General features: G+C 49.8%; 2 protein-coding genes, 1 long non-coding RNA gene and 1 other non-coding gene across 11 annotated transcripts; 2 read left to right on the top strand and 2 right to left on the bottom strand.

Annotated features, from left to right (window-relative positions):
• Positions 1 to 1,617: 1,617 nt before the first annotated feature.
• RPL26L1 (ribosomal protein L26 like 1) lies at positions 1,618 to 14,957 on the bottom strand. Of its 3 annotated transcripts, none has more exons than XM_025924114.2 (5): positions 14,861 to 14,957; positions 14,280 to 14,456; positions 6,731 to 6,871; positions 5,806 to 5,981; positions 1,618 to 1,902 (listed from the first exon to the last, which is right to left on the bottom strand). In XM_025924114.2, the coding sequence occupies exons 2-4, from the start codon at positions 14,445 to 14,447 to the stop codon at positions 5,853 to 5,855; spliced, it is 438 nt and encodes a 145-aa protein (XP_025779899.1). In that variant the 5' UTR covers positions 14,448 to 14,456; positions 14,861 to 14,957; the 3' UTR covers positions 1,618 to 1,902; positions 5,806 to 5,852. The 3 variants fall into 3 exon arrangements, with proteins under 3 accessions (XP_025779899.1, XP_086573556.1, XP_086573490.1); XM_086717430.1 differs by lacking the exon at positions 14,861 to 14,957 and adding an exon at positions 14,705 to 14,853; XM_086717364.1 differs by lacking the exon at positions 14,861 to 14,957 and adding an exon at positions 14,654 to 14,840.
• A 6,059-nt stretch (positions 14,958 to 21,016) lies between these two features.
• On the bottom strand, positions 21,017 to 124,284 carry ERGIC1 (endoplasmic reticulum-golgi intermediate compartment 1). 6 transcript variants are annotated; one of them, XM_086716911.1, is made up of 12 exons: positions 123,390 to 124,056; positions 76,080 to 76,141; positions 69,059 to 69,131; positions 58,312 to 58,406; positions 54,787 to 54,911; positions 45,984 to 46,088; positions 41,142 to 41,202; positions 36,810 to 36,910; positions 33,880 to 34,002; positions 33,000 to 33,060; positions 27,996 to 28,210; positions 22,797 to 22,932 (listed from the first exon to the last, which is right to left on the bottom strand). In XM_086716911.1, the coding sequence occupies exons 1-11, from the start codon at positions 123,590 to 123,592 to the stop codon at positions 28,020 to 28,022; spliced, it is 1,200 nt and encodes a 399-aa protein (XP_086573037.1). In that variant the 5' UTR covers positions 123,593 to 124,056; the 3' UTR covers positions 22,797 to 22,932; positions 27,996 to 28,019. The 6 variants fall into 6 exon arrangements, with proteins under 6 accessions (XP_086572963.1, XP_086573215.1, XP_086573284.1 ...); XM_086716837.1 differs by lacking the exon at positions 27,996 to 28,210 and having other exon boundaries at positions 21,017 to 22,932; positions 123,390 to 124,043; XM_086717158.1 differs by lacking the exons at positions 27,996 to 28,210; positions 33,000 to 33,060; positions 123,390 to 124,056 and adding an exon at positions 124,129 to 124,284 and having other exon boundaries at positions 22,626 to 22,932.
• Positions 79,153 to 79,255, top strand: LOC112861859 (U6 spliceosomal RNA). The gene has a single exon (XR_003223737.2). It is a non-coding gene; the product is annotated as a U6 spliceosomal RNA (small nuclear RNA).
• Positions 124,285 to 125,157: 873 nt separating the features above from the next.
• Positions 125,158 to 128,763, top strand: LOC147584199 (uncharacterized). Its single transcript, XR_015254773.1, has 2 exons — positions 125,158 to 125,262; positions 126,716 to 128,763. It is a non-coding gene; the product is annotated as an uncharacterized LOC147584199 (long non-coding RNA).
• The last annotated feature ends 13,655 nt before the right edge of the window (positions 128,764 to 142,418 follow it).

The following is a 142,418-nucleotide window of genomic DNA, read 5'->3' as shown; positions in this document are numbered from 1 at the left end:
CTGATAGCAGAGAGCCAGATGCAGAGCTGTAAGTCACAAACCATGAAATCATGACCTGAGCCAAAGTCAGATGCTTAACGGAGCCACCCAGGTGCCTCAGCCAAATATTTTACTTAATATTTGTGCATGTTTATATTGTAATTATGTGTTCAAACAGTAAATCAACCTTATAGTATAGAGCTATTTACATTTGGATGATCTTTCTCAAGAAGACTTCTTCATAGATCAGACTTCTTTTTTTTTAATGTTTATTTTTGAGAGAGAGAGAGAGGCAGAGCTTGAGCAGGGGAAGGGCAGAAAGAGAGGAGACACAGAATCCAAAGCAGGTTCCAGGCTCAGAGGTGTCAGCACAGAGCCCAACGCAGGGCTCAAACTCACGAGTCGTGGGATCATGACCTGAGCTGAAGCCGGATGCCTAAACGACTGAACCATCCAGGTGCCCCACAGACTTTTAATAAGCACCCAATCATATATGCACAAAATATTTCTGGAAAAATACAAAAGAAACTGGAAACAGTGACTGCTTCTGGAGAGAACTGAGTAACTGAGAACGAAGGTGACAAGGAAACTTAACTTTTTCACTGCATGCCTTGTGTTATCATCTAATGTTACACCATATGTAAGAATTACTTCTTAAAAAAAAAAAAACTAATATAGCAGAACAATGAAAAAAGACACACGCTGTCAGATGGGAACTGCTCAGTCTGTAGTATCAAGAGAGGATGGTAGAGTCTCGGTGAGTAGAATTGTCTGGTTCCCAGAATTTTCAATTCCTTGCCTGCCCAACTCACACTAAGAGCTCTGTAGCTGAACATGCCAGAATGCAGTATGAAAACAGACATTCGGAAGCAGTTATCTGAAGTTTAAAAGTTTGGAGGCTTCCATTGGGGCACCTGGGGGGACCAATCAGTTAAGCATCCACTTCAGCTCAGGTCATCTCACGGTTCGGGAGTTCAAACCCCACATCAGGCTCTGTGTAGACAGTTCAGAGCCTAGAGCCTGCTCGTATCCTGTGTCTCCCTTTCTCTCTGCCCCTTCCCAGCTTGTACTTTTGCCTCTCTTTCTCTCAAAAATAAATAAAACATTTAACAAAAAAAGTTTGGAGGCTTCCCAAAATAGCACAGGGGACTCACTCAAGTGAATGGACATCTGCATAATGAGGTCGGTAGGAAACTGCTTAATTCAAAGTCATTCCAGGAAACACGCTAAAATCCTTGGGCCTGAACCTTGATAGGCAGGCCCACCCATGTGGCATTCTCCAGTCCCCATTTCCTGCAGCAGCCAAAACACATTACTGCCCGTACATCTCCCCTCCATTCAAGAACCAGCATTTGGAGCACCTGGCTGGCTCAGTTGGTAGAGCATGTGACTGTCAACCTCAGGATTGTTAAGTTTGAGCCCCACGTTGGTTATAGAAATTACTTAAAAATAAAATCTTAAAAACAAAAAACAAAAAACCCCAAACCAACCGGCATTTATGAGCTCCCCTGAGAAAACGTTTTCCCTCAGCTCCTGCAAACAAACCTACTGCCCATCTCCTTTAAAAGAAAAGCTAAAGTTTGCTGAGCTCTCTGTGCTCTACACGTGGTATCTCGGGTATTAAGTCTGACAACTCAATGAAGTGGGCACTCTTTTTATTTCCATCTTGTAAATGACAACACTGAGGCCCGGAGGTTGAGCAATTTGCCCAAGGGCACACAGCTGGGAACTGACAGCGCCGGGATTAGAACTCACATGTGATGCTGAGCTCCTGCTCTTCACCATGCACTATTACTCAATACAAGCATTCTGGCATGATCTGGTTGCCCGTGGGGGGCTGGCGGTGGTGGGAATGACAGCTCTCAAAGCTCTGGTCCGTCATTTGTAGTGAACGGGTTGCTGACAACAAGCCAAGACCGACTCCTAGGAAACATCATCATTTAAGTTTATTGATGAGAATTAAGGCTGGAGCCTAGGGCCCAGACCAGGTATCAGAATATGTCGTCCGTGCTATAATCTAGTATAGAATCTTACTTTTATGCAACTTCTGGGTACTAAATCATGTGTTGTTTGAGAATAAAGACAAAACTCAAATTCGGAAAAAACTACAGATCTCACTAGACTACTAATGGTAACATAGCTGCCATGTATGAGGCACCAACTCTATTTTATGTGCTGTGTGTATATACATACTTTACACGTATCCTAATCCACAATCCCCAGAGTTAACTGGTTGTACATATCACACAAGAGCCACCTCAGAAATACACATTCACATAAGACCCGAAGAGGTCTCTCTCCATTCTTACTGTATCACGGAACCTCCCGGCAAAGGGGTAGAAACTATTAGTAAGCATCCAAGTGACTCCTAAGGGCAGAAGAATCTGGTGGACCACTACTTTAATTTTCACGTCTGATAAAGCATTTTCACAAAGAGAAACATTTTTAGCTTCTCACCTATACGGGGAAACAAGCTCATACAAATGGCTGCCCAAAAACCAGAGCAGGATTTGAATACAAATCTCTCTGGCTTCAGAGCCAAGACAAGTATCATTCTGCCTACTCTTAAATCAATGTCTGAGTCAGAGAATGCATACTGAATTTTGTGGTTTGTGCTTCCGCTTCCACGGACTTGTTTGGTAAAAAAATCATTACCTCTTTCGGTGCAAGGCAAATCTTAGATTGGAAATACAGTAAAACAACAATAACAACAAACAATATTAGCATTTGTACACTCACAGCTTTCAGGGTCCTCAGAAAGAGCCTATTTGATCCTGCCATTTTCCATGAGGCGGGAAGGCAGTGCAAGTATTAACTATGATGCTTTACTACTGGGAAAACGGAAGCACAGAGCTAAGTAACTTGCTCAAAAGCTTACAGACTGTCCCGTGGAGAAATGGTGACAATGCTTTTCCCACCAGGCAGCACTACTGCTATAAATGTATAGCTTCTTCTCTCTTGTACACTGATGTCTAGTGTCTTGTCAGACTCCAGGAAAGGGAGTGAAAAATGACAGGGTGAAAAAATGACCACCAGGGATGGATGGCTTGAAGTGGGATGTGAGTGGTCTCTGACGCAGTGAGGTCTGGGTTCAAATACTAACTCCATCTCTTACGTTCTCTGGGATCTGGACAATTAATCTGAGCTCATTTTTCATCATTCAAAATGGGAAATAATGGACTCAATCAACATTTACTAAGAAACTCAGTGTGTCCAGCCATGTGTCACTAGAGGCATTTTATCGTTTTATGCATTTTTATCATGCATTTTAATCAATAATTTTTCACAGAAGCAAGGGAGGATTTTAGAGATGGATCTGGTGCTAAATCTTGAAGGGTAACTAGAAGTTATGTAAGCAGAAAGAGTTAGGGGTGCCCAGAAAGAGAAGTCATTTTAGGGGTGCCTGGGTGGCTGTTGGTTAAGCATCCAGCTCTTGAATTCAGCTCAGGTCATGATCTCACCGTTTGTGAGTTTGAGCCTGTGTTGGGCTCTGTGCTGAAACCACAGCGCCTGCTTGGGATTCTCTCTCTCCTTTCTCTGCCCCTCCCTTGCTCTCTCTCTCAAAATAAATAAATGAAACGAAACAAAATGAAATGAGAAAAGAAAAGAAAAGAAAAGAAAAGGTCATTTTAGGTCCCAGCTATTTTCTATGATATATGACTAACCAGCTCTTCTTCTTCTTCTTTTTTTAAAAAAAATTTTTTTTTTCAACGTTTATTTATTTTTGGGACAGAGAGAGACAGAGCATGAACGGGGGAGGGGCAGAGAGAGAGGGAGACACAGAATCGGAAACAGGCTCCGGGCTCTGAGCCATCAGCCTAGAGCCCGATGCGGGGCTCGAACTCACGGACCGTGAGATTGTGACGTGGCTGAAGTCGGGACGCTTAACCGACTGCGCCACCCAGGCACCCCTCTTCTTCTTTTTTTAATATTTATTTATTGTTGAGAGAGAAAGCCTGAGCAGGGGAGGGGCAGAGAAAGAGGGGGACAGAGGATCCAAGCAAGCTCTGCACTGACAGCAGAGAGCCCAATTCGAGACTTGAATTCACAAACCATGAGATCCTGACCTGAGCCAAAGTTGGACAATTAACCCACTGAGCCACCCAGGTGCCCCCAAGCATCTCTTCTTGTTCTAGCACACTTCTTGTAGAATTTACAAGGTGTCAGAATTACAAAGAAATGTAAAAAACTCAATAGCTAAGGACTTTAAGGGAAGAATGAGAATGCAAAAACTAACAACAGATTCAACTAGGCCAGGAAGTAGCCTAACCATATCAGAGATAATGAATCAGTGGCAAAACTCCCAGGGCTGTTTCAAAAGTAAGCAAGGCCTTTCACTGCTTCCCCAAGATAAGGAGCCCAAGACCCAATCCAGCTTATGGCTCTTCAGCAGGCCCATAACCCCTTCCCCAGGTCCAACAGTTACCTCTGCTTCATTAGAATGTTAAAATCTTCACCCACAGCAGAAACAAACTTCATTAACACAACAGACAATGCTAAATCAGCAGGTTTCCTTAAGACAAGTGTATGACCTTATACCCACCTCTACCTAGAATGACTGAAACTCCCCTTTCTGAATATCCATCCTAACCCTAAATGAAAGAAACCCATTTACCCCTACTCAGGGGGTCACAGATTTCAAAGTGATTTCCTTATTTGCTGCAAATAAGTTTCTGTTGTACAACAATTCCACCTTGGGACGCCTGGGTGGCTCAATCGATTGAGCGTCCGGACTCTTGATTTTGGCTCAGGTCATGATCCCAGGGCTGTGGGATCGAGCCCTGCATTGGGCTCTGCACTGAGCATGGAGCCTGCTTAAAATTTTCAATTTCTCTCTAAAAAAAACAAACAAACAAACAAACAAAAACAAAAACCAAAAAACAACAAAAAACAAAACCACAACTCCACCTGGTATAGTCTCTATCTGCAACTCACCAAGGAGTGAACTCATATTAGTTTGGTTGCAGTTAGACCTGGAGTGTAAAACACAAGATGCCAGTGGGGGCCAGGCAAATTGGGTACATGGGCAGAGCAGACTGGATAGAGCCACCAGCCCCCGGCTCCACACAAATGATGCTATGCAGGATCAGGGCCCCATGCAACCAGATGAAGCAAGGTCCAGATTTCTCTGTGGAATCTCTCAAGTTTTAAGTGTTAGAACTTGACTTCTAAGAAATCATGAGAACAACAGAAGGACAAACATAATCTGTGAGCCACATCTTGCCTACAGGCTGTCGTCAGTTTCCTGAGTTAGCCCCAGGAGAGAGGAAGGACACTTCAGTCACTTGGAAATACGCTTACAAAGTCAAGACCTTGGGAAGGGCAGCTTGGTCAGGGAGCTGCATGCCATTTGGCTTGGTTGGAGCACGAGGGACAGGAAGCTGGCCAAAGGGCAATCCATCGAGACCTGAGACATAAGCGTGCAAAGCAGCACCAGCCACTGAGTGAGCTCAGTGCTGTATGTGCCAGTTCACATAATGACCATCACTGAGTGGGACACACCCCTGAATTAGGGACGAGAGCCCTGTCCTGTCCACCCCATCAGCATGAGGGTCTAGGCAGGAGCACAGCCATCCTACCACTGCTATTTTGCTGCTCCGTATGTGATAAACACATGAAAGAATGGCATCGAGGAACTCATAGTAAGATGGATTTTATCTACAAAACAATGCAAATTCCGTCTGCAACTAGGAGACATTTTCAATTATTATTCATAAAATTATTAATCAAAACAGCAAAAGCAGATTTACAAAGCTACATTATCAACAACAAAACAGGAAGGAAACGTTTGACAGACATCTTGAAAAGTTTCAAAGGAATACACACCAGACTAAAAATCTACAGTTAAACCGTGGTTGCACAACAGGTTATATTCACTCCTGCATTTTCTCAATAAGTTCTTCCTTATATTTGCCTTTCTCTTTTCCAACTTGTCGAGATTTGGCTTTGCGTTCAAGAATTTTTTTCCGGTCTTTGTCCAGTTTTAGCCTGGTGATAACTACCTGTTAGAAGTGAGAAAATAAATCTTTATTTATTTATTTTTTAAGTGGAAAGGATTTATAACCATGTAATTATTCTGTACAGCAGAACTTTTCCCAACAATAGCAGTTTGGTTCCTTCCGCTGCCCAACTCCTGAGGATCTATGAGACCAGTTAGTTTAGTGATATCAACTATCATTTGGGCTGGGACAAACAAATTATACTACCAACATGTTTCTGGTTTGTTTATCATCCCTTGGCCAGCAAAACGCATTGCTTAAAAAACATCGCTTAAAAAGCGCATAGCTTAAAAAACCATTCCCACCAGCTAGTAGGCAATAGAGATCGTAAGGATAAGTAAGACCGCAACCATCCTGCCCTCATCTGAAACTCTGGAGGAGAAAGACCCTACGATACAGTGCATGGAATGGAGTGCAAATGAGGAACAGCATATTCTGCCAGGTGGATGTGAGGGCCACAGGAAGAGATGTTCCTTCCCTCTCCTCCCTCTGGATGTTATCTAGTAGGAGAGGGATGCCTGGAACCCTCCTGCAACCTGCTGGAAGGCAGAGCCTTCACCGAGGATGATAAAACAGGTAAGAAAACAATACGGATCCTTGATGACTAAGCCAGTGAATCAATCAAGCCTGCCCCACCTCCCTCTAGAAGTCCTTGCCTGGGCCACCTGAGTAGACACTACCAACACACTGAGAACTTACAACAGCACTAAGCTACACTGCCCAGCCACTACCGCCACTCAGTCCCGCCATACCTTGCTGGGGTGAATGCCCACATGAACAGTTGTACCATTAGCCTTCTCACGCTGCACTCGCTCGATGTAGATGACATACTTTTTTCTGTACACCTGGACTACCTTGCCTATTTGCTGACCTTTGTAGTGTCCTCGAACCACCTAAGAGAAAATACAGAAGAGAATTTTCCCCCATTCTCATGCATGGAACATCACCGTGAGGAAATTAATTATCAGGAACACACAGACTAACATACAACTTTTTGTACAAAGCAGATTAACCCTGGCAGTTGAGAGTTAGCTTTTTTGGGGGTATAAATCTGCTCTGTGTTGTTCCAAGTCAGGTGAAAATTCACTTCAATTTTTTTCTTATCTGAAAACAAAAAATTCCTTGAACTAGAATGGCTATCACAGAACTAGTCTGGAGAGTAAAAAGGTAAATCACTATACACCCACAACTAACACAATCTTATATACCAATTATATCTCAGTTAAATAAAAATAAGTAAAGTTTAAGAAAAAAGATAATCACTCTCAAGATCTAAATGGAGAAGAATGGTTAAAGATAGCATCCTGAGGGGCGCCTGGGTGGCGCAGTCGGTTAAGCGTCCGACTTCAGCCAGGTCACGATCTCGCGGTCCGTGAGTTCGAGCCCCGCGTCGGGCTCTGGGCTGATGGCTCAGAGCCTGGAGCCTGTTTCCGATTCTGTGTCTCCCTCTCTCTCTGCCCCTCCCCCGTTCATGCTCTGTCTCTCTCTGTCCCAAAAATAAATAAACGTTGAAAAAAAAAAAATAAAATAAAATAAAATCCCATGTTCTTTTTTTTTTTTTTTAATGTTTTATTTACTTTTGAGAGAGAGGGAGAGAATGTGTGCGCGTGAGCAAGGTCGGGGGAGAGGGGAGGCAGAGAGAGAGGGAGACAGAGGATCCAAAGCAGGCTCTATGCTGACAGCACAAAGCTGTATGTGGGCTTGAACTCACCAACTGTGAAAGATCATGACCTGAGCCAAAATCGGACACTTAACTGACTAAGCCACCCAGGTGCCCCTAAAATCCATGTTTTCAAAGAATAATTTATCACCGAGCAAAATGCTCAAGATATGACCTTTAGGAAAAAAAAAACAAAGCTTTATATGAAATATAGTCTGAATCTTGTATGTTTCATATATATGGCATATAACACAATGGGATAGAAATATATCCAATTGACACTCAACTGACTGAGTCAGGAGTGAATATAACCTGTTGTGCAACACGGTTTAACTGACCCAGACACCCTAATTACACATGGCTTTTTAAAAAATGTATATTCTACCAGGGGCGCCTGGGTGGCTCAGTAAATTAAGTGTCTGACTCTTAATTTCGGTTAGGGTCATGATCTCACAGTTCATGGGACTGGGCTCCACATCAGGCTCTGCTCTGATGGTATGGAGCCTGCCATCTATACCTGGCTCTATACCTGCCATCTATACCTGATGGTATGGATTCTCTCTCCCTCTCTCTCTGCCCCTCCCCTGCTTGTCTGCCCTTGAGTTGTCTCTCTCAAGATAAACACTTAAAAAAAGAAAAAATGTATTTTCTTTCAAATTTCAAGATTTCTATAATTAACACAAATATTTTATAGTCACGAAAAACAAAAATGTTAAAATCTCTTGGGCTGTTTTCATGTACTAAAAATCTACTATTCATACTCCAATGCTATTCAAAACTAACTAGATTATGGTTTCCTTGAAGGCACAAGCCTATTCAATAGGAGCCATGATATAGCTGATGCTGATAATAAACAGAGAGGAAATACCACATGTATTAAAAAACTAGAGAATCTCAATACTCCTGAAATGTCATTCAGATTGTTCAACTTACTTACCAAGGTGATTTTCAGGCTGAAGATCATGCCTCACTGGAACTCCACCATACTCTCTATGATCAGAGACTTTTACATGGAAAAGAAATAGCCTCTCTTAACCATCATCAAGATTCAAGAAAAGATGTTAATAAAACAAGTCCAAAGGAACACCCGGTTAAACAGAACTGGACAAACACTAGATGAGGAGAGGGACAAGGTAAGACTAAACTAACTGGCCTGGAAAGGGAAAAGAGAAGAGGCAAGGATGGTTGTGCCTCTGGGTACAACTGGATGGATGTACAGAGTCTGGCTGGGCAGCTGGATGGATGGATATGCCTTTCCCAGAGCGGGACGAAATACGTGTTAGGAGAAAAAAGTTTAGTTGGGAACATGTTGAATTTGAGGCATCTCGTGACATTCTAGTAGAGAATTCTATACATAGCTGGAAGACCAACTGGGTCAGCAACAAAGACCTGGGAGTCATCCAGAGATGGCAATTCAGAAACCTGATTTGGTTCAGGGAGCTGGTCTTATGAGGGCAGAATGCAGAAATCCAAGGAAAAGCCAACATTTTGGAAGAGCTCATAAGGGAGACTGAAGTGGCCAGAGAATGGGCAACCAGGGGAGTGTGGGGTTATAGTAGCCAAGAAGACACTGTCAAATGCCATGGAATGGTCAACTGCAGGAAGGATAAAGGAAAAGATGTGACAATAAGCTGGTCACTGGTGATCATGGCTAGAGTGCTTTCAGTGGAGCAGAGACTGAAGGCATTTACAGTAAGACAATGAGTTCCCCATAGAGAAGGTAAAGGCGAAAAACAGTCCCAAGGAACCTGGCTGTGAAGAGGATGACAGAGAATATCTACTAGAGGGAGATGTGAAGGTAAGTGATAATTTTTTTTATTTTTAAAGAGAGGAAAACACGAATGTGTTTAAATGCTTATGAAAACGAACAAGTATGGAGGAAAAGTTAAAGGAAACTGTACAGAAAGGGGATAATGGAGAGAAGAATCTAAGAGAATGGAAGGCCACTGAATATAGTGGATCAGCTCTAGACAGAAAGAGGAACATTTCTGCCAATACAATAGGAAAACACAAAGACGCAGGGGTGGAACTGGAGGTAAGTTAGAGGGTTTGGAACAGGAGTTCTGAAAGGTCCTGGGTGATAGTTGTAATTTCCTCTGTGAAGCAGGACAGGTAGTCCTGAGCAGACAAAGAAAGTATGTGAAATTTGGAAGATCCCAAAAGAGAAGAGGCAGTTTTAACAAACCCACTTGCGACTATTTTACTCTTCTGGTGGAGTCAGACCTGGATTCCTGGCCTAGACGTGATTTTCTTCATTTATTGAACCAGAGTTTCAGGTTCTATCTACAAGGGAAACAATTCACACCTCACAGACACTGAAAAAATGGCCACATCTTCTCCTCTGCCCTCCTTTTCTTTCTTTCACGTCTTAATTCCATCCGCTCAATAATTTTTTTCATTCATCCAACAAATAGTGGCTGTGCCCCTGTGGGTGCCAGGCTCTGTACTGAGGTCAGGCAACAAAAAAGAGAAGCTCTCTGGCCTCATCTTAATGTAATAGGTAGCAAGCAGTTAACTAATAAACACGCAAATACATGATCACTAACTGCAACAGGGCACATGGGAAGTGACTGGGATCATAATTGCGGTGACAGCTATATGGCTTTACGTGTGCCCAAACTCACCTGTGCATTTTACTGTCTCTAAATTATGCCTCAGTTTTATTTATTTTTCTTTCATTTGTTGAACCACTGAGTAATTCACCAACATGGCACAGAAGTACAACAATAAGTGCTAAGGGGGATGCTGGAATGACTGAAGTAACAGGCACAAAAATTAGGACTACAGAAAGTTTCAGGCTTCAGAAGGGGGTCAGGGGGAGAGATCTCACGTGTTTTGAGAGAAGTATTCATTTGGCGCCCAAATGGGATGGGGGAGCTCTGAGACATACATTGTGAAGGGGTGACCATAAGAAGATCTGAAAAACTGCCCTGTTGGCCAGACATGTCAGTTAGTTGTCTGGGAAAGTAACCAAAAGGTTTTCATCATTTGGTAGCAACTGGAGGCTACTACAGATTTCTAAAGAGAGTGACGTGTAAAAAGTTGAGAAGCTAGAGGCAGGGGACTCTTGAAATAATCTGGATACAGAATCCTGGGAGCTACAAAGGAGTGTAGAGACGACAGGCTGTTTTAAAAAAGTGGTAAATACTGGGCACAGTGTGAGGTTGAAGGAGATGGGTTAGAGTACGTTTAAATGTGCAAGCCTTGGAGAAAGCGTGAGAAGGCGGCAGCTGTCAGGCACAAGTGGAAATTGGGTCAAGCTGAAGTGCTCTTGTGGAGGTAATGAGTTCCGAAAAACCAGCCCAAAAGACGAGAGGACCGTCACTTGAGAAGGAGCAGGAATATAAACCAAATTGAATGTGCAGATTTGGAGATGCATGTGTCAAAATGAATGCCACAACTTCAGGGGGGTTCGGGGGAGCGCACCGCAGAGAAAGAAGAACTGGGCAAGGGTAAATGTTCACAGGCGAAAGGTGAGGCAGCTTCACAGGTGAGAGAGAACTGGCAAAACCCTCATGAGGAGAACACAGCTGTGACCTTAACACGGAAGCCAGAAAGGACAGTATTCTGATGAGCGTCTCCTTGGCTACTAGTCATGGCTCCTCTGAGCTTAACCTGAAGTTGCCTAGAATCCTCAAGAGTTATCAAAGGCAGAAAAGATGTGTTCCTCCCATGAGTCCGGCTTTGAATCAGTGCCTTCAGAGAGAGAGAATAGGTTTCAAAATTCTGACCTTGAGAGTCAGGGTCAGAGATTGCCCTCTCCAACCGTGCTGGGATGTGGCAGGCAGTTCACATCTATCTCAAGAGGCAGCTAGGGCTTCCATCATTTCATTTCAGTTCCATGAGCAGAGTGGTGGAGCAAAAGGTCCAGCCTGGCCGAGGTCGAAAGGATTTCCCACTGTGATGTCATGACTCGGCACGCCTGTTCTGGAACCACACCTGGATCCTGGGCTCAGGGATGAGCGCAGACAGGCACTGGCACAGGTGGCTGTCGAGGAACAGAGTCCGGAGGAAGATGAACTCCAGCTACTCCAGGCTGAAGGACGCGTGCTCGTGGCTCTGTGATGCCAACGGGGCAGCCACGCCTTTGGGGGGGTGCAGATGGGCCCGGTACGCCTCAGTTTAAAAAGAAATAAAATCAAATTGAGTTCACTGTTATGAAAGAAATGTAAATAGAGGATGCTACGATAGAATACTGGTTAAAGTATCTGGGAAGGCTTTTCTGAGGAGCTGATATTTAAGGTAACAGTGAAAAATGAGAGGTTAGTCAGGTAAAGGGGAGAAGGAAGAGCACTTCAGGCAGAGGGACCATTCTGGGCAAAGACCCCGAGGGAGGAAAGATCAAGGTGCATTTAAGGACCTGAAAAGGTCAGTATGTCTGAACTACAGAGCAGGTGGGCATTAGAGAATAAGGTGACGTTGGAGAAGTAGACCACGACTGGGTCACACAAGGCCTTGTCAATGATTTTAGGTTTATAGTAAGCAATCAAGCAACACTGATAGGGTTTAAGTAGAATCTGATTTGCAAAAAATACCCCTCTGTGAAGAACGCCTGATCAGGATTAAGAGTAGAAGCTGGAGAAGTCTTGAACTGAAATGGAAATGGAAAGAAGTGATCAGATTCAAGACACATTTTAGAGACAGAATCAATAAGATTAAGTGACAGAGTAGAAATGGGTCAGGGAGAGAGAGATATTAGAATTTAGAGGTTTATGGCGTAGGCAAGTGAAAAAGCATTGCTTACTGAAGTGTGAAAGATGGGAGGAGAATCCGATTATAGAGGCAGTAGCAGTTTTTTGATCGAGAGCACTCCCAGATTAGAAGCTTGAGCCGACATGAGGTTTTTAAAGCGTTTATTTTTGAGAGGGAGAGTGCAAGCGTGGGAGGGGGAGAAACAGATGAGGAGAGGATCCGAAGTGGGCCCTGCACCGACAGCAGAGAGCCCGATGCAGGGCTCGAACTCATGAACTGTGAGGTCATGACCTGAGCCGAAGTTGGACACTTAACCGATTGAGCCACCCAGGTGCCCCTGGGACGACTATGAGATTTAAAAAAAAAAAAAAAAAAAGATGTGCGGCGCCTGGGTGGCTCAGTCGGTTAAGCGGCTGACTTCGGCTCAGGTCATGATCTCGCGGTCCGTGAGTTCTAGCCCCGCGTCGGGCTCTGTGCTGACAGCTCGGAGCCTGGAGCCTGTTTCGGATTCTGTGTCTCCCTCTCTCTGACCCTCCCCTGTTCATGCTCTGTCTCTCCCTGTCTCAAAAATAAATAAAACGTTTAAAAAATTTTTTTAAAAATTAAAAAAAATTTAGGGGCGCCTGGGTGGCGCAGTCGGTTAAGCGTCCGACTTCAGCCAGGTCACGATCTCGCGGTCCGTGAGTTCGAGCCCCGCGTCGGGCTCTGGGCTGATGGCTCAGAGCCTGGAGCCTGTTTCTGATTCTGTGTCTCCCTCTCTCTCTGCCCCTCCCCCGTTCATGCTCTGTCTCTCTCTGTCCCAAAAAAATAAATAAACGTTAAAAAAAAAAAATTTTTTTTTAAATTAAAAAAAATTTAAAAGAAAGATGTTCAGCGGATAGTCATATCTACAGGTCTATGCTCAGAAAAGTGGTTTGGGCTGGGATATAAAAGAGGGAATTGTTAGCATAGGACAGACATTTAAAGCTCTCAGAGCAGGTATTATCACCCAGGCAGACAATGTAGGTAAGATGAGATGTTAGACCAGGTGCAGGCCCTGACTAACTCCAGCATTTAGAGATCAGAGGAGAAACAGCCAGCAAAAGAGTCTGAGAAGGCAGAAGTAAACTGAGCCCAAATGGTCACAGGAGCCAAAAAGACAGACTATTTCTAGAAGTGAGGCAGTGCTACCTATGCCAAATGCTGCTGAAAAAGTCAAGGATGATGAGACCAAGATGTGTCCACTGGATTTTGTCATAAACATGTTACTGATCTCAGCCAAAAACAGTTTCTATGAAGTAGTAAGAAAGAGATCAGATTGGAGAGGGTCTAGAACGGCGCCTGCTCCGTACATATTCAATCCACTCCCTGTCTATTTCAGTCATCCCCCACGCTCCCTTTCTTACACACATCCTAAGCTCTAGGAAGAACAGAAGGCTTATACTCTCTCACATGGGTCATTCTCTTTCATAATTTCATGCTTCTGACTTGCTGTTTCTCTATTCTCTCTGCCAAATCCAGTGCCACCAAATGCCCAGCCTCCACTAAATCCAATGTTACTGAAACATGAATTACTCTCATCGTAGCACTTTCCCCTGGAGATGCTGGTTCAAAGAGCCACCACAAGCAATGCCTGGCAAATTTGGAGCCAACGGACTATCTCCAGCTTTGACTTCTATCTCACTTAGGGATCACATGTACATATTCACAGGACATTGCCACCTATTGCTTGGCTCGTATACTATTTTCCTGAACAATCATGATTACTAAAGAATTGTATCTGAATGCTCTCAGTTAATCTGGGTAGGCACACCCTGGGGGCTGTGGACACATCTGCAAGGTTACTTGTCAGGGGCCCGGAGGCATGGGAGTCTACGACTCCCCCACGTCCAAGCACACATGGTATTCTTAGGCAAAGCCGGCACCAGAGTGACACGCTTCTGGATAACCAGAGCTCGAGGGAGACGAACCTGGACCTCGTCGTCCTTGCGGATGGGCATGGAGCGGACGTTGTACTTCTGCCGCAGCTCCTTGGAGAGCGGGGAAGACATGATCTTCCTGCGCACGTGCGAGGGGGCATTGAAGTGGCGTTTGCGGTTTTTGCTGCGGTCCGAGGTCACGAAGGGGTTGAACTTCATGCTGGCCGTCTGCAAAAAGAGGCGCGGGAAGGAGTGATGGGTGCTCAGTCGGGTACCATGGCCCGCTCTCCATCCAGGACACTCCTCCCATCCCTGCGCAAGAGCTCTACGGGAGGAGATGGCCTCAGAAGGTGATGGAAGGAGGAGAATGGGGCAAATGAGGGGTCTGGCTGTGACACAGTAAAGCATGCGTGGGGAGCGCGTGCCTGAGCAGAGGAGTCGTGGGAACAGGGCGGCAGTGGGGCCTCGAGGCTCACTGTCAGAGGAAGGTTTGGACGGCTGGAGAAGAATGCATGCTTGGAGGTCACGCAGAGATCTCTGGGGAGACGGGCGGCCCCGCGGCGCGTTGGGGAAGAATCCAATGGGGCGGAGCGCTTCTCACTCGGACAAAACACCTGCCTCTCTCTACTCACCTTGCACCAGTCAGGCTCAGACGGCGCGCGCGCAAGGCCGGAAGTAAGGACTTCCTTGCCGCGCAAGCGTAGAGAGGAAGCGGAGTCCCTTTCCGGTCAGAAAGAGACTGAATGGCGCCCCCTGCGACTTGGGGTGGGATCGCAGTGCCTCATTCTAAGGGAGCCACCCCAGGGCCATGCCGCTTTCGGGGGTCAAGCCAGAAGCCACGAAGAGTTGGCACCGCGGGGGAGAAGGGGCATATTTCTGTAGGGCCTGCAACAGAGGCCTATTGGTGTGTTAAAAATAGGTACACCAATAGTCTGTTTCTCATCCCAAACTTTCTTTGCCTGTGTTACCCTCCGCCGAGAGGCATATTGAGCATTCCTGATGATCCAGATGCAATCGGCTGACTTGCTTCTTTAGAAACACTGAGAAGCTTGTTCAAAATTAAAAAAAATTAATTAATTAAAAACAATTTTTTTTTTAAACGTCTATTCATCTTTGAGAGACAGAGGGAGACAGAGCATGAGCGGGGAAGGGGTAGATAGAGGGAGACACAGAATCTGAAGCAGGCTCCAGGCTCCGAGCTGTCAGCACAGGGCCCGACGAGGGGCCCGAACCCACGAACTGCGAGATCATGACCTGAGCCGAAGTTGGACGCTCAACCGACTGAGCCACCCAGGCGCCCCCAAAATGAAAATTTTTGTGCTCCATCACAGTCGTAAGAAACCACGCAGTGGTAAGTGGGGGTTTTAAAGCAAGCACTCCCCTCGTCCTGCCCACCCAAAGAATTTGAGGTGCAACAATAGGGCGTTGAGAACCAACCACCTGGTCTTGCAAAACTTTCCCCCAGTGTTTTAGCCCTGTTGGGGAGGGCTGGGGTTGTAGAGTCAGACCTGAACCCAAGTGCCTCTTCCCGTGGCTGGATCTTGGGGAGATGCCTGCATGTTTCTGAGCCTCAGTTTTGTCGTCTGTGAAATGGGGATGATCTCAGTAGGTGCCTCATAGAGTTGTTATGAGAACTAAGTGATCTAATCCGTTGGGAATGTTTAGAACAGGGTCTGGCGCATAGCTCTTAATTACAGTAAGCCGTTATTCCTAATGAAAGCAGAGGCCTATGTGTGGGGCTTCCTTCAGGCCAGCCCTAAAGCCGGGCCTCACATCCATGAGTCCTCACATTCAGACTTTCACCATTAACTACCGATGACGCAAACAGTAAGCTTTTTGTGTTTGAAGTAAACACGTTCAATGCACCTTGGGGAAAAACCAGCTGGGGCCTCGGCAGTCAGAGCTCGCCTGCAAGTTTGTGGCCGCTGCCCCGCCCTGCTCATCCCGGCTACGCCCCCCCCCCGGATTCCAGCCCCAACCTCGGCCCCCCGCGTTCCCGCCTCGCCCCGCCCAGTAGTGTCCGAGCCCCGCCTCCCCTCCCGGGCAGACAGCCCGGAGACGCGGGCGCCACCCTACGGGCAGTCAGCCTGAGACACCCCGCGCGCGAGGCAGCTGGGAATGAAAGGTTTCATTCTGCTCATAGAGTTTACATAGTTCATATGTATTAAGCACCTACTTTACGCCACATGTCAGAAGACGTTGTAGTGCTCAATCAACAGGCACCCCGAAATTCAGAGAGAGGGTTGTCTTGCTAGACTCAAGCAGGTCCCCTGCTCTCTCCGTTTATTAGTGTCCCCAGGCATATGGTGACGCAGTTGTCAAACACTAGCATTTTACTCTGCCTCATGATCAGCCAGGGCATCTGCCTTGATCCCTGAACCCGATGGGTCCTATTTTAGGTTTCACTCTAGAACGCTTGCAGTCAGTGTTGGAGACTTCTGGCCTTCAGACTTAGGGAGGATGGCCAACATCCGGACTGTTTGTAGACGCCAGGGCATTAGGGTGAGCGGTGCCAAACTTGTTGAGGCAGTGGCAACTGGAAAGCCACCCGTTGTGGGTGCCCCAGACTCCAAGAGTAAGGAGGTTGGAGGGAGAAGCCTAAGAAAGGAAGACTTTCTTAAATGTCTCTGCCACAAAGGAGAAATGGCAATTATGTGAGGTGGTGAAGTGTTAACTCAGCTACTGTGGCAATCATTTTGCAGTAGCAACTCAACCTTAAACTCCTAAGGTTATAGGTCCGTTATAGTTCAAAGTTGGGACCAAAAAAATGTCACTCACCATGGGAAGGCAGGAATAGAAGCTCTTATGACCGACTGCACATAGAAAGTCAGAGGGTTCTTCTCAAGCAGCCCTTACAGTGTTCATCAGACCCAAGGTCCCTTACCTCCCCTCCCCCATAAGTTCATTTAGTCACTCACTGGCATAACTCATTTGCCTACTCATTTATTCCAATATTCATCCATTTGTGCATTAATTTATTGATAGGTACTAGTAATTTAGCCATAGTATGGGCCTAGATCAAGGAGCTCTGGGGAGGAGGAAGATCTATCTAGTCCCTGATTACAGTGAGGAGCGCAGAACCTCACTGGTGCAGGGCAACCTTGAGGACAGATCATTACAACCCAGGATAATCTAGGTATATTCATGATCAACCAGGGTGGGGAGGCGATACTTGACGCTCCTTCTCCCACGGCTCAGTAAAATTAAGACAGGTGCAATGACATCACCAGATGAGACCCTGAGAGCCTGAGGCTTTGTCACTCTAATGAGGACTTAGTGGGCTTGGCTACTATCTTGCCCCATGTCCACTCTTGGTAACACACATGGGAACTGGTATAGAAGCCCCAGGACCTAATACAGTGGTAGCACAGAGGAAACGCCCGGGAAATATTTTTATGCCTCTGAGGTAGAGGGTGATGTGGTGGGGAAACATGTGCGCCCTGATTCTGACTGCCTGGGTTTGGATCTCCATCACTTCCTGGCTGTGTAGGTTTGGGTAGGATATTGAGCCTCTTAGAGGTCACTCACCTTCCTCACCTGAGGAATGAGAATAATGATAGTACTTACATTATTGATTTGGTGTCAGGATTAAATGAACCCTTAGCACAAGCCTTGGCACAAAGTAAGCACTTAATTAATGGTAGAAATTGTTGTTTATTAAATGAATGAATAGCAATGGCTAATCTTATTTGGCTGCGCATTTAATGCCAGGCATTGTGCTAAGTTTTACAAACACTACCTTACTTAATCTGGTAAACAATCCCCTGAATTGGTCCCTTTTGCAGGTGAGAAAACAGGTTCCGAATGAGATGGGAACAGGCTGAACATGATCCACCATTACATACTCAACATGCTTATTGTTATCTTGTAGCCACTAGAGATCAGGATGAGATCTATCAGTAACATAGGAGGATGTCTACTGGAAGAGAGTAAACCGCAAAATAATATTAACAGCATGATCCCATTTTGTTTGTGGGAGGATATGACTAAAATGTTAACAATGATTATCTCTGGCTAGTGGAATCAGGGGTCCCTTTAATTTTTCCTTTTTTTACTTTTCGCCTGTCTGATTTTCCTCCAGTGGGGCCATGAGCATGTCTTATTTGTGTAATTAAAACCATGTTTTAAGGGCCTTACATTTTTCAACGTTTATTTATTTTTGGGACAGAGAGAGACAGAGCATGAACGGGGGAGGGGCAGAGAGAGAGGGAGACACAGAATGGGAAACAGGCTCCAGGCTCCGAGCCATCAGCCCAGAGCCCGACGCGGGGCTCGAACTCACGGACCGCGAGATCGTGTCCTGGCTGAAGTCGGACGCTTAACCGACTGCGCCACCCAGGCACCCCTAAGGGCCTTACATTTTTAACAAGATCTCCAATATTCAAGTTAGCTTCCCTTGCAGGCTGTTTAGAAAGAAGGAAACAAAACACAAAGTACCCTCACCACTTTCAATTTCCCCCATTTTGGGGGGTGGGGTGCGGGGGTCAGTTTTCTCTTTTGATATGGACAAGATGACCTTGGGGACCGAGGCAGAACCATAACCCAGAGTCAGGCGGACAGGAGTTTGAATTCCAACTTTGTCCCCTGCCAGCTGTGTGACAGAGAAAAGTTACTAAATTTGTCTTGTCCTTTGTAAAAAGGAGGTAACTTCCACCAGGCAGGACTGCTGTGAGGATAGAGAAAGACAAGGCCTGAACGATCACTCCTTGCAGGCACGTGGAGAATGCCCAACCGTGGGTAGCTTTTTCTACATGAGTCAAGACAAAAACAACTTATTTTGGGCAGAACAAAGTGCATGGCCTCGTCACTACACGACTGACCAAAGACAACTGTTGGGGAGGGAAAAAGGTCTTTAATGAGCACATTTCTTAGGAAGGCGTTAGGACTACCGGTGGCCTGCCACATTGAGAAAATGTGTATCTTTGTCTCTGGCAAGAATCGAGAACCAATTTGCGACATAGAGTAGTAAGAAATGCACCTGCCACTTCCAAGCCCCATTGCTACAAGACACTTCTCCCCAAACTTCACACCCACTCTGACACCCGCCCACCTCAGGCAGCATGGGCTGCAGGACTTGAGCTTCTCTCTTCCCTGATGCACCTCTGTAACCTCACCCCCTGCTCAACTGCAAGCCCCTCCCCACCCCAACCCCGCCCCCGCAAGAAGCCATTTCTGCCCGAGCCACCACGTCCCCAAACTATCAACTCCCCCTCTACGAATCTGTGCTATAATCCCTGATTGAGAAATCCTCTTATGCGAAAACGCTGTAATCTGCTCTTGGTTAGATAGTTGAAAGAATTGGTTTAAGAGAGAAATCATACAAATGACACATACCTTAAATGTTTTACGTCCACTTAAAAAACATTTGCCAATCTTTTGACCCTGGAGCAAGGTTTTCTCATGGAGAAACCTCCCCATTGGAGTTCTCCTTCACTTTCCTTGCATAAACCATGTCCTTACATAAGCCAACTTGAGAGAGTTCCAGTTTTGGGTTCCTTAAATGTGGAGGGAGAATTTAGACCCTTTCCATGTGAATACAGAATCTTCAAGGACGCCCCCCTCCTTCCCAGGTCTTTTTAGTAAGAGGTCTTGCTCGTATCTAATTTGGGAGCATTTTGAGGAGGGGGGTGGCAACTCGCCTTTATCAGGTCTCTGCAAAGTGTACAACTTCGTTGTACTAGATTCTTTCATTTTCCTTTTCTTGTTTATTTATTTTTGAGAGAGCACAAGCAGGGGAGGGGCAGAGTGAGAGGGAGACCCAGAATCTGAAGCAGGCTCCAGGCTCTGAGCTGTCAGCACAGAGCCCGATGCAGGGCCTGAACTCATGAACCGTGAGATCATAACCTGTGCCGAAGTCAGACGCTTAACTGACTGAGCCACCCAGGCGCCCCGATTCTTTCATTTTTCAATCCTCTTTCACTGGTTGATCACATCATGACAGCATAAAGCACGGCTGGCATAAAAAGGCTTGGGAAGACACGTAATTGACCACCGGCAGCATATTCCTCCTGACCTTCGGCTTTGAGTGTCACAAGAACTCTAGTATCAGGATGTTACAGAGAGAATCCGTGAAGTTTCTTGCAGAGCGGTTCACTGCCACATTCATCCCTAATGAATGATCCACGTTCATGCTGTTCCAGGTGAGGGCCTTAAAGAGCCGAGAGCAAGGTCGTAAATAGCCATGTCAATCTCCTTTTCAGAGCTGGGATAGTCTCCCCTTTGCTGAGATTAAGTCTGAACAAGGATTGCCAGATCCTTGGAAATCAGGGAGAATTTGTGAAACACCTTTAATTTATTGCAGCCCTTGGTTCAAAGCTGTGGTTAAACATGTTAGTTAGCCCTGTTCCCTGTTCTCAAAGAGACTATATTCTATTTTGGAATACCTGTATGAAACAACTCCCATTTTTGAAAATTTACCACATACCCCTTTGCCACATCCACAAGCTCCTTCTGATCCAGTGTGACTTACTTGTGCATATTATAGATTTAATTTCTGTAACAGCCCTGATTGATTACTCTCCCTATTTTCACCTGAGGAAACTGAGGCACTGAGTGGTTAAGAACCTGACCTGAGGCTACACAGCTAGAAAATGGCAGATCCAGGAATATTCTGTAGGGATTCAATAAAGAAGGGCTGGTTGCAAGAGATCTTGACTTTCCAATCATCCTCACGGATCTTTTCCACATTTCCCCATTTTTCTCCTCTAGAATTAAATTCCGTTCTGACTGTGTGCCCAGCCTCTAGGCTACCCAGCCACAATCAAGTAGAAAGAAACACACAACAACAGTTCTGAAAATCAGCCTTTTAATCTATTTGAACCCAACGAGTGGGGAAAGAACTAAACCATTTTTTCCCTTGAGATTGTTTATAAGAATAACAGGTCAGAGGTGTCTCTTCCATAGGAAACTGACATCCCCCATGTCCTCAAGAGTTATTATTTTTTTTTCTGAAAAAAAGCATAAAAGTGGAATTTCAACTCATGTGCATGCCACACATTTCCCCACCCCACCCTGCCCACCCTCTACAGGTGCAGGTATTCACACACCAAAGAGACTCCTTTCTCCAACTGGGGAACAGTAGGTGAAAAAAAAAAAAAAAAATCCATCCAAGTGGCCACAGATACCAGAGATAACCAAATGCAGTTTGCACTCACAACATCAGTCAACTCGTATGCAGAAGGGGACACTTTTCTAACTGGAATCCAGAGCCAAAACTTACAAATGGCAGAGACTTGAGCTATCCATAGAGATAATTTAAAAACTTCCACCAGACACTCCCCTTAATTACAAAAGTATGCAAACAATCTTGATATAAATGGAAAACAGGCAGGCGGCTCTCTCCCTGGGACACAAGGGCATACCTAAAATTCCCCCGGGGTGGCATTCGTGCCTGGACCATTGCAGCTCCCTTTCCGGACTGAAGGGGAAGGATGAGGGTGAGCAGCGGGGTAGGGACCCACCTCAGGAGCAAGTGGGGAGACAATGGAGCTGTCCCCAGGGACCAAGAACCTATATGGCCCCTGATGGGGGGGGGGGGAACCTCAGTGGCAAGTGGGCCACAACTGAGCTGCAGAGAAGTCCGAGTGCTATGCACCCGCTGGAAGCCCGGAAGGTAGATGTCCAAAGACAGGGCTGATCTGCTCTGCTTGCCCCACCTAAGGCCTTGGGACTGATGGCAACTGTCCAGGAGAGGGTGAGACATGATTATTTCAGGGCTGCAGAGGATGCCTTCCATCTGGACATGAGTGCACAGACCATGTCTGGTTTTCAAAGGATGATTCCCCAGTGACAACCAGCCCCTCCACCAAGAGATGCTGCTGCCACACAGCACAGGGGCTGAGGCACATTGGTGGGGGTGGGGATGGGGTTTCAGAGAAACAAGGTGAAGAGAGGAAGGAGAACTTGCCACCCGCCCAGTTTCCAACAGGCAGACCTGAGTTTCCACCGCGGCTACCCAACAACTGGGCGTCTGCTTCTCAGGAGAAAAAGAAATGGGTGGGGGTGAGGGACTTGAGCCTGAGCTCTGAGATGGACAAGAAGGGATGGAGCAAAGGCGAGGGTTCTACCTATAGCGCCACATCCCAGGGACTTGCCTGGGAAGTACCATCCTTATTGAAGGCGTAGAGTGGAGGTACCCGGGGGCAGTGTGGTCCAAAGCTGAGAGCCCCGGTCTGCAGGCCGGCTCCCCAGGGGAGAGGCCAAGTGATTAGTGCGTCCAAATGGTGGGAGCTTCGAGATTGTCAAAGCCTGGCTGTGAGCTGGTCGACGTGGACTCTGGGCTGTTCCCCTAAGAGGGAAGGAACTGCAGCCCTCCCAGGAGTGGTCCCCAATATCCCCGCACCTCCCTTGCCTGACTGTGGTGGTCTTGGGGCTCCCCAGGAAAAGGGGCACCACGACTTCAGGCAGTGTATTTCGTGTCAAATTAAAGACGGGGAAGAGAGGTAGCTGCGAAACCGTGAGCCGCCCCCTGCCTCCCCCCACCCCCACTTTGGGATGCAGCCAGATCCTGGGCCAGATAAGAGGGCAGGAGGAGATGGGGGGCCGGAAGCAGGGCTGGCAGTCTCCCGGGGTCCTCGGCCATTGGGCCGGCGGGTCGTCAATGCATTTTGCCCAGCTGGATCTTCTTCCAGGCCTCCGAGGCTGTGAAGATACAGGAGTCCAGAATGCCGGCAACAGTGAAGGTCCCACCGATAATGGCACAGATCTGAAAGGGCGAAGGGGGGAGGGTCAGAGGTCAGCGCCGGATGGAGCACCAGGCCACACCCCTCCCAAATCACCAGCTCTGCCCCATAACTAATGGGGTCTGGAACATATGCAGGGTTCAACAAAACCCACTTATTGGATGATGAATTTAAAAACAATAAAAGTAACCATCAGCAGCTCCTTTAAATCCCATACCAACCGTCTGAATGAGGAAGGGGATTAGTAGACCCGTTTCATCGGTGAGAAAACCAAGGTTTAGTTAGGTAAGTGAATTCACACTGGAAGTAACACAGCTGTGACCTGAACTCAACTATGTCTTGACCCTGGAGCCCGTGGTCCTAACTTCCACTCTAAATTTATCAGATTTTTACAGTCCCATTTGCAGATGAAGGAATGGAGGTTCAGAAAGGCAGTGCCACTGGCCCAAGGTCACACAGCCAGGAAGTGGCAGTCCCGGGACTTGAACCTGGCTCTGACAGGTCCAGGCCCAGCGCTGCCTGTGACTGAGATCCGGGGTGGGCCGAATAGGCAGCATTGGCCTGGATGGACGGGAATGAGAAATAAATCTCTCACTCTCCAAAGCTTGTAGGAGATCAGTGGGATGGGTAGTAATCAAATAATCAGACCAACAAATGCAAAAGTACAACCAGGGCAAGAGCTAAAGAAGAGAGGGAGCCTCTGGCACTACCAGAAAGCTTACATTACAGCCAAGTTTCTAACGGCACTATTTACTTTGGGGACCAGAAAATTCTTTGTTGTGGGAGGGCTGTCCTGTGCAATGAAGGATGTTTATTTGCAGCCTCTTAGGCCTCCACCCATGAGACTCCAGTAGTACCCTTTCCTTCCTGTCGTGACAACCAAACGTTGTCAAGTGTCTCCGGGGGGTAAAAACTGCCCCCAGTTAAGAACCGCTGCAGTAGGGGGGATGACAATGAATGCCGCCTGTATGCTGTACTTCCTAACTCCCGGCCACACGATCAAATGCAATAACCAGGACAAAACAGCTTACATAGCACTTTCTCTGTGCCAGGTGGGGCTTGAGTACTTTGTGCCTCCCTCCTCCCTGCATCCCTAGGCCAACCCTAGGAAGTACTACTCTGACGCAAATATTACCGCCAAGGAAACTGAGGCACAGAGACATTGGATCACCGGTCCAATACCACAGTGATTAGTGGGTCGAACTTGGGAGTCTGCACTCTTAACAGGACGCTCCGCTGCTTCTCAGGCACGAAACTCTCCACCTAACTGAATTCCTATCTTTGCTTGTGCCAGAACTCCACCTGTGACACATCAAAATAATGCTCTGTGTTACTCAAAATTTCCTGGCCTGCCTATTGGTTGCTTTCTGGTTGCATAATAGAATCAAAGTATGGATGATGGAAGATAAAAGAACTTCAGAGGAGATTTGCAAGGCAACTTTAAATGAATTTTTCCTCTTGGGGTGCCTGGGTGGCTCAGTCGGTTGAGTGTCCTGACTTCGGCTCAGCTCATGATCTCACAGCTCGTGAGTTCGAGCCCTGCGTCAGGCTCTGTGCTGACAGCTCGGAGCCTGGAGCCTGCTTCGCATTCTGTGTCTCCCTCTCTCTCTGCCCCCTAACCCACTCGCATTCTGTCTCTGTCTCTCTCAAAAATAAACATTAAAAAAATTTCTTTTGATGTATTTTTCCTCTTGAGCACATACTTTATGCCACTCCGAAGAGCCAATACCACCCATCACCCAGTGTGCCACTCTTGAGTCACGTACCCATGGCGCCCAGACAAGGAAATAACTTTTCCAAGGTCACACAGCGAGCGGGTGGCACAGCAAGGTCTGTCTGCCTCCGGAGCTCGCACTCTTTCCCCCATGCCACATGCAAGAAGCACTTAAATGACCACAGGACTCCGAAGAAGCCCAGAGGAACAGTCCTAGAGGGCCCCCTGACACTGCCCCGGAGGCACCACTGGGTGGCTGGCCCGCCACTGACGCTCAACCGCTGGAGGACTCTGAGAGACGGCAGTGACTTAATGGATCCTCTGGTGCCAAGTGCGGGAGGCCAGGAGACACGGCGGAGGTGAGAGGGAAGTGCAGATCGAACCAGTGTTTATTTTTAAAATGATATTTCCACAAGATGAGCTAAGCAGAGGCCTGTGAGGCCCAAGACAGAGCAGGTCTGTACGGATGGGCTCTAAGTAGAGCAGCTGGCATTCCAGTAATAACAGCCCAAGAAACCAGAGCAGCCCCCCAGGGAGTGAAGAGGATGGGGGGCGCTAGGGGGATTATTATGAAGTGTTTTCAGCAGGCGGGGCCTCTCCCTGCCAGCCTCAGAGCATGACGCAGGGCCACTTTTCAAGGAAGATGACGGCAGGGGAGCTGGTTTATTTCGGTAGACTGGATCAGATGATAGGAGATTTTACACCACAAAATGCTTTTAGGGCTTGGGTCAGAGAAGAGGAAAATGTGACTTAAGTGCAATGGAGCAAATAATAAAAACAAAAAAACCACACACACACACACACACACACCCCCTATATCCGCACACACGCTTTGGAACCCAAGCGTGCCTATGATTCACATACACCTGGCACCCAGTCTGAAGTCTCCAGGAGCAGGAGGAGACAGCACATATGCATTGAGGTACAAGAAAACACACAGCTGCGGGGAAGCTGAGGCCCCGGGGCACGTAAGCTACTCGGCAACTAGCCCCATCAGAGTGAGCTGCCGTGAGCCTAGGGCTAAGGGGGCGCTGCAGTGAGGCCCCCTGGGTATCCCCCAATACCCCCCACACAGCAGCACATCCCCCTTTATCCTACATCTGTTAAAGGTGCTCGTCACCGGTCTGATGAGGAGGGGGATTTCTGGCACATTCTGGGGCAGGGGGAGGCACCTCAAAAGCTGAAAGAAAAATCTAGCAGCCTGTTTGACGCTGGTATGGCCCCTGCCTTCAGGATTTTGCCATTAGCCTGCTCCGGCCTTCTTGACACGCTCACACTCATAGGTGGTGACTGGTATGAGGTGAAGCAGGGGTCACGAGGGGAGGGGTCCCGGGGCGCTCTCAGGCTGTGGTGCTCCCTGGATTCTGACACGTGGGTGGCCACAGCGACCCTCAACACCAGGAGGTGACCACATCTGGACTCTCCGAGGAGGTGGCCAGTCTCAGCCATCTTGTGTCCCGGGAAGGCCACAGTCCCCAGTTCCGAAACAGGGAAATAAATGAAGCCACGAGGCTGCAGTGGACAGAATGTCTGTCTTGGGACTCAGGCCTTACATTGGTGGTGGCAAGGTGACAGGCTTCACCATACTGGTGGGGCAGATCTCAAGAACAGGCCAAGAAAAGGGCTGTTGAAAGGGCAGATGGTGGCCTGGCATCCCTCCGACCCACGATGGGGGATGTGCCAAGATGCACACACATGAAGAAAAGTTTACATAAAGCCAATCATATGCATCCTCACTGTACATGGTGCAGGGGCCCTGAGCAGAGTGGGGTGGGGATGAAGTGTGTCTTGGGGAGTCTACCAGGGCCTCCCCTGCCATGGCAGCAGAAAGGGTTCAGCCTTGGGAAGCCGAGCCGTGGCTGTCGCTTACTCTAGCCATGGGAGAGCCGTTCTGGGCCTCGTTTTCATCTACGACACGGGAAAACCACCCCTACCCTGCCAATTGTCGTACTGCAGGAGATGCCCCTGGAGCTCCCAGCGCTTAGTAGGTGCTCAGTAAACAATACCTAATCTTTCAACTGACTGGAAGGCTCTGACCTCGTTGCTGAGATCTGAGATTTTCTAAATCTCTCTGAGACCCACTCTAAGAACCGCAACGGGTAAAATACCACTTACTCCTCAGAGCAACCCTTTGGGTCTCAATTTCCTTTTTTTCTAGCTGGCTCTTTTACCGAAAGAACAAGCCCATTCATGGAAAGACAGGACAGCAAAGGTGTCCCTGGCACCACATGCAGATTCTTTGCAGTTGCCCAGGTCCTAAGCACTTCAAGTGCCCATTCTACAGATGCGGTAGCTGAGATCTTGACAGGATATTCCCTCAAGCACATGCCAAGAGGTGTTTGTGATGAAGCAGATCCCTCAGGGGGCAGAGTACCTAAGCTGGAGGTTATTTCCATTCTCTGGCCACTCAGGGAGCTCTTCACATCTGCCCAGGGCTCTACGTCAACCACAAACACCAAGAAGATATCAGAAGTACCCGATACAAAGGTATTTCTGGTTGGGGCCCCTCCTGTCGTGTACCCTTGCATCATCCTTACTTCCCGGACCTCAGTTTCCTTCCTTTAAAAAAACGGGAAGGCTAATCCTCACCCCTCAGGACAGCTATCAGACCGAACGAGTGTTTGTGTTACGCACACAGCCGTGAATGTCCCCTTGGTCCCTCGCCGCTGCCATGTTCTTGTACCTCCGGACCAGGCCCTGGGGCAGTGGGGGTGGTGAAGGAGCAGGGCCACTGAGCCAGAAAGGGCCACTAGACCCAGCACATGCAACCCCACTCTGGTCAGCAGCCCTGGCTCCAGAAATGGAAACAAGGACAATTCGATATCCAGGCCCCAGTGAGTCTGAGAGGAGCGCATTACTTTGTTTTCATCAGAAGTCCTCAATAACATGCCCCTTTGTTCTTTAGCAGAGATTTCCTGTGGTTTCACCAGCTTCCCAGCCTCCTGCTATGGCTAGAATGAAGTCAGTTTCTCTACCTTGAAAAGGAGATGTGTGTGTGTGTTTCCCTTACATTTTAATTATGGCTCTTAATTCCTTACAATATGGAAAGGACGCGTTCTAACCGCACTGGCTGGAGAGCTGAATCCCTCTGTTGTTCCACCAGCACTAATGCTTTCCCGATCCATCGTCCCTCCCCCGCATTTTCTTTTCCACAGTGGGCAACGGAGGAGCACAACACATACCAACACGGGGGTGGGGGTGGAGACTGCGGGCTCTGGAGGAAACATTCCTGCGGTCAGACGCCAGCTCTGCCACTCTGGCCAGGAAAGCCAGGTTACCCACCCCCCCGCCCGCGAGCCTCGGTTTCTCCCATCTGTAAAATGGGGCCCCCTGTGAGGACCACGATGGCCTCTGTCTGGCTGTCTGCTGTACCTCGAGTGCCTGCGAACTGTTCATTCACTTTCCCCATGCAGTCAGCATTGCTTGAAAAGCTTGTGGAAAAGGCCCAGAATGAGGAAATAAATAATGAATCGGAGTCCCATCAGATGCTGTTGGCGGCAGACAGACTGGAGCCGTGGATGAGAACACCAAAGCTGTGGCTACGCAGGGGTGGGGGCTGTCGCAGAAGGGAAGCTGATGACTGGGCCCTGGAAAAGTGGGGGGAGGAGAGGGTGTGGTGGTCTCCATCCCCTGGTGTCATGCCTGCCGGACCCTCCACTCCCACCCTCTAGCACAGGAGCCTGGTGGGGGAACAGAGCCCTCTCCCCCCTGCCCCGTTCTTACAATGGCTGAAGCTGCAAAATACTCCCCCTTCCCCCCCCCCCCGCAAAAAAAAAAAAAAAAAAACCCACCTTGGTTGAGCACCTACTGTGGGCCAGGCCTGAGACGGCATTTTCTTCTGCCTTCTCATGCAATCTTTGCAACTACTCGGGGAAATGGCGTGATCCCCATTTCACAGACGGGGAAGAAGAGGCTCAGAGACGGACTGGCCTGTTCAAGGTCACACAACTACCAAATAGGCGAGGGTGATGAGAATCAGGTCAGGAAGGCTGCAAAGGGCCTGCTTTTTTCTGTTAGACCACCGTACTTTACCCGCAACCTGAAGGCTCCTCTCAGTCCCCGCCTTCACGCGTGAATGGCTTTTTCTCAGTTAAGTCTTATCAAATGTCCTGAAGTAAGGGGACCCCATCAATGAAGTTTAGGAAGTAAGCTGTGTGGCTGTAAAAATAAGTACAGTTTCTAAAAGGGAGCTCGCTCCATTCTGCTATTCCTTTTACGTCTCAGAATCTGCCTTCAAAAAGCAAGCACCAGGAACTTCTGTTGCAACCGAGATATCTGTGTTCAGACCCAGTTGGAGCAATCTGTCCCTGGTACACAACCTTCTGGAAGAGCTAGCTCTGCTCAAACGTCTGGAAGGATCTGAACCAAAGTTTTTGTCCCCCACCCACACACATTTCCAGCCCTCAATAACTGAGCTGCTAATGTGGATTCTGTTCCGTTCCTCAGATAATGGGAACTTGTGCTATGGGTATGGACCAAGGCGTGCACCCCTCCATCGGTTTGCTCATTGTTTGACACCTATTTATCACCTGCCTGCGCTGTCCCAGGTCTGGAGACCAGAGATGACGAAGGCCCCGCCCTGCCTTCCTGGAGCTCATGGTCCGGGTAAGAGAGATACTTCAAGGGAAGTCTGAGTAGGCGAGATTCAGACCGAGCTACAAAGCTGGTCTCTTCCCAACTCATATTGCCTTAGTGGGTAAAACCTCTCAGTTTTAAGTTTGTCTCTTCTCAGTTGTTTTTACTGTCTCCCTCCCCCCCGCACCCGAGTATCTAATGCCTTTTGTCTATGGCAAATCCTCATAGGCGTCCCAACAGATGAGTGACAGGTAATCAGATTTGGGCAGGAAAATTTGCAAGTCACCAGCCAACCAGTCTCAGATGGACAGTTTACATGTGGGTGGTGTTGTTGTTTTAATGATTTGTGTGCATGACTGTGATTTTATCACTCATGCTCACGACGTCGCCTTGTTTCCTGCTATCACATTTCTTCCTGATTCCCAGTATGGAGTCACTGTATCAAAAGATCCTGGTGTCCTAGCAAGGGCTTCATGGTTTCTGGGGACTCTGTTCCTGGGACATCCTGAAGAGCCTTTGTTTTGGAAGGCAGAGGCTCCCAAGCTAGTGGCAGTGGTGGGGGTGGGGTGGGCGATGTGGCAGAAACAGGCTCTGGAGTCAGGTCCCAGCTTTGCCATTTACTGGCTGTGCCCTGGCACAGTTTCCTTAACTCTCTGGGCCTCAGTTAATTCGTACATAAAACAAGAATGATCTCTACCTTGGAGGGCTGCTGGGAAAGTTGAAGGAGATAATTATAGAATTACCCAGTAACGGTAGATGCTTAATAAGTGTAGCTATAGGATCCCTTCTTCAAGCAGCCGTCCCTCGTATATTTCTGAGTATCGACATCCAGGCTAGGCCCTGTGCTGGATGCAGGGGACCCTGAGGGGAAACAGACTTGGGGCTCATCATAATCAGGCCTGGCAAGTACAAAGTACAATCTAAAGTTTGGGGAATTATTTCGCTGGCAAGGAGCACCTTGAGGCCAGGGATTACGTCGAATGCAGCTACTGAATTGCCATTACCAACTGGTCATTTTTGGTGGGCAAAAACTGTCATGGCCAAACTGATCCAAGTTGATACTTTTTGACTTCTGGCTGTTCCTCCCTGACAGAATAAAACACACAGGGAGTGCGACGTGACACTTCTGAAGTCATCCAATCTGTCACCACAGCCCACTTGAAGGCAATCCCAAAAAAGGGGCTTCGGCAAGTGGCAGGGGCAGGGGACAAATGTGCGTGTGTGGGAGGGGGCGCTTTGAAGGGGATCACTTGCATGTTGTTAAAAAACATCTGTTTATTCCGTTAGTGGTGACATTTTCTGGAATGGCACAAAGTGGAAGTCTGAGCAAGGTGCCCTGGGTGCCCAGAGAGAGAAGCCCCGGGCAGCCTGATGGGGACTTCCAGGAGGAAGGACCCTCCTCTGTTCGGGCTCAGGATGTCCAGCTCCTTTCCAGACCGTGAGACCCTGGAGGAGCGACCTCGGATAAGCCGGGGACTTGATAGGTACAAATGCATCGGGGAGGCCCCACCCGCCCCTCCCCGCCCCACCCACACCCCCTTGAACTACACCCCACCTCATTCCAGCCCACCCACAGCTGCCCCTGCAGCCCTGCAGCCGCCACATGACGACATCCTGGCCTCTGGCCTAAGCCCTCTCTTAAGCAGCCCCTGTGAGGAGCTATTTGCAGAGGCCCCCATTTGGGGCTTGGGGGCTTGGCACACAAGTGTTTGATTTTAAAAAGAGAGAAAGAGAAGTCACAGCAGGTGCCTCCACTTCCATCCTGGCCCCACCCCACCCTGCTAGGGCTCCCGGGGGTCTTTGTGCTGTGTGTGTCTGCCTGTGAGCGTCATCCCCACATCTGCCGCCTCGTGACAAGGGGCTTTGAAGCTCCACAATGACGCCATCTGCCAGGGACAGCCGGTTGGCTCACTTGGGGCTGACCCCATGGTTGCCGGGACGACCATGATGGTGGTGCGGGGCCACCAGGCTAACGATATCAGGAAGTCCCCTGCAGCATGGTCCGTGCTCCGGCGGAGGCGGATGGGACAGAGGTGGAAGAGACGCTGACGGCCAAAGGCAGGAGGGGAAGGCAATGGGGTCATGGAGGTGTCTGGCCTCTGAGTCAGATGGATGGGCTTTTCCCCTGTGACTTCTTGGGACCTCCAGCTCTTAGAAGTCCACCCGCGTCAAAAGAGGCCACACGGCCTTCACAAAACATGCTAAGCGGGGCGCCTCTGCACATACTACTCCCTGTGCTAAGACCCCCTCTCCTTCACCCACCAGTCTAGAAAATGTCTCTGCATCCTTCATCCCTGGGTTTCCTTCCCCAAATTTTCCGAACAGAAGGGAGTCTTTGCTACCACAGTGCCCGGTGCATAGCTTCAGTGGAGCCCCTGCTGGGTGGGCTTCCATTCTCTGCGTGCCCGCCCCTCTTCCCCACCAGCCGGGAGCAGCTTGAGGGCAGGGATGAAGTCAAATTCAGCTCTCGCCATTGCCGGCCACAGGGACTGGCGTGTGGTCAATGCTGGCGAAAGTTTAGCAAATAAATGAAGTCGCTTCGTTTCTCAGCCACCTGCCAAGGGGTTTTCACACTTGGAGCCTCAGCCATCTGGCATGTAGGAGCAAATAAGAAGGGGACATGAAGATCCTTCTAGACCCTACAGTAAGACATGGGCACAGGGGTTTCTCTGCCACTGTCAATGCCGTAGCCCCAGGGCCTCAGAGAAGCAGACCACATCTGCACAAACGTACCTACCTGTGTTGTAGTTTCTTACTCTGGGTATGCAGTAAGAGCACTGGGGTAAAAGGAACAACTTGGGGTCCTACCCTGCGGGGCTTTGGGTAAAACCGCTTGCTCACAAGTTCCCGGGCTTTGGGGTCAAAGGGTTTGCGCCTGACCCCGCCAGCAGCTGGCCCAATCTACCTTCGTACCGGATAGTGCATGCAGGACCCCTAGCTGTGCATCCCCCCAGTCTCTATTGTGCTAGTCTGATAGGACCAAGTTGGGTCTGGTATTTTGAATCAAATTCCTCCAGTTTCTAGGGAACTTGGGCACCTTTTCATGGCCAGTATGGTCTCTTCTATGAATGCTCAAGTCCTCACCCATTTTTCTTCATGGTCACTTTTTCTTACTGGTTTGTAGGAATTCTTTATATATAAATTCTGAAGATTACTCCTGTCTCGTATGTGTGACGAATACCTTTTTCCAATCTGTGTTGAGTGTCTTAGCTTTCTGTTAGGTGCCCTCTGCTGATTGAAAGTTTTGTGTTTTATGGAGTCCGAGAATGTTGTGAGGCTCCTAAAAGCACTAGGGTTCTGACACCCTTTGTACCCACATGGCATTCTAGAAGGCAAAAAGCTTCCATTTGATGATCTCCTTTGAGCCCCATGAGGCCTGGGAGGCAGGGAGAGCAGGAACTGTTATTCCTTTTTAATGGATTATAAGACAGAGACGTTGTTGTGGACATCGGACCTTTTTGCCTCTTAGTATCCACCCTTCTGTTTTCTAGTAGCTGACCCCTGATTTTTCTCTTGGGGAGTCCCATCCCCTCATGATGTTTGTCTTCTTCATCTGGCTGGGGTCAGCGGGCTGGAAGTCCTTTCATTCTTTAGGCCACAAGGCTGGCATGGGAATGAAGCAGGGCCAGTGACAGCACTACCTTATCCAGGACTCAGGTCGAATTACTGAGAAAGAGGCACTTTCTATGAGTGAATTCTATTTGAAAATGAAGCCGGTACGGAGGAAAGCAGGATTTAAAAAAAAAGCCTATTCTAGACAATATATGTGCCTGGATACAGCCATGCCTGAGGCTTACTTACCCCTCAAGCCAGCTGGACGTGGGGCTGTCTTTTCTGTAACAGAGTCCTGACTAATACAAACCTAGTGGGAGCCAGAAATGAAAGATCCGGGACTAAGACCCCTGATCTTGAATCATTATTAAAAGTATAAAGAGGTACAAGGGGGGAAGGGCCTCTTAGTCTCAGTCTCCAAATCTGTGAGGTAGGGATAATCACCCCATCTCTCCCACCTCCGCTGCCTCTGGCTTACCAAACATCTCCGGGCCACCTGGCTGAAGCAGGATGCTGCGAGCCTGCTTTTCTGCCCCCAAGGACACTTTGAATGGAAGGCCAGGAAACAGTATACTTAATAGAAATACTCAGTATCAAAGAAAAATGACATCGGCCTGAAGCTGCTTCACAGAAAACTGGACTTGATGGAGACAACGGCAAGAAAGAAAAGAAAAGAGAGAGGGTGAGAGAGAAAGAAAGGGAGGAAGGAAGAGAGAAAATAAAGAGAAGAGAATGCAAGCAGGAAGGAAAGAAAAAACCTGACAATATCAGCAGTTATAGTTGGAAAACAGACATAGGAAAAAAATGAGTTAAACCTTTGCTGTAAATTTTCCACAGAAAAGGATAAACCCTGCTAAACCCATAAAAAAAATAAAAAACTGGAGAAAATCACAAACATCTAATTGACCCATATAAAAACCTGCTTAACAAACTAAATAGACTTAGTGATAAACCTCTTTGGAAAATATTTTCTGGATGACATGATTCTGATAACATTTCTAAACATCCTGGGGATCACAACCTCCTGTGTACAGCCTAGGATCCTAGCCCTGCAGGCTGCATCCCGTTCTTTTAGAACCAGGAGTGCTGCCGAGAGAAGGAGCCCACGGCAGGCGCCCCACCTACTCACCGTGGTGATGAACCTGTACAGAGGTTGCCGTCTCTCTGTGTATTTGACCGTGATGGGGCTAAGGTCATAGCGGAACCAGATGGCGGGAATGATGCGGCCTGTGTGGCTGTAGGCTACGTACTCCTGGGGTGAAGGAAGAGAGAACGGGGATGTGAGAATCAGATGTATGAGCCATGTCTCATGGTGGGTGGGGGTTGGAATGCAGAGGGTCCCCCGCCAACCCCTAAGAATGGGCTTTCCTCTCTCCCTCTTGCCTGGAGCCAGACTCTACCAGTTCGTCTCACCCCTTTTCCTAGAGGCTCTGCTCTCAGTGTCTGGATGGGCAACATTCCTGGGGACATTTTCAACCCTTTTGGCTGCTTGGAAATTGACTGTATGACCTATGGAAGCTGCACCAGAATCAGAGAGCAGAGATGCAAAAGAACAGGTGTGATTTGGGCTCCATCTGAGTAAAGGCCTACTTCCCCCTTTAACTCCTGGGTATGCAAAACCCATTCATTTACTCACTGATTATTATTTTTTTTAGGTTTATTTATTTTGAGATAGAGAACAAATGTGAGTGGGGAGGGGCAGAGAGAGAGGGAGACAGAAAATCCTAAACAGGCTCCGTGCTGTCAGTGCAGAGCCCCACACGGGGCTCGATCCCACGAACTGTGAGATTATGACCTGAGCCCAAATCGAGACTCAGATGCCCAGCTGACTGAGTCACCCAGGCACCCCTACTCATTGATTGTTTACTGAGCACCTCTCCCGTGTGCTGGCACCCCTGCTGGCTGCTGGGGACTCTAAGGGTGGTAAGCCCTGCCCCATCCCCAGAGCGGGTTGTCGGGGGAGGTAGGTGTCACAATCTGGAAAGGATGCTGATGTAAAAGAGTATCTCCAATACTGTCACATTACGCACGCAGTGATACAGAGACATGGAGTGCTACAGGGCCAGGAACAAATGACCAATTCTCCCCAGGGTTTGTGGAAGGCTTAGTGAAGAGGGGGCATTCTAGGTCACACAGGACATCCTTGGGTGTGTGTGTGTGTGTGTGTGTGTGTGTGTGTGTGTGTGTGTGTGTAAGAGATATGAGCATAAAGGCCATGTAGGGAGTGGGCTTCTTCAAAGAAGGAACACAAACTGCAAAGAGAGAGGGACCCTAAGACAAGGCTTCCTGAGACAGCACCTGGCTGGGTAGGATTAGAAGGCGGCTAGGAGCTGAACTGATGTGTGTCCCCTCTGATCTGGGCATTTGCTGGACACTTCTGGGCTACTCTCATTCGTCTACAATAACTGTAGACTGGACTCGACCACAGGGGAGCCCCCAATCCCAAATGCTAGGCCCCAAGCTCTGAAGCTTCTCCAGGGATGATCCAAGACCACCCCCCCTCCTCCCCCCCACCCCCGCCCACTGATGGATTGCCATCGGCTCTGACAGGCACGGCCCTGTTTGTTCCCAGAGCAGGCTGGGGCCAAGGCCACAGAGAGAGCTGAGCAAGCTGTCCTGGCTGCTGGGCCTTTGCCAAAGCCTCGGGGGAAGGAGCCTTGGACAAAACAAGATGAGCTTTCTCCAGGGAGAGCTGATGGGGCAGGGTGACTGTCTGGGTCAAAGCCCAGAGATGAGGGATAGAGGAAAATAATGAAAAGTAGCAGCAGTAGGTACCATTTACCCCAAGCCTCCTTTGTGGACAAAGCAGTTTTCAAGACATTGCCTCATTTGATGGCAATCTTATCAGGTGCACCATCCTCATTTCACAAATGAGTAAACAGAGGCATAGAGCAGTTGGGTGACTTGTCCCAGGCCATACAACTAGCAAGTGACTGAGCCGGGTCTGAACCAGCAGTCTGCTCCAGCCCCACCTCTTCTGCTCAGACTGTGTCCACATTCTCCCAGCCACTGGATGTTGTCAGCACTTGACAGTTACAATGAGATGCCCTTCAAGAAACAGTGAGTGAAAGAAAGAGAACTCGCTTTGGAAAGTTACACCAGAACATCAGCACAGGGACGCCAGGTCGCCTGGGAGAGAGCAGCTCTCAGACCAACAGACTCAAGGGCCCCTGTTCAGACTGAGTGGGTGATGGGATCAAGATGCCAGGCTCTGGAGCCAAAGGAGAACCTTGTTCTAGTCCCCACTTGGCCACTTTGTAGCTCTATAACTACATCTCAGTGCCTCAGTGGCCAAATCTGTAAAATGGGGACAAACGGAGCTGTCACGGTGACTGAAAATGATGGTGGAGGTAGAGAGCTTAGCGTCATAGCTGACCCATAGCTAGTGCTCAGTAAATGGTAGCTACTACTCTATTATTATTAACTGAGCTAAACAATGCATCACCTATAAGGGGTTTAGCAGCCCTGGAACAGAAGAAAAAGGAGAGTCCTGGTGATAAAGGGATCCACCGGGGGTGCCTCAACTAACATGTTTCAAGCATTCATGTTCATTGGCAGGGTCAACTCTGGGGAGGCCAGAGGCTGTCTCAGCTTGAAACAACTGTCAGTCACCCTATTCTGCTGGCTCTGACCATGCTCTGCTGCCCACCAAGGCCTACCTGCTTCTCCATGACTTTGAGTGCTGGCGTCCTAGGACGTTCCTGTTAACCGATGGCCAACTGGTATGATTCAAGGTCCTTGTGATCCTGGATAAAGTGCTTGTACCCTGAGAACCAGAGCATCTGTCGTGTGTTGACCTATCAGGATCCTGAGTCTAAAGGACTGGGGCCAGATGCAAGGCTCTTTCTCAACAGATCACATCCTATGTCCTGGTTAGATTTCCTCCCTTTGACTCTGAGACTGGCCTCTCATCTTTACCCAGGGGCAGAGCCTGGCCAGAGCAGCCACAGGAAAGGCCCCCAGACAGAACCCAGCGGGAATTCGCTCAGACACTTGTCGCCTCTGCTTTTGGCCAGCAGAGGGTGCAGTTGCACGCAGCTGGGCCCACCAACTGAGTACCTTGTTGGCCACGGTGTACTGGTAAGAGTACCGTTGCTTGCCGCTCTTGTCCTCGTAAACCGTGGGCACGATCTTCAAGATGTAGTCGTGGGAGGCGAGAGCTGCAGGAAGGACACAGCAGGATGAGGCAGGGGGACAGGCACTGACCAGCCGGCAGCTCTTTCTATGCCAATTCAATTCTAAACCTGCTTGGCATTGCTGGGAGGCTGTTTCCAAATTTTCATTGCCAAACAGCCCTTCTTCGTTTCCCCCGCTCTGGACACCAGGAATTGAGAGACTCCATCTATCAGGATCTTTACTCCTGCATTGTGTATGATATTAAAATTCTGGAAACAACCCAAATGTCCATCAACAGGGCAACCGTTGAAAGGTGGGTACTGCGAGAAGCCACGCCCCAAGAGGTATTGTTACACAAAAAGAACTAAGTTGCAGAATGGAGTGGATAACCTGTTTCCATGTACTGGGGGGCAGGGAAAACTCACTCTCTACGCAGGAAGGTACAGAATTTTCTAGAAAGACACCCAAGAAACTATTAGCAATTTTAGTCCCTGGGGAAGAAGGCAGGATTTGATAAAGATCACATTTCATTGTGCACCCCCTGGTCCTGTTTGAATATTGTTGCTTTTGAAGCAATAAAAGTTTCAAAAAGAAAGAGCCCACAAACCAGAAAAACAGTATTTATGAAGAATCCATTTCTTTCCCCATTTTCAGTGAACGGAAGATCAGTTCTCCCTCCGCCTGGCCCTGTCATATTCCACCCTGACCCACCACTGCTGGATGCGGGGAGGCTGCAGAGGGCAGGGACTGTGCCTTACTCATCTCTTGTCCCGGAACCCTGCACAGGGCCTGGCTCAGAGCGCACAGCGTCAAGTGCTTACTAAATGAATGAACGGATGGAGGGATGGCTGGCCGGCCAGAGGAATGAATGGAGAACAGATGAATCAGCTTCTGATAAGCATGAGGTAACCGGAATCAAACACGAGGCGGATAGAATGCTGGCCCAAAGCTGCCAAATGTCACCCAGGAAAGGTGTGAATTCCCTTGCACCTTCTGGGAGATTCCGAGAAGCCCAAAGACCCTTCTGTGGTTGCCTTCTACAGTCTCAGGTCAGGGATCATGGATATAAAAGCGCATGGGAATTTAACCTTGAGTTTTCGAATCCTGGTCTACTGGCTGAATCAGTTCTGAGTCCTTGGACTTCCTTGCTGTAAGAGGGTAGGGGGTGTAGATGACAGCCATGGCCTCTTCCTGCTAATACTGCATCTTGGTGAGAAAAGGGTAGTGCTTCCTGAATTGTCTTGAGACCTGAGCCCTCTGAAAACCTCAGAAAAGCCCTGCAGCTTCAGGTCTGAGCCCATGAAGATCCCAATACCCCACTTTCTCAAACCTGCTGTGGTCCTCGGGTATCAGGAGCAGTAGAGTTACCCAGGATTTAAAAGGCAGACCCCTGGGCCTCACCCCTGGAGATCCCTGCTCAGTGGTTCTGGAGTGGGGCTCAGAATCTGCATTTGAGATACAGCGCTCCAGATGCCCAACACTCCAGGTTAAAAACTTGAGGGAAGGAAAGAGTGAACGCCTTATGAAAAATCACACTCGTGGAAGTTCTGTTACAATTTGTACAAAATACAGAGGATCCTAAAAAGAAAAACTAAAACCGCCCACAAATCCGCCATCCACAGAAAACCATGGGTTCACGTTCTTGCGTATAAACTGCTAGACTTATACATATATTCATGTCTTCCTAAAATTCGATCATACCGTACCTTTTTTTCTAAGTACTAAACACCACAGATACCATTTTAGGCCCAAGACACAGAAGGTAAGCTCTGTAAGTGTTTCTTTTATTTGCTGCAAAATCCTCTAGCACAGGGCCTGGCACATAGTACGTCCTCAATAAACGTTTGCTGCCTGAAAGCCAGCAGAGGTCTGACACATCATGGTCAGTGGCTGCACGCAACTCCCAGCGCAGCCCCGTAAATGTACTCAGCCGACCCCCCCGACCCCATGGCTAGACACTGACGCTGTTCCTCATTTGCACTCTTGTAAACAATGACCTAATGAACATTATTTTCCTAAATCTGTGCACACTCTCTTAATTATTTCCTTAGCTTACTCTCCTATGAGTAGAAATGATGACTCAAAGGCAATGACCATATTTAGGGCCTTTGATAGCCTTTGCCAAATGCCCACTAGAGACACCGCACCTAATTCCACCCACATGGATTCCTCGTCAGCGGATCCCCTCCAAGGGGCTGCTGGCTCCCACCTGATCCTGTCAGGCCCACGTACCCTTTCGCTCCCTCCCAACAGCTTATTATGGAAAAATTCAAACACAGAAAAAATGGGGAATCATATTATGAGCCCCACATACCTTATTCCCCAGGTTCGGCAATTAACAACACACGGCCGATTTTGCTTCATCCCTACCCTACTGTTCCCCCCCCACACCCCATTTTATTTTGAAGCAAATCCCAGACATCACATCAATTCATCCACAGATATTTTAGTTATGTCTCCATAAAAGATAAAGACTCTTAAAAAACAAAACACAACAACCACAATGTCATCATCATGGCTAAAACGTCGACAATCACTCCTCAGGAGGAAAACAGGTCACTCCAAGTGGGCGTTACTTTAGACAAGATGCTCAGGGAGGGCCTCTGGGAGGTGGTGGCTTTTGAGCGGAGACCTATATGACAGCCCTCAGTGGGAAGGTCTGGGAGCAGAGAGGGCAGGCAGCAAAGGCAAAGCCCTGGCAGGGACACCAAGCTAGAGGGCCGAGGGAAGGAAAAGCCAGCCCTACCCCTGGCTGCCTGTTGTCTGACCTAATGCATTTTCCTTCCCACGGAAGCCAGCCTGGGATGGCTTTCGTCACTAGCCCTGGGGCAGGCAGGGTGTTCTGCGCATACGCTCTGGTTCCTTTCCTCGCTCGGTTCTATTTCAATATCAGGCCGCCGAGGGGTCCATGCTAACTGCAAGTGCACGTGGATGGCCGCCTTGGGATGGCGCGCTGCCCTTACCCAGAACTGCAACGACTACACCACCACCCGAAGGATCATCACCCTCACTTACAATCAGACATTTGCGTGAAAAGAAGAAGGCACTGCTCACACTCATATGCTGCAGGAGGCGGCATGGAATGGGCGCGCACCCAGGGGGAAAGCAACGGGATAATGTAAATAAAGCAAAGACCGCAAATATCACAGACATTACCGGAATGGTAAAAAACTAGAAAAAACTAGACAGACATTTTCCACGAGAAGACAATGCCTTAATAGAGCACAGCAGAGCTGCTAGATGGGCGACCATGCCTCTGTCACCACTGGAAAAACTGTACAAAAATTGTGGTTAACGTAACAACGTCAAGTACAAAAATCAGAAGGTAAACTGCTGTCTACTTGCTTTGAAAAAATGACCTCCGCTGATGGACAAGGGTTCACGGGGACACGGAGAAATGAAAAGTGTGATTTGTTGTGGCGGGGGGGGGGGGGAAGGGTAGGTCATGGACAGCTGTTTTCTTTTGCGTGAATTTCTGACTATCAGAGAGAACAGTGTATTTTAAGAAACAATGAGAAAAGCCTTATGGGTAAAAAAAAAAAAAAGTGAGCTCAGGTGAGGAAATAAGTCAAGGTAACCTGTCTTGCAGGATCCAGCGGATGAATGCATTTAAGCAGACGCACCACCTGGACCCATTCTGTGCGTGCATCCGTGGCCCTAGGTGTGTGCACGTGTGCATGTGTAGGTGTGTAAACATTCATTAGATGAGGCCACAGACAGCTGTGTACATACGTGTGTCAGCGTGTAAAGACATGGAGCCCTCTTTACTTCGGCCAAGATGCCAGAATGCTGAGGGGGTAGACAGCTCAGGGAGGGGGCACTGGTGGGTGGGAGGGGCTCAACCAGGAGGAGAGTATGGGGTTGGGGGCGGCCCAGGTGGTCAGACCTGACTGGGCCATCCACAGCCCTGTTCTCACAGTGCCACTGGAACCAAAATAAATCCTGGCTCTGCCATGACTCCCTGTGGGATCTTAGGTGATTATATTGCCTAAGAACAATCATGTGGCATGAGAACAATAATGATGATAATAGCTGGTATTCACTGAGCACTTATGATGTTGCCTAGGGCTGTCACATACTTTCCCCCGGGGGGCACAGGTCCCCTCCTCTGTAAGACGGGGCTGGTTCCACCTTCCCCACAGGCCAGCTGTGGGAACGAACGAAGCATTAACGAGCAGAAGCTTTAACAGTTCTGCTCACGGTGAGTGCTTGATAAATAAATGTTCCCTTCTTCTCCCCCTTTCCCCGCCCCCAGTGGGGATATGGGATACATACGGTTGGAGGTGAGTCTGTCTGCTCCCCCGAGAGCGTTGAAAGCTCCATGGACATTCTGGACCTGTGGAGAAGCACAGTGAGGGGGCTGACCTCAGAATGCCACCACTTCCAGGTATAGCCCTGGCCGTGAGGGGACGGCCAGGTGCGACCTGGTTTAGGGACCTTACCCAGCATGGTCTGTCTCGTAGAGAAGCTGTGGGGAGCAAGAGAGAGACACGGAACGGGTCTGGCACCTGGCAGGCACTAGCTTGCTTCCCATCTTGGGTACCTCTAATGTGCCATTCTGTCCTGTGTACTTCTAGCCATCTCATTTAATGCCCCTAATGATGTACTGTTGACCCCATTTTACAGAAGAGCAGACCAAGGCTTGGAGAAGCACTGAAACTTGTCCAGCATCACACGGCTGATAACTGGCTGAGCCAAACTCCAAATTCAGGTATCTGACCTCAAGCCTGAGCTCTTCCATCAAGGCACTCAGGAAATACAAGTACAGGTGAGTCTAGGTCCCAGCACCCGCCTCCTGAGATCCTCTACAGCTCACAGTTCTCTGAGGACCCAGGGCTGCTGGCCTCACTGTATCTGCTACAGAGAACATATAGCAGTTGTGGGGCTGAAGGCCACACACTACCTATTCTCTGATGATGAGGGGAAACCACGTCAGCCATAGGAAAGTCTAAAGCAGGGCAAGGCATGGGGCACATGGGGCATGCCACCATGGGCATGGTTAACAGGAGTTGCCAACGTAGACACGCTGGAGGGCTTCTTGGAGGCAGTGACACTGACACCCAGGAAAGTGGGAAGTTAATCAGGCAAGCAGCATGTGTGAAGGCATGAGCCTGGAGACTGAGGAATAAACAGAGGCCTGTGTGGCCCCAGAGGAAGGAGGTAAGAAGCAGGAAGTAGGGAGGTCAGAGAGGAGGTGAGAACAGGCTCCTGCAGAGAGGGCCACTTCAGGAACAGTGGGAAGTAGCTGGGTGGCCTGATCTTTGATCCTGGTCTCAGGTGGCTGACGTCTATCGAGCACTTAACAGAGCTGCATACCCTCAACAAGTCCAAAGAAAAGGAAAATCTGTCCAGTGCTGCCTTAGGGAATGACAATCTGACGACTTGGTTTCTAACCCAAGAAGATGGTGGTTATGGACACGAGAGCGAGAATGTTCCCTCCCACAGTCACGTGTCATGGTTTTATCTCACATTCATTTGTATGATCATTTGGTTAACTTCTGTTTTCCCCTCTAGACTGTAGGTTCCACAAGAGCAGGGACCGTGCTTGTCCTCAGCAACGTGCACAAGGCACATCATGGGCCTAATAGGTGCTCAAGAAATATTTGTCGCATGGATGATGGATAATGGATGGGTAGATGGAGCCTCAGTTGTTTTGGGTTTTTTCCACTTAAAGAAAATCCTATTTCCACCATAACCATGACCAAGAAGAAGGCTGTTACTGCCCTGCTCTGTCCACAGCACACAACAACACAAGACTGCCCCCTCTCCTACCCATCTGTCCCCTTCCTTTCTCCCTGCTACCCAGCCTCAGTCCGCGCCCTGGCTCCCCTGGCCCTGGCTGCAGCCCTTCCGTCACCTCCACTCTGGCCTCACGGCCATCCTCCACACAGCAGGTGGGTGCTCTAACACACCAACCTGCCCGAATCTAGTAAAACTCAGCTCTCTGCTCCCATCCCAGGACACTTCCGCACCCTCTCTGCCAACTCCGAGGAGCGCTCACTTCCCAGGCTTCATTACAGAACACCATTCTGATGATGTGGACACCTGCTGATTCATTTTTTCTAAAATAACCTTGCGGCTCTTTTATATGAAAATGACCAACTGGGCGTGTCATAGAGTGGGAGATGTGGGAGATGCCCCTTTGCCCATGAGACTTCCCTGTGAGCCTGGCCAAATCCTCACTCTCAGGGCTTGACTTACATGTCACCTGAGAGGTCACCTCCCTGACCTCCCAGGCTGGGAGGTACCCTGTCCCTGCTCCCATATCACTGCCCAGAATCCTCTGCCTCTCTTGTCCTTAGTCCTCCTTGTCCTATATCATCATGTTTATTTGTTTGATCTTTTCTTCTTTTGAAAGCAAGAACCCTGTATTGTTTACCCATCATGTAGCCCCAGGGCCTGGCACAGAGCAGAAATTTCAAGAGGGTCTGACGGATCCATGACTATATGGGGCACGGTGACAGAAGACCTGGGGCCAGACATATCTGGTTTCTTAGAAGCTGTGTGACCTTGGGCAAGCTACTGAATCCCTCTGACCCAGTTTTCTCATCAGGAAAAATAAATGCCATCCAGTATCCTTGAGGGGAGTTTTTGTGAGGATTCAACAAGATGTCATCTGTAATGTTGCTCTCTAGGTAAGAAAGTGCAGGCTTCCGGGGTCAAAACCTCCCACAGGGAAGGAGTGTGGTGTGGTACAAAGACTGGGTTTGAACTCTGCCTGTGCAGAGCTGAGTGACCCTGGACTCACGACTCCACGTGTCAGTTTCCTCCTGTGCCCACTAGAGTTCACAGAGACCACCTTCCCAGGGCTGTGGTGCAGATTTGGTGAGCTGGTGGGTCCAAAGGCAGCTAAGAGACTGCCCAACACCTCGTATGTGGAGGGCCCACTGCCTAATACATGCTTGTGGTTTGTTAGCTACTGTCCCACCGGGGGTGGTGACCACCCCACATCCTGTCTCCTTCGTGGCCGTGTGAGCCCCTCAAGGGCTGGCAGCATGCCTTTTTTTTTGTTGTTTAATTTTTTAATGTTTGTTTATTTCTGAGAGACAGAGTGTGAGCAGGGGAGGGGCAGAGAGAGAGGGAGACACAGAATCGGAAGCAGGCTCCAGGCTCTGAGCCATCAGCACAGAGCCCGACGCGGGGCCTGAGCTCACAAACCGCGAGATCATGACTTGAGCCGAAGTCGGATGCTTAACCGACTGAGCCACCCCGGCGCCCCAGGGCTGGCAGCATGCTTTATCTTGCAGGGCCTGGTGCAGAGTGAGGGTACAAATAGCAACAACAGTGGTAATAGCTCATTTCACTGACCACTTATTCTGTGCCTGGCAGTGTTCTAAGGGCTTTGTGTGCATGAATTTGTTTTATCTCCACTACAATCCTATCAGGCGGGAACTATTACTCTCCCCATTTTACAGATGGGATGACTGAGGCCCGCCAGGACTAAATACTTTATCCAAGGTCACACAACTAGTAAGTGGTGGAGCCACGATTTGAATCCAGAAAGACAGGCTAGGAACCTCCGCACGACAACCCCCTGAATGGAGAGATGGGATGATATGCGTGGTGAACCCTGTGTGAAGTGAGTCCATAGTCCTGGGGCAGGCCGAGTGTGTAGTTAGGGAGTCTGGCTCATGGCACTCAGGGAGGCCAGGATTTCTCTGTTCCTAAGCCCTATCTCCAAGAGGAAAAATCTCTGTGATTTCCAAAGGGACTGGAAAGGTGATGATTGGGCCACTCAGGCCGGGCACAAGGGGCCATGTGCAGTGGAGAGAGGAGGTGTGAGCATGCACACGTGCTTAAGGGGCAGTATGCACTCAAGAGGGTGCATGGGGACGCAGAACCAGCAGTGTGGCCTGAAACCAGACTGTTGATTCAAACTCAGGCTCTGTGACAGACTGCACCCTCCCTGTGCCTCAATTTCCTCCCCTGTAAAATGGAGAAAATAAAGTACCCACCTCTTGGGCTGCTAAGCATGAAGAAGGTCATGCTTATAAAGAACAGTGCTTGGCAGGTTCACGTGAGTGGGGCAGTGCAGGCACGAGCGTGTATGTGAGACCTTCCAACGTGGGTGAGTCTGCGCACTTCCGGGTGGTGTGTGTGAGCTGTGTTTGTGCAAGGGTCTGAGCGTGTGTCCATCTGGTATGTGTGCTTAGGGATGGATCTTAGGGTGTACGTAGGAGCACAGGTATGTCTGGGCATACCTTTCAGTGTGTGTGATGCGTGTGTGCATATAAGTGGCATAATGTTGTGTGTGCTGGGCTTGCGGGCCTGTGTGAGCCCCATGTGCACACCACCATTCCCGGAGGGACCCCACCCCCCAGCACCCTCAACCAGGATCCGGGATTCTCATCAAGCAAGGCTTGGGGACAGGACCTGGGGTCCCGATCCCAGCACTGTGGCTGGAGCAATGACTTCCCCGCTCTGAGCCTCAATTCCAGAATCCAGCTTTAGGACCACGGTGAGCAGTAGAAAAAAGAAAGAACATCCAAGCTCCCCTGCCTGAGGCTGGTAGAGAGTGGGGGGGGGGGCGCCTGTGTTCCGTCCCCTCACACTGCTGCCATGGGTAGGGAGCTGCTGGGCCAGGCCCGCTGAAGGCAGCCCTCTCCATCATTAACAAGGACTGTCAGAAGGCTTCGCCCACTGTGTTACCCCTATTTAGTGGGCGTGGGTACTGGGCTGGAAGGCAGAAAGGGCCACAGAGGGGAGCGGGCCGGACTCTGGCATCAAACAGATCTGCTGGCAGACCCTGGACAAGAGGCTTCTCTCGGCCCAGCTCCATGACTGTAACACGCGGTGCCTCCTTGTGCCTCATAAGGCTGTGCCAGCACGGAGAAAGCACCAGCACTTAGTACTTGCTCATGAAAAGCAAGACCCTTTCCCCAGCCTCCAGGTCTCAACCCAAGGTTCCAAGTCCAGTGCACTGTCAATAAAACTGCAGTCGCACCACCCCCAGAAGGAATGATACAGAGGAGCTGTTTGACAGAGCAGAGACTCAGAGGAGGTGACCCCTCTACACGTCATCTCTGTGTGCCCAGAGAGGACAGAAGGCTCCAGGTGACACAGCCGCCTCGCTGTATGCCCACCCCAGTCATGTCACCTTGAGTGTGCCCTGCTCACCTGCAGTGTGTCCCCAAAGGAGAGCTTGTGGATGACATGGGTCATGTCCGGGTTCTGTGGCTGGGCTGTGGCACTGTGTGTAGACACGTGGAAGTTGCCTGGGACCTGGGGGGAGAGATACAGGTTTCAGGAGTGTCGTTGGCTGCCGCAGAGGGTGGGCTGCAGGTCTTCACTCTGGTGTCGGACAGATCTGGATTTGGATCCCAGCCTGGTCCAAGCCATGGGACTCTGAAGGAGCCGCCGCCCTTCCCTGAGCCTCAGGTTCCTCATCCGTACAATGGGCGCGGTAGCAGAAGCTACCCGAGGGGGCTGCTGGGATTTTGGGAGGAGGAAATACATGTGAGGCATCCAGCTGGGCCCCTGGCACAGGCCAGAGCTCGAAATGGCAGCTGCCCACTAACTTCCTGGCTGTCGGCCCCATAGCAGGTTGAGGCCCACGGACCAACCGAACCTGCTCAAAATCCAAATCAACACCACCGTTCACCCCAATTTGCCCCATCACCTTAGGCTGGGGGATCCTTGAAGGCACGGCTGTGGTGGCCTCCTCTCCTCCCTGGGCCTTGAGGCCCTGGCAGAGCACAGCCCAGGAGAGGCACTGATATCCTGTGACCAGGACCTCCCTGGGTTCTGCTGGGGCATCTCTGTTGCACTAAAAGGCCCCTCCTCCACCAAGCTACTCAGGCCAAGCCCTTGGGATCATCCTGGCCCCCTACCTTTCCCTCACACCTGGCCTCCTGCTCACCAGGAAAGGCTGTCCGCTCCACCCTCACGACATGTAGCATCTGACCTTCTCAAGCCTCCAGTGCTCCCCTGGGGCAGCTTCCTCACTGGGCCCCCAGCTTGCACCCTTGGCACCCACAGGCCCTCCCCCAACAACAGCCAGAGGGGTCCTTTTGAACCCTACCTCTGATCGTGTCACTCCTCTGCTCACAACCTCCTTTGTGTACTCCCTCTGGCCGGGAACGGCCTACCGTGGAGGTCCTACCTCGGTCCTTCGTACTTGTGACCCCCTTCCTGGAACCCTCTTTGACATGGCTCTCCCCTCCCTGTTTTCCCTCAGGCCTCTGCTCGGGGAGCCCCCTGACCCCGACTCCCCAAACCTTTGGCCTGCTAAAGCACTCAGCAGCACCTGCTACCGTATCTTTATCTCGTTCTATTCTGCTTCCTCACCAGGGAATGTAAGCTCCACGCTGGTAGGGAGTTGTGTCTGATTTGCTCTGCACTCCCCAGACCCTGGTAGATGCCCACTACATTAGGTACTGGATGAACGAACAAACCAAAGAAAGACATTAGTTCTTAAAATAGCATTTGTGGGGCACCTGGGTGACACAGTCAGTTAAGTGTCTGACTCTTGATCTCGGCTCAGGTCATGATCTCACGGTTCATGAGATGGAGCCCCGCACCGGGCTCTGTGCTGATGGTGCAGAGCCTGCTTTGGATCCTGTCTCTCCTTCTCTCTGCCCCTCCCCCACTTGTGCTCGCCCGCTTGTGCTCTCTCGCGCGCGTTCTCTCTCTCAAAATAAATAAACATTGAAAAACTGTTCTAAATAAAAAGTAAATAAATTCTGGAAATAGCATTTTTGATTGTGACATCTGGTAATTTCTATTTTACAGAAAAGAAAACTAAGGCTCGGAACAGTGAAGACACTTGCTAAGAAACATGCCAAGAGCTGTGGTTTGAACTCAGGGATGCTGGCCTCCAGACTCCGCACACTGAAGCTGGACATGGTCCTCCCTCCATTTACCTCAGCAGCCCTGGGTTGATGGCCACACGCAGCCATCCTTTGGGACGTGCTGGTTTTGGGAAGATAGCCCAGACAAGAACCTGACCCTGGACGAGCCTCTGGCCTGTGGTGACACAGGTTTGGAACAGAAAATGAGACTGTGTGACCCACACCGGACCAGAGAGATGTAGACCGTGGGGAGGGCCCCCAACTCAGTTGGGAGTGTTCCGAGAGGGCTTCTCAGCAGAAAGGACCCTGTTGTGCTAAGGCTGTAAAAATGCAGTACTCGGGAAGAGGGGGAAAGGCATCAGAGCTGATGAGTCAGCATGACGAGTACGGAGGTCAGAAACTGCCCGGTTGGTGGGCACGTGTAAGGAACTAGAACGGTCTGCAGGGGTGGTAGTGGCAGAAAATAAAGAGGCATAAGAGGGAGATGGGGCGGTTCAGTAAAGGCCCCAAATGCCATGCTGAAAAACGCAGTTTATTTTATTCCAGTTCAATGAACTGCATCAGAGGAAGGAATATGGCTTAGAGCTTCCGGCTAAGCAGCAGTCCATCAAAGTCTGCTTGTTTGGTAAGCATGCCTGTTCCGAACACAAAGCTGTGGGCTGCTCACAGAAGTATTCCTGTCCTCACTAGGGCCTGGGCTTTGGACTCACCCGGAAGGTACCAGGCTAACAGGGTACGGCCTGGCCTCGGCTCACAGGTGAGGCTAGAACGGAGCCTGAGACGTGGGCCTCAGGGGCCCAATTACCCGTGGTAGAATAGCAGCTGAGCTCCACACTCCAGTCCAGCCCCACTTTTCAGCTGGGGCGCCTTGGGCAAGGTCAGTAACCTATGTGCCTCAGTTTCCCCATCAGCAAGATGGAGACGCTAGCTGCAAAAGGTTACTGAGAGGATTAAACAAAGTGGGGAGTGCAAAGCCAATGGCAGCTGTTATTGGGCTGGGTTCCTAGCATGAACGTGTTCATCATCAGAGCCAGGACAGAAGAACCCTCCTGGAAGACAGAACCACATGTACACAGGCAGGGCATGGGGAAAAGCCCACTGTATCTTAAAAAATATGTTTAAACTTTATTTTTACTTATATAAATAATAAATTATACATTTATATTATAAAAAAAGGCACATGATCGGGGGGCCTGGGTGGCTCAGTCAGTTAAGCATCCGACTTGGGCTCGGGTCATGATCTCACAGTTCATGAGTTCGAGCCTCGTGTCAGGCTCTGTGCTGAAAGCTCAGAGCCCGGAGCCTTCTTCAGATTCTATGGCTCTCTCTCTCTCTCTCTCTCTCTCTCTGCCTCTCCCCCACTCTGTGTTTCTCTCTCTCAAAAATAAACAAAACAAGGGGCGCCTGGGTGGCGCAGTCGGTTAAGCGTCCGACTTCAGCCAGGTCACGATCTCGCGGTCCGTGAGTTCGAGCCCCGCGTCGGGCTCTGGGCTGATGGCTCAGAGCCTGGAGGCTGTTTCCGATTCTGTGTCTCCCTCTCTCTCTGCCCCTCCCCCGTTCATGCTCTGTCTCTCTCTGTCCCAAAAATAAATAAACGTTGAAAAAAAAAATTAAAAAAAAAACAAAACAAAACAAAAATTAGAAGAAAAAAAAGGCACATGATCAAGTGAGGACTAAAGGTCTCGTTGTCTATCACCTCTGGAAGAAACCAATAGCGTCCAGCACGTGTCCTTTGGCGTTCTTCCGTGAAGTGAGTGACACGGGGCCTCCGGTGGGCAGAGTTCAGAATGGGGTTTGGAGGCTGGGCCTCACGCTCCCAGAGTGAAGTGAGTCAAGGAGGCTGGCTCCCGCGCCATCTGCCACCCGCTGCCTCCCCCCAGAGGCTGTGACTCAGTGACCCACTCCCCCTCCACAAGGAATCCATCACAGGTGGCTGACTCATGCCAGCACACGCTGGGCTGAAGAAAGAAACGACGACGCTTTTAGAGCCTGTGACTTAGGAACCTACGTCAGTGTCTCTGATAGATTTTAGAAGCATATAGATGGAGCCAGGCCCCAAACCCGGGCCCATCCTGCCCTCCTCCTGGGGGCTGGCTGATTAAGCGAGGAGTCTGGGCTGCTGGGGGCTGCCGGGGCAGCCTGGAACACTCGAACTTGGACATCTGACTGCTGGCCAACTTCCTGATGGACAGATAAGGAAGCCATGGGGCAAGTGTAAGCCTGATGCTGGGAGATAAAGGGGTGGGGGCCAGCTACTAACCTCACCCATCATCAGGGCACACCGTCACGCTGGCTTTCTTGTCTGAGCACTGCCTGACTGAGAGCTCCTAGGAGGCAGGAACCCTGAACACAGGCAGAGTGGGAGTCTCCACTCCCTGCAAGGGTATGAGGACAGAGGGTGGCCTGAGCCGTGACCTGGAGTGAATGGACACCAGTGGTCACAGCTCGTGTGACCAAGATGCTGCCAAGAAGAAGCAACAGGGGGGCGCAGGGGGAGAGCAGGGGCCCGGTGCCAGGCTGCCTGGGTTCAAAACCTACTTAATCTCTTTGGCCTCCGTTTCCTCAGAGCTGCTGCAAGGAGTAAGTAGGTTAATACAGGAAAGGGCCAGGTAAGAACCCAATCGGTGGTAGCCATAAGGCAAGGGCCAGCTTCACACTTTCCTAGAATCCCTGGCCCTCGCCAGCCAGAGAAGAGCAATTTCTTGAACACCATCCACGCACATTTTAGGAGCACACCTGCACCCAGGTGACAGTGGGTGCCAGCTGATGAGATCACGGATGCTCCCACTGATGGGAGATAAAGCAGGCCAGGGAAAGGGCACCGAGGCTTGTTCCCATCCCCACAGAGTTAAGTGCTTTGTATTTTATTAAAAAAAAATTTTTTTTTTAATGTTTATTCATTTTTGAGAGAGAGAGAGAGAAAGCGGGCAAGGGGCAGAAAGCGAGGGAGACACAGAATCTGAAGCAGGCTCTAGGCTCTGAGCTGTCAGCACAGAGCCTGACATGGGGCTCGAACCCATGAACCGTGAGATCACGACCTGAACTGAAGTCGGACGCTTAACTGACTGAGCCACCCAGGCGCCCAAATGCTTTGTATTTTAATTTGCTCATGTCTTACAATCTGTGAGGGCAATATTATTATCCCCATTTTACAGATGCAGAAACTGAGGCTTAGAGAGGCTAAACTGCCCAGAGTCATTCCTTCAATCAGTGAGCACTGTAGCCAGGATTCTCGACCACAGATAGGTCTGACCCCAAAGAGCAAGTCCCACTCCCCACTCTGGGGGCCCCACCAAAGCCCATCTGAGGGGAGCTGACCACAGCCTGGGCGTGTTTGCTAAGGAGGGAGGAGGGTGCGGTGCTGGGCTATCTCCTGGGTGGTGTTTCTCCTGTGTCCATCCCAGGCTGGGTGCCAAAATGGTCCCTTCTCGTTCACTGTCTGGGGCATAAATATTTGTTTAAGCCAGGTGATCATAATACCCCTGAGGGGAGGCTCCCACAACCGGGACTGTGTGTGTGTGTGTTCATCCTCAACCGTCACCCCTCAGACAGGCCTCCCCTTACACCCCAATCTCAGTGGTTTCTCTCCCTTATTCTCCACCCTAACACCCTCTTCATTCTCTTCACGGCTGCTTTACCAAAGCCGCAATTTGCTTGTTTGAGTGTTTACCTGTGGGGTGGCTACCACCCCATAATAGACCACAGTGCCATCAAGGTCAGGGACCATGATCGTTCCTTCTAGCACTGCATCCCAGTGCCAAGTGTGGAGCCAGGCACAAAGCACTCAATAGCATGATGTATGAATGAATCAGCAAGGGGCGGGACGCAATGGTCCAAAGAAGTCAAGAAGTGAAATGGGGGTCAGAGGAGAGGGAAGGAGGGACTCCCCGGAGGGACTCCCCGGAGGGACCCACGTCAACGAGGTCTGTGGAAGAGCAGCACTTCTCCAGGCAGAGCAAGAGCCTAGGCCTACCACCAACTCGCCTATCTCCCTGCGTGCCCACACGCCCGCCCGCCCTCCCTCCTCTCCAAGGCCGCCTCTCCAGCCCGCTGCGCTCTCCCACGTCACTGGCGTCCCCTGCAGCTCCCAGGTCAGTCACCCCACCCACGCAGCACCGGCCCTTCCCCTTTGATCCATGTTCTCTTCTAGATTCTAGGGCCCGCCTAGGCCTGGTTCCCTCCTACCTGCCTGGCGGCTCCTTCTCCTACCTTTCATCACCCCCCTCATCTCCCCACTCCTCAAGGCTGGAGCGTATCAGAAATCAGTCCTGAAACCACATTTGCATCAAGACTTTGGGTTCTTGCATTTTGGTGCCACAGGCCCTTTGCCAGGCCGGTGACACGTGTTTTAAATGTTTAAGATGTGTTGAATGTATCCAATACATAGGATTATGGAGGAAAGAAATGATGTGTAAGCAGTAATTAAAATACGAAAAAACATACTTAAATAGGCTTCTTTATTACCACAGCAAATAATAAGACCTGGTCACAGGTCAACTGATCACTCTGATTTCAAAGGAGTGATGAATGTAAATAGTATCTCAAAATTATCTGCAACTATTTTAATGTGATATAAATATCGGCAATTTATTGGTGACAAGTCACGGGTGCTGCTAAGGCTACTATGGTTTGTAGCCAACGTTCATCATAGGAGAAAATGCTGAATTTGAGTCAGAGCTTCATAAAAATCAACGTGTCATGTTTTTCCCCCATGCAAGTTCATAGACCCCTTGGATTCAGTCTATACTTCCTGGGGTGTCAGTGAACTCCAGGTTTGGAAAAATTTCTACACCTTCTCTCTGGATAGTTTAGCTTAGGCCAATAATCCGCAAACATTCATGGCATTGGAATCCCCTGGAAGGCTTGTTATAACACAGATTAGGGGGTCTGAAGCGGGGCCTGAAAATCTGCATTCCTCGTAAGTTCTGAGGTGGTACTGATGCTGTTGGTCTGGGAGCCTACTCTGAGTAGCGCTGATGGAGACCTAGGACCCCAACATCATCTATTCACTGATGACCCCCCCCACGTTTACATTCCGGCTCAGAACACTCTCCCGAACCCCAGAAACACACCTCCGATGTAGTATCTCTGGGAGGAATCCCAAATGAAACACATCCAGAATTGAACTACAGTTTCCCAGCCCTACTGCCCACAGAATCCATGCTTGCCCAGACTTCCATATCCAGAAAATGGGACCCTCTGCTTGTCCAGACAAAAACCTAAGAGGTTTCTTTGATTCCACTCTTGCCCTCACTACCCATATCCAACCGATCGGCAAGTCTCGTTGACTCCACATCCCTAATCTGGCCACTTCTCTCCAACTCCACTGCACACCCAGTGACCATGACCTCTGCTCTTGGCCCCTCCAGTGTGCTCCCTGCACAGCTATCACCATGAGCTTTCTAAAGTTTTGCAGTCCAACAGAACTTTCTCTGGTGATGAAAATGTTATGTAGCACTAATATGGTAGTCACTAGTCTCACGTGGCTATTAAGTACTTGAAATGTGACTAGTGAGACTGAAGGACTGAATATTTCACTTTATTTAATTTTAATGAATTCAAATTTAAATAGCATCACGTGGCTAATGGCTACCATACTGGTATAGTATGGGTCTTTATTTTTTTTTAACTTTTTGAGAGCACGTACACACGTGCATGTGAGCAGAGGAGGGGCAAAGGGAGAGGGAGGGAGAGAGAGAAAGGGAGAGAGAGGGAATCTCAAGCAGTGGAGAGGAGAGGCCCCGAGACTACGTGGGAAGAGACAGGTCCAGTCACACCAATGTCCCAGCCCAGTCTTGCAGCCACTCAGCAGGAATTGTGGGAAGGGAGGGCACATGCCCTGTCGAAAGGGGCAGCTCCAGATGTCTGTTGACAATGGGATGTGTCCCCAGTGTGGCTAGAGCCTCTGACTTTGAAAATCTGGAACTCTGGGCTCCCAGTCTTTAGCTATTGGCTCTGACGTGTTTGAATGCTATCCAGGACAAACGTAACTTGTCTTTGGGTTGGGTGTGGCCAGTGAGCTTAAAATGTCTGATTCAGATGTCGGGGACCAGAGGAAGGGTGTTCTGAGCAAAGGCTACAAGAGGGCAAGCAGAAGCCAGGAGTGGCCAATGGCTCAGTCTGGCTGGGACCGGGAATGGGAGTTATGGAACACGGGAGACAGCTGTGTGATCTTGGGCAAGACACTCAACTGCTCTGGGCGTCCGTTTCCTCATCTGTAAAATGGTGCCACCTCACAGAGCTATTTTTGCAAGGCTCCGCTGTGATTAATACATAAGAAGAGCTGAAAAGGGTGCAGCGTGTACGGAGCCAAGGTTGCTGGCTCCCGCCAGGGTTCCCTCGTACTCCCAAATGCACTGTGCTCACATCCTCGACTCAGGATCTGAAGTTCCTGGTTCTAGCAACAAAACCACAGTAACACCTGAATGGTCCTTTGGGGGCCTACCAGCTACTTTCAAATGCACCTCAATCTCACTCCTCCCCTGCTTTATTCCTCGTCACATCGCCACCCACCAAAATGCTTTCCAGTTAGCGTGCTGTCTATATCCCCCTACTAGCACAGGAGCTCTGACAGCGCGGGAACTCTGCCCACCTACCCCGTTCCGTGCCACCTACTCAGCGTGGCCCCAGAGCTGACACAGAAGGTGTCCAATAAATGTTTTTCGAATGAATGTGTGATAGCTCATTTAATCCTCATGCAAACTTTGGGAGCTGGGTGGTATCATTCTATTATTACCATCATCGTATCCTCACCCTAAAGACGTAAAAACAGGCTATGATGGGTGGAGTGACTCAGAGGGCGCTGCTTGGCCAAGAGGGGGTAGAGCCGGGATGCACACTCAGGGCTCAGGACTGCAAATTCCATGGTCTTCTTAACGGCCGCTCCCTTCCCCGGCGGGACGAAGAGCAGCCCCTTCCTGAACCAGCCAGTGGGGGCTCCGTGCCTCTGGGAGCCTGGAACCCTCACCCAGAATCTCAGCAGGAAACGCTGCTGGCCACCCTGATGCTTGTCAGTCCCTGGCTGCGGGGGAGGCTGAGTGAGCGCACAGCTCTGAACACCCGGATTCTGGGAGGAAGGGGACCGAAGGGATGGGGAGTGGGGAAAAGGGGCCCGTGCAGGGTCTCCGTACCTTGTTGATGCTGAACTGCCCCTCAAAGCGGCAGCCGGCGCCGTTGTTCAGTGGGATCTTCATCGAGTTGTCAATATGCCCCACCTCATGCCTGCCCATCTCATCCTGTATGTCAAGTCCAACCACTGCAGGGGCCAAGGAGAGGAGAGAGTCACAAACACCCAGAGAAATGGGGATGGGGCCCAGCCCTTCATCCCTGGACCCCCTCCTCTCATCTACTCCATGGACAGGTGGGCCCTGGGCCTTCCAGGCACCCACAGCCTAGGGCCCAGAGCCACAGAGAGGAAGGCAGCCAGCAAGGCTGGACTGAAAGGGAGCAAGCCCACAAGGTCCCTGCCACTGCCTGAGGCTGCAAAGGAAGAGGGGAAGGAGGCGGGGGGGGGGGGGGGGGGCGGCAGCTAATGGGGTGAAAATGGGTGATAACAATTAGACCTTCCTTGGAGAATTATGAGGATCAAATAATATGTGTAGAAAATGCTTAGAACAGGGGCTGACGTATAGTAAACGGCAAGGGCTTAATGAACGTCAGCCCCTAATGGTTCTCAGTCTCTGGGTTTGTTGGGTAAGGTTTTAGGCAGGCATTCGTTCACTCATCATTCATTCATTCATTCACACCTTTTTTTACCCAATGCCTATTCCTGCAGGCCCTGCCCTCCCGGAGCTTAGGTACTTTTCTGGGCTCCTCAGTACACTGAATGGGAAACTTGGGGCTTGGGAGTCCCGGTCTTTGACTCCAATGTGACTCTTTACCCGTGACTCAGCTTCCCCATCTGTAAAATGGGCAGGCCCATGCCAACTGCATCCTTTGAGATGGTTTAAGTGGCACGGCTTTGCAAACTATGAAAACGCAGACATTTCCCTGAAAGAAGCACTGGAAAGGAGGCTATGACACAGAGAAAGAACTGGAAGCAGTTTTATGTGAGCCAACCCTACAAGGGAAAAATGGGAACAAATGTATCCCTCAGTGGTGGTGGGGAAGTGAGGGAGGGCCCATCCACAGAAGGAAAGATGATGTAGTCGTTAAAAATGACGCTCACAGGTCTGTAGTATGTGGGAAACGCTGATGCCGTAACGTTTGGTTTCAGAGAAATGCAAACAGGACTCGGCGGCTCCACCCCTGGGAGCCTGTTGTCTAGATGCACACATGTCCAGACGTGTGTGCGAGGCTGCTCTGGGCAACTTTATTTGAAACTGTGATGAGTGGAGGCAACCCAGCTGCTTGTCAACAAGGGACCAGTCAATGGAACAGTCCCCTCGGGAATGCGGTGCAGCAGGTATGAGAACTGAGCTAAATCCATGTGTGGGGAGAGGCAGCTCAGAGCAGGGCAGTGACTAAGAGCTTGGGCTCTGGGGCTGCCACTGTCTGTGGTTCCTGGCCTTGCCCCTTACCAGCAGTGGGACCTCGAGCAAATCCCCTAGCCTTCCTGTGCCTTGGTTTCCTCCTCTATCCTAGGCTTGTGAGGATTTCGAAAATTAAAATAGTACTAGGTGCTAGACACCCTTCTAAGTGCTTTCTACACAGGAATGCACCATCCGAGCATCCCTGTGGGGAAGATAATATTAGCAGACCCATTCTATCCTGGGGGACACTAAGGCACAGAGAGGTTAAGTAACTTGCCTGGGATCGTACAGCTAAGAAACACTGGAGCGTGGTTTAGAACCCACAGAGTTTCGATCCAGAGGCCACACCCTTTGGCCATTCCACTGGAGTACGTCTCATCTTAATGCACTAACACAGCCAAAGGATTCAGGACAGAGCCTGGTTTGGAGCAGGAGCAGAATCAATGGCAGCTGTGGTGATCATCTTACTAATATTATGAGTAATGTAAGAATAGCTCCAAGATATTAGCATAAAAAACAAGAAACCCCAGAAAGGTCCCACGCAGTTGGGTCCCAATTACGTGAAAAGTAAAAAGAAAAAACAACACCCGCCACCTAAACATGATATGCGTTTGTAGACGCGGAGACAGACACACAAGGCAGGCACACAAACACAGGGGTGGAGAAGGGGTCCCGGCTGCTAGCAGGGGCTTCCTCCGGGGTGGATGGCACACTAGGGAACACGGACTTCAACTTTTCTCTTTGTATATTTCTGTATTTTGAACGTGATTTTTTTTAAGCCAAAAAAAAAATATTCCTGTTATTAGTTAGCAATAAAATATCACTTTTTAAAGCAGGATAGGAGATTGCACACACAGTGTGATCTCAGCCGTGTTTAGAAAGGCTCAGAAAGGAAGGCCAACGGGATGGGATGGCGTCAAATGTCAACTGACGCTGTCACTGGGGGTGGAATTATGGGCGATTTCTTCTCCCTGCTGCTCTGGATTTTCCAAAGGTACAATGATGAACGTGCATTTTTTTTTTTTTTTTTTTTTAATAATAAAAATCTGTTCTCTTAAAGAACAGCCAGGGTGCGGAGCTCGAGTGTAAGATGCCTGGGTTCGGGTTATGGCCCCACAGAGAGGCAGCGCCCCGTGGGCTAGTGCAGCCCCAAGCTTAAGGTTGCCTGGCCCCTCCTGGGCCACTGCCCGTAGCTGGGACGCAGCCTGGAACCACATCCCTTCCCTCCCCTACCCCACTGGTCCCAGTCCTCTGGCCTGACTAAGAATTTCCTTGTTCCAGAGACACGACCTACTCCTGACTGAGAAGCTGCCAGATGAATTATTTTTCTAAGCGAAAAAGAAAAAATAAAAATAAAACCGACCTATTTCAACAGGTTCCCTGGCTTGGGGCCCACTGTGGATTCAAAATTGTGATGTAATTCTCACCAAAAGCAATAACAGGACTGAATCTCTCCCTATCTCTGCCTGCGGACACACCCAGTGTTCTGTCCTTCAGGAGGAAGGGCGTGGGTGGGAGAAGGGCCTGCATTGGGTTATGTGCCAACCTGGGGCAAAGGGACACTAGACATCCCAGTCCAGGAAGGGACACCCAGTCCACTCAATAAGAAGTCTAGGGACCGGCTCATCAGACCCTCCCGGAAACCTCAGGCAACAGATAGCATTATAAACCCATTTTTATAGATGAGAAAACAAGCTCAGAGAAGTCACACCTCAGCCTGGGTCAGAGTTTTAGTGAGCAAAAGAGGTCCGAGGTCTCCTTGCTTTAAGATGCTTGAGAGGTTATATGACCCTGCCCCCACCCCCCACGGCACCCTACAGCCTCTTGCCAAGATATGGGTAATAACAGCCCGGCCCCCTTGCTATGGGGCAGGATAAACTGTGGTTGTCAGTCACATGCCACAGCTCCCCGTGAAATCCGGCTGAAAACATGGCTACCCTCCAGAGGTAACCCCCGTTAGCCATTTCGAGTACTTTGTATTCTACAAAACCTCCAAATGCAGGCACGTTTGATTACATTCCACACCCCCCCACCCCCAAAAGGAACAAAGAGAACCTTATGCGACCTGCTATTTGCAGCCTGCCCTGTTTGCTGACTTGTCCCGGTTATCTTGTCATCTCTGCACACTCAGCTCTGCCTAACTGAGGGGCCTTGCTGGAGCAGAGGGCTGTTGGGAATACTCACATTCGCAGTGCAAATTGGGTAAACTGATGTTCAGGCTGACGTCAATTTTGCCCCCGCTGTCCTTGTCCGGGTCATCGACATAGAGCTCATTCACGCTAAGGGAGACAAGTACAGAAGCCTTCACTGAGAGGGGGCACCCATCACAGATGCCGGGGACAGCCAGGAGCCATTTCCCTTGGTGACCACTGCTCAACCACCCATCTAGGGGAAGCCTATCTGCTCAGGCACAGGGGAGCAGGGCTCCCATCTTGAGGGCCTCTCCAAACACTGGCCTTACCACTCAGAGGGAGGGGGCTGGGGTGGTGATAACGGGCACGGCTTTTGGCGTCAGACAGATTCAAATTCCAATCCCAGCCCTGCCATTTTCTGTGAGCTCGGCAGAGCCCGTCTTCGAGTGGGATATCACCACCTACCGTTAATGGGGTGGTCTGAACACCTGAGTGAAAAATGGGAGTCTTATTAGGCCGCAGGGCCTGGTACCTCCAGGCATATGGTACCCTAGTCCCTACTCTCTGGAGCCATCTCCCACTCAGCTGGGAAGTGGGGATTCCCTGGGCGCTCACCCTCGATGCTCGGCCCTCACAAAGCCCTGGGGCGAACACCAGGTCCAAGATGCAACCAGACGTGACTAGTTTATTAGTGTCCTGTGGCTGCAGCATAAATTATCACAAAGCTGATGGCTTAAAACGAGTCACGTTTATTATCACCTTGCACTTCTGGAGGTCCACAGTATAAAACAGGTCTGCGGGGCTGTACTCCTTCTGGAGGCTCTACGGGAGAATCCTTCTAGAGGCTGCCTAAGTTCATAGCCCCTCCTCCACCTTCATACCCAGTAGAACTACACAGCATCTTCACTCCTCTCTGGCCTCCGAACTCCCTCGTACAGCACCTCTGGTCATTTCATCTCGCCCACCAGATAACTCAGGGCCATCTCCCCGGCACGAGAGACTCGACACAATCACATTTGTAAAGTTCCTCTGGCCACGTAAGGTCACACATTCACAGGTTTCAGGTCTTTGTGAAGAGAGGCACAGTTTGGGGGCAGGGGGCCCCATGGACAGTCGTGCCACCTTGCTATCTGGGACAAAGGCGCCACAACAGGACCTGTCGGCAACGTGAATTTATTCAACAAATACTTTTCGAGCGCCTGCTACCTGTCAGGCACTAGAGACAGTGGGTAACGCAGTCAGACACGGTCTCTGTCTTCATCAACCTTAGAGACACCACTCGCCTCCTTAAAAAATACCTTCCACCAACTATGATTATTGCTTGGTTGGAAAGTTGTGGGGTGACAAGGGAGGGATAACAGGACAAGTGACCTCTGGGGAGAATGGGCCAGAAGGACTTCTCTGAGGAGATGGGAGCGGAGGCCTGAAGGAGGAGGAGGCTGCCCCAGCAAAGAGGTGGGGGTGGGGGAGGGGAGGATCTTTGGGACAGAGTGTGCAGAGGCCTGGAAGTAGCTATTTTGGGGAACTGAGGAAAGGTCACTGTGGCTGCAGCGTAGAGTGAAGGGAAGTGGGCTGTGTGATGCAGCTGGAGAATGGGCAGGGGCTGTGTCAGGGAGGCCCGGAGGCCCTGGTAAGGCCTTCACACTCCATACAGACAGAGTGCAGCCGCATGGTCAGTCTTGCCCTTTAACAGGCTTCCTCTGCAAGGAAGACTGACCGGAGGGGCCACTGTGCACTGGGGAAACCACACGGGAGGCAAGAGATGGCCTGGATTGGGTGTGTTGTGGGAGGGGGGCGCGGGAGGGAGGGATGCCAGATATGTCAGCTATGGGCCGTGGGGGCTCAAGGGAGGCATGCAGGCAGACCGCCACGTGTCTTGCTGGAAACATTTGTTGGGCTGGGAGCTCCTGGAAGAAGAGCAGTGAGGAGGGAAAGGCACTGAGTTGCAAACGGCTGTGCTGAGCTCGAAGTGTCGTAGAGGCACCTTTGAAGAGCCGCTGAGTGGACGCCGGGTGGCCGTGTCTGAAGGCCACTTCTGATTCCCAGAGCACTCCCCAAGAGGAGAGGGGACCGAATCTAAAGGCTCGGCCCAGTGGGCAGGTAGGGGGGCAGTGCTTGAAGTGGCTGGGCTGTGGCTACTGAAAGCATTAACTAGGGTCCAGTCTATAGGCTGTAAATAAAGGCTTGCAGCTCTAAGCAATTAGACTCTAAGAAAGCCTTGTACATGGCCACATCTCTGGGAAAGAATGAGTCAGGTCAGGGCAAGGGCATTTTGTTTTCACAAAGACAGAGCCTGTCTTTATGCCCCTAGCACTTAATATGATGTAGCTGGTGCTCAATTAAGAAACAGTGGGGTCCAGGGGCACCTGGGTGGCTCAGTCGGTTAAGCCTCTGACTCTTGGTTTCAGCTTAGGTCATGATCTCACAGTGTGTGGGGTCAAGCCCCACATGGGATGCAGAGCCTTCTTGGGATTCTCTCTCCCTCCCTGCCTCTGCCCCTCTCCCCTGCTCGCTCGCTTGCTCTCTCTCTCTCTCTCTCTCAAAATAAATAAATAAACTTAAAAATAGTGGGCTCCAGTCGTGAGATTGAGCCTCACATCAGGCTCGGTGCTGCTTGGGATTCTTTCCCTCCTCTCTCTCTCCGCTCCTCCCCCACTGGTGCACATGCACACATTTATGCATTCACACATGCATGCTCTCTCTCTCAAAATTAACAAACTTAAAAAAAAATACGTAGGAAAAAAAAAGAAACAGTGGGCTCAAAAAGTCACCTGGGGCTTGTTTCCTTGCAGGGGTCACAAGGATGCTCCTGAAGACAAGAGAGTGACAGATGTGGTTTGGCCTTCAGACTGTTGGGCCTCCAGCCCATGAAGTCAGGAAAATCCCAACTGGGCCTATGTGCATTCATGTTATTCCCATCTGATCCTGTGAAAATGTCCTGATCCCCATTTTACAATCAGGAAACTGAGGCTCAGAGAAGTTGAGTGCCCTCTCCAAAGTCACACAGCAGGAAATAGCAGAGCTAAAATCCCACCTAGGTCTGCATTCGGCCTGAGCCCCAGACTTTCTAGGGCTCATGCTGTCTCCCCTCCCTCCCGCCCTCAACATCTAGGATCAAGGGAGGAAATGGGGGAGGAGGGCAGGCCCTCTGAGGCCACACACAGGGTGTGGGGAAGAGAGACAGGGGCTTGTACTTGGCAGGCTCATAGTGTTGGCCCCCATCGGAGAACAAAGAGAACAAATTAGCCAGGGGGAAAGGAGCAAGCAGGACCACAGGAGGGTATGCTGGAGGATGGACATCTCCACAGCCAAAAGGGCTCCTCCTCGGCCTTTAGCACCCAACTTCTACCCCAGCCTTGATGTGCAACTCCAGAAGGTTGTTGAGTAATGACACTACTGGGTGATTAACAGAATGGTCACCAAGGGAGAGGGAGAGCCCCCGGCTTCCTTTCCCAAACTAGCGAGACTCTTCCTTGTAGCTACTCACCTTTCCCACCTCGGAGGTGGGGCCTCAGCACATCACCGGCGGATTGTGGGATGATGTCATCCCCTGGCAATCCTCTGGAGGTGACCTCAGTGCACAGAGAGGTGAATGCCAGGTGTGGCACCAAGGTGAGCTCACCCTCGAGGCCCCAGGGGGCCTCTCCTAGCCCATGGAGCCCAGGCTCTCCAGTGCCACCTAGCATAAAGGGGCTGAGGTGCTGGGGAGGGGTGGAAAGCCCACTGGCCTGCAGAGCATAGGCCAGTCTGGTTATGTAAGGCCAGAACTGGCTGTTCCCAGTGCATTCCTGAAGGGCCCCAGGCTGCAAGATAAACGAAGTTCAATCACCTGTGCCGCCTGCCCAAGGAGGCCAAGAGATCCACCTTCGGAATCCAAAGCGGAATGTTCCAGGGCTGCTGGCGTCCTCCTACCCCCAGCCAGCACTGCAAGCCCTCCTTTAGCCTGCCACCCGCAGACGCCTGCCAAGGCTAGCTAAACTGGCTGGGGCTGAACTGATTTTAAAAGGTGAACGGACAGCCAGAAATCAGCCCACCTGAAGGGACAATACAAGCTTTTTTGTGGATTTACTGCTATCTGGAGACTCTCGGGCCTGATTCCTCCTGTCACTAGCAAGGGCGATGAGAAGACTCATGGGGCAGTGGCAGATACATGTAGGCTCACCTCCTGCCACTAAGAAGCTGGGGGGGGGGACCTGGGACAAGTTACTTCACCTCTCTGAGCCCCGGTTTCCTTAACTGTAAAACTGGGGAAGTTTTCTATGAAGTTTGAAGACAGTCAAAATTAATCTACGGTAATAAGTCACAATAGTGGTGGTGGCAGGACGTACTGACTGGGAGGGGGCACGAAGGAACCTTCCAGGCGGCGGAGATGTGTTGTCTTGATGAGGTGATGGTGACACGGGTATAAGCAGAGGCAAGCATTCATCAAGTCTCACCTTTAAGATTTATGCGCTTGGCTATTTGTAAGTTATAGATACGTCTTGAAAAGAAGGAAAGAAAACCAGGAGGGAGGGGAGGGGGAAGAGGAAGAAAGAAGGGAGACAGAACAAAAGAGGGGTCAGGATTCGGGCTGCTTCCCAGGGGTGTGAGCGATAAAGCTGCAGGCTCCCCAGGGCAGGGGGGTGTATGTTCCTCACCAATCTGAGGGCCTGGCTCGGGCCCTTCTTGGTAAAGAGCATAAGGCATCGTGATGCCAGTCCAGACTCTCAGTGTTCAAATCCTAGCCCTACCACCTATGAGCTGACTGACCTTATAATGCAGGGGGTGTTGCCTCTACCAGCCTCGGTTTCCCCACACGTAAAACAGGGGCGGTCACAGGTACGGCACAGGAAGTGTCTGCTGCTTTTACTGTTCTTATAATTATCAGTGTTTACAGAGTTGGTAGCAACAGGCATTCACCTCACAGCACTGTGGCAAGGATTACTGAGGGGCCCACAGCTGGTGCATTACATCGAGAATATGCCGATTATGACCTGCTGAACGAGGGGGCACAAGCCACCCACAGGGCGGCCAGGTAGCTCCCTCAGCATCCGAGCTCCCACTTTGGGGAAGTGAAACCCACAGGGTCGTTTTGATGGAAGGCACAGTTTCGATACACCCACACAAAGGAAGAAAGAGTCCCAAGATTTATTACTTACAGATCCCAGGAGAGAGAGAGAGAGTGTGTGTGTGTGTGTGTGTGTGTGTGTGTGTGTGTGTGTGTGCGCGCGCGCTCGCGCGTGTGCAGGGAGCCAGGGGAGGGCAGAAGCCAGACGGAGAGAGAGAACAGGGTAGCAAGCACTTATTCCTTATGATGGGGCAGAGGTCACTAACTCTCCTCCGGCTTCACTCTTCAGTAGCTATTTTGAAAGATGCCCCAGGCAAAATAAAGGCGGGAACTCATGGCGGGCATCCTGAACTCAAGTCCTTATCTTAGTGTCCAGGCTCTGGGTGTGAGGAGGGTTATCACACTGTAAAATGCCTAGGCAGCAACTCAGAAAAACAAAGTTCGTTCTCCTCAGAAGCTGCTTTTTTTGTCATAGGGATTAAATGTGTTCATGGACGTAAGGTGCTAGCACAGCCCCTGGTATATTCTAAGGCCTGCATAAAAGGTGGCCCTGCTTATAACGAATCGAAGATGTCCCAGCTCTAAGCAGCTGGCTGGTGCCAGGCACGACGCCGGAGACTTTCACATGTAGTATCTCATGTAATACCCACAGCAGGAAGACGTTTAGTAGGGTCACTGTTCTCTTCTCACAAGGATGAAACCGGGCTCAGGGCAAGACAGATAAAAGACTGGCCAAGATCACATGGCCAGGAAGAGGCAGAGGCAGGATCTGAACCTGGAGCCATGGAAGCCCAGAGCCATGCTCTTTCCACCGCGTTAAGATGGATGGGGCAAGGAATCAATGAAAACCTGAGGGACAAGTGTCCCCCAAGGAGACCTGTGATGCAGGTGTCATCATCTTTCCGATAATCTGCAGGTGCCCATCCCAACTGCACCCATGGCCCAAGTGCCCACAGGGCAAGCAGGTGTAAAGGGTCCATCCCCTTTGTGCCCTACAAGCCTCCCTCTAACACCTCCCCCTGCCACGCCCTGGTGGGTTGCTGCATCTGACCTCCCGACTGACCGGGACGAGGGCTCTCTTGAGCCAGGAGCACAGAGCACGAGATCACCACCCCTGCAGAATGAACGGGGGGAGGTACCAATGTGTGCTGATGGAGGAGAGGGGGGCACATTCCAGTCGGGGGACACCAGACAGCGTCAGGGAGTTGGCTGGATTGCGTGGGGGTCAGTAAGCAGTGGCCATGTAGGGAGAGGAAGAGAGGGACTGGGGAGGTACGGGTGGGGGGGGAGCGTAGGTGGAATGTAACGAAGGGCCCTGAAATTCTAGGCTGAGGCGTGAGTCTGATGACATCTATGGAAAACAATTTTATTTGCTTTTAGAAGAGCACTTGAATAGTTCAGATTCCTACCCAAAGTCGCTGACCTCTGTGCTTAATAATTTGATTTAATGGAAACTTACACAGCAGTGAGGCCCACAGCAAGGGCTTGCGGTGGAAGGGGAGGGATGGAAGTTATGCAAGCAATGTCCCCAGGACCTTGTTTTAAATCCCTACCCTCCAGGTATAAGTAAGTGCATCTATTCCCTACCAGGTGGAGGGCCAAAACCACCCCTTCTCGGCCACCAAGTCCTGCCCACACCCTCCTCTCTACAGCTATTGTCCAGTCTGGCCTCCAGGGTCACCCTGCCCCAAGTTCATCTTCACAAGAGCGGACCTCGCTGCAGCGTGAAGCCGGTCTAGTCGTTCCACGCTCGGACGCCTTCCGGCCTGTCCTTCATGAGACGACCCTGGGTCTCTCACCGGGCCCTAGCTCACAACCCAGGCCTCAGAGTGGGTGACCGGGCTCTGAGGGAGACCTCCAGGCATCCTTCCTGGTTGAGCTACCGGCCTCCCCACTGGGGGCCTGCTATGGAGCATCTGAGGACACAGTTCAAGGTAACCACCCAGTTCCCGCTAGGCGGGCAATGGCTTCCTGGAGTTCCAACTGCCTGCTTGGCCACTTCACCCTGGAAGGGTGTATCCAAATGTTCAGGTCAACTCTTCTGACCAAAGAGCAGCAGCTCCCATGCACCTGGGGGTCCAGAATGCTCTGGGCAGAAAAGCGTGGTATGACAGGGCAGGAGTGCAGAGGCTTTGACTGGAGTGGCCCCACCACTTACTAACCTCATTGTGGCTTTCGCCTCCTGGTGCCTCAGTTTTCCCAGCCGTAAAGTGGGGCTAAGACTACCCGCAGAACCCACCTCAAGGGGTTCTGTGTTGACGACACGAGACGATCACCGTAAAGTGCGAACCTAGGTGGCTGGCTGGCTGGCTGGGCATGTGGTTGCCTAGTATAAATCGTAACTGGAAAGTAGAATACATTGTATTGTACTGTAAATTATCAGTGGAGAGTTCCAGCTACTACATTTTCTTCTTACAGATCCTCATCAGGTTAATAAGTAAAAGCAGCCAAGCCTGGGAAGTCATAGACTGGAATGTGTTGCAGCCACGTTCTCTGAGCAAGGGGGGGGGCCTGCTCCCCTGGAAATGTGAAGCCACACAGCACCCCCTATGGGGCCACTTTCCCAAGGATAATTAATGGCCTGTCTAAAGCCCAGGTTAGAGTCCAACCACCCAAACAAACAGGCCTCCTTCCCTACCGGGCTGGGCCAGAATAGTGTCTTAGGTCACTCACTGATAACCACGGGTCAGGGTTGGCGCAATGTGGATCCCACCAGCAGTGACCTCATTTCCTTGGGATACAATCTCATGATGGGGGGTGTGGGGGGTTGACCCACTGTGGTCACAAACCTGCCAGGGAGGGCCCGACATCCATTACAGAAGACCTGGGACCTTCATGTGTTCCCAAACTGGCAGGCCTTCCCAGGGGTCAGAGAAACTTCTGATAGAAGGAAGACCAGGAACAATGCTTTTACCTCTGGATTCTTCACTGACGTCCTCAGTCCTCACCCATACAGACTCCTTTCGGGCAACTCCTGCACCGTGGTCACACGGCAGCAGGGGGAGAGGGGCGTCAGGGCCACTGCATCATCACAGATGGAGCTTCTGGCCCCTGGGCTACCGACGGGTTTCTCTTCTCATTCCCACCTCCCTCCCTCCTTCCGGCCACTCACACAGCAAATGGGGAAGAGCTCAGCACGGGCCAGACAAATGGCAAACACACCATGAATGGCCCTCGTAGTCTGATTACCCCACTCACCCCTCATCTTTCTTCCTCTCCAGGGAGGTGCTGGGACCAGAGTGTCCAGGATGCCCCCAGGGGTCAGGAAGGGTAAACCCTGGAACAGGGTAGAAGGCAGAGCAGCGGGAACATACTGTGCTCTTTGGAAAGGAGGGAGCCCTGTCCTGGGTAATGGAACAAGCTGTCCAAGCTCACCTGAGTGGCTCTTCACACAGCAGGTGGCACACGACCTGCTCCAGTCACAACTCACCTGTCGGGGGCCCATTGCCTCACCATGGGCTGAGCTGACAACGGCTTAATAAGCTGCCCTTCACAATGTCAGCAGGAGGTGAGGGAGGCTGCTCTGAGCTCAAGGGAGGGGACAAGAAAATTAACATTCGTGGAGTGCTTATTACATGCCAGGTGCTGAGGGTGGCCTCACAACCTTTTTAGCATTAGATGGGGAATAAATGTGAAGTGAATAAATGTAGCATGAAGAACTACAGATCCATATTAAAGTACATCAGGTGTGGCATTAAGTATCTTTCTGGTAAACAACTTTGTTTAAACCTCACAAATATCACACACCTTCTCTGTTTCCTGCTCTGCTTTTTTTTCTTCAGAGTCTTTTTCACTAATTCATGTACGTTCTAGCTTTGCTTGCTTGTTGATGGTCTGTGCTCACTGTTGGCTTTTTCAACTCCTCTGAGCAGGGAACCACTCAGCAAGGAAGGAGGCAGACCTGGTTTCTGACTTCTGGGAGCTCAGGACCAAGAATGAGGCCCATGAATACACAACAGTGTACAGGACCTACCCCAGCTTGGTCCTACCTACTTCATATTCTACTCTCTCCAGTTGCTCACTTTGCTCCAGCCACACTAGCTCTTTATCTGCTCTGTACATACACCAGGTAATTCCTGCCTCAGGGCCTTTGCACTTCTCACTGGCTCTGTCCAGAATATATAAAGTCTCCCTAGTCCCTGGGACACAGCTGGGGCTCCCTCCTTGCTGTCACACATGTACCCCACTCACCTTGCTCAGAACACGAGGGACCTGAACAGCAGCCCCCCCCACCCCCAGGGAAGGGGGCGCAGCCTGGAGAGACCAGCAGGTACGTGGCACACAGTAGCTCTCAATCTCTTGCTGCTGTCCCTGTTTCTAATTCCAACTCAGGTGACCCCTGAGACATCCAGTGGCCCAAATTTACACAGAGCCACCCCCCATTAGGAGCTGAGTGGGGCAAAGAACATTCTCTGACCCCTGCGTGGTCAGGAGGTCATGTCTTAGGAAGCAGACAAGCCTCCCCAGACCTACAAGCTTTGACTCTAATGCACCCTCTCGTTTGGCCAGCAATACTGAGAGCCAGAGAGTTTGGAAACCTGTCCAGGGTCACACAGCAAGGTGGCAACTGAGCAGGGGGACCTGGCCCTGGGTCTCCCAATGCCTTGTCCAGAGCTCTACCACTCTGTGAGACCCTCTGGGCTCTGGTGCCATCAGGGTTAAAAACAAGATCAGAGGGACAGGGAAGGCAAACTCCCCCATACCAGTGTAGGCTACAACCAGAAATTAGTTGGCCAGAGGGTGATGGTAGGAAACAGACAAGACTGAGATGCCTGTGGATTCAGGAGACTGGTGGGCCTTGGGAGCCCCCTCCTAACTATACGACCCTGGGCAAATCCCTTCACCTCTCAGAGCTATCTGAGGATCAAAGGTGGTAACACTTACATAGCTACAAGGCCTGTCTTGGGCTAAGCAATTATGTTTTTAGTTTCCTATTGTCTTGTGGCCGAGAGGGAGGCAAAGGAAACCAAGAAATTCCATGAGCAAAAAAGAAAATTCCAGTGTTGAACAGGGGAGTGGGTGGCCAGGGCCCAGCCCCGTGATGACTTTCTGGGTTGTAAACACAGGAACGAAGAGCCTTGGAAGCCCTGAGCCAGTGGCCAAGGCAGGAAGCTCTGGGGTCTGATTCCACCTCAGGGCGGCCGCTGGGCTGTGACTGAATAATTCCAATGGCATTCTGTGTTACACATACCCCACAGCATTTACTAGGTTATCCGGGCAACGGATGATGCTAGAAATTGGGGATCGATTCACAATGCGTCAATCACTGCCAGGAAGCCCACACGGATTCCTCACTAAGTGTGGGCCTGAGAACAGGGAAGGGGGCTCAGTTGAGGGGGGGCTGGGCTCTGATGTCAGCAACCCCACCCCCCTCGGGTAGGAAGCAGCACCGTTTCTCTGAACTCCTCCAGCTTTAACATCAAATGACCCTATGATGATTCAGAGGGAAAAAAGTCCACTGGCCAAACAAAGGGACAGCAGAGATGGGCAAATGATTCCTGTCATCTGCGGACCCAGGAAGCCCCCCCACAGAACGGAACCCAGATTTTCTCTTCAGCTTCAACAAAGCAATGTTTGCTTTTGCTCTAACTTCAAAACCCTTTTAAGAAACAGAGGAGCGATGGCCACCATGGGCTTGGAAATGAGAGAGTTAGAAGGTTCAGAGGTCTTGCTTCTTTTTAAAGCCCCTGTCTCCTCTCTTCTGGGGTCCCAGAAAGCTCTGGAATATCCCCTGTGGGGGAATGGAACTTACACTTCTGTCGTTATGAATCCGGTGAGCTCCGAGAGGAAGAGGAAGAGGATGAAGAGGCAGCAGCAGATAGAGACTGGAAGGAACAATACAGAGACACACAATTAGGGGTGGAGGGCACAGGCTGGGGGGTGGGTGGGCTGGCTCCTCCTCCCTCCCCTCTCCCCTCCCATTCCTATCCCTCCCCTCTCCACCCCTGGCCTCCAAGGAAAGCTGCTTAGAGGGAGGGGGAAAGAGGCCCCACCAACTGTCCAAAGCCCCTTCTTAGTCTAAGCAGCCCTGCTCCCGGAGGACTTCCTTTGGTACTGATGTGACCTTCCCAGAGACTGACCCCCTATGTAGGCAGGTCCTCCAGGGGGCCAGACTGACTTCATTCCACAAGAGCATATTAATGCAGAGGTCAGTCAAAAATAGAGGTTGCATGGGGCGCCCGGGTGGCTCAGTGGGTTGAGCATCTGACTTCAGCTCAGGTCATGATCTCACGGTTTGTGGGTTCGAGCCCTGCACTGGGCTCGCTGCTGTCAGCGTAGTACCTGCTTCAGGTCCTCTGCCCCCCCATCTCTCAGCCCCTTTCTCATGCTCTCTCTCTCTCAAAAATAAATAAATAAGCATTAAAAAACACAGAGGCTGCAAACTGGTGGCCCACAAATGTGTTCTGTTCAGCTCCAGTGATGTGTATTTCAAAATCTGGAGTTGTCACTGAACAATCTGATTGCACATCAAAGTCCAGAACACTGAGGCCCTGGTTCCCAATGGGGTCTGAGGCTCACCAGTTTGCCACAGGCCCTACCACCCCCTCTTGAGTCCCTGATTCCAAGGCCAAGGCCAACGGTCTGTCGCCATTTATCACCACCCCCAGTGGTACCATCAACGGCGTGCCCATGTCCGCATCAGAGGTCAGAAAGTGAGGAGACTGAACACTTGTGTTTCAAGAGAAGGGACACTTCTTTATGGAAGGAATTCTTCTATAAAAGTCTGAAATGTAGAGAGTGGAAGAGAGTTCCAGAGTTGGCCCATGTCACTCATATTTATCTGGTCAACGGCCCCTGCCAGGGTGGAAATCTGTGACCCCTGGGGCCACTCCCAGGGACAATACATAACAAGTGGCCCGGATCTGGCCTTGAACTCCAGCCCCAGCTCCTGATACTCCGCCAACATCTGACCACTCAACCACACTGAGCCACGTGTTCTGTAAATATGTGTCTTATTTCTGTTCCTTTGTTCCTGTGGTTCCTGTCAGGAACGTCCTTCCCATCTTCTCTCCTCCTCCCTCTCCTCCCCCTCCTCCTCGTCATCCTCTCTGTGAAGTGAACTCCTCTCTATGCTCCCAGGCCGAGGTCCAGCTCAAAAGTCTCTCCTGGTAGGAGGCTCTTCATCCCCAGATGTGGAGCTGGCCACTCTTTCCTCTGTTCCCAGCCTCTATTCTCACACTTGCCACATTTTACCGGCTCTTTGTGGCTGTTTCACTAAGCTGATATCCCTGAAGGCAGAAACTCCACAGCTCCAGTGCCTGGCCTGGGGCTTGGCATACAGGAGGGAATAATAGGCAGGGAATACCCAAGAGCAGAGAGTGAGCATTGAGCACGCCTCACATGGGCTTATCACAGAGGCATGCAGTGGGCAAGGGTTTGCAAAATATGCCCACTGCTCACCTGCTACGGGTCTCTGGCTAAGTTACTTACCTCTCCCTGCCTCAGTTTCCTCATCTGTAAAATGGCAACAGGCCTTATGGAGCTTCTCTGAGAATTTCCACAACAGAGAAACTGGGCTTGTAATAGTACCTGGAGGGTAATAAAGGCTCAAGCATTCGATCATTATTAGGACTTTCATCAGGGAGTCCTTGGAGGAGTTGGTGATTTGGGGAAGGTGACTGACTGACAAATGGGGTGACCCCTAGTTTCCTGCAAAGAAAAAAAAGTTCCTGGTCCCACTTGCTGATTCTCCTACATTCTTGATGGTTTGCTCCTGGACTGGCTGAGCAACTGTGATAAACACTGAAACCAGTCATTATCTATCTATCTATCTATCTATCTATCTATCTATCTATCTATCTATCTATCTATCTATCTTAAAATGCAAAAAGATGACTTCTAAGTAAAGAAGGAAGGGAACAAATGTTTGCTGGGCCACTACCATGCACCCTGCTGTGGGAGTGTCACCAGCTACCGTGTCACCTCACACTCCCGCCTGACGGGGGCACGCACCCTTGCGCAGCAGGTAGAAATGGAGGCTCAGAGAGGAAGAGACTGGCCTGGCAAGGTGGGTGGGGAGACAGGCCTGGATCCTATGAATTCTACAGACAATGCCCTAAGAAAGAAACCCCAAGATCTAGGACTCCAAGTGAAGAACAAGACAGGGACATCCCCACAGTCCCTACACCTCTAAAACCAGACCAACATATGGGATCCTAGAATGACTCCCCAATTCTTCAAACACTAAAAGAACTATATAGGGCAGTATTAAAGGGTTTTACTTTTTTTGTTTCTTTTCAGAAGAGGTAACACATGCACGTGATGAGAAAAATCATGCAGCTGCATAAACAGGTATAGTGTGTCAAGTCCCTTTCTCGCTCCTGATCTGCAGCCCCCTGACCTAAGGTATCAGTGTTACGGTCTTGCGTCCTTCCACAGCACTGAAACATATATGCACAATTCCTTTCTTTCTCTAAGCCAACTGCAGCATAAGCTATATACATCCTTTTCAACCATGCTTTGCTCACTCAGCAGCCTCTGTCTGAAATACATGCCACATCAGTTTACAGGAGTGGCCATGTTTGCTTGCTTGCTTTTGTGGCATAGAAACTCATTTCAAATGTCTTCTCCAGCTGTTGGAAAAACCCACTGCACTCCTGCAGCCACCAATCCCAACTTCCCGGCTCATATCCTTCCCTTTCTCACCTGCAGACTGCAGCTATGATAACTGATCAAGAATTCCACGACCAGGCAGAACACCCTTCACCTGGAATCTTCCTAAACAGTATCACATAGGACCCATGTTTCAGAGTCATTTTCATCCCTCTCACACCTCTCTCAAGCCCCAGCAACCCATCGCATGCTGTCATGGACAGGTACAAAGTAGGGAGGCATTTCTGAAGGTCAATGCTGACTTAGACCAATCCAGGCCTTCTGCCTTCCTTGCCCTAAGCCTGTAAAAGGGCCCCAACACTCTAACTCTGTCCAGATTGGGGGTGGGGTGGGGTGGGGGACAGGGATGGAAGGCTTCCTTCTGAAATCTGTGTGCTCTGTTCAAGGTCTGGATGAAGCCTGGTCAACCCAGCAGGTGGACACGATAAATGCCAAGTCTACTCAGCTGAAACCCAAGTGTCCAACAGCCCTGATCATATACCCTCTGTGACTGCTCCCCCTACCATCGTCCCATACTAGGTGGACAATGTCTCAGTACCACTATGGTCACAGGGTCTAGCCTGGCTCAGAGAAGGTACAGAAAAAAATACTTGTTGAATGAATGAATGAATGAATGAATGAAAAACACGAGGTATGAAGGCAGGTATGAAGTATTTCAACCAGAAAGGCCGTTGTGATACTGAAGGCTTGATGAGGGTTTTCAATCCATGTTTGGGCAAGAAGCTAAGGCTCTCTGACACCACACTTCTTTTGAAACTGACTCAGGCAGTGGACCATAGGAATGTGACCCCTAGAGAATGTGTGTGACTGGGAAACCTGGTGCAGCCAGCAAAGGGGGGCACTGGACCCAAGACCCGAGACCCAAGACTCTGGGAAGTCAAGGAATTTGTTCAAGGCCAAATGGCCACTTCAGTGAAGGAGGCAAAATTCAAACCCTGATCCGTGAGTGTCCAGGGCCCTTCCCTGTTCCTGCAGTTATTAATAGCGCTTATCAAGATGTCATGAAATGGTGTGGCTTCGTGTCTGCTGCCCTGGTAGGCCACGTGCTCCTTAAGGACAAAGACGGGAGCCCATTCATCAACATGATCCCGGTACTTGGTACGGGACCTGGCCCCGGGACCTAGTTAATAAATATTTGTTCACTACATGGTAGCTAAGGGCTGGTTTCCCATGCCTCACGCCTTTTTCCTCTCGTGTAAAGGAATTTGCCGTCTTGCACACTGTGGCCGGGACCGCAAATCAGACTACGTCCCTAGAGGGCCATCTGGCAGTACCTTCTAAATTTTACAACACACATGCCCTTTGACCCAGTAATTCCTCTTCTAGGAAAAGTTACCTTACAGAAATAACCATACAAGGATATAAAAATATATGGACAAGGATGTCTGCAACAGCCATAAATCGGAATCGAGACTGTCCACTCCCAGGAGACTGGTTACGTAAACTGTGGGTCGTGTAGATGATGGCGACCGTGGGTTGCCAGACGCGGCTGCAGGGAAGAATGCAGCGGGCTGTGTACGTGCTGGTAGGAAAGGTGTCCAGCCTACGGCGGTTGAAAAAAGGGCCGGGAAGAGAGGTCCACACAGTAGGTTCCCGTCTCTGCTTAAAACAACGATATAGGTTTATCAAAGCCTGAATGTGCTTTTTAAAAATTCTAGGAGGGGGCGCCTGGGTGGCGCAGTCGGTTAAGCGTCCGACTTCAGCCAGGTCACGATCTCGCGGTCCGTGAGTTCGAGCCCTGCGTCGGGCTCTGGGCTGATGGCTCGGAGCCTGGAGCCTGTTTCCGATTCTGTGTCTCCCTCTCTCTCTGCCCCTCCCCCGTTCATGCTCTGTCTCTCTCTGTCCCAAAAATAAATAAACGTTGAAAAAAAAAATTAAAAAAAAAAAATAAATAAAAATTCTAGGAGGACCCAGACCTGATTGTTACACATCCATTAACAAGGGTGAGACTGCAGAGACTGTGAGGCAGAGGTCTGGACTATCGGTTGGTGGCAGGAAGGGGACAGGACACCTTACTTGAATTTTTGTGATCAGGCTCAGAAACAAGTCGAACCCCCTCTCCTCTCATGGGCCTTGGGTATCCTCTCCGTGGGGACTCAGGCACAAAGCATCAGAGCGTCTGCTGGCATGGACCCTCACAGGCTGGGGGCTCCTGGAGGTCAGTGACCAGAGGAGTGTAGTCCAGGCACTGAGAGCTTAGCACATACCCTACACTTGACGGGTCTGAACTCATTTATTCCCCATATCAGGAAACTGAGGATCAGAGAGGTGAAGTGAGAAGTGACTTCCCCAAGGTCCCGCAGCTAATAGATGGGAGAATGAACCCAGCTCTGCCACATGGGAAGCCTGCAGGACATGCATCCTGTGTCCTGGCTGCTGCATTCCCTTCCCCAGGGATGTGGAGACCCAGGGCTGGAGAAGGCACCCACGGCTTCAATGAGTAAGGGCCGGGCAGGAGCAGCCGGGGCGGGGGTGGGGGAACCCCAAGGCCATGCTCCTATGACCCACCTTGGGAGGCAGCAGTGGATTCCAATTTGATTGCCCAGCCCCAGGGCCCTGCTCAGGGGACAGCCCACAGGGAGGGTCCCTCTCCCGCAGGAAGCACTGGAGAGGCCGGCAGGGGGTCAGGCCATGGGGTGCAGGGAAGCCTACCTTTCGAGAGATGTGAAACTTGAGACAAGTCACTTCACCTCTCTGGGCCCATTTTCTCCTCTGGAAAATGAGGCTATGAGGTTTTCCTGCGCGCATGGCGCTTTTGGGTTTGTTTTGGTTTTAATAAACTTCTCATTGTGGAGTAATAGATGCAGAGACAGTACAGAGAGTTCCCATGCGCCCTTCATCCGGCTTCTCCTCACATTAACGTCTTACATAACCACGGTATGCACGTCAAAACGAAGTAACACCATACAGCACCAAAACTAAGCTACAGACAGGACTACAGGTTTCGCCAGTTTCCCCACAAACCCCCTTTTTCCTGTTCCTGGACCCAACCTGGGATCTCACTTTGCATGTAGTCATCCTGTGTCCTTAGTCTTGAGTCTGTTGACAGTTCCCCCTTCTTCCCAAGGTTTTCGAGACCTTGTCGCTTTTGAAGCGTACTGGCAGGAGTTGCGTAGAATGTCGCCCAACCTGGGCCCCGATGATGCTTTCTCATGATTGGGCAGGCTTGGGCTGTTTGGGGAAGAATGTTCGGAGGGGAGGTGTCCTTCCCATCACGTCCCATCGGGGGTGCGTGACGTCCACAGGACGTCTCACTGGCTGATGTCAACCTTCATCACTTGGTTGTCTCTGGGCAGCTACATAGGAAAGTTACGATTTCCCTTCCACTCTCTGCTCTTTCCATTCTCTGCATCACTGAGTCCAGCCCATACTCCAGGAGAAGAGAATTAGGCTTTACCTCCTGGAGGGGGTATTTATCCATCTACATTACTGTATTACTTGGAATTCTTCTGTTAAGGAAGAGCCATCCCTTCTCTCCCATTGATTTACATCAGTACACTCTCACACTCCTTTTTTGTAATTCTTTGGCACATCAGACAATCATGCCATGACCTGTTACTCCGACTACCCCTGTGTTAGCCTTTGGCCTCTTTCATGTTGCTCCTGTGTCCTGCTGATGCACCCCTAGCCCTTTTTTCCCCCCTCCGGGAGCTTCTTTGCTTTTTGGCCCAAGATGATCCAAGCTTATTCTGCTCTCTTCCTGCCCCGGCCCTGGAACCAGCCCTTTCTTTAAGGAGACTTTGGGTCCTTTTACTGAACACTGGCATTTAGAAACCAAAAGCTGGTGCAATTCTTCTTCTTCTTCTTTTTTTTTTAATGATTAAAAATGTGCTTATGCCAAAAACTCCAGCAGTCTAAAAGGGAAGAAAAGCCCTCCTGACCCCTTGAGCCCCAGTCTCCCCTCCCAGGGGCAATGGCTACTGATGATTTCGGGTGTATCCTCCCAGAAACAGATAATGCCGATGCCTTGCAGGGTTCTGGTGAGAACAGAGATGAGACGAGGAGCTATATCAAGGGCTCGCAAGATGCCCATCCTTTGTCCTCTCCTCCCGTCTCTCCTTCTTTTCTCCCTGGTTCAGCAGTTCTGCACAGGGAGAGCAGGCCCGGGTACAGGAGATGGGGAGGGGGTGAGGACAACGGCAAGAAGGATGGCTACTCACTAATGGCCCCGGTGTATGTTGGCTGCGTAAGGTCCTTGGGCACCTTCCTGTAGATGTCAAACCTGCAGAGAGCAAAGCGGACAGGGGTGAGGTGGGCGCAAGGGGTGGGTCTCAGGGCAGCAGGGAAGATGGTTTCAGCTTGCTTGCCATGTGGGCAGCAAGCCACAGTTGTTCCTGGAACCAGGTCCTCCTACTCCTTCAGGTCACCTCCCTCAGGAGGCCTGAAGGAAAGCCCTCTCCGATGGGACCCTGCCCCATCCCCTGGTAGCGTTTCCTCACAACACTTAGAGCCACCAGGCAGGACCCTCATTCGGTTACGTTTCTGGGTTGGTCCTCCCCCCCATCAGAACGGAACTTCCACAAGGGCAGCGACCTTGTTGGGTTTTGTCCTCCGCCCACGTCCCCAGACCCTAGCACAGGCCTGGTGCGTAGAAGACACTCAGCAAGCCCTTGTGGAATGAACTGAACCCGCGTCTTGGGTTTTTCTAATGATGAAGGAAATAGGGAAATGCACCGTCTTTCCTGAGTTCCATGACGGCACTGCATTCTCGCCCGGTGTCACCTCTCCTCCCCCTCTTCCCTTTCCTGCCTCCCCCTCCCCCTCCCGTCTCCACTCCCCCCCTTCCCCAGCTCCCGCAGCTTGCCTGTGGAGTTCCTTCCTAACTCCAAGGCGTGAAGTTAACAAAATCCTGCCTGGAGCCCAGTCTCAGCGTTAGCTTGCGACGGCTCTGGCTCGTGTCTAATGGGGGTCTCCTGCCCACACGCAGAGCAGATGCCTTGATGCCTTTCTTTCATATGGGTCCCACCACAGCAAATGAGGGTTGTGGGGTGCGGCGGAAGAATCTGGGATCTGGGAGTCAGACAGACACAGCAGATTCTGGCCAGCTATTTAAGAGTGAGGATCCTGGAATCAGACCACCCTGGGTTCAAATCTTTTGGGCTGGTCTTCCTTGTTTGTGGCTACTGTTACCAGGTCCTCCCAGGCCATCGAGAGGAGTAACGGAAATAAATGTCTGTGGTGGATTTACACAGCATTCACAGAGGAGGCGCCTCACACACTTGGCTTCCTTCCTGTCACTTGAACCTGAGCAGGCAGTTCTCACAAAGCAGAGTTCTATCCCCGCGGTGTTCCTAGGCTCCCGGGCAGGACTTGGCATGGTGAAGAGGCCGGCTGCTCCAGCCCTCGGGGGCTACCAGTTGGCATGTGGTTCCCCTTTGGTGATTGGGAAAAGCTGTTAGCACCCTGCTAACCTCAACGCAATGACTTGGAAATCTTGCGTAAGATCTGATGCTTGACTACCGTGAGCTCGTCCTAACTGCACGTGAAACGTGCTGGGTTTCCTAACACGTCAGGGGAGAAGATATTCCTGTGGGCTGCCAAGTTAAAAGGTAACACTTTCTCTCCGGCCTGCTCAGCTACCAGTCTTCCGTTCTTGGGCCCTTAAGGGGCACTAGAAACTGGGGCTGGGGGTGTGGTTGAGCGGGAGGGGTCCACGTGACTCAGTTCTCCATACCTACTCATCTCCCTTATTCGGAAAATGCTGACCCCTTTAACCACGAGGGGCATGTAAGAGGTAAGAGGCATGTGTGTACTGTGGAATCAGCCCAAGTGGGCTCAAACGTGACTCCACCACTGTTCAACCTTGGGCATGTCACTTACGTAACCTCTCTGAGCCTCAGTTCCCCTGGCTGTAAAATGGGGCAACGATACTATCTCGTAGCATAGCGGTTAAGGCCAAGTGACTTAGTGCATAGAAAGCACTTAGAACTGTGCCTGGCACCCAGGAAGTACTATATGAATATTTATTTGCAGGTACTATTCTTTTTTTTTTTTTTTCCGTTACTATTGTTAATGTTCGGCTGACTAACATCTATGAGCACCTACTACATGCTAAGTCCTCTCTCAGGCACTAGGACACAGGTATAAGACTCAGCCCTTGGCCTTGTGTGCCTACAGTTTAGCAATAAAGACAAAGAAGGAAATGGAAGGAGGGTACAATGGTGTTCCTTCATAAGGCTTGCTGAAGGTGCTAGGGGGACCCAGAAAGTGGTCCATGGGGTGGTCCATGAAGCTTCCGGCAGCAGGTGATGTCTGAACAGAGCAGGAGGATGGGAGTCTGAGCAGGAAGAGGCATAAAGCAGTCCACGTAGTGAGAACAGCAAAAACAGGGGCCAAGAAAGACAACCAGACCTGGCGTGCTGGAGTGTGGAGTTAGTTCACCTGCCCGTGACGCTGGGATGGGATGATGACCGAACCTGGCGTGCCAGAGCGCAGAGTCCCCTTGCACGAGGCACTGGGATGGCATGGGATGACAGGCACCAGAGAGGTGGGAGGGGCTTAAAATCCACCTTCCCTGTCCAGTTAATACCAGGTCGCCATCCAGGGCCCACAGGCAGAAACTGGGCCTCACAGTTTAAAAACTTTATCAACCACCACTTCAAAACTGGGAGTTTTATGGGAAGTCAGAGGTCACTCGGGGTGAGGAGGTGGGGGTAGCTGAGGGCAGAATGTCAGAATCTGATAAGGGTGAAGAGGCCAGAGAGGGGAGATTGACACATGGGGGTGGGTGACACTAATCAAATATGTAAATACAGTGAGGATAATGGACGCCTGGGGCTCACTGTTGGGAAAGGGAGGTCTATATGGAGGGAAAAGTAGAATAAACTCTGTGCTGCTCGAGTGGAAATGGAGGTTTCACTGTGGATTCATGATTTTCAACATCCACCAATACAGAAATACACATCCTATTCACATACATTTCCTGGCTCATTCCACAGGGAGGGTCCGGGAACCGTGACAGCCAGATAGCAAACGGCACATCAGGTACTCAAATGTTGGCTTCTAAATCTCCCTCTCTACTTGCAGAAATGGCTGATCCCAGGGCTACGTGAGGAAAATCCAAGATGAACTTGGAACACCTTCTTATGTCAGAAAGCAAGACAGTGTTCAAAGAATGGTGGGGTCACTGGCCAAAGAAAGGACGATGTGAGCACTAAAGTCAAAAATCACAGTAATAGGTTATAACCCATTGGATAAAATAGGAAGCCACGGATCTATATAAAGAAATGAATAGTGCTCGCTCCGGCAGCACACGTACTAAAACTGGAACGGTACAGAGATCAGCACGGCTCCCCGCGAGGACGACACGCAAATTCGTGAAGCTTCTGTATTTGTCATGCCGTTTGCAGCGACGTGGATGGAACTGGAGGGTGTTATGCTAAGTGAGATAAGTCAGTCAGAGAAGGACAGATACCATATGTTTTCACTCCTTATGTGGATCTTGAGAAACTTAACAGAAGACCATGGGGGAGGGGAAGAGGGAAAAATAGTTACAGAGAGGGAGGAAGGCAAACCACAGGAGACTCTTAAATACAGAGAACTGAGGGTGGATGGGGGGTGGGGGAGAGGGGAAAGTGGGGGATGGGCATTGAGGAGGGCACTTGTTGGGATGAGCACTGGGTGTTGTATGGAAGCCAACTTGACAATAAATTATATTTAAAAAAAAGAAATGAATGAACCAAACATTTGATGAGAAACAGGATATTTACATACCTTCAAATACCACCCCACAAAATCCTTACTAATTACAAAGGGAAAAAGTGTAACGTTATAGTTGAGAAACTTGACATCATCTTGACCAAGTGACCAAAGTGAGTGTCACCAGTAAGGAGACATATCATGTGCCTCCTGGTCTGAGATATTGGGGAAGGCACACCATTACACTCGTGTGGGAAACTTGCTCAAAATGCACAACCTCAAATGAATCATGAGAAAGCAACACACAAATCCAACCGGCGGGTTCATGCTATAAAATGACTGGCCAGTACTTGTCAAAGGTATCAAGGTCATTCAGACAAGTAAAAGGCTAAAGAACTTTCAGAGATTGGAGGAGACTAAAGAGACATGACAACTGAACCATGCAGGATGTCCCAGACGAGAAAAAGGACATCAGGGGGACAATGGTTAGGATTTGAATAAGAGCCATGTATTAGTTAATACTACGGTATAGTGTTATTTTCCTGGTTTTGATAATGGTATTTTGGTTATGTAACATGGTAATATTTAGGGAAGTTTCAGTAAAGGGCTTATGGGAAGTCTTTGCATTAGTTTTGCAAAATTTTTTGTAAGCCAGAAATTATGGCAAGATAAAAAGTTAAAAAGGCTCTTTAAAATTTAATAGAATTATAAAAAAAAAAAATTGTAAGGGGGAGATTTCACATAAAAATCCCACACAGCCTGCTTTCTTCATACATACCTGGTCCCTCTAGGCTTCTGATTTTGAGGTGCTGGCTTAACAAATGTTTACTGAGTGTGCTGGGTGTCAAGAATACATCTTTGTTGGGAGTGAGAATGGCGAGGGGAGGGTTGAATGAACAAAGGTCTAAGAGAGGAGGGTAGACTTGGACCAAACTATAGGAAGCAATAGTGACCAAAGGAAAGAGGTGCTCTAGAGTCACTGATGTGAAACCAAGATCACTGCCAGCCTGGGCACTTTTACATATACATATTTACATGTAATTCTTACAATAACCCTGGCAGACACTGATATCCCAATTTTTCAGAGAGAAAACCAAGGCTAAGCTATAAGCAACTTGCTCAAAGTCACCAAGCCCGTGACTAGTAGAGCTGGGATTCAAACCCAAGTCTGAGTCATAGGCCATGGCCCTTCCACTGCCCTATACTTGTGGGAATCAGTATAGAGGTCACTTACTGGTAAATTAGTCTCAGAGTTTTGCTTACTTTTCCACAGATGCTGCCCAGAGCAGGTGAGAATCTCCTAAAAGACAGGGACCAGCTCAAAATACATTAATTCACTCAACAGATATTTACTAAGTACTTACTGGCAGCACTCTAGATATGGGAAAATGGAAGCGGTCAAGGTAGGCATGGCCCCTGCCCTCACGGAGGTGCCAATCTAGTAATGCTTTTGACTCCTTGAGAAGGGCCACCTAAACAGAATGTTCTCTAATGATTATCCCATTCCCATGCCATCAGTCCAAGCTGTGGAGTGGTGGTGGGGTAAAGGGAGAGCTGAAAAAGACCCTGGGTTCAGAGCTGACCACAAGCCAAGTGAGTCAGCAGTGAATGTCACTAAGAAATGGGCCACAGGAAGACTGGTGAGAACCCAGGCATGTGACAGACAGGGAAGTGAGCCGTCGTCCTCTCTGGTTTACATTAGTCAGTCCCTCCCTGCGGTGATGTGGTGATGCGATTAGCTGTGGCCACCCACTGTCAAGAGAATATGGAGGAAAGGGTAGAGAGTGTGGAAGAGGGGGAAGGGGTGCCTAGTGCATATCTAGTGTGGGCTCAGCTCATGCTATGCCTTTGGCTGGCATGTTCTCATTTAATTCTCTTGACCAGCCTTCAAGTTAGGGATTTTTTAGCCCATTTTACAGATGAGGCTCACAGAGGCTGGTGGTTTGGCTAAGCTCACACACCTGTGAAGTGCCACAGCAGGACTCTGAATCCAGGCCTAATTTACATTCTTGCTGTTTTTTTTTTCCAACCATGTGGGGCCCAAACTGAGACCATGTCAGTGGAAAATGCTTAGGAAAAAAGGTTAAAGAATTGGAATTGATTAGCCTCAAACAGAGAAAGCTTAACTATGGATTCTTCATCACTGTCAAGCAAAAAAATGCTCTTTTCCTGCCCTCCCACCAGAGTATGATTTTCTTGAGGCAGGACCTGGGCTCCCTTGTTGCCCAGCCCTGCCCAATCCAGGCCCCTGGAGAACTGACCTGAATGAATGAGTCAATGAATGAATCTGCACAAAGATAAGATCCACTGGCTGCTCTTAAAAACAAGATTAGGCTGAAATGGACAGTGGAGAAGCTGAGTCCTCAGGGGTTCCTTGTACTGGATATTGAGAAATCTTCACTTCAAAGCGGGGTGGGGGTGGGGGCAGAGTGGACTTAAATTAAAGTAAGCGAGCCATCAGTTGGACTTAAGGAAGACTGATCCAATGCCAAGTGCCAGGACAATGGCAGTAGTGACTGGAGCTAGGCTGGCAAGAGGTTTATCCTTGCTGGGACAGGATACAAACACAGAGACCCCACAGGGGCCTCCTGCCTTCAAAACCCTCCACTGTCAGGTCTAGAAGGTTCTCTAAGATCACTATGTCCAACCCAATCATTTTACAGATGAGAAAACGGAAGCTTTAAGAACAGTGACTTGGGGCGCCTGGGTGGCTTGGTCGGTTAAGCGGCCGACTTCGGCTCAGGTCATGATCTCGCGGTCCGTGTGTTCGAGCCCCGCGTCGGGCTCTGGGCTGACAGCTCAGAGCCTGGAGCCTGTTTCAGATTCTGTGTCTCCCTCTCTCTCTGCCCCTCCCCTGTTCATGCTCTGTCTCTCTCTGTCTCAAAAATAAATAAACGTTAAAAAAAAAAAAAAGAGTGACTTGTTCAGTTCGAGGTACAATTAGACACAGAATATTTAAATCAGAAACAAGCCAATAAAAAGCTGATGAAATCCTTATTATCTCTCATATGCTAGCGGTTCCCAACCAGGGGCAATTTTGGCCCCCCAGGAGACATCTGGCAATGTCTGGAGATATTTTTGGTTGTCGCACGGGGGACTGGGGGTGTTACTGGAACCTAGCGGGTTAAGGCCAGGGGTGCTAATGCATCCGACAATCCTGCAATGCATAGTAAAATCCCCCCCACCCCACAACAAAGGATTACTGGCCCCAAATGTCCAGAGAACTGAAGTAGAGAAACCATGTCGTACGAGACCAAAACTTCGCATGTGGGAAGCTCATTTTCCCACTGAGTCTGTGTTCTGTCTGAAAGGCAGCCAGTTGCCTCTGCTCCCGCTGGGTGAAGTCATGGCCACGGCCTCGATTGCCCCCACGGAGACCAGCGATCTGGATTAAGCAGTCTTTCCCTCTCCTTTGTGCTCTGTGCCTGAGAAAGAAGAGCTCACTTGGAGAGACCCGGGCAAAGGGACCCACAGAGAAACAACGAGGTCCACCTAGACTTGTGGCTTACCGTGACAGTCGAGTAAGGCCAAGGGTCACTATTTTAATAAAACGCACTGAATCTGCGCCTCAACACATCTTACCTTAAGATCAAACATACATCAACATTGGTACGAGGAATTGATGAGAATATAGGATTTACTTAACAGAAACTACCCTACAGGCTGCATCTAGCCTACTGAGTGAGGAATGGCCGTATAACCTCACCCAAAATAAACATGCATACGTCTTCCTCTGCTCCCAAGCAAGGAAATTGCCGCTGGAAATCTCTGACTAATGGATTTCTTCTGTAATTTCTTTTCATAGCAGAATGCCTCAGCTTTGCTATTTTAACTTTTGCTGCTTGGGACCTCACTTCTCCCTTGCTCTTGGAGACGAATCTCAGATCACTCTGTGGTTCGCCATATGTGGGCGGCTACCAGGCAGGCAGGCGCTCGTGATGTCACTGTTTCCAAGGCTTAATGAAATTAGACGCCATTGAGGAGCAAGTCATTGGAAGTGGTGGGTCACTGGTCCCAAAAATAGCCAGCAAGGCTTTTAGTTGGTGCTGTGGCCTGGTCACCCCTGCCCACCAGCCTGTCAAGAGGCTTCAGTGCCAAGTACCAGGGAGTTAGGTGAAAAGTGTGCTTGCTTGTTCACTTACTCATTTCTTCCACCTTACTGAGAACCACTGGTGTGGTGTGTGTGTGGGGGGGGAGGGTGCACGCGCACGCCTACGCACACGCGTGTGCATGCTGGAGGGCACACGGAGGTAAATGAATGTGTCAGAGCCAAGCACGGGCAGGGAAAGAACCCTACAAGCACCGGTTCTCTTGAGCCCTAGAATCACTCTCACAGCCCCCTGAATCCTGTCCTTGACGTTCAAACTGCTAATAAGAGCCCACACCAATCCTTCCTCTGTCAGAAGGAAGGGGAAAAAAATCTGTCTCCCTCTCCAGCCCACATAGAAGAGCTTAGAGGGTGAATCATGGCCATCACAGCTACTCTGTGGCTGTCCCCTTTGTGAGGGACCATTGTGCACCCAGTCGTGGACTCAGAGTTTGCGTTCGTTAACTCAAGTCCTTTTCACAACCCCGTGTAGTAGATTCCATCATTCTTCCCATTTCACTTGCCCAAGACGCAGGACTCGACGCCTGCCGTCTAGCTTCAGGACATATGCTCTAACCGCTGTGCCACAGGCCTGCCTGAAGCACGCAGACAGGCTGGGGCTGAAGGAGTGGAGGTCTGGGGGATGACCCTCTGCACAAAGCACTTCCATGTGCACAGTTCTCTCTCTCCAGCCCATCCCCTGAGGCTCTCTCCCCAAATCTCGGAGCCTGTGTGGAGGTCTCTATCTACAGGCTGTTCTCCCAGCTCCAACTGCCTCCACTGTGACCTTTCTCATCCCAGAATACCCTCTCTGACCACAAAGTCCTGGTCTTCCCCCTCTCTTCCTTCCCACAGAAGCCACTAAGTCTGGCCAAAGAGGAAGAAGAGCTTCTAGAAGGCACCCCCTGACACAGCCTGCCCCACCTTCCCAGACTCTGTGGACATATACGTTCCTGGCACAGCCCCAATATGGCTGCAGGGTCCTCTACTCTGACTGGACCTAGTCGAGCCAGATTTGTTCCACAATCTGTGGATCGTGCAGGGACTGGCCCATTAATGGCACTCAGCAAATTCCAGATGAAAATACAAAATGACGTACGCGCAGGCTATTCACCACAGCACGGCTGTAATAGCAGACAACTGGGCACTATCCAAATGTCCATCCAAGGGGACCGGTTAATAAACTATAGACCAAGTGGAGGACGATCCAGCTGTAAAGGGGAATGAGGAAGGTCTCTTTACATCAAAAGAAAAAAGCAAACGGTGGAATGCTGCTTCTGTTAAATTTTAAGTATATGTTTGTGGGGGGGGGGCGTGGATAGTGACAAAAAATGATTTATATCCTTGCTTACATCTTCATATTTGTGATGTTATAGCCACGGATTTAATTTGTAAGAGCCACAACGTCCATCAACAGGCAGAAAGACAGGTAAATTATGGCATATCCGCACAATGGACTACTACCCGGCAATAAAAAGCAATGAAGTATTGACATGAGCAACAACATGGATGATTCTCAAAACAACTGTACTGCATGAAACACAAACTAGGGTACACGTGGTATGATTCCATCTATATAAAATTCTCATCAGTGTTTAACGGGGTGCTCGGTATACGGGTCTTGAACTTCTTTTGTCACATGTATCCCTAAATATGTACTATTTTTTATGCATCGCCTAAGAATGGTAAGAGTAACCATTTTGGTTACACCTGTTGTTTCTTTTGGAAGCTATAAAATTTTAGACAAGTACAAACTAATCTAGAGTGACAGCAGGCCACCAGTTACCTGGGGACGAAGGAAGAGGTGGGCATGAGGAAACTTTAGGTTCACTATGTTGACTGTGATGATGGTTTCATGGGTGGATACATGTTAAATTCCTCAAACTGTCCACCTTAGGTATGTGAAGTTTACTGTATGTCAATTATACCTAAATAAAGCTGTTAAAAAATGGTAATGGCTAAAACACATTAAATAATCTGTGAGTGCATAACGACACTTCAAAAAACAAAACACAACAAAAGCTTCTTTGGACACCTTTGAAGTTACTAGGCCACCAACTCCTTATTCTGAAAACTAGTAGATAGAAAGTACTAATTCTGACTTTTTTTTTTGTACACAAATGCATTTCTAGGTAACCAAATAGATGATGAAGGTGAAGTTCTGTTTTACAGAATATTTTCAAAGAATAATGCAGAAAGACTAATAGAAGTAGAAAAAATCATCATTGTGTGCCCTTTGATAAAACACTGGATCTTAGCAATGATCCGAAACTTAATAATAGATAATTATAGTGGCTAAAATAAAAATAATGTGGCTACAGCCACTGGAACCCAATGATTAACCTTAGTATCTCAAAGAGAAGACAACCAGTTATTCTGTACCTCTCAATGCAATGCATTTGGAAGTATACAGCATACTTCTTAATAACTGGCCTAGAACAACCTCACATCTCACCTTCCATGTAATCCTTATCTCACAGCAGTCTGGCCTCTGACATCAGCACCCCCCCCCCCACCACCACTCTCTCTTCTTGTGCTATGTAAGACCACCCAAGAGTCACTAAGGGCCAGATGCCATTGGCTCTCCTCAGTACTGCCCCTGCTCTGAACCTGTTAACTGCCCCTTCCTTCCTGGATCTCTCCTGGCTGCCTAAAGTACCATGGCATTCTCACTCTCTGGCATCCTCTCTGTCTGCTCCTTTTCCTTCTGCTATCCCTGATATCCAGGTGTGCCCACAGGGGTCTGTGTTCAGGCCTCTTCTCTTTTAGGTCCCACAGCCAACTCATCCATGCCTTAACTTCCCGCGCCAAGTTCCAGAGAGATGGGAAAAAGTCAACAAGACAGATGTGGATGTGGTCCCTCTCCTCAAAGAGTTCATACAGTAATGCCCAAGGAGCTTCCTCACTCCCTGGGGTGTCCTCCCTGCCCCCTCATACTTGATATGTCCAGAAGAAAACACAACAGCTTCTCACACAAAACCTGTTCTTTGGGTCCCAGAAGGAACCTCAGGGATTGTGGAATCCAAACTCATGCAGCTTCAAATAGTTAAAGTAAAAGAGAAAGGGCAGCAGCATTTTGTGTTAAGAGACAAGCCCTCCTGACTCTTTCCAAGTCACCATCAGTGTCCTCCAGGGGCTCCCAAATGCCTGAGAAGTCGTGAGGTATGCTGTGTTGGCTGCAGGGGCCACAGCGAGGAGCAGCAGAGTCAAACTGGCTAATCGGGAAGAGGATGAAGAAATTCTCAAGGAGTGTTTTAGATGGTCTATCAGAAAAAAGGGAGTGGCCTCACCGGGCTGGACAGTGCCCTTCGCCTGTTACCTGGACCTGGGCTCATCAGGAAAACAAAGCTCACGCCCAGCAGGGAGGGAGCATCAGCCTAAGAGCTCTAAATCCCAATGCAATCTGTTCCTTGAACAGTCAAGCAAGCTTGCTCCCATCTCAGGCCCTTTGCCCTTGCTGTTCTCTGTCTCTGGAACATTGTTCCCTCAGATAATCTGCATGCTTGCTGCCTCACTTCATTTACGCCTATATTCAAACATCACCTCTTTAGACAGGCCTGTCCTGGCCACTAACTAAAACGTCTCTTTCGACCTCCTTACTCTACTGTCTTTTTCTGTGTAGCACTTAAGATCACTGCCTGAATTTATGTTGTCTTGTGTGCATTTGTTCATTGCCTGATCCCGCCATTAGAATATAAGTTACAGGAGAGCAGGGACTATGTCTGCCTTTGAGTTCCACTCTATCTCCAGAGCCTAGAAAAGTGCCTGGCACAAAGGAGATCCATAGAAATACTTGTGGCATGGATGAAGGAAGCAGCTTTTCTCCAAGTGTGGTCCTTGCACCACTGCCTCAGAATCTGCCAGGTGGCTGATCAACTATGCAGATTCCAGGGTCCCACTGTAGAATGAATGAAACCAGGATGGGGTGAGGATGGCAGGCATTTGTGGAAAAAGTGCCCTTCAGGAGATGCTGGTGCATGCTAGAGTTGCTAAGGTATCAGCTGTGTGTTTATCTCCAACTTCAAATGTATTTCCTAAGGACCACAGGTCAACAGAGGGATGAGGAAAGGGACTGGCATTTCCTGGGCTCCTTACCCTGTGAGCCAAGCACTGCTGAGGACGCTTGACCTACTCTATCCCCCTGAATTCTTCCTACCACTCATGAGATGCCATCGACAAATGTGTAAACTGAGGCTCAGAGAAGCTGAGACACCTGCCTAAGTTCATACAACCAGCAAGAGGCAGAGTCAGGCTGGAACCCTGGTCAGCCTCACCCAGAGGCTCCTAAAAGCTCTGCACTAGCCCCTGGGCCCCTTGGCTGTCCACGCTCCCCACCGCCCTCCTGTGCCTGCCCCACAGCCTGGCACCTGCTGTGGGTGCGGTGGGCACTTGGTGAGTGAGAAAGGGAGGTTTGGAACTGTGGTGTGACGCCGCCCTGAGGCTCTGGCAGAGCACAGCTGGACGGGGGGCTCCTCACCCTCACTTGCCTCCCACATGCTGTGACAAGTCAGTGAGTCCACGCTCGCACAGAAAGAGGAAAGGCGTGGTGTCAGAGCCTCGGGACGTCAGGCAGCCGGGGCCTGGCTAGGAGTCCAGCTTCCCACCATCAAGGCCACAGGGAGCACAGGCCAGGGGACGGCAAGGGCCCCCAAAGTGTTTCCAAATCACTGGAAACAGGACGCAGCCGCCGGCCCCACACCAGGACACAACATCATCCCAAGTGTGGAAGCTATAAATGGAAATGTATTCTTAGAGGGGCAGAACATGAGTGGGGGTTTTTCAGAAATGACCCATCATCGGATAAAAATACAGACGGCATTTAAATGCTGAGCGGCAGGAGCTATTCCGGGGATTGGGTTCTCATCCCTGCGGCTCCCAGCCAGGGCATGGCCTTCAGCAGAGATTTAAAAGGAAGAAACTACGGGTGCCGGTGTTTTTAAGTTTAGGAGGAAAGTATTTGGGAGAAAGACAGCCGTGCCAAGACAGCTGTGGAAGGTGCACCCTTTGGGGAGAGCCCAAATGTCACCTGACCTCCACCTGCACCCGCCCGGGGGATTCAATTTTACTCTCTGCTATGAGACCACCTTTTGAATAACATTCTTCGCTACCTTAAGAAGTGAGGGCTGAGTTCTGGTGAGGCCCGGGGATAAAAGCCCTAAGATAGGATCAAGATTTTAAGAGGCTGGCCGGTCAATGAAAGTATAATAAAGCCATAGCTGAGGTGGATCTGATGTCATGGAAAGAGGAAAGAGAGTATTTATTACGCCAGCCTCTTCGCTCATGAGTCCAAGCCGTCCAAGACACAAAAACTAGGTTCAGCTGTTTTTTACAGAGAAGGAAACTGGGACTCAGAAAAGACTGTGTAGAGTCGCAGACTCTCAGGCTGAGACCCTGAACCTGGAAAGATAAGCAGAAATGAGGCTGGAAGAAAAGGGCAGAAGGGTGTCTCAGGCAGAGCAACAGCTTCTGCTAAGGTTCATGGCTCCAGAAGCCCAAGGTCACTCAATTAGCATATGGCAAAGCTGGGATTTGCACCATCATCGACCTGAACACGAAGTTACTGTGCCAGGCTGGGAAGCAGCAGAGTGTTTTAGAAAACGAGATCTGGCTGACAAATTAAAAGGTGAATTTTTCAACAATCCCAGGGACCAAAGTGTTCTCCTTGGTGACCATTCTCATTTGGACACGTCTCAGTATTTTTCAGTTGTTCCATAATAAACAGGTTACAAATGAAAAAATAAAGCCAGGTAGGGTCTTTAGGAGAACCGTCTTGGGCTGGCCAGTCCCCGTCTATTACCTGCCCTCCCTCCCACGCACCTCGTGTCCCCACCAACACTCTTTGTTCCAGAAAGGCCCATTCTTTCCCAGCTCTGTTTATTTACATGCACTGCACCCTCTGTCTGCGTCACCCCATCTCACTCCTCCTCCACCAGCTCATTCTTTCTGTCATGAATGAGTACTTACTGTGGACCAAACACTGTTCTAGGTGCTAGGAATACAACAGCGGTCAGACACAAAACTCCCTGCCTTCACCTAGTTTACATCCTAGTAAAAGAGACAAACAGTGAATGAACGTGTCAGTGCCCATGAGTGTCATGAAGAAAAATAAACCAAACTAGGAGACAGCATATAATATAGGAGCTGTGTTAGACAGGAGCAGGGGGATAGCTCTCAGAGAAGCCCCATTTGATAAGGTGACACGCAAATGTACATCTAAATCAAGTGGGAGAGCAGCCACACGGCTATTCAGGGAAGAACATTCCAGGCAGAAGGGATAGCAAGTGTAAAGGCCCTGAGGCAGGAAGCATACTTGGCAGGTCCCTGGAATACAGTAAGGAGCCTGGTAGAGCTGAGGGGCAGGAAAGGGCAGAAGTCCCAGTAATTCTTTAAAACTCAGTTCACACATCCCTTTCTTTGAGAATCCATCTCTGATTAGCCATAGGCTGGCTGAGGTTCCACCTTCTGGGCTGCGCACAGTCCCTGAGCTTCTCTCTGTCACCATCCAGCACATGATGTGCTGTTACTAAACATGTGTGGACCACAGTCATGAATGAACAGCACAGCGCACTCTGTCTCATTAATACTATTTGTGTTTTCCCCTAGAAGTTGTGGATTCCTGCCGTGCGGGAACTGTCCTTAGTCTCTTGGGGTCCCTAGTGTCTGGCACTGAAATCTTAAGTGGGGAGCCTCATCTTTAAGTAACAAGAGGCCCACTGGGCTGCAGAAACTGGGTCTTTCCTGGGCCAAGAGCTCACCTAAGATGTGCAGGTGAGTCCCCTTTGGGAGCCACTGGCTTCCTGAACACCCACCAGCAACAGGACTTCACAGAGGGGGTCTACAAGAGGCGGGGCGGGGGTGAGAGTGGGATGGGAAGGGGATGTCCTTCCCACCCCCAGATTTCCAACATCTGCCTCACCCTTGCTTTCCTCAATAGTCCACGGCTTATCTAAGTCTTTAAGGAAAGACCGCATGGGAAGATAAAAATGTAAAACCAATTTACTAGGGAGTGACTACTCATAGACAGAAAATGCCTTTTCCCTCTGAAAAAGATTCCAGGAAACATCCTGAGAGTGTATGTTGGGGGGGGGGCAGAGAGAGGGAGAGAGAGAATCCCAGGCAGGCTCCGCACGGTCAGGGCAGAGCCTGGCATAGGGCTCGATCCCGGGTACCATGAGATCATGGCCTGAGCTGAAATCAAGAGCTGGATGCTTAACTGACTACGCCACCCAGGTGCCCTGACACTGTATGTTAAATAATGAATTTAAATAAAAACTTGAAACCACAAAAAATAAAAGGAGAGGCGTCTGGGTGGCTCAGTCGGTTAAGCATCCGATTTCGGTTTAGGTCATGATTTCAAGGTTTGTGGGTTCGAGCCCCACATTGGGCTCTATGCTGACAGCTCAGAGCCTGGAGCTTGCTTTGGAGTCTATGCCTCCCTCTCTCTCTCTCTCTCTCTTCCTCTCTCAAAAATAAATAAACCAGGGGGCGCCTGGGTGGCTCAGTAGGTGAGTATCTGACTTCGGCTCAGGTCATGATCTCACCATTCGTGAGTTCAAGCCCTGCACTGGGCTCTGTGCTGACAGCTCAGAGCCTGGAGCCTGTTTCGGATTCTATGTCTCCCTCTCTCTCTGCCCCTCCTCCTCTCTCTCTCTCTCTCTCAAAAATAAATAAACATGAAAAAAAAATTTTTTTAATAAATAAATAAATAAAACATTAAGAAATAATAATAATTTTAAAAAATGAAAGGAGCAGAAAGGACCCAGCTTGGCCCTTGGCTAAAACAAGGAGGCCTAGAGTGGCTAAAAATCAGGAAGAAACAGAAATCTTGGGTCCTATGTGAAATCACCAATTTAAAAAAGATCATCTTTTTTAAAGTCAAACAATATGCAAATTAAAATACTTCTGTGGCTCAAATTTGGCCTGGATACCATCAAATTTATGAACTTGGTCTTAAATCTTGAATTTTTGTGTCAGAATAGGCAGTACAACTATAAAGATAGCAGAGGGCAAAGATATCTAAATGTTCTAGAGCCAGAAGAGAACTTTGAGATCACGGAGTCCCCGCGTGGCCAAGAAGGTTCGTCTCTGGGATCAATTCCAGGCTGTCCAGCTGTGAAGGCTGAGATGGATCAGCAAAGTCTACCAAGGCAACAGGGTCACCAGTGACATGCTTCCTGGGTATTTGGCAAGGCTAATTTAGTCCAGATCCATTTTAAAGGCAGAAAGACCGAGGCCCAGGAAGCTACGCTCAATTGCCTAATGTCACGTGTGAGAACTACCTGTGAGTCCCAACAGAGCTCTTTCCACAACACCCAGATGCCCCAAATCTATGGGCTTTGGCAACTTTTATCTACCAAAGACTCATCTTTGAGAGAAGTCATCTTTAAACCGACAATGCAAGTCAATACGAAAATTAGGTTTTTACAGTGATTCATTTTACCCATGGCTTCTGAGAGACAAAAGCTTTTCTAAACCATGAATGGGAGGGGCGCCTGGGTGGCGCAGTCGGTTAAGCGTCCGACTTCAGCCAGGTCACGATCTCGCGCTCCGTGAGTTCGAGCCCCGCATCGGGCTCTGGGCTGATGGCTCAGAGCCTGGAGCCTGTTTCCGATTCTGTGTCTCCCTCTCTCTCTGCCCCTCCCCCGTTCATGCTCTGTCTCTCTCTGTCCCAAAAATAAATAAACGTTGAAAAAAAAAAAAAATTTTAAACCATGAATGGGGTCTGAGCCCTGACGCAGCCATTTGAGGACGCTGCCCGTGGCACACACACTGTCCCGGTTGAGGACCTTGAGCTGGCCGAGGGGCCTGGCACCCGAGGGAGCCTGGGCCCACTGGAGGGCTACAGCCTGTCTCCAGCTCTCCTCCCTCCCTCTCTGTGTGAGTCAGGACTCCTGACTTCAGTGCGCTGGTGGCAGAGCCTCCAGTTTTACTTGGCTCTTGAGCAAAATGTACTTTTCCAAAGGCCATTGATCCAACTACGCCTGAATTGTGCAATGCCCTGGCCAGCCTCCTCTGAGCACATGCTGTCCCAGGGGATAGGGACCGAAGTATGTGGTTATCACCTCCCCTTACCTTCTCCTTCCTTCTCCCCAAATGGGACGGAGCAGCGGCCCGTCTCCTAGCAGAGCCCAGTGGCATGCCTGCCATCCCTTTGCTTCCCCTGGTCACCCGGCTGCACCATTACCTCCCTCTGGCTCCCCATGCGGTGCACGCTCCTGAATAAACCACACCTGAACGCAGGCCTGGAAGAACGCCTGGAAAAGACTAGCCCCCAGGCAATCTAGCCAGGGAAGCCCCCACATCCTGCAGCCACCCCGCTCCCCCTTTATATCACTGCTCGGGGAAGTGGGAAGAACACAGGTCAGGGGAGAGGCTGGCGGCAGCTCAAGCATTAACAGGTGCCTTGTGTACTTGCCTGCCTTTTGAAAAGGCTATTAGAGCAGTTTCAGATTTCATAGCAAAACCGAGACGAAGGTAGAGATTTCTCATATAACCCCTGCTCCCCACACACGCAGGCTCCCCCACTGTCAGCGTCCCCCACCAGAGTGGGACACTGGTCACGACGGGTGAACCTGCATTGACACATCATGACCTCCCAGAGCCCGCAGTCTCCACATTCGGGCTCACTCTCGGTGTGGACAAATGTAGGGTTTGGACAAATGTAGAATGGCATGTATCCATCCTTACAGTCTCATATAAAATAGTTTCGGTGCCCTGAATATCCTGGGTTCTGCCTATTCGTTCCTCCTCCCACCCCCACCCCCCCGGACACTCATCTTTTTACTGTCTCCAGAATATTTTTACCTTTCCTGGAATGGCATACAGTTGGAGTTATACAGCATGTGGCCTTTTCGGATTGGCTTCCTTCACGTGATATGCGCTTGAGGCTCCTCCGTGCCTTTTCATGGCTCCGTAGCTCATCTCTTTCTAGCGCTGAGTAATCTAATCTCAGTGTCTGGATGTCACAGTGTACCTGGTTTTTCAGTCCCCCAGGTGTGGATCTGCAGGGCCAGGGGCACTACTGCCTCATGCATTAGCTGCATGCCTTTGGACAAACTGTTCTCTGAACCCCCAGTGTCTGTCATTTGTAAAATGGGGATAAAAATACTGCCTGCCTCACGGGAGTAAGGGCTGCATGTGGAAGCGCATGCAGGGCATTGATTACAGTTCACAGCACGGAGCAAGCACGTGACAGATGTTAGCTGCAATTATCATCATCGCTGGCACTGTGACTGCCTCTAGCGCTCATGGGTTTATTACCCTTGCCTTCTCTGCAGAGGAGCACAGGAGGAAGTGGAGACAGGCCAGGCTTTGGACTCACAGGGGCTGGGGTTCAAATCCTGACTGTGCTTAGGCAACTGGCTAGACTTCTCTGAGCCTCAGTTTACTCATCTGTAAGGTGGAGGTGGGGTGGGGATTGCAACCCCCCTCCTAGTGCTAGGAGATCAGTAAGTGGAATGCAGAAAAGAGCCCCTGGCGCCCAAGAGGCACCCACGAAAGGTCAGTTCCCAGCTATGAGGGAGAGGTCCTCGGTATCTGCTATGAACAGCCCTGCTGAGTCCACAACGCAGAGAAGGTAAACAGCGGGTGCATCTGGGGTTGGGGATGAAAGCCTGCTGGTCAGTTACCAGGGCCAGGAGGGGTGTCTACAAAGCCGAGTGAGTACAAAGAAAAATGAGAGCTGTCCTGCCTAGCTGGCACCCAGAGGATGTCAGCCAGGATCAGGGGCAGTCACGCCTCCGCAGCCGGCCAAGGCCTGGCTGGCCATCTTCTTAGCGTCAGATGACAGCAGAGGGCTGAAACACAGAGGCAGCAGCCAAGGCCAGCTGGCGGCTGTTCCTGTGGCCTCTAAGAGGCGGAACCAGGGACACAGGGAAAACTCACGGGACAACATCAATCAAAAAGTTCACACGTGCCCACCAGCAGATTCCGTGGAACTGGTGGGCCTGAGCAAGAACGCTAGCGTCCTCCCATGAGACCATCTTGGCCTTTTACCCAAACAGGACCTGCCCACCTGGGAGGCCCATTTGCCCCCTACCTGTGGCCAGAATGGGCAGTGAGGTGTCACACCCTGACCGCGCAGTGCCAGTGACCCCAGGAGGGAGGGACTGTCAGGATCCCCACTTTCCAGATGAGGAGGGTTAAGGCCGCTGTGAGGGAGCCTCAGAGCCGGAACTCAAACCCGTGACTTTTGGACTCCCCACAGCTCAGAGTCAAGCCCGGAGTCTGCAGAGGCTCCACTCAAAGGCCTCCTTGTGGCTGGTTTCCCACCACTCTGCAACTGCACTGTTGCCCATTCACTCATTCGGCATCTATCCCACAGACATCACTAGCATCAACTCTGTTCTGGATGCTGGGCTGGGCCCCTGAGATACGACATGGGCCAAACAAAGCCAATCCCTGCCTGCCGCAGCTAAAGTCAAGGAAAACTCCGCAAGGAACGTGTAGTCAGAGGAGGAGGTGAGTGCCTGGAAGGAACGGCCCGCGCACCTTCTGCCCTCTACCAGAAGCGAGGCTGGAGAGTATATAGGTCATGGCGGGCTGGAGCCGGCCTTTCGGGCGGTGAGTCCCAGCTTTACCACTTCCGGCGGAGGGCTTGGGGGATTCAGTCAAACAGCGCCCATCTCATGGGGTTGCTCTAAGAGGGGCCATGTGTTAGGATGCAGGCAGTGCTTACTTAGGGTCGTGCCTGGCCCCGAGACTGAGTGCTCACCACCTTACCCACCACTGGCCACAGGGGGTGACGTACAAAAGGCCACAAGTATTTGCTTTCTCCCAAAGGAGAACCTTGTTCTTCCCTCCAAGTCCCTCTGAGAGCTAGCTAGCTGCCTTGGCAGGCGTGGCACCAGCGGGCCCAGAAATCAGGTCAGAAAGAGGGGCACGTGGGCTCCCTCATAGGTCCAAGAGGAGACACAGACAGGAGCTGCAGGGACCCCCAAGTTACAGCTGCTTCACACAGGTGGAAGCGTCTTCCCTGCATACCCACCTCCCACCCCCCCCAGGACTCTAACTCCTCTGCTCTCTTCCTGCTTCTCCCCAACTGGCCTTTCCTTCTGGACTCTGCTCCAACTCTCCTGACCTCAATAGCACAGAGCTGAGGTTCTGAATTCCAGAAAGACTTGGAATATTAAAAAAAATTTGTCTGGCTCAGCAATGAAAAAAGCGTGCATGCACACACACACACACACACACACACACACACACACACACACACACTCCCTCTCTCTCTCTCTCTCTCCCTCTCTCAATTTAAGGACCCATTAAGAATTCATACACAGGCAGTAAAATCTCCTGACACACACAGGAAGGATTAATACACACTTAGGAAAGCAGTCATACTAGGGTGGTGGTAGGGATACATCAAGTTGGAAATGTGAGAGCTGGAGAAGAGGAACATGGGGGCCTAAGTTTGCTCCTTACAGGGGTGTGTGGGAGGGGGGCGGATTAACCTCTATGCTATGTGTCTAAAATATTCGATGAAAAATGGTTAAGAAGATTGAAAGTACCAAAAAGAAGCAGACACTACAATACAGGAAAAAATGTATTACACACCTGGGCAACACGGGTGAGACCCACAATCTCACAGATGTCACGCTGAATGAAAGACCCCACATTTCATATACAATTCCATTTACGAGCCATGGGGAAGAGGGAAAACTAACCAGTGATGAGGGAAGTCAGGAGAAGGACCCCCTCTCGGCAGGGGCACCGGCTGGGAAGAGGCCCAAGGGAGCCTTTGGAGGTACTGGTAAGGTTCTGTGTCCCGATCTGGGGGTGGCCCTGTGGGTGTATGTATGCAAAGAGCCACTGAGCTGTATGCTTAAGATGAGAGCATTTTACAGGGAGCCATGCTATATCTCAATTTAAAAGTGAATTAAAACTTTAAAAAGAAAAAAAAAATCAAATCACTGGCCAAGTTTGGGAACCCTCTGCACTGGCTTAGAATAATAGTGAAGAGACTAGACTGTTTTGGAATTTCTTTCCATACCTGCTTGACATTTGATTCCCTCACTCATGTATCTATTGATGCCTCCTCTGGGAACAATCTTGAGCAAGGCCTAATGGCAGATACACAGGGGAAATGTTCCAAGACCCAAAGTACATTCACACATGTCAGGCTGACCGAGACGGGAATCCTGGTTCTGCCCTTACTTGCTGTGTGACCTGGGCTTGGTGATGCCCTCTCTGACATCTGGTGACCTGATATGCAAAATGTGGTTAAGATCAAAGAAGACTGTGTTCACCACTGTGCCTGGCATATACTATGTGCTCCCCGCCCCCCTCCCCCCCCCCCCCCCACCAAATAGGACCTGCTAGTAAGGTTCACGCTTCAACCCTCCAGAGCAGCGTTTATCAACTGTATGTTATAACCGATTAGTGGGTTGAAAAATCAATTTAGTGGATTGCAACCAGCATCAAAAAAAAAAAAAATTAGATGACAACAGAATAGAAAATGCCTGTTTGCACTGCCCATAATAAAGGAAAGCACTGTTGTATCATGCTTTTAAACATTACAGGCTAGGTTACGATATAAAACGTATTTCCTATAGAAGGTAAATGTCAACAGCAATTAAAAGCCCTGTTCCACTGGGGCGCCTGGGTGGCTCAGTCGGTTGAGTGTCTCGCTTCGGCTCAGGTCATGATCTCGCGGTGAGTTTGAGCCCCGTGTCGGGCTCTGCGCTGACAGCTTGGAGCCTGGAGCCTGCTTCTCATTCTGTGTCTCCCTCTCTCTCTGCCCCTCCCCCGCTCATGCTCTGTCTCTCTCTGTGTGTCAAAAATAAATAAACATTAAAAAAAAAAAAAGCCCTGTTCCACTGAACCCCACACATCCCTGTGACATGGCAGGTACCACCTCAACGTGACAAAGCCCAGTTCTTTGAATAGTACGGAAACAATAATGCATTATAAGAATAATTCTAATACCTCTAAGAAGTCACGCTTTTTTGTTTTAAGGTCCCAAATGCTCTGAAGTTGAGGGAAGATCAACAGAACCCTAGGACACCACAGAAAACAAATCTCAAAACATGAAATTAACTTTGGAACAATATTATTAAGTAAATCACAATTGGGATTTCACCAGTTTTTCTGGTCCAGGGTCCAACGCAGGCCCCCACGCTGTATTTGGCAGCTGCGTCCCCTCAGTTTCCTCCAATCTGTGACAGCTGCAAGTTCTCCCTCATCTGTCACAACTTGTGACACTTCTGAAAAGCGTGTGCCAGCTATTTTGGAGAACGTCTCTCAAACTGAGTTTGTCCGATGTTTTCTGGTGCTTCTGGCCAGGGCGTGCATTTCTGGGAAGAATCCCACCATGATGTGCCTCCGTCAGTGTACCACATTACCGGTGGTGTTAGGCTAATTCATTTAGCTGACAAATATTTAGTGTCCACAGTGCTGGCCACCACTGCTGGTGTTGGGGAAATAGAAGTGAACAAGGCCCACGAATTGAGGAACTTCCGTTCTCAGGGAGGGGACACATAAAACTCGTGATCGGCAAAAAGGAGATGTGATTGTTTTGAAGTGTGCCGAGAGCTACGACCCTTCCAGGTGAGTGGCTGGGGCAGGCCCCTCCAAGCAGACAGCTGCAGGGGAGGCAAGGAGAGGGTCATGCCCAGAGGCTGCAAGAGCATTCCAAGCAAAGATTCTGAGGTGGAGGGTGAAGTCAACCTGGTTAAGGAGCCGCAATGGTCACCAGGGCTGAAGCACAGGGAGGGGACGGTGGCACAGGATGAGGTCAGCGAGGAGTGGGGAGGATGGATCACACAGGGCCCTGCAGGCTGGGAAAGGACTCTGGACTGTTCTCCACGGTGGATCTGAAGCACAGCACTGCGTGCCCAGGAGGGTGGACCAGTTTTCACCCAGAGTGACCCCAGCGGTCAACAACAGAACCAGGCTCCAGCCAAGGCTGGCCTAGTCTGCGTCCGCCCTGGCCAGGCCCTTCCTCCTCCACACAACACCGGCCCAGGCCCTTGGGCAGGGCTCCAAACACCGTGGAACTCAGGGTCTGGCTCTGGAATATGTTTTTGTGCTCACAAAGAAATACGGGTGTGGCTAATGCCCCTGACTTCCTCCTCACACGAGATCCTCTGCATCTCCTGCTCCGGAACGTCCTGGGTCTGGAGCCCACGCTTGGCACCAGCCCAAGGACCGTTCCCACCGAGGCGCCCGCGGGCCTCGATTCTGCCACACAAACCTCAGAGCAGTCTGGCTCCTTCGAGTCCTGAGATCTGCACGTGCGGTTTCCATTTCCCTGTCTAGCAAGCTCACATTCGCATAGTACAGTGCAGCGGTTAAGGGCACCGATTCGAACCCAGGAATCTTGGCTCTGCCGCTAGCCGGTGGCCCTGGGCAAGTGAGCTCCCGATAACATCGTAGGGGTGGCCATGGGGATGAAATGTTAATCGGGACGAGAAGGCAGAGTGGCGCAGGTGCCCTGAGAATGTTATTTCATTTCAGTGTTGGCTGTGACCATTATCAAGCCCCCCCCCCCACCTGCTCAGGCCCTCCTCTGCTCCCCCATGGGAGAATTGAGCCTTAGGTACCTGTGAGCCCGCAGCTCACCTTTCCCTCCCTGCCCTGGCTTGGGGCCGAGCACTGAATAAACGCGGTTTGTCGAAAGAATGAATAAATAATGAACAAACATGTATGAGTAGGGGATGAGTAAATATACGTCAAAGGTAAGATTTAAAAGCGTATTACTCAGGACAAATACTTTTCAACAAAAGTGCTTCTGGCAGAGCTGTGTGATTAAGACGGGGCCAGTAGGCACAGGGAAAAAAAAAATTAACAGAGATAACCTGGACAACATGTAATTGAGAACCCCAAAGAATAGACTTAGGAATTTGGAGGTGGAGAAACCTGGCTTCCAAATCCTGGGGCCACCACGACTACTACTGCGGCCCTGGAAAGGCCACCACGTACAGATGGACAGGCTGTCCCCGGTGCAGGGGGCTGGCAACTAGCCCCCACTCAGCTGGAGTTGGTGTGGGGACTGCGTAGGGCTCTAGGAGCCCTGAAGCAGGGGAGGTTTTTAAGCAATTCCCACAGAGGTGGCAGAGAAGTGACCCGCAGCTCTCGGCACCCTGTGGCAGCTCTCTGAGCCTGCAAAGCGGAGCCAATGACAGCAGCTACACCTCTCCTACCGGGCGGGTGGACGGTGTGTTAGCCCCCACCCCTTCTGTGCCCAGTGCTTGCAGCAATGCCTGGCACACAGTAGGCACCCAGTGCCACCTGCTGAATGAATCGATGGGCTAACGTTGTTAGCCCGGCCTTCCCCTACAGGCAGCCTGTAAGTCAGGTTCCAGTGCAGTGGGCTCAGAGGCGGGCGGGACTGTGAACTGTAGTAAACTCTCACACCCTTCAGTCTGGAAGAAAACAGAAAACAGAAAGGACATGGGGTGGGGGCTGGTAATCTGGGGCCAGAATGCAGCCTTTTTCAGTCAGCTGGGAAAAGTGATAAGGAGGTGGCCGTGGGAACCATGGGAATTGGGGTGGGGGGGGGTAGAACGGGCCCCATTCACACAGAGAATGAAGGTTATGGCCCCAGCGGAATGTGAGTTGGGTGTGGGGCTGGGCCTGGGAGCAAAGTTCCTGAATGACCGGCTGGCCGGGCTGGGGCCTCAGTCCCCTCTTGGGAACCTGCACGGCCAAGAGCAGTGTTTCATCAAAACAGGAAAAATCATAGAGGAAAAATGCACATGTAAGGGGACTGGTATTTACAGGGAACAGCCCTGCCTCCACCCAAGGCCTGAGAGGATGGACTCGGGGAGGGGACACAGGGGAGCATGCGGGGGAGCAGAGCTCTCCCCAGTAAGGCCACCCACTGCCCACCCGGGCCTGGGGGGGCTCCTGAGAATCTGAAAGTGAGCTTGGACCAGGTGGTATAAGGAGAAGGCAACGTGAACCTCACAAGTCATGCCCTCATAGCACGTTCCTCCCCGCCATAGGCCTCGTGGCTACATACAGAACTTCTTACCAGGCGTTACCCGTCCGAAGTGCTTCAGAGCACGGGTGTGCTCTCCCTGCTGTTACCTACAGGGTAGGAGGGCTCGGACTCTGGCCCTAAACACCTGGCAGGCAGGTGCCTCAGGATCACAGATGCCCAACCCTGTTTTCTTTCTTTGGACAACGGGGCACTCCCACGCCTGCCCGCAGAGTGCTGGGAAGCTTAGCTGAGATTACAAATTTGGACCCGGGCACACAGTAGGGTCTAAGTAAACAGCCTTTTCCCGGGTTCATCAGGAGCGACCTACATTATAATCATCATGGACACGTGGTAGCCGGAGATTGAGCAAAGGCTCCATCCTACCCCCGAGCTTCTGGGACACACAACTCTAGCGTCTATGACGTACCTGTGTATCAGCACAAGGCTTCTGCCTTGATGACACCAGCTGAGCTGCTCCTCTAGTGGGTGATTAAAGTGATTAAAGAAGGACCTGGGATGTGCGATGGCACAGACCGCCACCACCCTCACTTGAACACTGCAGAAGGATCTTAACTGCTCTGCTCCTCCCTTTCAGTCCAGGCTGAGCTTTCCACCAAGATTTTAAAATCTGTCACAGGCTGAAGCCTTCTCAGGCTGAAGGACACATTCCCAACCATGCCCGACGAGGCCCTCATGGCCCGGCCCAGCTGACACCTCCAGCCTGGCACTCCCTAGTCCTCTGTCCCACAGCTATTTCCACCCGCCACAGGGTTAGTTACCTCTCTGCCTCAAGCCTTTGCCCATGCTGTTCCCTCTACCTGGGCCTCCCTCCCTTTCATCCCTAACTCAGTGCACCCTAAGCATCTTTCAGAGCCCCACTCAGTCACTGCAGTGAGGTTTCCCTGGTCCCTAGAAGACTCCGGTCCTAGAGCCTTCTGTGTTGTCCTACACAGCCCTCATATCAACTGAGAACTACAAATTTAATCGGATGTTTGACTTAATTGTTGAAACTGAAGACTCCGTGATGGCAGGGGCTATGTGCCTCTGGCTCACCGCTGGACTTCTAGTGCTCAGTGCAATGACCAGCATGAATATTTGCAAATAAATGAGTGAATGAATGAATCAATGAATGACCAGAGAGCCTTGGGGAATGAAAAAGGAAGTAAAGCTGAAAGCAGACCAAGAGGCATAGATTTGATTATTTCTCCTCGAGGAACCCTGATGGGAAGGAGGAAGCCAAACCATGTGTAAGACAGCCGGACTCACAAGACCCCAGGAGGAGAGGGTCAGTCACCTGGTGGCCAGGGAGAATTCATGTACATGATCTCATTCTGCCTCACACAATGCTGGGGTAGGGCACTATTATTAGCCCATTGTTACAAATGAGGAAACTGAGTCCCAGGGGGATGATGGACCTGTCTGGGGTCCCACAGCTGGGAGGGGGTGGGGCCAGGGCTAGGACTGTTCACACAGGGCAGTGAGTTCTAGATGTAAGGGACAAAGTCTCTTACTCAAGGCATCCCTGCAAGCGAATGAAACAAATTGATTAGCATCTTCCCGAAACTGCTGGAACAGAAATGGTTACACCTGTACCCAGGCAGCATGGAAAGGGAGAAAGAACTGGATTGTTCCAGGCACATCAACCAAGAACCTACTCCCGCCAAGTCCAGTGCGGAGCCTCTCAGGTGCGTCAGCCGTGTGATCCTCAGCACTGGTGCTATCATCACGCCCATTTTACAGATGAGGACATGCCGCTGAAAGAAGCTCCTCTTATTCCTAGTTTCAGGTGCCTAAAACATCAAGGGAAGGTATTCCCTCCCCTGTGTTATCTTAACGAACTTCAAATACATCAACATGTTCCTAATGTCTACCAGTGGCCTTGGGGCCCCAATTCTATTTCCCAAAAAGCTTTTCAATTTTCTCAATCCCCCAACTGTGAATTTCCTGCGGTGGGATCTTCGGGGACCCCAACCCTCGGCTACAATTCCAGGGCTACACATATGTCTGCAGTGTGCTTTAGGCATTTTACATGCACGAATTCAGTGTCAAGTTGGCCTCCACACTCTGTCTTCTGTCTCCATGAGAGTGTGAATAATACATAGTCATCCCATCAGGGAGCATACTCGCCTGACTTCCCTGGGAAACATACCAACCCATGCCAAACGGCTTTCAGTTCCCCTTCGTCCATGCCCTCGGGAGTTCTTACATTCACTTGACCCCTGTCTTTCTCCTAAGCACTGCCTCTGCTCAAGAACCTGCCATGGCTCCCCAATGTGTGATGTGAAACATGCAGCCCCCGAGCCAGGTCCACACACTAGGCCCACTTCACCTGCCTTGGTCACCACCACTCTTTCGGACACCACTGTCCCTGCCTCCCAATCTCTCATCAGGCTGCAGAGCCCCTCAGCTAGAATGCCATCCCTTCCCCTCCACTGATCTCCCCCTGCTCATCTCTCAAGTGTCCCTCCTCCAGGAAGCCCCCTAATTGTCTCCTGGCTTGCGCATGTTCTGCCGTCATCTTCTCTCATCGAGATTACCGCCTACACGGCCGCCACTCCGTCTCCAGCCTGTGTGAACAGAACCCACCTTTCCAACAGGACTCTGCTTCTTGCGAGCAGGGCTCAAGTCCACCCACCTGGGCTGGCATTCCAGTCGCGTCTGAGCCTCTCTAGCCTAGCTGGTAACCCAGCCTCACCCTCCGTTCGGCCAGCCTCTCACAGAAATGACACACTGCCTACCCCCAGGGACACGATGGTGGGGGAGGTCACTGATGAGGCACCTGTCTTGTCTCTGGCCTCAAGTACCATCAAGTTGCCTCCTGCCAACAGGCCATGAACCAAGTCACAGGTCTATTGTCCTTTTTTTTTTTTTTTTTAAACTGAATAGGATGTGACTTACAATTTAATAAGCGACATTTGATTAGTTGAAGGTCAACATTTTCCAAACATCAAGTCCGTGTGGAAAATCTGAATCAAAGAGGCCTCTTGGCTGAGAGACCGAATGCCACAAGAGCTGGCAGCTGCTCGTGGGGCCCCTGCTGGGCTGCACCCAGGCCCGTCTGTACGGCACAGCCTTGCAGGCCGCCACACCACAAATCGAACTTGGCTCCCCCGCTCAAATTCGTCCTCACTGTGCTGAGGGGCAAGCACACACACTCATTGGGGCCCAGATGCACTCTCTGGTTCACTGCGTGCAGACACTTCACTCCCGCCCCTGCCTCTGGGCAGGACTGGACCCCTCGTGCCGGCATCTGCCTGACTCTGCTCATCACTGAGGTGATGGGGAGGCCCCCCTCCAGCCCTGCGAAAAGTTCCATCAGAATCCCCGGAGTCCCCTGGACGTTCTCGCTCAGAAAACTCTTGCTCATGTAACTGTCCACCTGCCCTGCTGGAACGGAAGCTCCAGGAGAGCAGGTGCCACGTCTGTGGTGTTTAGCTCGATACGCCAGCTCCAGCGTGATAGGAGGCGCACAGCAGGTGCTCAACAGGTAAGTTATGAAAATGAATAAGCAAAGGAGCAAAGAAGGTGCTAGTGGAGATGGAGGCCAACTCAGCAGAGGTGCTGGGTGGGACTTTCAGCCCAGCCAAGCCGCCATCAGTGGAGAAGTGTGGGGGCACGTCGGGAGCCATGCTCCCTGGATCCAGACCAGGTACGGGAGGCAGAGGGGTGTGCTTCCCCTCCTGTCCCCACTGCCCTCTCGGAAACCAGCATCCCCATCCGTGCCCAGCAGTGTTTCCTGGTGTTCCGAGAAACACCGCTCACGGGAGGGGGTGGGGAAGTGGGGTGACCTGTAACACCCCAGGTATTACACAGACAGAGTTTTTATTTGGTTCTTAAATGGCTTTTGTAACAAATCACATATGGAATAATAACAACAAATGTGTCTTCACTGGACCCTAAGAGTGCCACACGACTGCTTCTAGAATTTTCACGTTACTAGAATTTCACCATTATATTCTCCCTACCTCACAGCTGAGGAAACTGAATCAACTGGGGCCAGAGCACAAACGTGGAGTTCCACTCTCCTGATCATTACAAAGCCCCAGAGAGGCTGCTTAAAATACAGAGGCCAGGGCCCTGATGCCCCACATCACAATCTCCAGGTGGGGCCATGGGAATCGGAATTTTAACCAGCAAATTGCCCCCAGCCAGCTGGGCAGACTGTGATTCCTTGGGCCTCAATTTTCCCAACTGTGAAATGGGCAACTCCTTCCCTACAGGGCTACGATGGGGGACCAACGAGGGAAATGATGGGTGTGTGTTCTAAAAACAGTGGAGAGGGGGTGCCCGGGTGACTCAGTCATTTAAGCGTCCAATCCAACTTCGGCTCAGGTCATGATCTCAGTCTGTGAGTTTGAGCCCCGTGTCGAACTCTGTGCTGAAAGCTTGGGGCCTAGAGCCCGCTTCAGATTCTGTGTCTCCCTCTCTCTCTGTCCCTTCCCAGCTCACGCTCTCTCTCTCAAAAACGAATAAACATTAAAAAGAATTAAAATAAAATAAAAAATAAATGAAAACAGTGGAGAGGAGCCTGGCAGGAGGTTCCACTGAGGAAGCAGCAGACCCAGAAGCCACTCACAAGTCACGACCTTGCTCGGTCCAGCTCACTTGATAGACATTCCTACATATGACAGCTTCTGCATAACATCCGTCCAGGCGACATGCACACATGGCAAACCAGTTAAGCAGGGTGGACACCAAGTCCACATCCCACACCCCCACACTCGGGAGCCCCACACTGTGACACCAGCTGGGGCACTGATGGCCACCCCACGGGCCTTCAGAGCGGTCATTCAAACGCAGCTGCATTTCAAACTCTGCTCACTTGCCATGCGACACATTTGTTACCGTGCCTAGTACTGTCCTAGGTCTAGGGGACCCAGCAGCGACCACAGTACGGCAAGGCACTGGCAGCCTGGGGGGAGACTCAGAGACCAAGGTCTTAACCCCGGTCTCTGCTCTATCCCAAAAGGCCACTGGCTCCTTCCAAGGGAGACCTCCCTGCCTGGGTCCTTGGTGTCCGTTGTGGGCCTGAGGCCCACAAGAGGACCATGGGCGGCGGTGGATGATACTGGCCAGCAGAAACCAGGTCTGCCGACACAGGATACCTGGACAGAACGCACTAGCATTTTGGAAAATGAAAAGCCACCTCTGGGCCTCACTCTCCTCCTCTTTCCTCTTTCGGCATGGAGTGTCCTTAATAGAATCTTTAAGCACTGGGCTCAAAAGCAGAGGCATGAGAAAACTCGGCCCCCAGCCCCAACGATGATGACAATACACCTGATTATTTGGCAATTTTGAGCAGGAGTAGACTCAATTACAGTAGTCTCTGTTTGGGATTTCTAGGCACAGGATGATCTCTCCAGGAACCTTTCCAGACCATCTCCAGACCAACCAGAAAATTTTAGGCAAATTTCCTCTTTGGTGATGGGATTATTAGCCACTGATATTTAGATTGCTTACCAGCTGTCAGGGCATACATATGAACGACCCATCATTCTTGTTTTGCAAATCAGGAAAGTGAGGCACAGAGAGGTTTAGTAACTTGCCCAAAGTCACAGAGCTGACAAGTGGAACACTTGAACCCAGGCAGTCTTTCTCAGGAATCTGATTCTTCACCTCCATTTCTTCTCTATTAGGTTAAATCTAGTTGGCTTCTTGCAAGAATATCCTCACATTTCAGAGAGGTTCACAGGATGCCCGAAGCCCCGAACCCAACTCACCTCCCTGTCCAGGCCCTGGGCTCTGATCCCAGCTCATGCACCTCCCTACCCACTTATGGTCCCAGCACTCTGCCCAGCCCACCTTCTGCCTGTGGCCTGTTTCCTCCCAGACTGCTCTGTGCCCATAAGCTGGCCTATTAAGAACTAGGACGGAGGTCTCAAAAACCAAGGGGAGACTGCTGGGTACAAGGCAACAGGGAGTGGGGACGCATGCGGCCACTCCTTAGCGACAGCTACGTCTGCCACCTGGCCACTGAGGCCAGGGAGCCCCCACTTTTCTGGAGGCGATGATAATTCAGATTTTTATGTGAAATCTCCTAACTTGAAAATGCTGGCATTTAAGGGGCACCTGGGTGGCTCAGTCGGTTAAGTGTCCGACTCTTGGTTTCGGCTCAGGTCATGATCTCACGGTTCGTGGGATCAAGCCCCGTGTCAGGCTCTTGCTGTCAGCACACAGCCTGCTTGGAATTCTCTCCCTGTCTCTACTGCTCCCCAGTTCGCATGCCAGCGTGCTCTCTCTCAAAACAAAATAAGTAAGCTTAAAAAAAAAAAAAAAATGCTGGCATTTAATTCAGTTTTTTAAAAGACTGTGGGGATGAAACAGTATCTGTGATGGGGCAGAATTCAACCCCCAGTGCTACTAGTTCAGTCTCTGCGTTAGCAAAGCAAGCCTGTCAGGAAGTTTCATAAACGGGGGAAGGAAAGACAGGGGCCATGACACTGAATTAGGACTTACTATGAGCCAGGAGCTGCTAGAGGGAGGTTCTCTCCTTAACTCTTCTCAGCAACCCTGGGGCGGGGGGTTGGGGGGTGGGGCGGTCAGGATTCATGTCCCCATTGTCAACCAGAAAGCAGGCTCAGAGAGATGAGGTGACCTGCCCAAGGACACACACAGCGTGGGTGGACACGCCAGGATCCAAAGCCCAGCTGTCCCAGGTGCAGCATGCAACGGCAGTTCTAGAACAAGCTGAGTCCAGGGTGGCTGACGCGTCATGCTCCAGTGAGTACGGGACAGGCAGAGGTCCAAGTGGGGTGACGTGCCTGTGTGGCCCCGTTGCAAGGGGTCTGACCCAGGGCGGGGCAGAGGTGGGTGGGTGAGCCCTCTCGCACCTCCTTTGACTCAGGGTTAACTCAGCTCTGACAAACCACCTCGCTTTGAGTGTAACCCAGTTTTATAGCTTGGACAACCAAAGCTGAGTTGGGGAAAGTCGGGCAGGTCTGCGAGCGAAACCAGCCCCCTGCCACCTGGCTTGCTCTCAGGGCCCCTCAGCTCTCAGACTCTTGGGTCCCCCCAACTCCAAAACCAAGGGGCTGGCTCCATCCATCTCGAGGACCTCCCAGCTCCCATAGTTACTGATTCTAATCAGCCTAGAACCTTAACACACACCACCACTAGAGCAAATCACTTGACCTCAGTTGACGCGCCTGCAAAATGGGGAAGTAAAAGCCCCCACTGCACGGGTTTGTTGTTAAGAAGCGAAGAGGATAACCTATTTACGGCGTGTAGCACTGTGTCCCATGCCCAGGAGACACTCAGTAAGTTTACTTACTCAGTTTACGTCTACCATCACCTCACCCCTAGCTGTCTAGCACCTGCAGCTTCTCACTTCCCTCCTTCCAAAAACATCTGGCTGCAGAGAATAGCTTAGGTCTAGGTCTCTGTACCAGGGACAGAGGGGTCAAAACTCATGGTCGTGTCATTGGGAAGGGTCTGAGGGCTTAACTAGCACTCACCAAGATGCAAACACTCCTACGGCAAGCTAACAAAGATGGGATTCAAGTTCAGGAAAGCTGTGCTCCTGAGGCCCCTTTCCAGCTGTGTGAACCCTCTGAACCCCAGTGTCCTCATCTGCAGTGAAAACAATCATCTCCAGACCACGCTTCGTCGTCTAAGGTCTTTCTAAACTCTTAAGTCCCTGAGTCAGAACAGTGAAGACTTCCTTGGGCTTTTCCCAGCCTACCTGACGCTAAGAATCACTGAGGACACTTCGAAAACGTAGACTCTTAGGCTCCCCCTGGACCAGATAAGGCCATGGGTAGGGACACAGAGCTGAGGTGACTAGGGAAACCTGCCCATTCTAGACTGGAATTGAAAATGGACAAGCTGAGCCTCCGGGGTCAGGTATCTAACAGAAGCATCATTTTGGGGAGGTCAGAAAGCCTTGAGTTCAGTTACTTTGCTAGCTGTGTGACTTTGGGCCAAGCCCTCAACCATTCTAAGCCTGTTTGTTCAAAATGTGAACGATCAGGCTGAAGCCCCAAGCTGGGGTGAGCAAGGAAGGTCAGGTGTCCTCTCCCTCCCAACTTCCCCACCTCAGGTTCAGGGGGCTAACATGCCATTTCAAGCAAGTGAGCCAGTGAGGGCGGGGGATATCTGGTGGCCTCCCGTTAGGACCAGCAGCCGGCCACCCATTCCCACTTTGGACAGGGCCTGAGTGTCGTCCCCATTCCTCAGGACATTCGGAAGGGAACGTTTTCCATTCTCACTGCTAGAGACGTAGTCCTTTCAGACACACTTACACCCTCAGGAGAAAACTAGAAGCTTCTCCAAATGCAGAGATAAGGCAGCAAAGCACCCAATCCCAGTGGAGCTGGACCCCTCTGCCAAGTGCTGGGGGACGGGGAGCCTCACCTTGTTTGGGGTTCTGAGCTGTTTCATGGAAGGTGTGAGGTGGTGAGAGCATGGGCCCCATCCCGAGACTTAGGATCTGACTCCAGTTGCACCGGCCCCCTCTTCCCTGCCTCTCTTTCATTTGATAAATATTTTCTCAGCGCCTGCTGTGTGTAGACCCTGACCTCACCACCAGGACCCAGGGATGAGCAAACAGGTTTGGTCCCTGCTCTCAAGAGCTTAGACTCCATCCACACAGAATGTTAAATGACGAAGTGCACACACAGATCATTACAACTGTATTAAGTGATCTGAAGGACGTCTCCAGGTATGATAACAAGGTTCAGCCAGGGAAGGGGTGGGAGGCGACCCAAATCAGACTGAAGAGGCAGTCTAGGAGGATCTTTGTGGAGGTAGAGTGCCAGATGGCCAAGCTAATCCGGTTAGTTCCTCCTCCACAAAGTCTCTACTGCCCCATCTACTTGTCCTGCCTTCTCAGTACTCCCCACAACGGAGAAGAACTTTTTATGCCATTGTCGTCTGCCCATATCCCCCCACTAGCCTGGAAGTGTTACGAAGGTAAAGACAAAGTCAGTCTTGTTTTCCCTGGAATCTTCCCCAATAAATCTTTAAATGAATGAATGAACAGATGGATGGATGGATGAATGAACCCCACTTCCCTGGGCCTCCACCTCCTCCTCTCTACTATGGGAATAACAATACCTTTTGGCCGCGTGCCTGGAGGCCCTGGGCACACTGCCTGTTCTCAATGGGCGGAGCTTGGTGTTGCTATAATTGAGGAGGGTGGGACATCAGGGGTGGGGAATTAGGAGAGGAAGCTGACACCTCTACTCTGTGAACAAATCACTCTGAGGACTCCGCCCCAGTCAAGAGGGCAAGACAACGTCAAACAGGCATGCCAGGACACTCGGGGAGCCTTCCCTTCAACAGCACACAGCTAAGCAGTCCCCCAGGTGCCAGTACCAACTGATGCTGTCACCGGACAAATTTATTTCACCCACTGGGCCAGTGAGTGAGTGACGTTCCCAAACAGGCCCAGGCCGCCTTCTGATTTCCTGGCTCCTCAAAGCAGGCCTGGGAGGCTGGCACTCCTGTGCGAACACAGCCACGTGCACCAGGCGGGTGACAGAGAGCTGGGAGAGCAGCAGGAATACACAGAGCCCTGGCCCGGTGCAGTCGCACCTCTCAGGGGAATCCTTCCCTAACCAAGGACGGCAGCCAGGGACAGCGGAAGGAGCACTCAAATCTGCTGTATGGCCTTGGTGGCAGGGGTGTGTGTTGGGGGGGAGGGTTGGGGGGGATGGAGAGGGTCATGTCCTGCCCTGGGCCTCAGTTTCCCCAGATCAAGGTGCAAACTGTAAAGTGGTAAGTGCTACGAGGTGAAAGGGTGCCTCTCATCCACCTCTCCCTGCACCAAGTTTTGGATCTGTACATATTGTGGGCTAGTTGTCCCCTAAGCCCGCATTCCCCGCCACGGGTGTGACCTAGGGTGATTTCAGATAATATTGGGGGGGGGGAGGGGAGGGGAGACCTGGCAGTTAGGTGGCATTAGACTTCACAGTGTGGTTAATCCCTGCTGAGCTGTCATCTGAACATTCTGCGAACACTGAAGAGGTCTCAGGCGGTGCTATTCCATGGGCAGCCTCTCATCTTTCTGGCACTGGCCAGTATCCTTTTTCTAACAGACTCGACAATTTTGGCAGACACAAGGTAGTGAGAACGGGACAACCCGGCAATTATTTGTCTCTACTTATGGCAGGGGATACTGTTCTGCCATTTTCTTTTTGTTTTTTTTTTCTTTTTTAATGTTTTATTTATTTTTGACAGAGAGAGAGAGAGAGACAGAGCATGAGCGGGGGAGGGTCAAAGACAGAGGGAGACACAGAATCCGAAGCAGGCTCCAGGCTCTGAGCCATCAGCACAGAGCCTGATGCGGGGCTTGAAGTCACAGACCGCGAGATCATGACCTGAGCCGAAGTTGGACGCTCAACCGACTGAGTCACCCAGGCGCCCCTGTTCTGCCATTTTCAAAGATGTTATAAAGCTACCTCTTATAAATAAGAATATTAAGTTAAAAAACTGAATACTTTCGAGAAACGTTAAGTAAATAATACATGTTGTTTAGGAATATGCCCCCAAATTATGTACCTGGGACCAGAATGGTGGAAGGCTGAGAAGTAGTAGCTGGAGTTATGGCCTCTGCCAGTGACAGGCACATCTAAGCCCACCCTTTTCTCTTCCTCCCAGCACCTCACCCACCTGGATCTCCTGACCACTCCCACAGCTATGTGGGTGCGGGTCCCCAGTTCAGGATGGAAGTGATGGTGCCACATCCACACCTTCCATCTAGCCCTCCACATCCTTCTCTCCCCAGTGCCAGGACTGGAACAGGATCCAACATCCAACACACCCTTGGGGAAGACAGAGCCACAAGATGGAAGGAACCTGGGTCTCTAGGAACCTGTGAGGGGCGGAGCATCCCCAGTTACACTGGGACTTTACATGAGTGAGAAATGAACTTCTGTTGCATTAAATCACTGTGATTTTCAGGTTGTTTATGGAGTGTAACTGACTTAGGCTGATATAAAGAAGCCATCTCTAGTCCAATCTCCTGACAACCTGGAAATCTTCTATGACAGTCTAGATTTCCTGGTGCTTTTTTCCTGTAGCAAATAATTACTGAGCACCTAACAGATGCCAGGGGTCTTAAGGGTTTTACAGAGACAAGCTCAATTAGGCCCATGACAATCCTGGGAGCTGCACATTACTGATTATTTGCAGTTATGACTGACAACTTGCCTTGCAATGAGGCAAATGAGGCTCAGAGGTGTGAAGCATCTTGCCCAAAGTCAAACATGTAGGAAGCAGTGCAGCCGAAAATTGAACCCAGGACTGTTGGAAATAGACAAAGCCCTTCCTTGGCCACAATGCCATGTGCCTCTGCAAAGCGCATCACCCAGGGAATGCCATGTCCTATGTGCCAGTCCCTAGGCTGGGTCCTGCAGGAGAGAGCACAAGTGTGACACTGTCACAGCCTGCAGTCCTTTGAGCCAGAGAGGAAGGAGCAAGGGAGGCACGTAGCAGAGAACCAGAGGGTGAGAGGAGGGGCTGGTATGGTCAGGGAGGGCATCGCCACTCAGGAAGAACAGGAAGGGCTTCCTGGAGGAGGCAGTGCTTAAGGCTGGCTGTGGGGGGTGGGTGAGATTTCAGCTGGTGGAGACAAATGGGGAGATGCTGTCTCATCCAAGCCAACAGCCACCTCCTGGATCCACAGGAATTGGCTCAGGACAAACCACCACCCTGTGTACTGTTAGGGGGCCTAGAAGACTGTGAGACAAGTCATTAAAACACCTCCCTGCACGGAATGAAATACTCCTAGTGCTTTCAAACTTTCTCTTACAGGCTTCGTTCTTAGCTCTTCCTTCAAAGCTCCTGGGGTCTAAGGGAAAGAGTGGATCATAGTGTCAGGCTGCTCCAAGCCATGATGATACCTCTGACCTCCTCCAATGTGACAGGTGGTTCCCACTGCAGTGCCCTTCCCTACAGGGGGCCAACTCCACAGTGAGGAAGGTAGAGAAAAAGACTGCTGATCAAGAGGAACCTAGGGGGCTCAGTCGGCTGAGCGTCCGACTTCAGCTCAGGTCATGATCTTGCAGCTCATGAGTTCGAGCCCGGCATCGGGCTCTGCGCTGTCAGCTCGGAGCCTGGAGCCTGCTTTGGATTTTGGGTCTCCCTCTCTCCCCTATTCGTGTTCTGTCTCTCTGTCTCAAAAATAAATAAAACATTTTTTTAAAGAAAAAAACAAAAAGAAAAACAACACAGGGGTGGCCTGGCAATGCTGCCTGACTCAGCTGAAGGCCAACACCCCCACTGACACCACGTGGTACCCCGGAAAGGATGCACTGAGAAAGGCACTCCACCCATAACCCAGTCTGATCGTAAGAACACATCAGACAAATCCAGACTGGAGGACATTCTTGAGGACACCTGGACAGTGCTCCTCAAGGCTGCCAAGGCCATGAAAGACAAGGACTGAGGAATTGTCTTCAACCATAGGAGACTGGGGAGACGTGACCACTGGATGCAACGTAGGATCTTGGATTGAATCCCAGCACAATGAAAGGACATTAGTAGAAAACAGGTGAAATCCAGATAAAGTTTGGATTTTAGTTAATAATAATGTACGGACATCAACTTTTTAGGCATAACAGATGTGGTAATGTTTGGTGTGAACCACGGGGAGAGCTGGATAGGGTATGTTTATGGGGGTCCATACTATGTTTACAAATTTTCTGGAAGTCTAAATTATTCCAAAATAAAACAGTGTGTTTAATTTATTTATTTATTATTATTTTTTTTTTAATTTTTTTTCAACATTTATTTATTTTTGGGACAGAGAGAGACAGAGCATGAACGGGGGAGGGGCAGAGAGAGAGGGAGACACAGAATCGGTAACAGGCTCCAGGCTCCGAGCCATCAGCCCAGAGCCTGACGCGGGGCTCGAACTCACGGACCGCGAGATCGTGACCTGGCCGAAGTCGGACACTCAACCGACTGCGCCACCCAGGCGCCCCAGTGTGTTTAATTTAAAAGAGAAAGGGAACAGCAAATGCCAGAACTAAAACAAGTCTCACGAGTTTGGGGGCTGGGGGGAGGATTTCTCTGTTTGGCCCAGTGCTACATCCCCAGCTTCTAGAACAGAGCCTGGCGCACAGTAGGGCCCCAATAAATATGTTCAATGAACAAGTGACTCCGCCTCTACAGTCCACTCCTGCCTCTGACAGGGGCTCCAGAGACCAGCTCCACTCGCTCCCCACAGGAAGGGCTGCACCCCTCTGCTTGGCTCCCCAGCAGCGGCTCACTGGTGGTAATCTCCTGCCCACAGATGCATATGGTGACAGGAAATGATCACCCAGGTCCAGCCTCCTCTCCAGTGACCCGGAGCCCCTCCAAGGCTTCCAAAGAAACGAACTGTAAACACAACTAACTAGATGGCAGGTAACATCAGGTGTGTCCATGGAGAGGCCCCAAGAAATTCAAGAAACTCGCCTTCAGGACACAGGAGGGTTGTTAAGAAAGCCAGCTCTAACACAGAGATGAGCTGTGTCACCCGCAGATTATGTGACCTTGGCCAAGTCCTGTCCCTTCTTTTTGCCCAGCATCCTCACCAGGCAAACGGGAATAATAAGTGGTTCTTCCTCGATGTGAGGATCAACTGAGGGCATCCAAGAAAGGCCATTAGCCTGGCACTTGAAAAACGGGGACTACTGTAGGCACGGCTTTTACCACAGCACAGCCCTGGGAGGTCACGTGAAAGATACAGCCGGTGATCTGGAGCAAGTTGAGCTCTGGCCTGCCCTGGGACCACCGGAGAGGAAAGTCCAGGCCACAGGCGGAGCCAGCAGCGTCGTCCCAGGACCATCCACTGGGGGGAAGCCCCGTGGTCCAAGGCTGCCTCTGCCCAAACCCATGGGTCCCTCACTTCTCTGCCTTGGGCTCCAAGGCCAGGTCCCATAGACCACCTCTGAGAGTCCCGGGGGCTCTGCCCTAAGCCCTGTCCACCCAGCTAGTGCGTGGTCACACTGCTGTGTGTGACATACATGGGCTGTGTGCTGTCAGCCACAGGCCACTGTCGGCCCTAGGAAGGTGTGGATTTGGCCCAGTATCATGTTCAACAAAAATAAAACTGGAAATGCTTACGAGCCATTTTCCCACAACTTCTAAGATTTTCATCCTTTCCTGAGACACTGGGCAATGTGAGGAGCAAAGAACCCCAGAGCTACACTGGAGCTGCCCCTTCCTGATGGGAGGGCTGCTCTCCCGTGGGCCACAGTGCACACCACAACACCCACCGAGCTACCTGCCTGGGCCCCAGAGGCTTCCGGGTATGCCACCAACCCCTTTCTCTCTCACCACAGGTCAATGCCCTGGTATCTGGGGTCGCCGTGTGGGTGCCACTGAGAGAGGGGCAAGCTCTGGGTCAAATCACCCCGGGGGTTCTCACATGAGCGTGTCACTGGCCCTGAGGTTTCATGGTGTGCCCCCACCAGATGACCCTCTGCTGACCTCAGATGACCCAGGGCTTGGCGAGGAACGTGAGGACAGGGCTGCAGGTGAGATCACGAGGAGGGAGACATGCTCCATTTTCTAGACACACTTGTCTCATGTTCCACACGAGTGCATCTCGTCCTCACGACCACCCTGCAAGGAAAGTGTGGGTGCCCTAGTTTGCAGAGGAGGAAAACTGAGGTAAGTGGATGCCAAGTATCTCGTCTAGGGTCCCCCAGCTAGTAAACATGGGAAAGGCATTCGAATCCAGACAGATCTGCCAAATGGACCCACCATGGGCCGTCCTCAGAGGGACTCAGTGCAGAAAAATACTCTGCAGGGGCGGCCAGGGGCGGTGCACCATGGAGCACTTTCTCCTGAAGATGTGGAGACGCTATCCATGAAGATATTCTTGGACCCAGCAAAACCTCAAAACAGGCCAAGTATCACCAGGGTCTCCTAAAGGTCTTAAGGGACATCTTGGCTAAATTCTACATGCCAATAACTGCTGGCATGGAAGTGAGACAGAAAAGAAGACAGAAGACCGAGGGAAAAACCATACAAATTAACAATGGCAAAGTATCAGCTAGGCAGGAAGGGCAGCATGTGGTGAAGTACCCTGGCTCTGGAATCAGACCCAAGTTCAAGTCTAATACTGTACTTCCTCAGCTGTGTGCCCTGGGCCAGTCATGTCCCAGCTCTGAGCTGTGGCTTCCTGTTTTAAAACTGAATAAAGATGGGGTGTCTGGGTGGCTCCATTTGGTTTTGGCTCAAGTTAGGATCCCAGGATCACAGAATTGAGCCCCACGTTGGGCTCTGTGCCAAGCATGGAACCTGCTTGAGGTTCTCTCTCTCTTTCCCTCTGCTCCTCTCCCCTGATTGTGTGCACACTCCCTCCCTCAATTAAAAAAAAAAAAAAAAAAAAAAAAAAAAGGATGCCTTGGTGGCTCAGTCAGTTGAACGTCCAACTCTTGATTTTGACTCAGGTCATGATCTTGAGACTCATGAGATAGAGTCCCACATTGGGCTCTGTGTTGACAGCACGGAGCCTGCTTGGGATTCTCTCTCCGCACCCCTCCCTCTTTCTTCCTCTCTCTGTCCCCCACCACACATGCACGCTCTTTCTCTCAAAATAAATAAACTTGAAAAAAACCAAAGTGTGCAGTTCAAGCGCTTTAAAAATAAATAAGTAAAAAATAAAACTGAATACAGGCAATAATTAACAGAGCAAAAAGGCAACTTTGTCACCAGGAGAACATTTGTGGGCCATAGATCTAAAAAAGGGGTTAATATCCAAAATGCAGAAGAAACTCTTTCAACTCCACAGCAAAACAAAACAGGCAAATGAGAAAACAAATAACCTGACCTAAAAGCTGGGCAAAAAACTTAAATCAACGTTTCTTTCAAGAAGATATTCAAATGGGGAACAGGGTATATGAACAGCTGCTCAACATCACTGAGCATCAGGGAAATGCAAATCAAAACCACAACGAAATATCACCTCACACCTGTTAAGATGGCCATTGTCACACGGTAGGTGTTGGCAAGGATGTGGAGAAAAGGCAGCCCTCATGCACTATTGGTCGGGATGCAAACTGGGGCAACCAGTGGGGAAACAGTATGGAGACTCCTCAAAAAATTAAAAATAGAAATACCACAGGATCCAGTAATCCTGCGACTAGACTGGGTATTTATTCTAAAGAACTGAAATCAGGATCTTGAAGAGATATCTGCACCCCCGTGCTCACTGTAGCATTCTTTACGGTAGCCAAGATGTGGAAACAACTTCAACTGTCCATGGACAGATGGACGGGTAAAGAAAATGTGGTATAGATGTACAGTGGAATATTATTCAGCCTTAAAATCCTGCCACATGCAACAATATGGATGAACCTTGAGGGTGTTATGCTAAGTGAAACAAGCTAGTTACAGAAGGACAGACAGACACAAATCCACTCACATGAGGTATGTGACACCATTAAACTTATAGAAATAGGCAGTAGAATGGTGGATGCCGGGGCTGGGGAAAGGGGGAAACCGGGAGGTGTTCTTCAAGCGGTAGAAAGTCCCAGTCACATAAGATGAGTAAGTTCCAGAGGTCTGCTGAACAACACTGTGCCTATGGTTAACATTACTGCACACTTAAAAATTTGTTAAGAGGGTATATCTCATCTTAAGCATTCTTACCACATAATTTTCAAAAAACTGAATTAGTTGCATGCCCATACAGTGATAGCATGCGCGCTTCCTAGGGTGACAGAACGGTTCTGTATCCACATGAGGGCAGGGGTGGCTACATGATGTAAGGTCTTGAATTTCATAGAAGAGTACACAAAAAGAAAAGCCAATTTTTCGATATGTTAATTAAAAAAAGAAAATAAATTGCTAATAATACTAATAATTGTATCTCGTGGGGCCAGGGTGACTTAAGTCCAGTGACGGGCCCAGCAGAGTCCTCACCCATCACAAGCTGAGGAACCGTCAGGCACAGCTAGTGAAATTAGCATTGCCTCCTCTCCTCCTCCAAAGAGATTCTAGCCCCTAGCCTCGAATGCGAGAGAGAAAAGCTAATGCCATGGAGGGGCTGCCACAACATCAGGACCCAATGTTTCAGGGATTGTGACTGTACTTTGGTCTCATGACGGCCAGGCCTCTCGTCTCCAATAGGGTTTCCACCTTTTGGAGAGACAGAACATTTGATCCATTTCCAATGGATCTTGCTTCCTGTCCAGCTGTGCTGCCCAGTAGGCTGTAGGAGGGAGGAGCTCAAGGGGAGGACTACACTATCAGGGGTACGCTGGTCCCCAGGGCCCCTTGACCCACCGGCTGTGGGATCCATCATCTCTGAGGTCGATTTCCCTGGACGGAAATCAAGCATAATAACGCTTCCCCCTCAGGGAGAGTAGATTTGCAAAGCACCTATGTATCCCCTAGCTCTCGACAGTACGGGGAACCTTGAGTTTCTCCTGCCTCTCCCAATGACCAAGACTTTTTAAAACAAATACGTGCTAGTGTTAGAGGGTTTTTTCCTGTCCTATACTTTTCCTGCATATACAACCAATGTAATTAAGCTAACAGACCTGAATGTTCAAGTGGACAAGAGACAATTAGGCTAATTACTACTTCCTTAAAGGATCAGTTAGGGCTGTCTCCCACACTATCTTTGAGAAAGGGTACTGGGTGCCCCATGAACAACACAGTGGCTTGGACAATCAGTTTGGCAAAAGCTGCGCTGAACCAAGTGACTTGGTTTCCCCTCACTCAGGATTTCTTAGCATCTTTAGAAAGGTACATGCGTGTTGTGAGTCCACAGGCAGGGGGCACAGCACGGAGCACTGACTGAGAGGGGCTGTGTCAAGTCAGGCATCCAGAGCAGGGCTTTGGCAACCTTACCACACATCCAAACCACCTGGGGAGGTCTTATTAAACCACAGATGCACATTCGGGGTGGGCACTGAGATTCTGCATTTCCCACAGGCTCCTGGGTGACGCTGAAGCTGCTGGTCTGGGGACCACACTCTCAAGAGCAAGGACATCAGTGGAAAAGTAAGACCACTTATTGACCACTTTACTGGTGAGGAACAGTCCCAGCATAGGGAAGTGACTTGCTGAAGGTCACATAGAAGTGACAGGTAGGACTAGATCCGCTCCCCAGCCTTCCCTCCAAGTACCTACTCCACCCTCTGGCTGCCCTACAGCTCTTGGCCCTGCTCCCCACTAGTTCTCCGATTTTGAGCAATTTTCCTAGTCTCGGTTGTGCGCTGGAGTCATGTGAGGGTCTTTAAACTATACAAATGCCTGGGCCCCTCCCCCTCAGATCCTGATTATTGGGTCTGAAGTGTAGCCTGAGTTGGGGAATTGTTTTAAACTCTGCCAGTGGTTCTAATGCAGAGCCAGTGTCAAGGATCACTGAGGCAGAGGTGAGCATCACCCCAAATGCCCTCCTCACACCCTGCCTGCCCCTCTAATGCCTGATGAAAACAGCCCAGCAGCAACTCCAAGACAAAACGTGAAAGGATTACCGGATGGGAAGTGGCACTTAACGAGGCCACAGCTGGCTAAAGCCCCGTCTCGAGACATTAGGTATCATAGGAATCCAAACTGCCTTGAGAGGACAGATTTTTCCTTATTAGCCTATGTCCAGGTGAGCAGGTAAACGGACGTTCTATGCTTTAAAGCCCCAGTGGCCAAAGTGGGAAAATCTGGACCCTCCAGAGTGAGATGCTCTAAGTTAGGGCAAGACCCTTTAACTGGCATCTTTAAAGACAATTTCCAAATCAGGTGTCAGACCAAATGAGGCTGGTAAAAAAAAAAGGGTGGTGGTGGGGGGAGGGGGAAGCTAGTGACTTTAAGCTTTTTAATAAGCACTGTAGGGAAAGAATTAGAATGAATCCAATGAATCCAGTTAAAGGAGATATCCATTCTCTCTGCACTTGGTGAACGGAAGGGGAAAAGCTTGAGAGAGGAGCCTACAGCATACAAGTGGGGCTCTGGAGCCAGACGGCAGCATTCCACCCCGAGCGTCTTCTGCTGACCCACATTGTTCCTGAACTCTGCTGCACCTCAAGTGGCTTAGCTGTAAAGTGGGACAACAACAGGGTCTGCCTTGTAGGGGTGCTGTGGGATTAAATGAGTGGATGCACATAAGATCCTTACAACAGTGTCAGGCACTAGGAACTGCTCCATAAACACAAAACACTGGCTTGATTTTCACATCGTTTTTTCTCTGGTCTAATCATTTCCCTTTTGACCTCATTTTTAAGCCCGTGTGTGTGTGTGTGTGTGTGTGTGTGTGTGTGTGTGTGTGTGTGTATCCTTTTTATTTACTTTTGAGAGAGAGACAGAGAGAGAGAGAGAGAGAGAGAGAGCGAGCATGCCCGTGAGCGGGACAGGGGCAGGGAGAGTGGGAGACAGAATTCCAAGAAGGCTCCACACTGTCAGCACAGAGCCCGACGCCAGGCTGGAACTCACGAACTGTGAGATCATGACCTGAGCCTAAACCAAGAGTCAGAGGCTTCACAGACTGAGCCAGCCAGGCACCCCAGCCCATTTATATTCTTTAAAAATTGATGTAAAGTATGTTTCTGTCAGTTTCCTCGAGTAATTTCTGGAATGAGGCAGGATAAAGATACAGACACTCATGATAACTACTATATGCTGAGTGTTAACTACGTGCTCAGAGCCCCCTGTGGCAGCTGGGGCTCAGCTTGGTATGGGGAGTGAGGAGGGCTCAGGGTCTGCAGGGCCCCACTCAGACAAAGCCACATGAGGAGCTAAGGAATTCATACTTGATCCTCAGAGCAACGGGCCTTGTTTGAAGGTTGAAACCAGGACATGAGAAAATCAGGTTAACTGTGGAAAGCTCACTGTAAAAAAAAAAAAAAAAAAAAAAAAAAAAGGTCAACTTTGGGAAGCTCATTCAGGGTTCCTGAGGAAGTCTGGGGTCTCCTGGAGGGATGCCAAGGTAGGAGGCAATGGAGGCCAAACCAAGGCACCGCAGCAGGGCTGGCTGGCATCATGGGCGTGTGACCTACACAGTCACATAGGATCCCACGCTCCCAGGGGTCCACGCTTATTTTAATGTTCTGCTGTGGCTGTCCTGAAATTCTCAATACGTTTCCAACAAGAGGTTATGCCATTTTCATTTTGCACAGGGTCCCACAAATTATGTAGCTGGCCCTACCTTGCAGGGATACTTCGTTTGCCCCTACGTCTACACTACCAGGTGAGGCAGTGAAGGTTACTTGTCTTTAAAATGAAGAAACGGAGGCTCTGAGAAGGTAAACCGGCCCACGGCATAGCTGGTCAGTGACAGGGCAGCAGCATACCCAGGTCTTGGGGTTTCAACTTGGGGGCCTCCACTGTGGGAAAGTGGCCACCTCTGCCTCTCAGAAAGCAGTGCTCAGGCTCGTCCGGGCCTGGGCTGCAGGAACTGCCTTCCACCCCCACCCAAGACTGAGCTGACCCCTGCCAGCCGGAACTGGGTATGGTCAGAGCCAACGCCCACGGATCTGGGTCCACAAGGCCAGTTCCACAACAGCAACGGGCCAGCGATTAATGAAACAATTCACCAGGAGCAAAGCAAACACAAATAATCTTTGCAGTCCCAGGATCCCTCCTCTCCCAACCCCCAAAACCAATTTAGAGCCAATTCAAGGAAGGAAGGGGGAGAAAATTCTCCACCAATAGCTCAAAATCTGCCTAGTAAAGGAAGAGTTGACATATCAAAGTACACCATGTCTTTGGCTTCCTTGACAGACTCTGAGAGGCATTTCCAAGGATGAGTTTGGCCCAGGTGCTGTTCCAGGCACTGGAGTTACAACAGAGAATAAAACAGATAAAAATCTTTGCCCTAAGGAGCTCATATTTTAATGGCAGGGAGAAAGAGAATAAGCATAATAATTAAGTGAATTATACAGCGTTAGGACATATAGGTGCTTACATGAAATAACACAAATGATGAAAATAGCGGCCAAAATTTATTGGGTGCTTACTCTGTGTCTAAATGCTTTACACACATTGACTCATTTAATCCTCTCAACAACGGATATTGTTCTCATGCCCATTTCACAGACAGAATACACAGGAGGTAAGTTGTGCAAGGTCCCACATGCAATAAGAAAACAAGAGTACTGATAAGAAAGGGCAGGAGACTGCCATTCCCCCCAGCCTCTTCCTGATTCTGGTTGGTTTTAAGGCACCACAACAGGCAGGAAGCCTGGATTTCTTCCAGGCCTTGAACTGGGAGAGGGGGTCCAATCACAGGGCCCCTTTCTACTCCCCCACAGTTCTTAAGAGATCTAACAGGGCTGTGGGACCCTCCAAGCACTCCCTTTTCTCCCAGAGCTAAGGCTTTGGAGCTAACAGCCCAGAGTGCAAATCCCAACTCCACCAGCTCACCAGTATATGGCCCTGGGCAAACAGCTTCTACCTGGTAGCCTCCCTTTCCTTTGATTTAAAATGAAGATGAAAACTCCCTCTCACAGGTGACAAGGGAACAGACATCAAGTCTGGACCTTGCAGTGCCTATACAGGGGTAGATGCCCCAAGCATGCTGGTTCATACATGCCCCCACTCCTGGGCCCCACGATGCCCTCCTCTCTTCTCTCCAGTGCTGAAAGGGCACGGCCACATGTCACCCAGCTCTGTACTGTGGGCCACGTGGCAGAGGGCTGAGCACGATAAACATCTGATGAACACTGAAGAGGAAGAAGGTATGTGGGGTGGTGGAACCTTCCTTAGAAACTGAGCCCTGGAGTTAATGGATCTTAAAAAGTGCGGGTTGCTAGGCAGAAATGTCTTGTCCTCCAAAGTGCAAATGCAAAGTGGTGAAATCTATTCTCAACATTCTGTGGTAAGCCCAAGCCATCAAGAAAACTTATTACAACACCTCATTTAGCTGGGGTCCCCGTGGCACCAGGGCACTCCAAATCTCCAACTCAAGGGGCACCAGGTCAGAAGCTGTTAGTGACCTGGGACCCTGGCCCACCCTTCAGGCTAGTTCTCATGAGGTCCAAGGCAAGACCCTCAACCTGGAGCCTCAACTTCCTTCTTTTAAGATAAGGGGCTAGGTACAGAGTGACAGGATTAAGTGACCAAAAGCAGTGATTTATCCAACAAAGTCAAAATCACCTGAACCTACTAAAATCACATGGGGACGGGGGAGGGTGTGTGTGTGAAGGGGGGGGGAAGGTCAGGAATCTTTATTATCAAAGGACTGACCCTGAATTCCATCAGAGGGACTTTCTTTGTTTGAAACCGCCCTGAGTCTGCAAGCATTTGTCTGAGACCCTAGTGCGAACCTCTAGGCTTCATGGAAGGGGCAGGAAGCTGGCAGATGTTTTCTAGATGGCATCGGTGCCCAGGACAGGCTAGAGTACCACAACAGCCAATGCATAAGGGTCACCGCCAGGCTTTTCCTTCTGGGAAGGCTGTCACTTTACCCTGATTTCACTCACACCTGTAGGGAGGGAAAGGGCAGGTGAGGAGGGAAAGTTCCCTCCTGTGAGGCATTAGAATCCCTATTTGTGGATGAAGAAATGACCTCATGGAGAAGATCCTCATCTACTAACATCCTCCTTCTGGGCTCTAAACCCTACAGCAGGCTCTGACTTAAGCGCTTTCTCATGCATTCAGTCCTCGCAGGTGAGGACCTTATTTTAGCCCCAGTCTGCAGGTGGTAAATTTTAGAGATACTGAGAGGGTTCAGACACTTGCCCAAGTTATCCCACCACAGAGCCAAGGGGAGGTCTGAATCCAGAGCCTTTGCCCCTAACTTCTAGAATATACGGAGCTGCTCAGTGGAGGGAGCAGAGCCAGGATTCTAATCCAGCTCTTCTCCTACACTGAAGTCCTGCCATTTTCCTGGCCAAACCCCCCAAAGTGTGTCTGCCTCAGGCCAGGGCATTCCCTGGGGCTCCATACCTCAAGGGAAAGCCTGGTTGGAGACCTCTTCCGAGGCAGGCTTCCAGAAGGCCTAACCCAGCACAACGTGGACCATGAGGCAGCTGGACCCTACAAAGAACCCATTGTAGTGACTGCAGAAAGCCCAGGCCAGACCAGGCTGGGCCCTCTGGGGAGCCCTGCCCATGACTCCTGGCCTCCTCCCCTTCCCATGGTGCCCCCATACCCAGAGAACAGGACCCGGACTGGCAGAGGCCTCCTGTGTTGCCCAGGCTGGGGCAGCCTCAGACTATGGAAACCTAAAACCCTCCAGCTGCTGCCAGACGGTATGGGGCTGCAGACCCCTGTGGACTCACTGGAGGTGCCCAGGACGCACCTGTCAGCAGGGGTAGGGGCCACGAAAAGACTCCACCGACGGACGGCAGGAGGGGGAGGGCTCGTTTGTTCCCATCGGGGGTAGGGAGTTAATCTGTTTCCCAGAATGGGGGTGGAGATGCGCGTTTGAGTGGTGTGGGGCCAGGCTGAGGAGGGGGCTCGGCGGAGGGGAGGGATGGGCGGCCCGGAGGTGGATGGCTTTGCCAGCCGCTGCACCGGGGGGCCCTCCGCGGTTCCGGCCGGCTTTGTGTGCTGCAGGGGTCCCGCCCCAGGTCCCCGAGGGCCTGCCGAGGCATGCACAGGGCTGGGGACCGCTTCTGCGTGCCGGCAAGAGGGGTCCGCGTCGTGCCCGGGCACCCCCTGTGTCCGCGGTCGCCACACTCACCTCCTGAAGTCAAAGGGCATCGTGCCGCCGCTGCCGGGGGTGGGAGCGCTGCAGGCCAGGTGGGCCGCGGCGCCGCGTGGGTCCCAGCCCGCTGCCAACGCCTCCTCCGGCCGCCCCGCCCCCGCGGGCCGCCCACCGCCCCAGACACCCGCCGCTCGCCTCCCGCCGCCGGGAAGTGACGCTCCGCGCAGCCCATTGGGCGCTGTCCGCCGCCCCCCGCCGCCCCTTCCGCCGCCCGGTTAAAGGGGCCCGCGGGCGCGTAGGGGGAGGGGCCGACCTTTTGGGGCCGGGGCAGGGAACCCACAGGGACGCATTTCTTCCTTCGAAGCCCCCACTGTGTTTTCCTTCACTTTCTCTCTGTGGCCTCGGGCAAACCTCAGCCTCTCAGAGCCCTGTTGCATTTGTAAAACGGTTTCCTTGAGTTGTAAGGATTAAATTGAATGAATGATCCAGATTTGGGTCGCGCACAGCGTCTAGCTCTGTGACAGGAGATAAGGCAATCCTAGATTTATAAAGTGAACCCACCATCTATTTCCCTGCTGTGCCTCTCTGGGAAAGATACTTGGCATCTCTGAGCCCCCACCCTTTCCACGTATGCACAAAGAGACTGATGGCATTTAGGGGCATTTTCCTGGGGGTCAGATAAGAAAGTTGGGAGACTGGCTTAGTGCAGTGCCTGGCACATGATATGGGCTCAATCACCCGAAGTGACTGTGGTGGACCAGATAGCTGCCTCTGTCTGCACCTTCTGTTTATGGTTCATTCCAACGGTATTCATTGAGAGCCGGCTGTGAGCCAGGTCCATACAGGACATGCTGGTTGTCTCAGGCAGAGCGAGGCCTGCCCAAGTCTGTGACCTGGCCCAGGGCAGACCTCTCTGAGCCTCAATTTCATCCTGCAAAATTCACACGTAATCAGCACCTCCTTCCAGGATTGGTGGATTAGAAGAGTTGATAGTTGAGGTAACACAAGACTGGTGTAAAGGAAACTAATTCCGAACTTCCCCTGGGGTTCTATTGCTGGCCCCACCTCCAAGGTTTCAGTCATAGGGCTTGAAAAATCCCAGGGGAGGAAGGTGGGGGCTCGTGTTCTAAAAGCAGGACCAGAGGGCAGTTTCCTCATCTATAAAAAGAGGTAAATCATGGTACCTGGTTCCTCTGGGAGGATTCAGAATGCACTGTGACAGCACTATGGGTGGGGGGTGAACCAAAATCTTCCCCTGGAGCATACACTATGGCCTGACCAGTTACCTCTTCCTCCCTCTGACCTCCAGCATTACCTTTCTTCCTTCCTTCCTTCCTTCCTTCCTTTTTCTTTCTTTCTTTCTTTCTTTCTTTCTTTCTTTCTTTCTTTCTTTCTCTCTTTCTTCCTTTCTTTCTCTCTTTTCTTTCTTTCTCTTTTTCTTTCTTCCTTCCTTCCTTCCTTCCTTCCTTCCTTTCTTTCTTTCTTTCTTTCTTTCTTTCTTTCTTTCTTTCTTTCTTTCTTTCCTTCCTTCTACAAGTGGCCTGGCACCTTGAAGTGAGAGAAGGACATCAGCCTGAACTGGAAGTCTGGAGTAACAAGAAAGGTGAAGGGGCCTTGAGTGGCCTGCCACGGGGCCCAGACCACTGTTTGTGGGGCCTCAGCCCCAACCTATTGAATCAGGTTGCATTTAAAAGCATGATCTCCAAGAGATTTGTTGGCACATTTAAGTTTCAGAGGCACTGCTATAAAGACCTTGCTCCCCGCAAGCAGACTGGGGCGAGGTTTACATTGGCTATTCCTTTTGCCTGGAGCACTTTCTTCTTTGTCTTCCACCCTGTTTATAGGGGCAATGTCTCCCAATGTCTGTTCTCCCTTTCTTCAGGACTGTTAGCCATGTGGACAGAGCCCAGACTCTGGAGCCACACCTCATGGGTTCATGTTCCAGCATGTCCACTTACTGAGTTATTTTACATCTGTCTCTCAGTTTCCCCATCCATAAAATGGGGACAATAGTAGTAACTTCTTCACAGATTTGTTAGGAGGGTAAAATGAGCTGATACAATTTTTTTTTTAATTAAAAAAAGAAGAAGAAGAAAAGAAAGGGGTGCCTGGGTGGCTCAGTCAGTTGAGCATCTGACTTTGGCTCGGGTCATGGTCTCGCGGTTCGTGAGTTCAAGCCCCACACGAGACTCTGTGTTGACAGCTCAGAGCCTGGAGCCTGCTTCGGATTCTGTGTCTCCCTCTCTCTCTGTCCCTCCCTCACTCGTGCTCTGTCTCTCTGTCTCAAAAATAAATGAACATTAAATAAATAAATAAGCATTAAAAAATTAAAAACATAAAAAAAGGAAATGAGTTGACATATGTCAAGGACTTAGGACAGTGCCTGGTACAGAATAATGCAAGGTGGGGTTGACTATCATTGCTATTTTTGCATGGTGATGGAGCTCCAATTTTTGGCTGGGCACATGGGTTCTCAGAATGAAAGTTGCATTTTTCAGCTCCCCTTGCACCTAGGTGTGGCCTTGTGACTAAGTTCTGACCATTGATATGTAAGGGGAAGCATCTATGGCAGCTTCAGGGATACTTGGTATATATTATCCTCTGTCTCGCTTTTTCCACATAGCTGCCCAGAATGTGGATGCCACCATCATGGACCACGTGAAGAAGGTCATGCAGAACAGAGCAACAGGATAGAAGGAGCCCGAGTCCCTGTCACTGAGTGGCACAGTACCTGTCCTTAAACACCTCCCCGGATGTCTAAGCGAGATATAAACATCTATCTTATATAAGCCACCTTTATTTTGGATTTTCAGCTGCTTACACCTGAACCTAATGCCGATGCACCTGCCTCAGACTAGTTAATTACTTGGCAGCTCAAATATTATATATAGAATCCATCCAGGTTCTTCCCCACTATACATTTGCATGGCACCAGTAGTTTTCCCGGGGAAACCGTGTCACAATTTGTGATTACATTATCGTTAATTGGCCAATGTCAACCTCCCTATCTTGACTGGAAGCTCTCCGGAGAGCACGGATGTCCGTTTGTTCATTCTTGTATCCCAGCATCCAGCCAGAGCCTGCACGCGGTAGGGGTGCAATGCCTCTGTGTCAAAGGCTGGATGGAGGCTTCCCAGGGAAGTAGGCTTTCCCACAGAACAGAGGGGCTGGGGAGGGGAGCACATCCACGAGGATCTCTGTGGAGACTGTTGGGGTCTGTAAGCAGACCAGGCTGCCAGTCCCAGGTGATCCATCCACCCAAAAGACAGTGGGAGATAGGGCTAAGGAAGTCCGACTGTGCTGCAGTATGTGGGAAAGCTCTGGGTCTCTTGGACCAGAGGAGTGACTTAATAAAAACCGAGTTTTAGGATTACTAATCCTGTAGGACTCTATGATAGCCAGCCTCCAATGGTCCTCACTGATGTTCCCATGCCCTTGTGTAATCACCTCTCACAACAAGTAGGACAGACTTGGGTAACCAACAGGACATTGCAGAAATGACAGTGTATGACTCCTGAGACAAAGTCATAAAGGGCATTGAGGCTTCCGCTCAGGCTCTCTTGAATCACTTATTCTGGAGGAATCCAGCGTCTGTGTTGCAAAGGTACTCAGGCACTGTTATAGAGGGGTCCACGCGGCCAGAAACTGAGGCCTTCCATCAACAGCCTTGTGAGTGAGCCATCCCGGAAGTGGATCCTTAGCCCCAGCCAAATCTTCAAAGCTGCAGTTCTGGCCCACAGCTTAACTACAGCCTCATGAGAGACCCTGAATCAGAACCACCCAGCCAAGCTGCCTCTGAATTCCTGGAAGGATGTGAGATAATAAACGTTTCTTTTAAGCCACAAAGTTGTAGGTAATCAGTTCCATGGTGGTACAATTAATATAGACTCTATCCCCATTTGTTTTTCTACCAGCACCTTCTCCCTGCCTTCCTTCGCCTCACCCCAACCGGTCAGTCAGCACTCTGGCTGAGCGACCTGGACACATTGCCTAACTAGCTGGGCGTCTGAGTATGAAATGAAGGCTAATAACACCTCATCTGTGTCAGGAAGCCTCTAAACTCGCCACCCGAATCAATCCACCCCCTGGTATTCATATCCTTGTGCAATCCCCTTTCTTAGACTGTAAACTGGATTTACTGACTCACTTCTAATGAACAGAATGTGGCAGGAGTAATGGCATGTTACTCCTAAGACGAAGTTATAAGGAGATCGCGGCTTCTGACTTGGGCACTCTTGCTGCGGCCCGGGGTGAGCCAGCAGCCATGTTGTAAGGCAGCCCTGTGGAGAAGCCTGTGTGAGTTAGGCCGAGTGTGAGAGGGCCAAGCGTGAACCTCCTGAGGCTTGACCAAAACCTTGTGCGTGAGCTCGGGAATGGATTCTGCAGCCTCAGCCAAGCCTTGAGATGACTGCGGCCCTGGTGGACAGCTCGATTGTGACCTCATGAGAGACCTTGACCCGGAGGTATCCAGCCGAGTTCTGCTTGGATCTTGTGAGATAACAAAATGTTTGTTGCTCTAAACCACCAGGTGTGGGGTGGTTTGTTATAAAGCGGAACAAATACATGGTCCTAAAACCTTGCTGTGAAGATGAAGTAACATGTGCCTAGTACACAGTAGGTGCTAATTAAATGCTTGCTAAATCAATCAATAAACAGACGAGTGTACTATAATGTGGAATGTTCCCTGGATCCAAATGCTCACTGCCTCCACCGCCTCCTGCCGAACACGACACTGAAAGGTGTTTTAAGCAGGGGAATAGCTGGGTCAGATTTCCTTTTCTGTAATGAGAGACTGGTTTGTGTTCCATGGGTGTGGCTGGTTCAGATGTGGTCTGGATAGAGAGAGATTAAGAAATAATAATCTTTTGTCAGCTCAGAGAGGTCTTGAGGGTAACTTAGGCCTCTGGACAAACAGAGTCTCTATTAAAGTCTCCTCACCGGAGGACATTCATTCATTGTAAGTCATTCACTGAATACCTCTTTGTGACAGGACTTTTGGATGAACATGACACATCCCTGCTTTCAAGAAGTTAGGGAGGAGGTGACCAAAAATGTGGTACCACTGTAAAAAACCAGGGTCAGGGGCACTAATTTCTTGTGTGGAGGCATCTTAGTGTGGTAAATCCTGTGGTGTGGGCAGCACCAGAGGTCCTGGGAGGCCGGGAAGGGGCCCCTGAGCTCACCTATACGGATGACTTGGTCTGAATTCTTTCGGTTGAAGGTGAAGGAGATCATCTCAAATCAATGCACACTGTCTCAGGGGGGGATAAAGTCCAGAGGTAGATTTGGGTTTCAGGCACAGTTGGATCTAGGCACTTCAACAATCGCCTCAGGAATCGCTTTCTCCATTCCGGGCTCATCTTTTTTCTCCTGGCTTCATTTCAAGGTAAACTTTCTCTTTGTGGTGGCAAATGTCCATCTGTCGCTCCAGGTTAACATTTTCCTGCTCAGCAAGTTCAGTAGATAATGATGACCAGGCTCCTGACACCTCCAGGGAGGTCTCCTGGGCTGACCCACGAGGGCCTGGCTTAGGCCCCAGCCCTGACCAGTGGCTCCAGGAGAATGGTGTGTGAATACCAGCCGCTAGTGCCTGGAGTGCAGTCAGCCCCACCCTACACACGTAGATTTAGATGGGAGAAGGGTGACTTCCTAAAGAAACATTAGGGCAGTGTTGACAAAGATGGGAAGGGCGCTGGGAGGCTAAATCATCGGGTTTCTTCTACAGGGATCAGGGAATGTTAGATGAACAAGTAACCATATATGTGGAGGGGGCGATATATCTCTTGCCCCAGCACCCACCTCTGTATCTTTTTTTTTTTTTATTTTTTAAACACTTATTCATTTTTGAGAGTGAGAGAAACAGAGCATGAGCAGGCGAGGGGCAGAGACACAGAATCCGAAGCGCGCTCCAGGCTCTGAGCTGTCAGCACAGGGCCCGACGCGGGACTCGAACTCATGGACCGCGAGATCATGACCCGAGCTGAAGCCGGACGCCCAACCGACTGAGCCACCCAGGCGCCCCCACCAAGCTCTGTATCTCACACAGGTGCATATTTGGTAGAAGGATACGTGGGTGCAGTGTGCTCAGTGTTTCCATTTTATATTAAGTGCCCAGGTGCTCCCCACAGCTATGCAGGAAACTACTTGGTCATGAGCCCCTGGCAGATAACCTTCTAGCTTTTCAGTACACACGAGGAAATCTCAAGTCTTTGGATGCTCTTTTTCTGAGTCCCACCTTTTTCCTTTTTCATGAGTCCTCACTCTGTCTCTGAATCCAGATAAATCTAGGCGGACCTAATTTCTCTTGCGAGTGTGGTTCAGTCTTGCCTCTTTCTTGAGATCCACCTGCCTGACCTTTTTCTCCTTGGCACATTAACTACTCACTGAGCTCCTGCTCTGTGGGGCTTATGACCCAGAGGGCTTTGGATTGTGCTAGCCTATTATCCCGGCTGTGTGACCGTGAGTAGGTTACTGAACCATTCTGTGCCCCAGTCTGCTCATTGGTAAACTGTGTAGCGTTTATATCATATTAAATGCCTTGATATAGGGCCAGGATTTAGCATAGAATCAGGAACGTGTATTATGTCAATAAAATTGCAGTTGGCTCACACCCTTCCACTCTGAGACCTCTAGGGAGAATGAATGCAAAGGTAGTGGCATTAGGTCCATGCAGGAAGGGGGCCTTTGTCTCACACAGATGGTGGACCTCTGGTCAGCCTAGGGTGCGGCGTTTCATCCGCACTTTTCAAGGGCTGTGCAGGTCACATGTCTGAGTCTCCCCCAGACAGTGCTAACTTCTGCCGCCAGCAGTCGTCTCCACGAGCGACGTGACTCAGTGCCACCTGCTCGCCTCCACCATGTTTCTCACCTGACACTCACCTGGACCCTTTCCTCCGTTGTCTGTGGGGTGGCTTGGGGTGGAGCGGGGCCTGCGCGGCCAGAGACTCAACTGTGCCCCCCTTCCCCGCGGGCTCCTCCCTCCATTCCGGCTCCTTGGCTGGCCGTGGGGAGACTGGGGAGGCTTCTGTGTGGCCCAAGCATGTGTGTGTGTGTCACAGTGTGTGGGCGTCACCATGTGTTGACAGTGCTGACGTCCAACCTGGGGCAAGTGGGTCTGTTCTCCCAGCTGATGACTGTGCTATGCTTCCTCAGGGTGAGCTGGTGATTGGCGGGGTGTCAAACCAAACTTGACTCTGAGGAGGAAATAGAAAAGGGAGGCCTGGGTGTGACTGCCATGTAACCAAAGTAAGTCCCTTCAGCTCTCAGAGCCTTAACTTCTTTTTGTGTAAAGGGGGGAGATCTTGGAGGAATAGAGGTCATTTTCTCATTCATTCGCAAGTTGATGATGCACCAGTGAACAGGACGGGAACTCCCTTCACACACGTGTTTAGCATCCCATAAATAGTGATAAATATACAGAAGTCCAATAATAATACGTTCTAGGGGTTCCCAGCCAGATCCAAACAGTTTCCAAGGTGCCTGCAAATGGAAAAAGTCCAAATGAAAAGCTGGCTCACTGTGACCCCAAGAGTTGCATAGCATGAGGTGAGGTCAAAGGTGCAAGAGAAAGCTTCGGGGTCAGAGAGCAGAATTGTAGACCTAGTTCCATTGATTCCTGTCTGTCACCATGAGGTTGTCTCATTCTCTGCTATAGCCTCAGTTTCCTCCCCTGCAAATGGACAGAGCACCCACTTCACAGGATAGTCGGGAGGGTCAAGTAGTTATCTTGTGGTCATATCAGAGCCCCCACTATTTTGTTTTTTAATTTTTTTTTAATGTTTTATTTTTGAGACAGAGAGAGACAGAGCATGAATGGGGGAGGGTCAGAGAGAGAGGGAGACACAGGATCTGAAACAGGCTCCAGGCTCAGAGCTGTCAGCACAGAGCCTGACGCGGGGCTCGAACTCACCGGCGGTGAGATCATGACCTGAGCCGAAGTCGGACACTTAACCGACTGAGCCACCCAGGTGCCCCTATTTTGTTTTTTAAGTAGGCTCCACATCCACTAGCTCAAAGTGGGGCTTGAACTCACAACTCTGAGATCAAGACCTGAACTGAGATCCAGAGTCAGCCACTTAACCAGCTGAGCCACTCAGGTACCTCTGGAGCCCCTACTACTTACAATCTGGTTCTAGCTTGATCTCAAGTTTCATCCCCAGTCTGGTCTCATGGACATATCAGTGAGGGGAGGAGATCTGTCAGAACACCCAAGGTCCCTCCTTGCTCTGTGAGTTTCCTCCGGTTTTTTTCCTCCTTTCCAAAACAAGTACATTTTTAGCAGACCCTAGACATGGCTTCCTACCGAGTTAAATTCAAGAAATCCTGACTGAGCCCTAGGAAGTGTTTGGGTGTTCTGGGTGTTGATGACAGTTGGACCCTCCTCTCCAGAAGAGTCACCCCATCAAATGACCTCTTTCTGCCCTGCCCACCCCCCAAGTCATATATTTATCAAGAAATCTCACCTGGTCTAAATCAGAGTTATTAAAATAGAATTCGCTTTTGTGATTTCTTTTGTTTTCATGTACTAATCAATTAAAGGAATAGTAATTACCTAATTTATTTTTAAAAAAAATTTTTTTTTTCAACGTTTATTTATTTTTGGGACAGAGACAGACAGAGCATGAACGGGGGAGGGGCAGAGAGAGAGGGAGACACAGAATCGGAAACAGGCTCCAGGCTCCGAGCCATCAGCCCAGAGCCCGACGCGGGGCTCGAACTCACGGACCGCGAGATCGTGACCTGGCTGAAGTCGGACGCTTAACCGACTGCGCCACCCAGGCGCCCCAGTAATTACCTAATTTAAAACATAACATATGGAAAACAGATAGTCAAATAGGAAAAAGGGTCCACAATGGAGAGTGAAGTCTCTCTTGTCCCTCCACTCCCCAGCAGAGGTGACAACTGCTAAAGGTTTTCTTCACTGGACAGGGCTTTTTGGTGGCCAGTAGTGACCCCAGCCTTTCTGTGGGTAGAAAACAGCCACAGACATCGCTCCACTTTCCCAGCCAAGAGCTCTGAGGCCAGGAAGGAGGAGCAGGAGTGGGAGCTTCCCAAAGAGTTGAGGGTCCACCAAAAGGCCAGAGGGACAGCAGTGTCCTCAGGGGCCCGACTGAGGACCAAGTTCAGTTCCTCAGGCAGCTTCCAGGGGAGACCTTGGGGTCAGAGATTGGCCAAGAGAGACCTTTAACCCACTTGCAAGAAGCCCGCTGACCCCATTGGAAAAAGTCTTCTACAAATATTTGTTAAATGAGTATGACTGGCTTCCAACTATGATTGGAATTAGGGTGAATTAGGAAATGGAACTGGAAAGACCCCAAATCTCCCTATGAAAATAAGCAGAAGGGAGAGAACGTTGACTGAAAAATCTATTGTCTGTCAAGGGTTTTTTGTCAGGTTATTTAAAAATTAATTTTTAAATACACAGATAGTGTAGGAATACATTTTCCAGGTGAAAACGAAAACTTGACAGATAGGGCAAAGACCCCCTTTGATCTCTAGCTCCAGTCATGACTTTCCTCTGCCTCCCCAGAGGTAAGCTGTGTTTCAATTTGGTGTGAATCCTTCCAACTTTTTTCTCTGCATTTTTCACACATATATATTTTCTTTCTCTTTTCAGATTAATGCTGTCATACATATTAATCTGCCTTTTAATCTTTGGATCAATAACATATCTGAGAGATTTTTTTTTTTCAGGCAAATACAGATCTACACTTGAGCTCATAGTGTGTTATTGGGTGATCACATCAGCCCCACTACAGGTGATCACACAGTGGCTCAGAGGACATAAGTGACTCACCACAGCCGGTGAGTAGTGAAGCAGGACTCAGACGTGGACATGTCTTTCCAAATTTGAACTCTACCTGCCCTTTACCTAATCTGCTTGTGGTTTGTACATGTTTCTTTTGGCTTATGACATCATCAATGGGCCATTTAAAGGAGATTGATCATAATGCATGGGACAAATTGGCCACCTCTCTTTCCTGTTAAAATACCTCCATGGTTGCCCAGTACCCGGGGCTGGGTCTAAGTCCCCCAACCTGGTAAGACAAGATCTTCTAGACAGGGCTCCTTATAAATTCCCCAGCCTCCCTTGGTCAATGCTCCATTCGGAATGTGTTCTCCAGCACCTCCAAGCAATTAACTAAATTCTGGCACTATCTACCTGGAGATAGCACCAGATCTCATGGATTAAGGACTCAACCCCGCAAGACTGCCCCGCTTCAGGTGCCCTCCTCAAGTCCAGGTTGTCATCTGTGCTTCTGAGTGACCAGCTATAAATGAGAGGTTCCTGAGACCTCTTCCTTGGGTTAAATTATTTGCTAGGTAGGCTCACAGAACTCAGATGTTTACTTACTTACATTTACCAGTTTATTATAAAGAATATCGTAAAGGATACAGATAGCCGGATAAAGTACGTAGGGTAAGGTATGTAGGAAGGGGTGACGAGCTGCCACTCTCCGAGCACCTCCACATGTTTACCGACATGCAAGGTCTCCAAACCCTGTGTCCCTTTGGGCTTTTATGGAGGCTTCATTACATAGGTATGATTGATCAAGTCATTGCCATTGGTGATTGAACCCAATCCCCAGCCCTTCTCCTCTTCCTGAAGTTGGTGGAGGGGCTAAATTACAACCCTGCCAAAGAAGTTGTTGGTTCCCCTGGCAAAGGGGAACCATCCTTAGGGGCTTTCCAAAAGTCACCTCAGTAATGCAAACTCAGGTCTGGTTGGAAGGGGATCATTGTGAATAATAAAAGACAACCTTATTGTGCTTATCTTGAGGAGAGTCTAAGGGTTTTAGAAGCTCTGTGTTAGAAATAGGATGAAGGGGCGCCTGGGTGGCGCAGTCGGTTAAGCGTCCGACTTCAGCCAGGTCACGATCTCGCAGTCCGTGAGTTCGAGCCCCGCGTCAGGCTATGGGCTGATGGCTCAGAGCCTGGAGCCTGTTTCCGATTCTGTGTCTCCCTCTCTCTCTGCCCCTCCCCCGTTCATGCTCTGTCTCTCTCTGTCCCAAAAATAAATAAACATTGAAAAAAAAATTAAAAAAAAAAAAAGAAATAGGATGAAGACCAAATACCTGTTTCTTATATCACAAAATCGCACTCCAGAAAAAATAAACCACTGAAGCTTGCCTTCATGCCGCACCATTATTTCTCCCCCACTTCCTTGCCCATATGGTTTTAATGTTTATTTATTTTTGAGAGAGAGAGAGAGAGAGAGAGAGACAGAGACACAGAATGAGCAGGGGAAGGGCAGAGAGGGAGGGAGACACAGAATCTGAAGCAGACCCTAAGCTCTGAGCTGTCAGTGCAGAGCCTGACGCAGGGCTCATGAACTGTGAGATCGTGACCTGAGCTGGGCACTTAACCTGCTGAGCCACCCAGGTGCCTGGACCTGCTCTTCACCTTAACCTTTCTTTGCCTCCTTTACTCATCCTTTATGCATCCCTACAAATCCTTTGCAACTTGATAGAGTCTTGGTTACCCCCAGGCTGGGTTCGATGTTCCTCCTCTGTGCTGTGGCCCACAATGCTTTGTACTTATGGGCTTCAAAACATTTTCCATCCCATTCTAACTGCCATTATATCTGCCTCCCACTCTTGAGGGTGAGCTCCTCGAAGTGAGGGTCCCTGTCTCATTCATCTGTATCTCCAGGCCCCAGACAAGCCCTGTACTCGTGGTGAGTGCCGCCTATATGTCTGTGAAAGACATGCCTGCCTCAAAACAGTGAACAGTGGAGTCTGGTGTCGTGTGTTGAGCTTTCAGTGATGATACGAGAGAGAAAGGAGATACATAAGACGATAGTGTGGAAGGAGAATCCCAACATGTCTGGAATTAACTTTACCAAATGGCAGCTAATACTATCCAGATATATGGTGACTGGTTGGGCCCTATTTTCTCAAACCATCTTCCAGCTCAACTATTTCTCTTAGCTCTGGGCTGTTCCTCTTTTTCTTCTCTTTCATCTGCTGAAAGGGGATGCGTGCCAAAATTTTCATATGAAATCAATGCTGACAAGCGCTGGTTGAGCCCCGTGGCTTCGTCTTCTTGATTATGTCCCTTGTTTCAAAAGGGGAACAAAACCCTCTGCCCACTCTTGAAACTGGCAGGGATTTCCTGAGAAGAGGGACTGGGGAGTTCAGTTTTGGAGGAACCATTTCCTACCTCAACTGCAGTGGAAACTCATTATCTCTGAATTAGCATTTCGCCTCAAAATTTTAATGTCATCTTCTGCTACCACTAGAGTCAAGGGAAGCCCAAAGCTTTCACCCATGTCCCCTCATTTCCCTTTTCTCTGCACAAATCTGAGGGAAAATCTCTCTTCTTTTTTTCTTAATATAATTTTTCTTTTTTCTTTCTTTTAATGTTTATTTTATTTCTGAGAGAGAGCACGCGCAGAGGGGCAGAGAAAGAGGGGGACAGATGATTTGAAGCAGGATCTGCGCTGATAACAGTGAGCCAGATGCGCAGCTCAAACTCACCAACCGTGAGATCCCGACGTTCAATCGACTGAGCCACCCAGATGCCCCTAATATCATTTAATTCCTCTTTCACTATCAAAGTATGAAAGAATATTTTTAAAAATACAGGAAAACAAAAAGTAAAATAGCCTCCCCACTGAGACAACATCATGTGTAGAGTTCTTCCAGCGTTTTTTTTTTTTTTTTTATGTATAGGTTAAAAAAAAGTTTTTTTTTTATATTTTCTGTGTATAGGTATATGCACACCAAAAGAGTATATAACACAGATGTGTAACTTGAAGAATTGTAGAATGAATATCCATGTATCCATCACCCAGCTTAGGAAATAGACCATCACCAATATCTTAGAAATCTCTACATGCCCCTCCCTCTCAATCCACCCAGAGGTAGTCATCATCTTGAGTTTTGTGTGAGTCATTCTTTTCTTTTCTGTTCTTTTCCTTTTAATATTTATTGATTTGGGGAAGAGTGCAAGTGAGGGCGGGGCAGAGAGAGGGGGACAGAGGATTTGAAGCGGGCTCTGCGGGACCGACTGACAGCAGAGGGCCCGATGTGGGGCTCGAACTCACGAACCGTGAGATCATGACCTGAGCTGAAATCGGACACTCAACCAACTAAGCCACCCAGATGCCCTATTCCTTTGTTTTTCTTAATAGTTTTACTCTCTGTACATGGTGTCCCCAAACGATGTAATGTTTTAAACTATATAATTGGAGTGTATTATTTTGCAACTTGCCCCTTTCATTTATTATGTTTGTGAGATTCATCCACGTAGCTGTAAGCAGGCGTAGATTATTCACGGTCACTGCTTGAGGTACTACATTGCATGTGTATATTGCGCTCCGACTTATGTATCCATTCTCCTGCTGATCAACACGTGGATGGTTTCCAGGTTTTCTTTTTCATCTTTAAAATGTTTTTTTTTTTATTAAAGAAAATGATTAAAGATCTATTTTTATTGTGGTAAAACCTAGATAAACACAAAATTTACCATTTTAGCCATTTTTTAAGCGTCCTGTTCAGTGGCATTAAGTACATTCACATTGTTATGCAACCGTCACTACCGCCCTCCTCTAGCATTTTTTCATCTTTCCGGGCTGAAACATTGTACCCATTAAACAATAATTTCCCCTTTTCTCCTCCCCCTAACTCTTGACAACCACCATTCTAATTTCTGCTGTTGTAAGTTTGGCTACTTTAGGTACCTCATTTAAATGGAAAGTCTTTGTCATTTAGTGACTAGTTTATTTTACTTAGCATAATATCCTCAAGTTTCATTCATATTAAAGCATGTGCTGGAATTTCCTTCCTTTTAAAAACAATGTTTTTTTAACATTTTTCTTTTTTGAGAGACAGAGTGTGAGTGGGGGAGGGGCAGAGAGCGAGGGACACACAGAAACCGAAGCAGGTTCCAGGCTCTGAGCTGTCAGCACAGAGCCGGACGCAGGGCTCGAACTCACAAACCGTGAGATCATGACCTGAGCCGAAGTCGGATGCTCAACCTACTGAGCCACCCAGGCACCCCTCCTTCCTTTTTAAAAAGATAAATAATATTCCATTGTATGTATATGCCAACTTTTGTTTATCCATTCATGTATTGATGGACACTCCGGTATTATTTCAACCTTTCACCTCTTAATGCTGTTCTGAACCTGGGTGTACAAATATCTGTTTGAGTCTCTACTTTCAATGCTTTCAGGTACATAAGTGAAATCGTTGGATCATATGTTAATTTATTTTTCATTTTAGAGAAACTGCCTTATTGTTTTCCACAGCAGCTGTACCATTTTACATTCTTATCAGCAATGCTCAAGGGTTCCAATTTCTCCATATGTTTGTCAACATTTATTCTTGGGTTTTTCTGGGATTTTTTTGTTTTTGTTTTTGTTTGTGTGTTTTTTTGTTTTTTGGGTTTTTTTTTTTTTTTTTGGTGTTTCAATAATAGCCATCCTAATGTGGATGTGAAGTGGTTTGGGGATTTTTTTTTCAGTTTATTTATTTATTTTTGATGGTGTAAGGGTTAAATTGTAGTGTAGGACTAATGCTTAGCTTGAAAAATAACAGCTTTGTGTTGACACTGAAGGTTAAGAGATAACAGCCTTGCTTTGCTCTGGTAAACTACAGCCTCATACCCTTGTAAATTAGGCTTCACCAATTAAGGAAACAAAAGTTCAAAGAAAGAGCGTCAGAGGCAGGGTCAAGGAGATCCACTGGTTGCAACTTAGAGGCAGAAAGTCTAAAGTAAACACCTCATTAGGCAACTGTTTCTAACTCATCTGGAAACTGTTTCTTTGTTCTGTTCCCAGGTGATGATAAAACGATGTGATCGGTTATAAAAACTCTGTACCCCGGCTGTTCCGGGCCGCACTCTTGTCAAGAGTGTTGGTCCCGATCGGTCGGCCTTGCCTCTCATTGTAATAAACTTTGTTGTGACTGTCACTGGTGCCCGTAGCATTCTGTTTCAGGAGTCGTGTGGATGCAACAATGGGACATTTAATTTTGTGTCCACCTTGATGTTTGTTTATTTATTTATTTATTTATTTATTTTAATATGAAACTTATTGTCAAATTGGTTTCCATATAACACTCAGTGCTCCTCCCAACAGGTGCACTCCTCAATGCCCATCAGCCACTTCCCCTCCCCACCCCCACCTCCCATCAACCCTCAGTTTATTCTCAGTATTTAAGAGTCTCTTATGATCTGCCTCCCTCCCTCTCTGCAACTTTTTTTTTTCTCCCTTCCTCTCCCTCCTGGTCTTCTGCTGACTTTCTCAGGATCCACCTATGAGTAAAAACATATGGAATCTGTCTTTCTCTGCCTGACTTATTTTGTAGCAACGTGGATGGAACTGGAAAGTTTATTTATTTATTTTTTTAATTTTTATTTAAAATTTTTTTTTCAACGTTTTTTATTTATTTTTGGGACAGAGAGAGACAGAGCATGAACGGAGGAGGGGCAGAGAGAGTGGGAGACACAGAATCGGAAACAGGCTCCAAGCTCCGAGCCATCAGCCCAGAGCCTGATGCGGGGCTCGAACTCACGGACCGCGAGATCGTGACCTGGCTGAAGTCGGACGCTTAACCGACTGCGCCACCCAGGCACCCCGGAAAGTTTATTTAGAGACAGAGATAGCACGAGCAGGGAGGGACAGACAATGAGGTAGAGAGAATCCCAAGCAGGCTCCAAGCTGCCAGCACAGAGCCAATGTGGGGCTCGAACTCATGAAACCGTGAGAACAGGACCTGAGCCAAAACAAGAGTCAGACACTTAACTGACTGAGAAACCCAGGCACCCTGGTTTCAGGATTTTTAATAAACAACACAGTTATGACTACTCTAATACCTATATCCTGGTGCACATGTGTAAGAGTTTTTCTATTAATATAATTAAGAATGAAATTTCTGGGTCATAAGATATATGTGTGTTATTTTTCAGTGCAACAGTCCCAACGTACACTGTTGTTCTGTGTAAAGGAGGTATATGAAAACGACCTCTAAAGGAGACATAAGATCAAAGAAAAAAACTGACAAGCCCAGCCTGAGGAGAAGTGGTTTATTAAGGGGACTTACAGACAGAAATATGCCTTGGGTGTGTCTTGGGCAGCTGGAAGAGGAGAAGATCTCTCTTGGGCAGCTGGAAGAGGAGGAGATCTCCGTGACCCCACCTCCTGCAAGACCTGCTTTTACAGCCTACAGACTGGAGAGCACAGTGCTGGTAGTCTTATCTCCTGAGCAGATCAAGGATGTTATGTCCCAAGGGTGTATTTAAGGGCATGGTTAGACAAAAAGAAAGAATGTGTGTATGTGTGTGTGTGTGTGGGGGGGTGCTGGTGTTCAAGAAAGCTTCAGGTCTTAGACCGGTCATCATGGCGGATTTGTCCAAGATGGCATCAGTATGGTTCACACACCTGACACCAAGGGTAGGTGATCCTTCTATCTAGCTGCTCTCTATCCTAATACGTAATATTGTCACACTTACTATTTTCACTGTTTGATGGGTGTGAAATGACAATGTGGTTTTATTTTGCATCTTTATGAGTAATAACAAGATGAAGTACCTTGTCATAGGTTTCTTGGCCGTAATTGTTTCCTCTTATGTAGAATATCTGTTTAAGTCTTTTCCTCATTTCCCTTTCAGATTGTTTTAGTTTTATGAATTTGTAGGACTTTATCTATTTTATATACTAATCATTTGTTGACTACGTGTTACAAATATCTTCCCCAAATTTATCACGTGTCATCTCATCTCTTGGGATGCCTTTCGACGAACAGAAATTATTTTACTCAGTTGGATGTATCAACCTGTTTCTTTGTGGTTTCATTTTCTATATTTTGCTTAAGAAATCTGTCTCTCCCGGAGATCATAAAGATATTCTTTATTTTATTCTGAGAGGTTTCTTTCTCCCAGCTTTATGGAGATATCATTGACGACATTGGGTAAGTCTAAGGTATATGACGTGATGATTTGATACACATACCTATTGTGAAATGATTACCCCAGTGTGGTTAGTTAATGCATCCCTCCCCTTACATGGTTACCATTTGTGTGTGTGTGTGTGTGGCAAGGACATTCAAGATCCACTTTGGTAAATTTCAAGTATACAATGCAGTATTGTAAATAAAGTCACCATGCTGCAGTTAGATCTTCAGAACGAATTTATCTCATGACCGAAGTTTGTACCTTTCGACCAACATCCCATTTCCTCCACCCTCAGCCATCGGTAACCACAATCCATTTTTTATTTCTATGAGTTCAATTTTTTTTAGATTCTGCATACAAATGAGATCATACAGTAAAGTATTCTTTCTCTGTCTGACTTATTTCACTTAGCATAGTGCCCTCAGGTCCATCCATGTTGTGGCAAATGGCAGGATTTCCTTCTTTTCTGTGGCTGAATAATTCTTTTAAAAGTTTTTAAGGTTTTTCGTTCACAGTTAAGGCCTTGACCCACCTGGAAGTAATTTTTTGTATACTAAGGGGTATTGTTCTCCCCATTTGGAGAGCCAGTTTTCACAGCCTTATTTATGGAATAAGGGTTCCCCACCTCGTTGGTCTTTAGGGCATCCTCTATCAGAAATCAGGTTTTCTGATACATGTGGATCCCTCTATTAGAGCCTTTTCTTCTGTTTCATTAGTCTATTTGTCAATCCCTGTATCAGTTTAATACTGTTGAAAATGCGTTTCCTCTATCATAAGTTTTGGTATGTGACGGGCTAATGCCTTGCCCAAAATTCTGCTTTGAGAGTGTCTTAACCTTTCTTGGCCCTTTGGTCTTCCATATATGCTGAACCTTCAGCTTGCTAAAGATTATAAGAAAAACTGAGTTGGGCTTTTGACTGAAATAGTGTTAGGACACTGAGGAGAACTGCCTTCCTCCCCATGAACATGGTATGCGTCTTCACGTATTTAGGTTTTCTCGGATGCCATTTAATAAAATTTTGCAATTTTCCTAAAAAGGCCTTGACCTCGTAGGTATCTTAGATTTGCGGTTGCTTCTATAGATAGTATCTTGAGTCCATGTGTTCTAACACGTTCTTGTATGTATGTACAATACACATATCCTAGGGGCGCCTGGGTGGCTCAGTCGGTTGAGCGTCCGACTTCGGCTCAGGTCACGATCTCACAGTCTGTGAGTTCGAGCCCTGCATCGGGCTCTGTGCTGATGGCTCAGAGCCTGGAGACTGCTTCGGATTCTGTGTCTCCCTCTGTCTCTGCCCCTCCCCTGCTCATGCTCTGTCTCTCTCTGTCTCAAAAATAAAGAAAAACATTAAGAAAAAAAACTTTTAAAAATACACATATTCTACATCACACTATATATAATGTGCTTTTTCCACGTATATCATATT

This window comes from Puma concolor, chromosome A1 (genome assembly GCF_028749965.1).
Source record: "Puma concolor isolate L17-30 chromosome A1, mPumCon1.1.hap2, whole genome shotgun sequence".
In the NCBI taxonomy this organism is placed as follows: domain Eukaryota; kingdom Metazoa; phylum Chordata; class Mammalia; order Carnivora; family Felidae; genus Puma; species Puma concolor.
This window is presented reverse-complemented; position numbering and strand designations above follow the sequence as displayed.

What these genes read in the sequence shown, in the direction of transcription:
- RPL26L1 (XM_025924114.2), bottom strand. Translation starts at nt 14,447, where the DNA reads ATGAAGTTCAACCCCTTCGTGACCTCGGACCGCAGCAAAAACCGCAAA. An exon ending in GCAAGGACGACGAGGTCCAG is followed by an intron (nt 6,872 to 14,279) that starts GTTCGTCTCCCT and finishes ATTTTCTCTTAG; the next exon opens with GTGGTTCGAGGACACTACAA. An exon ending in TGGGCATTCACCCCAGCAAG is followed by an intron (nt 5,982 to 6,730) that starts GTATGGCGGGAC and finishes CACTTCTAACAG; the next exon opens with GTAGTTATCACCAGGCTAAA.
- ERGIC1 (XM_086716837.1), bottom strand. Translation starts at nt 123,592, where the DNA reads ATGGGGGCACCATGGGAAGGGGAGGAGGCCAGGAGTCATGGGCAGGGC. An exon ending in CAACCAGGCTTTCCCTTGAG is followed by an intron (nt 76,142 to 123,389) that starts GTATGGAGCCCC and finishes TGCTCTCTGCAG; the next exon opens with GTTTGACATCTACAGGAAGG. An exon ending in ACCCAATTTGCACTGCGAAT is followed by an intron (nt 54,912 to 58,311) that starts GTGAGTATTCCC and finishes TGGCCCCTGCAG; the next exon opens with TGGTTGGACTTGACATACAG.